This window comes from Phyllostomus hastatus, unplaced genomic scaffold (genome assembly GCF_019186645.2).
Source record: "Phyllostomus hastatus isolate PE091 unplaced genomic scaffold, TTU_PhHast_1.1 phas_scaffold_114, whole genome shotgun sequence".
NCBI lineage: Eukaryota > Metazoa > Chordata > Mammalia > Chiroptera > Phyllostomidae > Phyllostomus > Phyllostomus hastatus.
The window spans coordinates 10,468,106-10,611,540 of record NW_025334006.1 but is presented as its reverse complement, the minus strand read 5'-3'; the positions used below and the strand labels follow the sequence as shown (position 1 = coordinate 10,611,540).

The window sequence follows — 143,435 nt, the reverse complement described above, 5'->3', positions numbered from 1 at the left end:
ACAACAAAACAGATAGGATTATTACAGGCTGAGGAGTGAATAGGGGGTCAGATTGGAATTCCTCAAGAAGGAAGTAGAAAAGGACAAAAAAATAGAAAAAAAAGAAAATCAAATAGATCTGGAAGTGATTAGGTCAAACCCACGTGCCGGGGGAGCGGAATTGGCTCTACCTTTTGCAGGGAGAAGTGTCAAAGAATTCATGGCTATTTTAGCTACCACACTAGGTTGGATTTTTCTTTTTAGTGTATTCTTCTTGGGATAAATAAAGACTGATATATTCCACCAATTTTATAATGTTCTCAGCCATTATCCCTTTAATTGTCTTCTATTATATTTTCTTCTCTTGGACTCTTATCAACACATATCTGAGATTATTTCATATCTTCTTTCACATAACTTCTGTATTCTAATTTGTATTAAATTATTGGTAGTATCTTCATATTTATCTTCCAGTTTACTAATTCTCTCTTCAACCAAGTCTTCAGTTGGGTCTAATCTGCTATTCTCATTATCCTGACACTTTTGTTGTTTAATTATATTTTTCACATCTGTAAGTACTGCATGATTATCAGTTTTTGTTAGCTCTTTCCAGTTTTGATAGTCTTTCATTGCTAGCCCACATTTGTGATTCAGTCTCTCACTCTCAACATAGTTCTTTTACACCCTCTATCTAACGATTCCAATATCTGACATCCTTAAAGACCTAACCCTGTGGTTGGTTGCTTCTCCCGACTGTCACTCATGGGAGTTTGCTTCCTTGTGCCTTTGGAGATTCTTTTTCAATTTTGAGTTCACATCAATAGGTATTAATTTGGGCCTTAAGTGAGGATGACTCCTCCAGAGAAGATTTGCATTTGTTTCTTCTAGATGCCAAGGTATGTATCAACCTGGGGCTGTGGCCACTTTATTGCAAGGGTTTGGGGTTCAACTCCTCTGTGCTACTAGCCAAAAGTCTCATCCCCTGGAGATTTCCTTTACTTCTTGCAGTTTCAGCTGTGTAATGAAACCCACGTTTTGAGCAGGATAGACATGATTGTGGCAACAAGACTTTTGTAGTATCTAGGCTGCTACTTCCAGAAATGGACAAGTCAGCAATTCTTTACCATGAAGATATCTGGAAAAACAAATAGAACCAATAACAGAACTCAGCAAAATTGCTGAAAGAGGCCAACATTAAAAAAGTCCACACTATATCTATACACAAGTAATAACCAATTAGAAACTATGATATAAAATGTCCTTCACAATTGCAATAAACATTAAGACACTTTGGAATAAATCTTACAAAAGATATGCAGGACATTTATGGAGAAAAATCACAAAATATTATTGAAGGACATAAAAAAAGATCTGAATAAATGGAGATTTTTACGTGTTCATGGGTAATATTCACAGGTTAGAAGATACTATCATAAAGGTGTCAGCTCTTCTGAATTTAATCTATAAATCTAATGTAGTACAAATGAAAATTTCTATTAAATTTTTTGTGGTATTTGACAAGCTTATTCTAATATTAATGTTGAAGATGAAAAACCAAAAAACCACAAAAATTGTGAAGAGGTATAACAAGGGGCAGAGGGGACTTTCTATACTAGATATTCAAGGTTTACTATAAAATTACATGAATTAAAACAATGTCATATTAACACAGAGACAGAAAAGTAACCCCATAGATTAAAACAGACTACAACCCAGGAAATAAACCCACTCATATTTGGAAACTTGATATATGAGAGAGGTTGTATTACATTAGTGAGGAAAAGAAGAGCTATTTAATAAATGATGCTGGAGCAAAATATTATCTTTATGGGATAATCAATCTTCATAGATAGCACAGAAAGTCTATGTAGATTAAAGACTAATGTGAAAAGCAAAGCTTTACAATACTGAGAAGAAAACAGAGTATCTTTGTAGCCTAAAGTTGGGAGGGAAAGGATCTGTTAAACGAGACCCAATAGCTTCCAATTACAGAAAAGAACTGATAAATTCGACCTCATTGAGATTTAGAACTTTTGTACAATGATAGATACAATGAACACAGCTAAAGACAAGACACAGATTGAAGAAATTGTTTGCAATGCAAATAGCCGACAATGACTTACCATCTGGAATCTATTAAAAAGTCCTACAAATCAATTTTTTAGAAAGACAGAATTTTTAAAAATGGCAGACGTTGCAAACTGGCATTTACAGAAGTGGAGGGACAAATGGTCAGTAAGCCAATCTAAAAAACTGCTTGCTGTCAAAAGAAATCAAGAGGTTGCACAATAAATACATATAAAGACATTCTTAGATATTAAACATTTAGTATTAACACATCTCTACACTTTCAGGAGTGTAAATCCTGGTATAACCATTTCAAGAGCACTTTGGCAAAATCTAGCAGAGCTAAGGGGTATTTCCTTATTCCCACCAATTCTACTGACTGCACATTCTTTGGGGACATTATTATGTATAGTGCCTAAGGAGACTGTAAACAGAAATGCTCATCCAGCACTGTTCATAATAATGAAAACCCAGAATCACAAGAGAATGGATAACTCGTGATGTATTGCCATAAGAGAATGCAGTGCGGTGGTTGGTGTAAGTGAACGGGAGCTACATTTATCAACGGGATGCCTCTAAAACCACAGGGTCTAAATCAAGAAAGTTGCAGAAGGACGCATGCTGTCTAATATCATTTGTAAAAAGTTCCCAAATATGCAAAACAATTCTGTAGATTGTTTATGGTTATGGTTTCACAGATAAATTTGTAGGAAAAGTAGAAAAACATGGATGGGAAGTAAATACAACAAAATGTTAAAAATTGATAAAGGCTATGTATCAAATACCCTTCGGGTATTTGGATATTTAATAAAGTGAGCACTTGGGTGTTTTGTTATCCTTATTCTCTTGTCTCAATGTTTGAAATATTTCACTTTTAAAAGAGCACTCCACGGCCGTGTGGGGAAAGGTCACGAACTGCGCTGGTGGCTCTTGCTGTGGTGGGAGTGAGAGGTGGCGGTGAATGGGTGAAGGGGGAGGGCTTTTGGATTTGTCCTGGCAGATGTGCGTTTGTTGTTACTTTGCTTTGTTTTATCTTGAACAATGGGAGAGACTAAGGAAAAATTTTAAAGTCTGACAATTTGAAGGGTTGTCACTGAAGTGGGGGAAATAGCAGCTGTGCACAGTGCTGGCCTGGAAGTAAATCAATTCAATGGCCTCGTTGACAATCCTGTGGTAGCTCCACTAGGGGTCAAACCCATGTGCAGAGGTATCCGTGCAAGGACATTCAGTGTGGCATCAATCCCAGTGTCCCTCCAAGATAGGATAGATAAGTAGACTAGGGAAATACGTTGGCTGGATTTCTATGATACCTGCCTCAGAGCTTTGCTAGACTGGTGCCTTAAAATATTGAGAAGCTTTTTAAAAATGCACGACAAAAGAAACCACCAACAAAATGAAAAGCAGTCTACAGAATGGGAGAAAATATTTGCAAATCATATATTTGATAAGGGGTTAATATCCAAAACATATAACAAGCAGAACTCATACAATTCAACAGCCAATCATCATCATCATCATCCAATTAAAAATGGTCAGAGGAACTGAATAAACATTTTTCCAAAGAAAATAGACAAATGGCCAACAGGTACATGAAAATGTGCTCAACACCATCAGTCCTCAGGGGAATGCAAATCAATGAGATATGGCCTCATACGCATTAGAACAGCAATCAACAAAAAGACAAGAGATTAGTGTTGACAAGGATGTGGAGAAAAGAGAACTTTTGTGCTAGGTAGGAATGTTAATTGGTAAAAACAACTATGGGAAACAGTATGAAACTTCCTCACAGAATTAAAAAATAGAACTCATATGATTCAGCAATCCCACTTCTGGATATATATCCAAAAGAAATGTTACCTGGGTATCGGAGAGACACATGCACTCCCGTGTTTATTGCAGCATTATTCACAATAGCTGAGATATGGAAAAAACCTAAGCATCTGTCAACAGATGAATAAATAAAGAAGATGTGGTGCATATACACAATGGGTTATTATCCAGGCAATTGCAACAACAGGGATGGGCCTTGAGGGCATTATTGGCTAAGCAAAGTAAGTCAGACAGAGAAAGACTAATACAGAATGGTATCCCCTTTATGTGGAACCTAAAAAACATCAAACTCACCAGGGGCTGGGAGGTGGGGAAATAAGGAGATGTTGGTTAAAGGGTACAAAATTTCAATTTTAAGATAAATAAGTTCTGAGGGTCTAATGTAAAACATGGTGACTATAGTTGATAGCACTGCATTGCATAACTGCAATTTGCTGTGAGAGAACTTAAATGTTCTCTCATGCAAACAAAAGATAAATATGTGAGGTGATAATTAACGAGGGGGGAATCCTTTCACAATTTGTATGTATATCAAGTCACCACAATGTACATTTTAAATATCTTAGAATTTAGTCAAATATACCTCAATAAAGCTAAAATGGGAAAATTTCCATTTTCCTATGATATGAAATGCAAATACATGTATGTAGTCATTTGTCATCTGGTTCTGCTTAAGGTGGCTCTTGTTTTGCAGGCATTTTTTATTTCTACATAGCTGAATTTATCAATTTTTAACAGCATCTAGATTTTGTTTTTTTTCTTTTTATTTATTTATTTATTTATTTATTTTTTTATAGAGGGAAGGGAGGGAGAAAGAGAGAGAGAGAGACATCAATGTGTGGTTGCTGGGGGTCATGGCCTGCAACCCAGGCACGTACCCTGACTGAGAATCAAACCTGCGACACCTTGGTTTGCAGCCCGCGCTCAATCCACTGAGCTACGCAAGCCAGGGCTTTGTTTTGTATTTTCAAAGGTCTTCTTCACTTTGAAAAACTAAAACTTCTCCCATGGCTAACAAATTTTTTAAAGGAAATGAAATAAGTTAGATTAATATGTATCAACATGGGTAGATCTCAAATAATAATGCTGAATAAAAAAAAAAGCAAGGTTCCAAATGATATGTGTAGCATAACACTGGTTTCTGTAAATAAAAACTGCAAAACAAAATGACTTTCTAACTTTTTTTTCAATTATAGTTGACATGTAATATTATATTAGTGTCGGGCGTACACTCCAGTGATCAGACATTATGTAACTTAGTGATCATTCCAGTGAATCTCATTCCCATCTCACACCACACAGTTACTAGAATATTACTGACTACATTCCTTGTGTTGTACTTCACACCCCCACGAATATTCTGTACCAACCAATTTGTCCTTCTTAATCCCTTCACCTTTTTCACTCATCCCAATGCCCCTTTCATCTTTCAACTGTCAAAATGTTTCTGTATCTATGGGTCTGTTTCTGTTCAGCTTGTTCATTTTCTTTTTTAGATTCAATTGTTAATGGATATGTATTTATTGCCAGTTTGTTTTTCATATTTTTGATCTTCTTCTTAGAGAAGACCCTTTAATATTTCATATAATACTGGTTTGGTGGTGATGAATTCCTTTAGCTTTTTTTTTGTCTGGGAAGCTCTTTATTAGTCCTTTGAATCTAAATGATAGCTTTGCTGGGTAGAGTAAATCTTGGTTGTAGGTCCTTGCTTTTCATCATTTTGAGTATTTCTTACCAATCCCCTCTGGCCTGCAAACTTTCTGTTGAGAAATCAGCTGACAGACTTATAGGAGCTCCCTCGTAGGTGATTAACTACTTTTCTCTTACTGCTTTTAAGAGTCTCTCTTTGTCTTGAACATTTTACATTTTAACTTTGATGTATCTTGGTGTGGGCCTCTTTGAGTTTACCTTGTTTGGGACTCTCTACACTTCCTGGACTTGTATATCTGTTTCCTTCACCAGGTTAGGGAAGTTTTCTGTCATTATTTTTAAAATAGGTTTTTGATTTCTTTTTTTTTATATATATTTTTTAAGAAACAACAGTATTTTTTAATAGATTTTTTAAAAAATATTTTATTTATTTATTTTTAGAGAGGGAAGGGAGGGCGATAGAGAGAGAGAGAGAGAGAAACATCAATGTGCGGTTGCTGGGGTTTATGGCCTGCAACCCAGGAATGTACCCTGGCTGGGAATCGAACCTGGGACACTTTGGTTCCCAGCCCACGCTCAATCCACTGAGCTACGCCAGCCAGGGCAGGTTTTTGATTTCTTGCTTTCTTTCTTCTTCCAGCACCCCCATGATGCAAATGTTGGTACACTTGAAATTGTTCCAGAGGTTCCTTATTATATACTCATTTTTTAAATTGTTTTTTTTTCTTTTAGCTGTTTCGATTGGGTGCTTTCTGCTTTCTTATTTTCCCAGTCTCTGATTTGACCTCTGGTTAATCTACTCCACAATTGATTCCTTGTAATGCATTCCTCATTTTATTTAAAGAATTCTTCATTTATGACTGGTTCCTTTTTGTGTTTTCTAGTTCCACTTTTATGTTTCCTATCTCTGTTGAAGTTCTCACTAAGTTCATCTACTCTTCCCCTGAGTTCTTATGAGAATGAGCATTCTCATTAACCAGTGTTTTGAATCCTGCATCTTGTAGATTGCTTGTCTTCATCTTGTTTAGTTCTTTTTCTGGAGTTTTGTTCTGTTCTTAAATTTCGGTCATATTTCTTTGTCTCCTCATTTTGGCAGCCTCATTGTGTTTGTTTCTATGTATTAGGTAGACCTTCTACATCTTGTGAGCTTGGTAGAGTGGTCTAATGTATCAGGTGTCCTGTAGGGTCCCGTGGCATAGCCTCCCCTATCACCCAAGCTAGGCACTTGAGGTGCGCCCCCTTGTGGTCTGTGTGTACCCTCGTCTTGTAATTGAGCCATGACTGCTATTGCCACATCAGTGGGAGGCATTTACCCCCAGGCTAATCAGCTGCAAGGACTGGCTGTGACCACCAACCACTGACCTCTGACGACTGTCAAGGATCACCTGTGCAGGGGCCCATTTCACAGAGCAAGACTTACCTCAGCTTGGCTCTGGTGCTCACTGAGTCCACCCCTTGAGTGTGTTGCTTGTGGAGGTGGTTGAATAGTGGTGCTTCAACATGTTCTGAAGCTGTCCACTAAATGCACTGGCTCTGGAACCTCTGGGGAGGTGTAGATCAAGGTCAAACGCCACCTGTGTTCTGCCCGGAGCATAAGCTACAAAGCATCTGAAGATGGCTGCTACTTGTGCTGGACTTGGAGGTTCCCAAGCGAGGCTAAGTTATGAACCAAGGCCGGCTGCTGCTAGTGCCAGGTCTGAGGCCACTTAGTAAGAGGGTTGGAACATGCTGAAGCCAAATGTTGCTTGTTTGAGAGATTTTAGAGAAGTCTGAAGAATAAGCCCAAACAGGCTATTCATATGGAAAACCCACTGGAAATGATCTAGGTGGGCTTGAAATTTGGGTGGGGTAGGGCCTCAGGGAATCACCAGAGCTGTGTGAACAGTGTGAGCCAGATTGATGGAGTGTCATATGTGGCACCCGCCTGCCAGCTCTCTTGAGGGAGGGCTCGTCAATCAAACAATGGTTTCTGCCAGCACTTCTGTCCAGGAGAAAGTTGTCACCTTAGTTCTCACCCTGATACTGGACTCCCCATATGCCCCTGGTACCTTTTTTTAAAAAGTATATTTTGATTATACTAGTACAGTTGTCCTATTTTTTCCTCCCCTTTATCCCACTTCACCCTGTACTCCTGCTCCCACCAGCATCCCCCCACCCCTTAGTCCATGTCCATGGGTTATACATATAAGTTCTTTGGTTTCTGTGTTTCCTATACTATTCTTAACCTCCTCCTGTCTATGTTGTACCTACCAATTATGCTTCTTATTCCCTGTACCTTTTCCCCCATTCTCCCCTCTCCCCCTCCTCACTGATAACCCTCCTTGTGATCTCCATTTCTGTGATTCTGTCCCTGTTGTAGTTCTTTGCTTAGTTTGTTTTGCTTCTGTTTTTTTTTTGTTTTTGTTTTGTTTTTAGATTAAGTTGTTGGTAGTTGTGAGTTTGTTGTAATTTTATTATTCATAGTTTTCATCCTCTTCTTTTTCTTAGATAAGTCCCTTTAACATTTCATATAATAAGGGCGTGGTGATGATGAACTCCTTTAATTTGACCTTATCTGGGAAGCACTTTATGTGCCCTTCCATTCTAAATGATAGCTTTGCTGGATACAGTGATCTGGGATGTAGGTTCTTGTCCTTCATGCCTTTGAATACTTCTTTCCAGCCCCTTATTGCCTGCAACCTTTCTTTTGAGAAATCTTTTGATAGTCTTATGGGAACTTCCTTATAGATAACCCTCTCTTTATCTCTTGCTGCTATTAGGATTCTCTCCTGATCTTTAATCTGAGATAATTTAATTATAATGTGTCTTGGTGTGTTCCTCCTTGGGTCCAACTTCTTTGGGACTCTCTGAGCTTTCTGGACTTTCTGGAAGTCTATTTCCTTTGCCAGATTGGGGAAGTTCTCCTTCATCATGTTTTTGAATAAGTTTTCCTTTTCTTGCTCTTTCTCTTCTCCTTCTGGTGCCCCTATGATTCAAATTTTGGAAAGTTTAAAGTTGTCCCACAGGTTTGTAAGCCTCTTCTCATTAAAAAAAAAAAGATTTTATTTATTTAATTTTAGACAGAGGGAAAGGGAGGGAGAAAGAAAGGGAGAGAAACATCAATGTGTGGTTGCCTCTCATGTGGACCCCACTGGGGACCTGGCCCGCAAGCCAGGCATGTGCCCTGACTGGGAATTGAACTAGTGACCCTTTGGTTCACAGCCCGCATTCAATCCATTAAGCTACACCAGCCAGGCTCTCCTCATTTTTTTGAATTCTTGTTTCTTCATTCTGGTCTGGTCTTCAATGTTTATTTCTTCCCTCTGCTCCAAACCATTGATTTGAGTCCTGGTTTCCTTCCCTTCACTGTTAGTTCTTTGCATATTTTCCTTTATTTAACTTTGCATAGCCTGCACTTCTTCCTCGATTTTGTGACAGTACTCAGTCATTTCTGTGAGCATCCTGATTACCAGTGTTTTGAACTCTGCATCTTATAGATTGGCTATCTCCTTGTTGTTTACTTGTTTTTCTGGAGTTTTCAGCTGTTCTTTCATTTGGACAACATTTCTTTGTCTTGGCACAGCTGTTATGTTGTAAGAGGTGGAGCCTTAGGTGTTCACCAGGGCAGGACAACCCACTTCATTTTGATGTGATGCTCTCTGTGGGGGAGGGGTCTGAGAGGGAACAATGCATCTTGCTTTGCTCTCAACCTGATTTCAGTCACTGACCCCACTACCCACAGCAAGATGGGCTCTTCTGGTGCTGATTCCCAGGTGGGTGGGCTTGTATACATTCTAGGACCCTATGAGTCTCTCCAAATCTGGTGCCTTTCTAGATGCTGCCCCAGCACCAGAACTCTGAGAGAGACAGCTTTCCACATACATTAGTTACTTAAGCCTATCAACTAAGACTAAAACCTTTAACTCTTGAGCTGTAGCTTTAATCACTTAAGCCTATCAACTAAGGCTAAAATCTTTAACTCTTGAGTTCCCCTATAAGCAGGAGATGAGGAGGGAGTGGTGATCAAAGTCAGGGATGATATTAGTGTTATTCATTATGCCTAAATTTTTTTGTAAGGGATGCTGTACTCATATATTATTTATATACTTTTTAAAAGCATAAACATACAAAACTAGGCAGAAAAGCAAAAAATGCCCAAACGTTATACAGAGTATACAGAGGTTATCTCTTGGGGGCTAGAGTATAGAATGGCATCTTTATTCTTGTATTTTTAAATATTATTTAAAAACTAACTGTCATTCTAGGAGATTATGTAGAGCAAGGGAAGTATTGCATTTAAACTGTCCTATGGACTGAAAAATGCATTATAATAACAGAGTCCCGGTACATATTTGTTGATTTGGAAGTAGAGAAGCGGTGGTAATTTTGGAGAGGTCTTGCTGCCAAGTGGAGCAGACACTGTCCTCTGCTGTTCTGCGGAGATGGGCCTGAGCGTAAGGGTGAGGGTGGGTGCTGGCATCTCAGCAGGGTGTGGGTGGGGTCAATTGTTGTCAAATACTCAAGTTACTGAGTAAGACCCACTTGGGTTCAATTGCTCACTGTACCTCCAAGTAGCTATGCAGGGTCCAGCAGAAGTGACACCGTTGAGTGTGGCTGGTAGGGTATGTGAATGTCTCACATGAGATGGACAGCAATTTGAACATGCCACCTAAAATGTCATATAGCACTCTTGGGTGTGATGTTGTTATGTTACAGGATTACATACTTATGATTTTATAATAAAAGATTTTTATATAATAAAAAGGGGCATTACTTGTGCTTGACCCTGTATATATGTCAGTTATCTCCTTAAGCTTTTTGAGCCTCAGTTTCCTCATCTGTGAAGCGGGGTAATAATGCTTACCTTGCAGAGGTGCCTGTAATCACTGGTCCAGCTCTGCAGACCTTGAACTGGTTTAGTTCAGTCCTCCAAAGGTCCTCCAAATACCTATCCTTTTCAATCTCCACTTCATTAAGAGATCAGGATTCCACCCGTGTTTTCTGGGGCTTGAGGGATAGGGAAAGGTTGGAGGGTGGAGAAGCTGTGTTTCCACACACATGGAAAGCCAAAAGGTGAATTGTATAAAGCATCACCTCTACTGGCGGTCATCAGGCCGGGCTGAACGATGGCAGAAAGGGCAGTGACGAGATGACTGGGTGTAGGTGGTGGCGATAACTGTTGGAATGGAGGGGAGACACTCCTAGGCCATGACTTGGCTTCCATGGGGTGCCAGGGTTTCAAATAATCCTCCTTGTGGTGGTCTTTGGCCAAGGCTACTGCCTGAGCTCTTTACAGGCAAAGCCCCTCCCCTTTTTAGGAAATTTCCTATCAGAAACCCCTACTTCTTCCTCACTTATTTCATAACAACACTGGATGGCTCCTTAACCTAGAGCAAGAGTGAAGCTAAAACTAGTTCTCTCCCTGGGAAGGCTGAGGCCTCCTACCCTTCCAGAGCAGCAAAGAAAGGGACGGTAAAGGGGAGATGGCCTGCACTCTCACACCTGCAGCAAAAGGAATCACGCAGGGCCTGGCATCCAGCAAGCAGGTGTCCACTAGGTTACAGCAGAAGTGCTTTCCTCAAACTCTGGGTAAGCAAGTGATAGTAACAGGTGTCTGCCAAGTTGGGGAATTGCTGATTTCAACAAAACTGACCAAGTTTTTTGTTAGATTAGTCTGAGCTTTTAAATTCTACTGTACCTTGTGAATTTCCAAAGAGAAATGTACACAGGTGGAATGTACATAGTTCCCTAAAGTTCCTGCACTGTGGGACATGTTCCAGGAACATGTGTAAGTGTCTTTTGGAACTAGAGTACGTAATGGGATGACAGCAATTTGGATGATCATTCTTTGCACTGTGAAGCCTTGGGCTTTAAGATTGTGGCTGAGCGTGGGAGGGTCCCCAAGCCCAAAGCAGCCAGTTTCATCCTTGTGGGATAGATGAGTAATCTCTAATTGTGGGTGGAGGGGACAGGGCAGTGGTCCCATATTTTAATCACCTGGAGAACTTCTTTAGCCCACACCACCTCTCCCCCACCCGTGTGAGTGCCTCCTATCCCCGAGTCTGGGTTCTGCTTGCATTCTTCCCTGAATCTCTAGCTTTTACATACAGGGCCTTGTGCAAAGTAGGTGCTCAGTACATGTCATTTTAAACATAATTTAGTTCTCTATTTTCAATAGCATATTAATTTTTTTTGTATTTCTAGGGTGAGACAGATTGAAGTTCCTCAGGTTTGAAACATGAGTGCTTATGTATGGCTAGTGATGAAATATATTTGTTAATTTTTATTTAATGAATAATTTCAGACATAAATAAAAAGTAGGGAAAATTGTTTCATGAACCCGATGGGGGGATTTTGCTCAAAAGGCTGAGTTAACCCCTCACTTGTTGAGCAGGGCTTGCAACCCAGTTTTTTTCCTTAATGGATCTGCTTGTTTTGAGATAATTACAGATTCACATGCACTTGTGAGATGCAGAGAGATCTGTGTATTCCTCACGCTACAGAACAAAATCACAACCACAAGACTGATGTTGACACAATCTACCAATCTTATTCTGGTTGTAGGTTGTAGGTGGTCTTATTCCCCAGTTTTACGTGTGTGTGTGTGTTGGGGTCTACACAACTTTATCACATGTGCAGGTTTGGGTGCCCACCCTCACAGTCGGCTACACAGCAGTTCTACCTCTAGGAGAATCTTCTCCAATAACTCCAATCTGGGGTTTTTGAGTGTGTAGGGCGAGAGACCAAGGAGGGCAAGTTCAGAGGGGAAAAAAGAGAAAAAAAGGTAAGACCTTGTGGGACAAAATAAGAAACACATACTTGATCTCTTCCCCATTTCCTGACACAGATCTCCTAAACTCCTAGGAATTTTCTGGGTGATAGGAACATTTTTTGTTCTAAGGAAGCAGCTCCTGATGTGATCTTGGATGAGGGCTGGTTATGTGAAAACCAAGCCATGATTAGGAGCTTAGAACTTTCAGCCCCACCTTCCACCCTCTGGGGAGGGGAGCGGAGCTGCAGACTGAGTGAATGACCATGCCTCTTTGCAGAAGCCTCCATAAAAATCCCTAAAGGGTGGGGATCGAAGAGTTTCCAGGAGTACACACCCACGTGCTGGGAGGGTCATGCATCCCATTACCATGGAAACAGAGCCTCCTTTACTTGGGATGCTCCTGCACCTTGCCCTATGTACCCTTCATCTTATCCTTTATATAAGAATTTCCTTTGTAATATAAACCAGTAAACATAAATAAGTGTTTCCCTGAGTTCTATGAGCCATTATAATGAAGTATTGAACTGGAAGAGAGGGTTGTGGGAACCCCCAATTTGTAGTCAAGTTGGACAGAGGTGAGTAAGCTGGGGACCTACTACTTGCAATTGGCTTCTGAAGCGGGAGCAGTCTTGTGGGGCTGAGCCTTAGCTTGTGTTACCTTCATCAACCCCAGGTAGTCAAGGTCAGCAGTGAGTTGTAGAACACCCAGTCAGTGCCCAGAAAGTTGGAGAATTGGTTGATCCTTGTGGAAAAAACAGTCACACGTTTAGTGTCAGACATGTTCAGAAATAATGAAGAAACAGTGAGTGTCTCCTCTTCATCCTGGAAGCTGCAGTGGGGGGTAGAGGGACTTCGTGGAAAGAACAGAGAAGTTTAGAGAGACTTTCAGAAAGGACTGATGACAGGGACTGATCTGATTGCTCTGCTCCATTTCCCCACAAAAATCTACAGGGTCACCCATCAATCATGTAGAGTTGGATGGGGCTGGGTTCAGTTGAAGTGTTGAATTCGGGGGGGAATTCCTCATCGGGGTCAAGTGAAATCTTAGCTCATCCTCACCACTATCTAGACAGGGGTCTGGCGGGAGGTATTGTCTCCATATTTGAGAAAAGAAAAACGACTGAACAGAAGTGGCATGCCCAAGGCCACACACTTGTAAGAAAAAGCTCTGGAAAATTCCTGCTGTGGAGACACTCCATTCTCTGGGATCCAACTCAAGTCCGGTAAAGTTCATCAAGATACAAACTGAAACAAACTTGGAACTCTGGCTTCCAGGTCTGTTCTTTCCTGGCGGACTCCGAGCCTTGAAGGGCACCACCACCAGATTATCCTTGACCGATCCGTCTCTCACCCTCACATCTCATGCGTCAGCACGTCCTGCGCCCACCTGCCCAGTAACCTCTGGAATCCTTGTCATCGCCTCCGCTGTAACCCTCCAAGTCAAGCCTTCATCACCTCCTGATGGACTAGTTTGCAAAAGCCTCTAAGACCGTTTCTTCACTTCAACTGTCATCCAGCCTGAGCGATGTGGACCAGGGATTGGCCAACGACCAGCCCGCAGGCCAAACCCGAACGGCTGCCAGTTTTGTACGGCCCATAAGCTAAAGACAATTCTTGCATTATTAAGTAGTCATAAAAATCTAAAGAATAATATTTTGTGACACATGAAACCATGACATTTAGATTTTATTGTCCATAAGTAGTTTTATGAGAACACAGCCACGCTCATTTGTTTACGTATTGTTGGTTGCTGCTTCCACGGAGCTGAGTAGTTGCCACAGAGATCTGACGGCCTGAAGAGTCTGAAATACTTACTTTCAGGACTTCACAGGAAAAGTTTGCAAATATCGCCTCCTGCCCACTCTCCTCACGGCTTCCTCGTTCTCTCAGAGTGAAACCCAAAGTCCTTGCTCTGGCCCGGAGGCGTCTGCCTGCCTTTCTGACTCATCTCCCCTCACTGTCATCAGACCCAGTGACACTGCCTTTGGGTCCCCCCTTCCCTACAGTTTCTTGTAGGTGCCAACCCTGTTCCTCCTCGGGCTCCTGAACCGCCCTGCTCTGTCTGTAATTCCCTTCTGCTCTTTGCAGGACCTCTTTCTCCAGGCCTCGGCTCAGGCGTCCCCTCTTCAGAGAGGCCTCTCTCTCCCTGTTACTTTATCTCATTCCTGTTTATTTCCTTCACTGCACTTGTCTATTTCTTTATTTCCTCTCTCCCCCACCAGGAGATAAACTTCCTCTGGGCAGAGCACAAATGAGATTCTCAATGATTATTCACGAATGAGTGAATGAATGGGAGGCCTTTCTTGTTCCAGGAGCTGTGTGTTCATTTTCCTTGTAAGATGCCTTTTGTCTCCTGAGTTGAGATAATTCCCATCAACTCCCCTCAGTGTTTTATTCTCTTCCTAGACCCATTGCTGTTATCGACCACTGTGAATTTCTTTTCTAAAGAAGCCATTAGCCTTCAGGTGATTCCCGAGGAACAAAGGAGACAGCTGCCAGTTAACCAGTTTAAGGAAGAAATGTCTTTCTTTTCCAGCAGTTGAGGGAGGAGGTCCATTTTTCCACTATAAAAAGGAATAGCCAGCCCTGGCTGGTGCAGCTCAGTGGATTGAGCATGGGCCCGTGAACCAAAGGGTTACTGGTTCCATTCCCAGTCAGAGCACATGCCTGGGTTACAGGCCAGGTCCCTTGCAGGGGATGCATGAGAAGCAACTACACATTGATGTTTCTCTCCCTCTCTTTCTCCCTCCCTTCCCTTCTCTCTAAATAAATAAAGTCTTAAAAATAAAAGGCTACTGCTTATAAAAAAAGAGGAATAGTCACATAAACATCTGAGTTTGGTGATTGGTAAAAATATAAATTTTTTAAATATTTTATTTATTTATTTTTTGAAAGAGTGAAGGGAGAAAAGAAAGAGAGGTGGTTAAACCTCAGTGTGTGAGAGAAACCAATGGGTTGTTTCTTGGCCCGCAACCCAGGCATGTGCCCTGACTGGGAATCAAACCAGTGACTTTTTGGTTCACAGGCCAGCACTCAATCCCCTGAGCCACCCTAGCCATAGCCAAATATAAAAATTTTTAACCCATTTCTTTTTCTAAGAAACAGAAAACAACCTCGGCCAATGACTATAACAAATTGCAATGTCATACACAGGCTGGAGGTATAAATATGTGGAAGGTGCAGTGACCAAGACGGATTGACTAGGTTAACAAACAAAAAAAATCCCCCAATCTAAGTGTCTGAAAACAGCACAGGTTTATGTCCTGCTCACACTACAGCCCCCTTGTGGGTTGACGGTAACCGTGAAGCATGTTGGTCACGCAGGGATCCGGGATCGGGGAGCAGCTGCCAGCATGAAGGTCGCTGCTCACAGGCCTGAAAGAGAGCTCAAATGCTCTGACAGAAGAGAGCGCGGAGAGGTTCCCCTCGCCAGCCAGAACTGGTCACCCGGGCTCAGCCCCCAGGCACAAGGGACCAGAGGCGCAATCCTATCCTGCTTCTGGAAGACCGAGGGTTGGGAATATTTGATGAACAGCAGTAATAGCAGTCACATGGGGTGAAGAAAATGTGTTCTCTTTAGAGGCGAAGTAAGACCAGGGTAGGAGAGAAAAACCGGAGCTGAAAAAGAAAGATCTCAGAGCCTCCTAAAGGCTTGTCAGTGAGCCTAACAACCCTGGTCACACTTGCTTGCGCACCTGAGCTGCAAATTTCTGTGTCATCTATTGTCACGGTGTTTGAAAAGCCGATTATGCACCATTCAGAGCATTTCAACCATTCTTCACTCTTAAACATTTATAGCGCCTTTCCAAATGGGTGAGTTACAGCAATCCTCCTCAGGTGAAATTCTTCTCCAAGCCCTTGCTTGGGCAAGCAGAGGCATATGACCCCTGGGGGACAGACCAACCACAGCAGGAGCTCCGCACAGCTGCATGCAGTATTTCACACACACCTGGCAGTCAGGACTGTGAATCAATAAAAAACTCAGATTTCTTTTTTGGGCTGACCCTAAAATGTGTTTTCTGGTGATATCCAACCCTTCCAGTTTAGTCAGAGTCTTCCTTTGGAGCAGGGTGGTTCAACAGAACTTTCTGCAATAATGGAAATGCTCTGGATTTGTGTTCCCCGATACGGCAGTCATCGGCCACACGTGGCTCCTCAGCATTTGAAATGTGGCTGATACAACTGAGGCACTGAATTATTTTATTTCATTTTATTTGAATAGCTACATGTGGCTAGTGGCTATCATTTTGGACAGCACAGCTGTGGAGTAAAAAGAAAAACCACAGCTTTGTATTCATCCCTTATCTTTGCTGCACCGAGAAAAAGACAGCAGTGGACCAGGAAAAAAAGAAACAACAAACAACAATGTATAAATGCTGGTCACGGTGTGTTCAGTTCCAATATCTCCTTCTGACTCATACTGCCCCGCTCACAGTCTTCTGTTCAGGGAGGAAGTCTAGACTGTTCCTTGTGTAAGAGTGACCTCCAACTGAATGGGGGGGGTGGTGCTGCAGACCAGAGGGTATTCTCCATTCACAGGCTGTCCACAGCTCAGGGAGTTGGCCTGGGTGGAGTTTCTGGAGGAGCAGTGGTGCTTGGCTAAGCTTATCACGCTGCGTTTCTTGGAATGTTAAACTTTTTTATTTGTAATTTTAAAACATTTTTTAATTATTTGTTAATTCAAGAGAGAGAGAGAGAGACATCGATTTGTTGTTGCAATTACTGATGCATTCATTGGTTGTTTCTTGTATGTTCCTCTGACCAGGGATCCAACCCACAACCTCGGAGCATCTGGACAATGCTCTAACCAACTGAGCTACCAGGCAGAGCTCTTGGAACTTCAAAGTGTTGGCCAATCAGCTGCGAGTGGAGGCGGGAACAGGCAGAGAGAAGCAGACAGTGAGAACATCATTGTGGTGGTACCTGACAGCTGTCTTTTTCTAACCCCAGTTCCAACCATATATATCCTTAAATGAACAAGCACATAAAGTACACTTTTCCTGAATGTAGACTGAGTGACTATTTGTTCTGTGCTTTAAAAGAAATTAAGTAGCTAAATTCCTCCAATTCAAATTTCTCAACCTGGGCACCATTGGCATTTGGGGCCAGGCTGCTCCCTGTGGGGTTGGGGGGCTGTCCCTTGTACTGTAGGCTGTTTGAGCACCATCCCTGGTTTCGACCCACTAGCTGGGTCGAATCACGGTTCCCCACCCCTGACAGTTATGATAACCAGAAATGTCTCTAGACATCGTCAAATGTCCCTTGGTGGTGGGGGGCAGGGAGCAGGCAAAAATCCCCAGTCCCTAGCCCCTTGAGAATCAATTCTCTAATGGTATCCCAAGTCCACCTCCTCTGTCCTCCTTGAAGACAAAAAGATAAAAGCAGCAGTTTATTCCTAGCAACATCACGGCTCTCCCTCCCTCTCTTCTCCAAGCTAAATAAAGATTGCTTTTTCAGTCTTTTTCCTAGAGTCTGTTTCACAGATATTAATGGAGACATCTAAAGATGAGCCTGGAACCATTTGGTCAGAGGGAACCTGTTCTCTTAACTCTGCCTATTTATAGAGATGGGGAGGGCAGACAGATGCATGCAACCCGTGGCAGTGACAGCTCCCAGTCGAGGAAGGGGCACTGCGAGCGCCGCACTGGGCAGAGCCGTTCTTCCCATGAACTGATCCAGACCTGCTGAGCTAACAAACTGCTAACTTACAGAAAGAAAAAAAAAAGAGGGAAATGATCCTTTAAGACCATCAGCAATTGTCTCTTCCCAACTCTCTGAATGTTCCAACTACTTCTGGGATCTCTCCCCTTGGTGTTCTCATGGACACCTCAAACTCAGTCAAAGTAGCCTTCCCGTCTCCTTCCTCAAACCAGTGCTTTCACCCGTGTTTTCCACCGCGTCCACCTAGTTTCTCCGCTAAGAAGGCTGAGAGTGAGCTTCTGAAATGTGAAGGGAAGAGGCTGGGAGAGAACCTGGAGAGGGAGACAGCGGCTGGCTCGTGGAGGACCTTGTGGGCTGGGTGCTGCGCTGGCTCAGGCTGTTGCGGGTTGACAGCTGCCTCCCCTCTCTCCTCAGCCATTTCCTCCTTGACTCCCCACCGTTCCACTTGCACCCTCTTCGTGCCACTTGAGATTTTCCCTTGAAAGTGTCCATCGTATTCACAAGTCCCTTCCGTGGGGAGGGGTTTATGTAGGGTGTATACAGCAGAGGGTCAGAAATTTGGGGGCATCGTAGCATTCTGCCTACCACAGCCTGTAAGTCTGTATCCTACTGCCCTGTTTCAAACTACACATATCCAAAAACAAATATTTTCCCAAACTGACCCCATGTTGCAACTTCACCATTTAAGGAAATGAAGCGATGGCAGAGAATGTTAGCTTCGTCTCAGGTATGTGAGTTCCTCTTTTACAGAAACAGAATCTACTTCTACTGTAGTGGTTATTGTGGAGTTTTTAACTGAGTATAAGACCTTTCAGAAAATAAAGACCACACTTCTTAGCTTCCTTGCAGTTAGGTGTAGCAATGAGACCAATTTCTGGACAAGGGACTATAAGTGAAAGTGGTGAGTGGCGGCTACAAGGGACCTCCTTCGAGAGATGGTGGTTCTTGTCTTTTTCTATTTCTTCATTCCTTCCTCTATACGGATGCTGGAACCCAAGTGCCACCATCTGGTGCCATGAGAATAAAGACCATGTCCTAGGATGGCAGATAAGTGAGCCATCCGGAGCCTGGCTCTCCAAGGACTCTGTGGAACGCAGCTGCCACCCAGCTTTGAACTTCATACTCTGGACTTTTGACTGGTAAAGGAATAAACTTCTGTTTCGTTTAAGCCATTATTGATTTGCATTGCCTGATACTCAGAGTTAAATACAATTCTAACCAAAAACAGGGGTTATTCCCTTAGTCCCACTGGACTTGAAAGCTTAAATTTGTTTTTCTTCCCTTAATTCCTCTACGCTCTTATGTCCACCAAGGTCCTAAATCCTGTAGATTCTTCCTTTGCACATCATCTCACGTCCATCCCCTCTTTTCACTTTGCACTACCTGTCCTGATCCCAGACTATTCTCTTGACTCCCTCTCCCTTCTTCCAATTAAGAATGCCCAAGCCCCAGATTCCTGAGGTATCACACTCACCGTGTCTCTACTTGTCCTTATACCTCAAATCTGGGACCCTGCTGTGCTTATTGGGAGGAGGCCCCAACATTTTGCCATCATTAAACCTTTCCCTAAGGAAGCCCCAACGTTCCAGCTTCTCCTTCTGATGTGAATTTCCTCCAACCTCCAGGAGAGCTCCCCTAACAGCCCATTTTGTCTTCTTTATGCCAGAGATCCTCAGCCATGCCTGCCTGCACAATAGAATCATCAGGAGCCATTGAACATGACCAGTGCCCAGCGTGTTAGTGCTCAGTACATGAAGGCATGATTTCATCTAAGCCACAGAGCAGCTCTGTGGGATGTAAGCACTATCATTGTCACCGTTCTACAGACGAGGAAGCCAGGCAACTTGGGATTTCAGCACATCATTCCTGGTCAGGTGGCCAGTGGGTGGGGAGACAGGATTCCGACAAAGGGCTTCCTTCTGAACTACTACTGTGGAGTCCCTTGAACAGTATTACAGATTATTATACATTAAGAATAACTTCTGATGGCCTGGCACATAATTGTCAACAGATCACAAAGCACAAATGAAAATTTAAAAAATAGAACTGTCTAGTCCTCACTGAGACCAGTAGAATCTGAGTTTCCTGGGAGTTGGGCCTGAGTATCCTTATATCATCTTTAGATTGAACCCAGGCGTATCCCAAGGTGATTCTAAGGCACAGCCGAGACTGAGACCTACTGCTTTGTACAGTTGCTCCCATCTGTGTCTCTTCCTCTCATTCCTCTCCCCACTCCAGTCCCTACTTTCCTTCTGGGGTTCAGTTCAGGTGTCACTTCCTTTTGTGGAGCTGGCCAGCTTTTTTCCAGCCCCATTGCTCCCTGTTCTAAATGTTTTTGTAAAGCTTCTGCACACCAGCTGAGCTGGCACCTATTGTACCTCTCAGTTTGAATCCAGCTCTTGGCTTTATGCCACTCCATCCTTGGCAGGTTTTTCAAATTTAATCATTTGCAGCTCAGCTACCTCCACCTCTGTCCAAAAGAGCAGAAAGCACAATTGCCCCTTGATCACAAGAAAGACATGAACTTAGGGTTCTGCAAAGATATAGCTGTGGCTTAGTGCTCCACCCCCAGGGACTGGAAGCCAGGGGAGTGTGGGGCACCATCACGGTGGAGGAGAAGAATGTGGACAAGGGCTTGCCAGGACTCTCAGAGGCAGATCTGGAGGTTGGCAGGATGACGACGGGGGGATGGTGTCTCTGGGAGATAGGTTGGATGTGTAGACTGGGAAATGTGAGAGCAAAGCTTGGGCAAAGCATGGGATAAAATTTTGGGGTCAAGGAACAGGAATTGAGAGGGGAACAATGTGAGCAAAAGTGTTACTGGACCAACTGAGGCTGTCGAATGACTGAATGAATGGATTTTTACTTGTGTTGTTGGGAAGGACTTAAGGGGCTGTGGCATCCTTGCTTGGTACAAGAGAGACTAAGAAGGTGTAGCATGAAGGGCCTACAGTCAACACAGGACCTATGGCCACCAGAGGCCCCGCCAGCCAGAGGTCAAATCCCAAGAGAGTAGCCACTCTGCCACCTGCCCACCTATAGTTCCCAGGTTCAAGGGTCCTGGGACTCCTGTTGGGTGGGCCAATTTCCACTGAAGTCAAGTGTGGGCTTGGTCTCCATGTCTGTGCTGACAAATCTGTTTGATTGTACAATTCCACCATTATATGAAACACATGGTAGAAATAGGAGGTGTCACTTGTTTCAGTGGTGACTTAGTGGCAGTACTGGGATTAGAGGCTGGTTGTCCTTACTCCCATGGCTCGCTCTTCTTGACTCTGTTGCCACGTTGCTCACTTTGCCTCCACAGGACTCAGTGGTGGTGTTGGAAGGCTCTTCTCTGACTGAGCCTGTTCTTGCAAACTACATGGGACTGAGTGGGACACAGAGAAGCCACTGGGGAGACAGTCTGGCAGGTTCCTGCTTCATTCACTGCCCTTCTGGTCCCATTACCATCAGCACCACACGGTGATGTCAGCCACTACTTCCTGGCCCTATGGCAGGCCTGGCATGAAGATCAGTTTAGTAATGAAACACACTGCCCACATGATCCACAACATTCTGATCTTCCCAGGCTGGGGTGGAGGGAGAGGTCAAGTTCTGTTTCAGAGTGTGATAGTATTGGACAGGCCAGCCAAGGTGCTCAACATATCAAAGGAATCTTTCCAAAGAACTTGCCATTCTTACAGCTCTGCGGAGGGGAGCCATGACCATTTCAGTTCAGGCAATCCCCCACCCCAACTCCATCCCAGCTCCCTGAAGCAGTAGGGGATATCTGACCCAAGGGTTGGAGATCTCTGGATATCCCAGGACCCTACAGGTGGCCTGGGTCAGAGGCCCTGACTAACCAAGGACCCTGGTACTTGGCTGGATCATTGGATTCTCCCCTTCTTAGTAATTTGAACTGGAGCTTTGGGGAGAAAGCCAGAAAGAAGCAGGGACAAGTGAGTTACTGAGCAGCCTTCAAGGCAGCATGCCAACCTGAGACCTTGCAACTCTCGCTATGTCATGGTTGCAAGACAGCTCAGACAGTCAACAGATCCCATGGGTCCCAATCAGCCTTCCAGTCCCACCCTTTGCATCCCTATGCCCACCCTATATGAACATGCCCAGAATATCCTCACTGCCTTATTTCCATGCATCTCTTCACAACAGAGCCAGTCACCTGAGGCAGTCTGAGTGAGTCCCTGTCACCAAAAGGCTCCTGTGTGGCAGTAGAGACACAGTGATGTAGAGGTTCACCTTGGTGGGGGGCAAAGTGACGTGCCACTGCCCCTCCCTGCACAGTGAACTCCTCTACTCTCCACTTTGAGGATAGGTGATCTGGCAGGCCCCCAGAGACTCACAGGCTGACAAAGACATGTGGACCGGCCTGGGAGGCATAGCTGAGATAGTCGGGGGAAGCAATGCAGCCAGGATGGGGCTAGGCCAAGAAGGAGTTAGTCACAGGTCTGCATGTGTGTGGAGGGGCCTGGTGGCTGACACATTTTCACTGGCTGGGGTAGAGCCCCTACCTTGTTCTGAGTCTCCTGTTTATCATTGTTCACTGAGCAACAGATGTTGCCGTGGGTTGGGATAAGACTAGGGTCTGTCCCATGATAGCAAGATGCTGGCTTTCCTGCCAAATAGCTGGTTGGGCAGTTTGTGGCTTTGACTTTGGTAGGTATCTTCTTCCTTCCTTTACATCCATCCCTCTCATCCTCCCAGGCTTCCAGGCATATTCTGCACCTTCCTTCAGAGTAGAAGAGAAGTAGGAAGGATGTTCTCCCAGGGGTTACCCCCTCAGGGCTTCTGCAGACTGACACCGCTGAGGTCTCTCTCTCAGCCCAGGTTTGCAGAGGTAAGCACCATCAGCAACACTGTTCATCTCAAGCCAGGCCCTCAGCTGAGAAATGGTGAGCAGACCTGCAGAGTTCAGTTCAGGAAACATCTCCTGAGCATCTGCTGTGCGCCAGGGCTGGGCACAGCTGAGCTATGTGGGGCACATGGAGGTGGGCAAGACCCAGTTCCGGCTCTGAGAAGTTATAGCCCAGCAGGGAGGTGTATAACTCACACAGAGAACAGTAATTCAGGGCAGAGCATGAGCAACACCGTGAAAGCTCTGCCGAGTGATTCAGGGACTAAGATGGGAGAGCTCACACCCCTGGAGATCAGGGAGGCCTTTGTGGAGGTGTTGGCATTGGACCCAGGACCCAGGGCCTACAACAACACTGACATGGAGAGATAGGTAGAAATAGTGGGGCTGAGGCAGGATGTTACCAAAAGGGGGGCTATCAGTCTCTGGCTTACCAATAATTAACGTCAGCTGTTCTGCCAGGCACCGTGCCAGGAGTTGCTGGTGGAACAGAGCACCACATGGTTCCCGCCATGGTCCATAGAGGAGCCAGACAGGTAGATGATGGCTGCAGCTCGGCGGGACAGGTGTTGTGGGTGAGAGGAGCCCAGATCATGCAGCTCTGGTGCACGTCTTGCTGGGAAATAAGCCTACAGAGAAGGAGGCAGAGCCAGACCATGTGCCCCCACCACTTGACTGAACTTGAATCTGAAGTCATTGGGTCAGAGGCTGATGATGTGGAGAAAAAGGCTTGGGTGACACCCTTTTGGGGGCTAGGGCACTCTGGGTCACTGTTTCCCAGTGTCCCTTGCCCAGCTTTCTCCACAGATGTCGCTAGGGAGTGTGTATGTGGTGAGAAGCGTGGGCGGCCCACTGCTGAGGGAGCCACACACAGGGGTCAGGAGCGGGACCCAGGCGCGTCCTCTCTCCAGCACATTCCAGGTGCCATTTCCTGCCGTCTTCACGACAGCAGGGGAAGTGGGCTTCGTGACCCGGTTCTACAGAGGAGCCCACTGCGGGTCAGGGACAGACAGGCACAGGCCGGGGGCGGACACCCAGCTCACAGCTCACAAATGCTAAGACCAGGTCTGTCCTCTCCGAAGCCTGTTCTTTGGTCTGGTTCCTACCCTGCGGGGACAGTGGGGTTGCTTGTTCACCACCTTTGCGGTCAACAGGAACAGAGGCCAAGAGGAGGACTTGCGGCCAGAGCGCCGTGTGAGAGGCATCCTTCCCTCTTGCTGCAGGTGTGGGTGCTGAGTGAGCCAAGTCACTGCCAAGAGCTCTGCGCACCGGCACGCAGCTGCTCCCAGACCCCAGGCAAGCCCTCCTCTCCCTTGCGAGAGGGAGCAAAGGGGAGACAAGCCGAGGGTGGAATGAAGCAGGAGACGCCTCTCTTCGCCCTTCGCTGGGCTCCTGAGCGGACTCCGCGAGGAAGGGGGAGGCTGAGCCTCGTCAAGTCACCCTCCCTGACCCCTGCACCTACACTCACGTGCGCGCAGGAGCGTGGGAGCTCACTCCGCCCGGCCAGCCCAGCATCCTTCTCCGCCCGCCGAGTTCCGCTTGCCACCTCCCCGCCTCCGCCGACAGCGCTTGCTATTTCGATCTGGAGGCGCGTTCTCCTCACATTCTGAGAGGCTGAATCAGGGGCCGGGTCTGGGGAGGACGAGTTAGTAAAGAGCCTCAGAAGCCGGTGCTCATGTTTCAGCAACATCTCCTTTCTGCACGCTGGGCCCCGCTGAGAGCAGGAGCGAGATGATGCCCAGAAAAGTCGGCCACTCCGCAGCCCCAGCAATTCTGGAGCCTGTGGCAGCAACCCCAACCCCCAGTCTTTCTGTCCGAAATCAATCCTCCACCACTGCCAGAGACCACACGGGCACGGAAATGTGGCCTGGACCACCTCCATCCCCTCCCCGCCCCCCCAGTCCCCGGTCAGGGGCAGCCGCTGTCTGGCTGGGTCCCTGCAGGGCTTTCCCCACACGCAGGGTCGGTCACGCCGCAGGCAAAGCACAGGGGTGCACTTGCCGCCTGGGGGAAGAGCCCTTCTCGCTAGGGACCCAATCAGTGGGTGGGGATAGGCGGGTGGAGGGAGGGAGCCCAGCCGTGTGGGATGGGGGAGAGGAAGAGTTCGTCCTCCAACTCCCGCAGGGCGGGAGGGCCTGACCTGGATGGTCCTCGCGCCTCAGGGATCTAGGCCCACACGCCGCAGCAGGTCCCTGAAAGAGCCCGAATGCAGGGAGCGTCTGCCCGAGGCTACACAGACCCAGGTGGGGTGTGCATAATCGTGTGTGTCTGCCTGTGCGCGGGCGCGCAAGGCGAGAGGGTCTCGGCGTCCCTCGCACCCTCTCTCCCGGTTCTATATTTTGCCTTCCTTTGTTCTCAAAATAGTAAGCGAGCGCGATCCGCGCTGCCCTCGGAAGGGGTGGGGGCCGTTGCGTGCTGGCTCGCTCGCTCGCGCGGAGTTAGCTGCAGGGTTACAAACAGTCTCTCCCTGCTCCCCCCGCGTGAATTAATGTGTTACTATTTTGGGCACGCCAGTGTTTCCAGGGGAAACCTAATGACGCAATGACGTCAATGCAGGTCAGCAGCAGACTCTCCGGGAGGGCGGGCAGGCTCTGGGCTTGCAGGCTCGGCGCAGTCTACTGGTGGGAGGGCGCGGGCGAGGTGCTGGGGGCGGCCGTCAAGGGACGCGGGAACCCCGGCAAGGCCCGGGGACCAGGAGGCGCCCCTTCCCAGCGCCCGGACCCAGGTAACTTCCCGCCGCCCGGGACGGAGTTTCTCCGTTGCCCACGGACATGAGGCGGAGTGGAGGGCAAGCGGGGTAACCCCCACTCCCACCCCACCTTTATCCAGGGGGAGCCAGAGGAGCCAACAGGTACGGACTCGCTGAGGGGGCTCCACGCGGGGCCTCCCACGCACAGGTACGCTCAGGTCCTCAGGGTGTCCCCAGCATGGGGGAAGGAGACACTCACACGCACTCCTGTCCACCCTCCTCTCTGCTCTGGCACCATAACTGGGAGTTTGGGGGAAGAAGGAATGGTGTTTGAGACCTGTCCTCTCTGCCCATCCCTCCCCCCTTTTCTGCGAGTAGGAGCTGCCTCTGTGCTCCTCTCCAGAACCTTCGCTGGTCTCCGCTGAGGACTAGAGCTGGGCTCCCCACTGGCCGTACCTCTCCCTTGGAGGCGCCATCTGAGGCAGGGAGGATAAACTGGAGGCACGTCCAGGCCTGACGGGCCGTGGGGACGCGAGACTGGAGTGGGAGTCTCAGCAACCTGAAGCGGGAAGCGGTGCCTATGTGCAGGGTGCGTGTGTGGGGCTGTTTGCATGTGCTTGACGTGTGCCTGCTCTGGGAGCTCAGCGCGTGTGTCCATGGGTTGTGTGTGTGTGTGTGTGCACTCACGGAAGTCTGCTGCACGGGTGAGAACACCTCACCCGTGCACCCCTCCCTGACCTGCAGCCGAGGTACCATCCGAGGTGGAGGGTCTCTTCCCTGTTCATCTGCCACAGGGGCCCAGACTGCAACCTACCCCCGGCTGGGAGGTGGCCAGCTGTCCCCACACTGGCCACAGCTTTGGGAGGCTGCACACTTCCCAAAACCTCAACCTGCCTTCCCTCCCCAACTCACTTCTGCCTTCCCTCCTTGGAACTTGAGTAGGAGGGAATCCGTTTCCATTGGCCCCCCTCTCAACCTAGTGCAAAGGCTCAGGCTCCGCTGATGGCTCTCTGTCTGCTCCGAGGCCCCTACGCATTTTCAGCACTAGGGTCCGGACAGCTCCCTGCCCGCCCTGGGCCGCCTCTACTGAGCCTGGGAGTGAGCACCGCCTTCCTCGGGCTTTCTGGTTTCTAAACTCCTGAGCCTGACCCTAGACCCTCCCACCTCCACTCGCAACACACACACACACACACACACACACACACACACGGTCCTTGCCTTCCCATCTCAGGTTTCTGTCCTGCGGCCTGGAGCCTGGAGGGGCAAAACACCAGCCTACGAAATCCCTGAAGCTGACTAGCAGGCGTCACCTGGTTGGGGCCTGGCTTCCCTCAAGGGTTGACTCTGAAGAGAGGCTGCTGAGTCCCTGCTACAAGCTCCCCCTTTCCACTCCAGTCTATTAAGATAAGTAAATACAGCTAGAGCCCTTCCCTCGAAGGCAAGCTAGCCCTCAGAAGGCACTGGTGGGGTTCAGCATTTTCTGCATTCTAGAAACACAACGAGGTGCCCCTGATATCTCACTCCAGGCATCCTCACAGCCCCACCCTTTCCTCTTTTCCTGAATCCAGGCCTCACCTGGTGGGGGGGCTGGGGTGAGGATAAATCCTGCCTACCTCTGTACCTCCCCCCACCATCAGAGAGGGCCAGCCAATGTCATGACTTTGGGGGCTCTAGATGGGTCATGTCTGCATGAGTTCTCACCAGCGCTGTGCCCGGATTGCCCAGGAGGCCCCAGAATTAATGTTCATGGTAGCTCACTGGACTGTGGCCACTCTGAGAGAGCCCTCACCCTCCACCCCACCCCAAGTGGAATACAAGATGCATCGAATCAATCTGTGGCTTTCTCCACTCTTGGGTTCCTTTGGCTGTCGAGAACACTGGAGATGGTGCTGGAATATTGTCCCAGACTCCTCTCTCCACCTTGCTCAGGTACCTCCTTACCATCTCCTTACTGTCACCCCAGGTCCTCCAGGAAAAGCAGAAAGGGTCTGCGTGATGTCCCAGCTGATTCAGGGGTGGGCAAAGGAAGCCAGGAGAAGTCACCTCTCTCCCTCCTGCCCTACCCTGTTCCAGAGACCTTTGGCAAGCTGGAGACCATGGACCCCATTCCCTCTCTGGGAGTCAGAATACTCCCTCCCTAGATATTCTCCTCTCTCGGGCAGCCAAGATTAGGCCAATTTGTCTTACCTGACCCAGCTGTTGTCTTTGTCCTACTGAGCTCATAGCACTAGAGCAGGTCTGGGCTTGGGGAGGAGGGTGCCTCTCTACAGAGGCTCTGGGACTGGGAGTAAGGCATGCATACCATCGGACAGCAGAAAATGGCTTATTCTCTGCAAAAGCCATTGTTCTGCTTGCTGCTGAGCTATCAGAGAAAGAAGAGGCAAAGCTCCCAGGCTGGAGACAAAGGGAAGACAGCCACCACAGTCCAGCAACACTTCCTTCTCATCCTGTGGCATCCTCAGAGTTCCCGTGAGTCTCAAGGGGAGTTAGGAAATGGCTGTTCTCCCAAAGGAATTAATTTCATACAGAGCTCTGTGTGACTCTGTTAAGGAGGTGGCAGTGGGGACAAAATATGCAAATAGCAAGGAAATGTGCCTTCCAAGAAAGGACAGTGGCCCCCAGGGTCTTTGCAGCCAAGGTTTGGTTGTCTGGGAGCAGCAGAACTGCCACCATCTGCCTAGCCCCACTCCTGGCTACTTCCCAAGCTTCCCTGGCTCCCTGGCCTCCTTCTATGATCAGCATGGGTAACATCTGTGTGCAGGAAAAGGCTGGCCAAGGTCAGGCTGATAGAGGCATGTTTGCCCAGCAGAGCCTGACTTCTCCTCTGATTGCCCAGAGCAGGGACCTGGGGGGAAAAGCCAGGGGAGGTGAGGGGTCCCATCATGCAGGAAGCCTGCACATGACATTACACGGTCGTGGGGGAGAGCCCAGATCTTTGCGTTTGCCCTTGCCTACCACAGGCTTCACAGGCCAGAGGAGCATCTGCTTCCACTTCCCCAGGGCAGGTGCTCAACAGGATGCTGGACTGACTCGCCACCCATTGTCAGTACAAAGGGGCAAATTCTGCCTCTGGCCCCATGTTAATTACTTAAGCAAGTCCTTACATGGGCCTCATTTTCTCCATCTGCTTAATGGGGATTAGCTGAAGAAGAGGTGGTCCCCACAACTTGAGAGTCAACTTGTTCTGAGGGTGCCTGACCCTTGCCTTAGCATCTGAAACCAGAGATGGCCAGGGGATCTGGCTCCCAAAATATCTCTGGGTTCCTGAGAGACTCAGAATAATTTGGGTCATGGGAAAGGATGACCCCAGGTCCAGTGGTGACTTTACTGCCACCTGGCACAGAGTCTTAACCTCTTCCTGTAGATGGAATCCCAGGCCCCATCATTCAAAAATAAAGACTCGCTGCTATTAGAGAGGTGCCCATGGGAGCATGTGTGAGGAATAGCTCTGGGCTGGCTAAAGTCACGTAGCTATTAACCCCCAGCTCAGGGCTCTGGCTGCCAATTCCCATTCCCTGAAAGGAGAGGGAAGCTAAATGGAAATGGTTATCAAGTTTACTCTTAGGACCAGGAAGCTTGGGTTATTCCCACCTGCAAGGAGTTGTATAGGGGCCCCAGACCACCTCAGTGTCCATCAGTGAGACCCCTGGGCCCAGGGGGGACCAAGACAAGGTCCAAGTGATCTGGGACAAGGCCACTGTGATTGCATCCCCATGCAAAGCTTCCCAGGGGATGTGCATCTCATCCCAAGGCCAATATGTCAATCTGTAGCCCCCATAGAGGTGAGCCTGGGAGAGTGTCACTTTAGCATAGGCAGTGCTTCTGCTTCTCCATGGGGTCACAGGGTTGGTGCTGACAGTGGGCTGGGGCAGGGACCGACCCAGCTCCCTGTCTCCTGTGTGTATGACCTTGGACTAGTTGTTTCTCTGCACAGCAGGAAAACAGATATTAAGCATCTGCCGTGACCCTTCATGGGCAGTAGTTAGTCTGACAAGATATAGTGAGGACAAGTGTATCAGGAGGTGGTGGGCTATTGACCCAAAGAGCCTGTGAAGACCCCAGACCGCTGTCTCCCCAGATGCCATGTGGCTAAGTTCTGTTGTCAGGGTCTCAGCCTCTCCCTGTGCGTGGAAGCCCACCACCACTGTTTAAGAATACAAGAAGGACCCTCTACCTACAAGGAGAGGAATTTGAAGTGTTCATCTGAACACTAGAGGAGAGGAATTTGAAGTGTTCATCTGAACACTAGAGTCCACAGTCTTACTAAGGTCCTACTCTGGTCACTTCCTTTTCACCCTGTCAGTGAAAGAGAGGTCCTGCACCCTGAATAACGTGGGGTGGTCGAACACACGGCACCTGAGAATGGACAGATGAGGTTGGCAGCAGTTATTAGCCACAAAGATTTGCAGACTGGACGAGGAGGACCCTGTAGGGCCCAGCGAGGCTTACACTCAGCTGCTGCCCTTGGGAGCAGGGTGAGCCAGCCAGGGCTGTGAGCACAGCAAGAAGGTGAGGTGCCCCCTGATTCTTGTGGGAGGTTGTGATTGGTTCCTTTGAAACATTTCTTGGGCAGGCTGGGTGGTGAACCCCATTAGGTTGAAAACCAGGTCGGGAGCAGTTAGGGGAACTAGCCATGTGGGGAGCCCCCCCAGCTGGGCAGGGGGAACATATCTATAGAGAGCAGGTAAACTCAGTGGTTAGGCCTTCAGGATTCAAAGGTGCCCGGGCAGCTATTGCCGTTTTGTCCTTATAATACAGTGCCTCAGTTCCTGTGCCCAAGCTCACGTCACCTTCACGACACCCTGTGAGACAGTTACATTTCACACGTGAGGGACTGAGCTGGGTAATTAGCCAAAACCAGTGAGATCAGGCTTTGTGCTCGGGTCTCCTGACTCTGTGGTTCATGCCTTCTCTTTGCTGTCCATTGGTGAGGACACTTAAAAGCCGCCGCTGTGTCTCCAAGCAGGCACAGTGAGTAGGGCCATCCCCAGACAACCTGGCCATCTCCAGATGCCACAGGAAAGCCGTTCACCTTTTCAGGGCAGGTTCTCTGCAGCTTTGCTTCCAGTTGGGTTGTAACTAGAGAACCTCAGGCCTCTTCGGCTCCTCTTGATCCTAGATTGTGGACTGGGGAGTGGACTTGCACATGAAGTCCCGGCTATTCCTAGTCTGATGGCCAGGGTGAGGACAAGGCAGGGGGCTGAGTTGACCAGACTGGCGGGGAGACCTGGACCCCAGCCCAGCTCCTCACTCACTGTGTGACTTTGGACAAACGTGTCCTTGTCGGGGCTCAGACTGCTCAGCAGTACCCGGAGAGGCTGGCTGACCTGGAAGCTCGCTCTGCTCTGTTGTGCTGTGAACCTTCAGGACTCTAACTGTGGAATACAAAGCTTTAGCCACACAGGTAGAGACATGAAAGCAGGTGGTGGAGGGACATTTTTGTTCCTGTAGAGCTGGGGAGAGTCATGTCTACTTACTTGCCTCAGGGAATTGGCTGGGCTTTGCTGGCTAAGTTTCCAGAAGATGCTCTGGGGACACAAAAGTGTGTAAAATTTTGTCCTCTGGGGGCCCTGAAGCCCACAGCTCAGACCCAGCGGAGCCAGCGAGCCCCCCGCTCCAGGCCTGTCTCCTCCACAGGGGCACTTGCTACCCCTTTGAACTCCCTTCTTCTCCTCCTTAAGGGTAACTGACTTAACAAGTACATATGCAAATGCCCAGTTAAATTTTTAATTTCTGATAAGTACAAAAAGATTTTAACTATAAATGTCCCAAGATTTTCCTGGTACTGAGGACCTGGAACCTGCCCACTGCCTTGGGGTCCTGGGCTTCTGTTCCCTCCACAGGGACAGGAGTGAGCCAGTTTGGTCCCAGGCCTTTCTGTATGTACATACGATACTAATAAAATAGCAAAGAATAATAACAGCAGCCCTGGAAGCTAAGTCCAAGCTCATGCAGCTGGGGTTGGCAGCCAGACTTGAGTCTCTGCTTTTGTGTTCAGTGTGTGCCTTTCCCACAGCACCAGCGTAGATTTGCAGAGACAGCGGGTAAGAGAGGAGTCTGGTGCAAACCTGCAGGCTTCTTGCTGTGGGTCAGGTGGCAGCTCTGCGGTGTGTGCGGAGAACAGCGGGTGTGCCCTGTCGCTGCTCCGGGGCTGATCAGCCCACCACGCAGCGTCCAGGCTGTAGGCCAGACTGCTTGGCAGGGGCTGTGTTTGATTCCACCTCTCGGTCGGCCTACAAATGCAAGTCCTCGTGACTTGCCCTCTGGTGGCCTGGGCTGCTACTGAACCATCTGCTGCTCCCTAGCTGGGCCTGCGGCTGGGGGTGCACACATGAGAGACACTTCTGCCCCCCCCAATGGGAAGCTGAAGCCAACCTGATAGGCAGGGACACAGTGGTGACCACATATTAGAGAGGTGAGAATGGGCTCCTGCGTGAGCACTTTTCCCAATGTCATTTCAGAAGACTCCACTAAAAGCGGGATAAGGACGGCATGTACATTTAACCTCATTTTTAGAGATGAGGCTAAATTCACCTCTTCAAGATTACACAGGGCATAACTGGAGAGCCAGGCCCGTGGTCGGTCTTCACCCCTGCTCTGTAGCCTAGACTCATGATTTCTCAACTCTGCAGCCATTTCTTAGAGGCAGAGCCTGAAAAATAATGGTTCTCAACTTTGGCTGCATATTAGGACCACCCAGGAGGTTTAAATCAAGTAGGTCCAAACCCCAGAGATTCTGACCTAATTGATCTGGGGTGGGGGGCCAGGCATCAGTAGGTGGTACAAGCTCCTCAGGTGATTCTAATGAGCACCCAGGGCTGAGCAGCATCCCTGGTGAAGAAAGAGATGGCATAGGGTGGGGGTTCCCTGACTTTACTGTACGTTGGAATCATCTGGGAATCTTTTTAAAATACTGCCGCCTGGCTCCTTCCTTCAGGCATTCTGATTTAGTGTAGAGTGCACCTGAGACTCAGGGCTTGCTAGAGCTCTCCGGGTGATTCCAATACATAGCAAAGTTCAGAAACCTTTGACTTCTCTAACGTGGTCTGCAGACCGGTGGCATGAAGACTATTTGGGAGCCCATTGGAAATGCAGAATCTCAGGCCCCACCCTGGACCTATTGCATCAGAATCTGCCTTTTAACAGGATTTCCAGGTAATCTGGTTGAATGTTCAAATGTGGCCTAGGGAATAATGTGATGAAGAGGCAGATGAGGGCATAATTTTTAAAACAATCTATCTGTGCATTCATGTATCCGGTCACTGCACTGATGATCACAGAGCACAGCTCTGTGCTAGCGTGATGCCAGGCACTGCTTAGTCAAAGATGACGAGGCTAAAGGTGACGCGAGAACATAGCTGTCAGATTCCAAGCCCAAGACCAGCACCAGCACCTATAGACGTCTGAAGGTGCTGCATACTAGACTAGAGAGTAGAGGGAATGTTGCCCTTCACTGCCTGGAGCAAAGGACTCCTCTTGCAAGGCAGGTGTGTTCAGGGGCTGCAGAGGCTCAGGATGGCTGCTGTAGAGGTGGGAAGGTAGGGTGGGGAAGGGTGTTCTGTTCCCTCCTGAAGAGCCTCAGCTTTAGCTGTGGACAATGAGGTGAGGTAGAGGGTTTAGGTAAGACAGGGAATGATGTCATGACTCCGATTGGTCTTCCAAAAAGAACCGTAGAAGATTAAGTGCAAGAACTGGAACAGAGAGAACCTGGTGGCTACAGAGACCAACTGGAACTCTCAGGATGAGGGGCGTGGCAGAGGGGACGCACAGGAGGGCTGGCTACGGGAGATGGCTCAGGGAGACAGGATCCACGGGATTTGGGGCAGAATGCATGTGGAGTGGAAGGGAGAGAAGTTAGGAATGACTTGCAGGTGCACAGTTTAGGCAGAGAGGTGGAGGTGGCACCGTTCAATGGGACAGAGAACCCAGGAGGTGGAGCAAGTTTGTACACATAGGCTGCAACGCGCTATGTGTTTGGTTGGAGAGCTAAGGAGGGAATTTGAGGCCAACTCTTTGGGAGTGAATCTCCAAGCTTGCTGAAGCCATAGGAGTGGGTGACATAATCGAGAGACAGATAAGGGAGAGGAGGGGGATAGACAGAACACTGGAGCCTGCCTATTTAAAGGAGGAATGGAGGAGGAGAAAGGAAGTGGGAGAGGGAGGGAGGAGAAGTGGGAAGGACCCAGCAAAGACAGACTGGAAAAAATGTCTCAGAAAAGCAAAAAGGACATTCAGGAAAAAGAGTACAGTTCATAGAATAAAACGCTGCCAAGAATTTAGGAGATGGAGATTAAAGTTGGGATTTGATCATTAGGCCGTTGGTGGCCCAGTAGTTGCAGGGGCATGCTGGGAAGAGGCGCCAGATTGCGATGCGTCAAGGGTGTGGAGAGAGAGGGCACGGAAAGTGCAGACTACTCCCCAGCATTGGTGGGAGGGGAGGGGGAGACAGAGCAGTAGTTGGAAAGAGAGGTAGGACAAGGGGGTTTCTGTTTCCTTTTTAGGCTGGAGAAGATAAGTGCATTTCTGAGCCGAGAGAAAAAGAGATAAAATTGGTTGCAGACGCAGAGGGAGAGAAAATAACTACAGAGCGCATCTCAGAGGCCCTGGGAGGAGACACAATTCAGAACAGAGCACGGAATTCACCTTTGAGAGGGAGGGATGTTAAAGTGGTCCCCATCAATGTTCTCAATGGCTCTCTGACCAGGAGCAAGACATCTGCTGACAGCCCAGGGGAAGTAGTGAGCTGGGCGGCCTCAGGAGACACCAGAGGTCCTGGGAGCAGGAGGGAAGAGATCCACCCAGCCAGGTGGGAGCCCCCCGTCTGCCGTGGCCCCAGCAGCCCGCATCTCCCCCCAGCCACAGTGGCCCAGGAAGTGAAGAGAATCAATGTGGCTGGTTTCCTTCAGACTTGGGGATTGGTTAGCCTGAAGGACAAGTAAGGAAGGTGGAGAACACCACTGATGTCATTATTTTAAGGGTCAGATTTCCCTGCCCTATTCCAGCAGCTCAAATGCAGGGAAAAACACACCCATTCAGTGAACTTCCTTCATGGGGGCAAGACAAATGGGGCTACTAGTACTTTAGCTGATCTAGATTTATTTGAAAAGAGGAAGCCACCACAGATGCCAGAATCTTCAGCCGCCCTGTGTCCAACCAGCCCAGGTGGCTGTAGAGACTGAGGAATGCCAGACTCCCCTCTCCTTGCTGACTCGCCAGCTCCTGAGGAAACCAGAGGCTCCTAGGGTTGCAAGGAACCTTAGTGATCATTTAGCCCAGTGGTTCAGCAGCAGTGACTCCTGGGGGCATTTCTGATTGTCACAATGATCAGAAGAACACTGCTGACACTTTGTAGGTAAAGGCCAGCTATGCCTGTCCTCCTGTGATGCACGAGACAGTCCTGCACAGACAAAGCTTGTCCTGCATCTCCCATGGCTTTCAAATACCTTGCCAAGAAGCAGAAACCTGTTTGTAATAATCTTTGAACTCTGGTTTACGTATAAACATGGTGGGCTTTGCTAGGAACACTTCTGTATACAAGACAAGGAGAATGTGTACTTCGGAACTTCACTACGAGTTGTGTGTTAGTTTGGAAAATCATGTCTTTGAAGGCAGAGCTCAGGTCATTGGGACAATGCTGAACTTCCCACAGAGTTCGGGTCATTGGGACAACATCCTTGTATCAGTCTGCATCTGGACCATTGCGTTCACGCTGATTCTACGTACAGAGGCAAGCATCTCACTATTTCATTCTATGATGCATGATCATGCTTGAACATTTACATGTTGAAACACATATTCCTATGTTATTATCATGTCATCTTTATTTTTATATATCAATTAAGGAATTGCATTGTTTTGTGAAGTATGCTATTTTTTGAAGTGGGGTTTACTCTCTTACGTAAAATATTTCAATATTTCATTTCAAATAAAAATACTCTCAAATAAAATAGCTCAGAGTAACAAAGGGGACATTATCAAACATTTGCTATACAATAGGGCGTTTTAACTCTAGTCAAGTTAAAAAAGAATCTGCTCTAATGTCTCCCCCAGTGAGCTGAATTCTCTCTACAGTAACTCTAATAGCTGGTGTCCAGATCTGCGTGAACGTTTCCGGGGCAGGGTACTCATTACCTCTCCAGGTAGTCCGTTTGATCATCCAGGAGCTGGCTGAGCTGAGAGGTGAAAGAGATTGCATGCAAGGAGCTGAACTGTCAGAATCTTTCACCCTCCCTTAGTCCTATTCATATCCTCTGAGGCCACATCAAAAGTGTGAGTCCTTCTACCTGAGAGCTCTCTGATATCTGCAGGTGACCAGAAACCCCATGTAGATCCTTCACCCCCCCGCAAACACACTGTCTTCTCTTCTCCAGACACAATGTCTGCAGGCTCCTCACCATTCTGTACGTGGCCTGGTTTTTGTGCCCCTTCATTGTCCTGCACAATCAGGCCCTGTATTTAAGCATGATGGATTCAGAGAGGCCAGTAGGTTCCATTCCGTTTACTGGATACTTTGTAGACTATCAACCTATGCCATTCACTCTGCTCAGCTCTGGGGACGCAGAGATGATTGAGATAGAGTTATTGTCCCCGAGAGATCATCCAGTGGTGAAACAGTCACCTGAAATGCAGGATGACATATTCCTATCTCCCTTCTCTCCCAAGACCCCTCTAGGCTTCTACAAAGGGGATTATATCTTTTTAAGAATATTAACACACAATGATGAGGAGATGCCATTAGCATATGAGAGGTTTCCACAAAATTCTAGACAACTAAGAGCAGGTGGAGATATGAAACAGGTAGAAGAGTGGAGAAAGCATCAGCTTAGTGCTCAGAGAAGGGCAGGGGGAGAGAAGGAGCCGGTTTGCCCTGGGAAACCCCTGATAACTGGTCCATGTGGCAGAAGACAGGAATGAGATCTGGTACCATATTGGATTATCTGAAAGTCCACTTACATTATCAGTCAACCCCTAGCTCCAAACAAAATATTTACAGCCAGGCTCTACCTCTCAACCAGGAGATTGAAGGTTTATTCTCAGGAAACCCGAGTGGTCCCAGAAAATGGGCATGCGGTGGTCCCCACATAACAACCAGTTCCCACTGCCAAACTCGGAACCCAAAGCCACACTCGGGCACTGAGAAAAACCCCTATCCGCAGACACACCGCTCCCAAATGACGATTCCTTGTCTTACTCTTAATTATAGGAATGGGTGTAGCCAAAGGCAATCCACCCCCTAGGAGAGTCTCCAACATAATGAGACTGAGGGAAACACAGAGAGAAAGAAGACCCTGAGGATGTAGAAATAAGGAAAGGAACAAAAAGAATTTGAACAAAACAAACACAACCTCTAATTAGTGTCCACAGAGACGGTGCCAAAACAGAACACTCGAAGGAGAAGAAAGTGCTGTTTGGAAATGAAAACATTTTTAAAAGGGCTGCCCAGATATTCTGTAGAATTAAAGCTCAGATAAGGAAATCTCCTATAAAGTAGAAGATAAACAGCCCATAGAATTGGAAGATGAAGTGAAGGAAATGCCCCAGAAAACAGAATAACAAGACCAATGGAAAAGATGATAGAAATTTTAAAAGAATCAATTTGGCAGGTTCAAATTGGACTACCAGGAGTTCCAGAAAGAGAGAACAGAAAACACTGGAGAGAATTCTCCACCCTGAAGTGCAGGGGCCCTCACCACGGTCTCTGAGTCCACCCAGGACAAAGAGTAAAAATAGGCCCCGCAGCAGGGTATGTCAGCCTAAAATTTCAGTATTCTGGGGACAAAGAGAATAACCAAAAAACATTCAAAGAGAAAATTGAAACTCCCAGTGAACATTCCAGTAGCGTGAAAATTCTGAATGGCAACTGCAAACCCCAGAATACAGGGGAGACAGAACTTCAGAATTCAGAGGAAAAGCAATTTCAACCCAGAATTCAACAGCCAGACATATGATTGCCAAGCACTAGGGTACGATAATGGCACTTTTCAGATAGGTAAGGATGCAGCACCCCATTTAAGAAAGTTATTAACAATGTGCTCCAGCAAAATACAGGAGTAGGCCAAGAAAGGCAGACAGAAGTTGTGTTTGGAAATCCACCTGGACAGCAATAATTTTGGAAGCTGGGTCTAAAAGAGTTTAAAATTGAGAAGAAAAATCCATGTAGGGGGCCATTTCAATAACTCAAGTGGGGAATGTATGAGGGCCTGAACCAGGACAATGGGTGGGGTGGGAAAAGCAAATGTGCCTGAAGGGCGGGTGAGGAAGAGGAAGGAGGCTTTGCGAAGGGTGGGGGGAGGGGGCAGAGGAAGGCTCCTGTCACTGAGATGGGCCTGAGGTTCAGTGGTCAAGATGACTGGTTCAGTTTTGACTGAGTTGAAAAGCTTACAGGAATCCCAAGTGTGGTGTGAAGAAGCTGATGAATATACTACATTGGATGCTCTGGGACGAGGCCAGACCTCGAGCCATAGACTTGGGAGACATCAGCCTGTGGGGGCAGCAGGGGTGATGGGCCAGAGAAAGCATCCAGTGAGAAAAGCAGTGGACGAAGGACAGAAGGACAAAAATCTGGATTTCAGCATTTAAAGGACAGGCCGATAATGCTCTAGATAAGGTTGAGCATCTTTTTATGTATTCATGAGCTGTTTTTATTTCCTCTTCTGTGAAACACCTATTTTGCATTTTTTTCTGTTTCTGTTTATTTAAGACCACATTCATCATCTAGCGTAATGATAAAACCATAGAATGATTCCCAGTAGAGTAAGGAAGAGTTAAAGGAAGTATTGACTAAAGTAGTTCAATATGAGAAAGAAATGAAGTACCACATCAGAGACTAGGAAGTGCAATTGTTGTAAATGTAAAAAAGATGTGATTGTATTACTTGAAAACCTAAGAGGATCAATGGAAAAATTTGCAAATAGTAAGAATTCCGTAGGATTGCTGATGCAAAGTGAACATGGCAATTAATAGCGTACTTAGATAAAGAACTGGAAGATTAAAATGCAGTGGAAGGGAAAACCCGCTTGTCATGGCCATAAAGGGCCAAGTCTCAGTGAAGAATTTAAAAGCATTGTTCTGAGGAACACCACAGAACTCACCAGAGATGAAAAACCTTCATGTGATCCTAAGTACTGGAAAGATGTCAATTCTTCCTAAATTATGCTTTACACTTAAATATCTAGATAAGAACTAGATAATTTATTTCTTGACACTAAACCAGCTTATTCTCAAGCTCATACAAAAAAAAGAACCATGCAGGAATAGCCAGAACATTCTCCCGAAGAGGAGCCAGAGGAGAGACCAGCTCTGCCCTGGGTGGACACATGATTAGAATAGAGAGGCTCTGGAGGGTGTGCAGTCAGACCAGTAGAACAGAATAAAGAGCTTAGACACAGGCCCAAGTGTAGTATATCATAAGTGGGAATTTAATATATCAAAAAATGTCACTTCTTTTCATATCAGAGAGGAAAAGGCCAATTGTTCAATAAATAGGACATATCTGGGGGCAAAGTTATTTCTATTTTACTCTTTACATAAAACTAATGGAGCAATTGTGCAAAAGTTAAATCGAAGCCATAAAAGCGCTGGAAGAAAGCATGGAACATTAAAAAAATATACATCTGTATTAATTATATATAAATTCTTCTCTATATAAATTCTACTTACACATATAAAATCTTGGAGCAGGAGAGCACTCCGTGTTCATGAACCCATACAAAAAAATACATTTTCATATTTTTTTCTGCCGTAGCATATGAAAATAGCATACATCTGCACTGGGAAAAAACATAAAATCAACAAATGATAAATTGTGAAAAAGACATTTACAAATATATATGGCACACAAACACCTACATTTTTCTGTATATAGAGCCACTACAAATCAATATAAGAAATGAGAAATTCAATGGAAAATAGGTAAAGGATGTGATCAAAGTTCACGGAAAAATTCATTTCTCTCGCATGTATGAAAAGATGTTTACCCTCACTTGTAATGAGAGAAATGCAAATTAAAATTACAATCAGATGTCGTTTTCATCCAACAAAACCCAGCAAAGATCAAAAATAGCATAATGTATGGGCAAGGATGAGGGGCGCTCATGCATTGTTGGTGGGAGACTAAGTTAGTATAACTGAGATGGATTGTCGGGTGGGAAGGCAAGGACAGAACAAGGCGTAGCACATGTTACCTACCATTTGTGCTTTTTCTTTTTGAAAAGCATATATTTTATATAGATATAGAGCATCTTTGGAACAACACACAAAATACAGCCTTTCTTTTTTTAAAACAAATATCTGCTTGTTTTTAGAGAGAGGGGAAGGAAGGGAGAAAGGGAGGGAGAGAAACATCAATGTGTGGTTGCCTCTCACATGCCCCCAGCTGGGGACCTGGCCTGTAACCCAGGCCCGTGCCCTGACTGGGAAATGAACCCGTGACCCTTTGGTTTGTAGGCTGGCGCTCAATCCACTGAGCCACACCAACCAGGGCAAAATGTAGCCTTTCTTTTTCCTTCCTTCCTTCCTTCCTTCCTTCCTTCCTTCCTTCCTTCCTTCCTTCCTTCCTTCCTTCCTTCCTTCCTTCCTTCCTCCCCCCTCCCTCCCTCCCTTCCTCCCATCTTTCCTTTCTTTTTCAAAAAGTGAAAATAATTTTATTTTTCTAATTATAAAATTAATATATGCTTCTTACAAAAAATAACCTTTCTGTACAGAATGAATTTAAAAGGAAGCAAAACCACCTTCAGTCTTATCACTTAGAAACTAACTCACTGTTAACATTTTGGTATACATTCTTCCAGATATTTTTCCTGACACATTTTTTTGAAATGGTATCCTACCTTGCACCCTGTATTTAACCTGATTTTCCTCACTCAGCAGCACCTTTTTCCATGCCATTAAATAGACATCTGCACCATCATTTTTAACATGTGGATGCTTCGCAAGCTATCAATTGACTAATATTTGGGGCATTTCCAGTGTTTTACTGTCATAAACAATAATGTGCTAAACACACATGTATAAACATCTTTGTGAACCTGTTTGACTCTATCTATAAGAAAAATTCTTTAAAAATTGACTTGCTGCCCTGGCTGGTGTGGGTCAGTGGATTGAGCTCTGGCCTGCAAACCAAAGGGTCGCTGGTTCAAGTCCCAGTCAGGGCACATGTCTGGGTTGTGGGCCAGGTCCCCAGCTGGGGGCACGTGAGAGGCAACCAGACATTGATATTTCTCTTGCTCTTTTTCTCCCTCCCTTTGTCTAAAAATAAAAATAAAAATAAATTGAATTGCTGAGCCAAAGTGTAAGTATATTTGAAAGGTCCCTGATACCCATGGCCAGGTTGCCCGGAGAATAGCTGGAACAGTTCACCCTACACCCCGCGTGTGAGAGGGCCCATCTCCCTATACCTCCACTTAGCCTAGGCATTGCCATTTTAAAAACATTTTGCTATTCTTATGGGTTAAAAAAGAAATCTTGTTTCTAAAAAGAGAATTTCATTTCTTTGATTACTAGTGACACTGAACTTCTTTTCATACAATTGTTGTCTATTATAAGCCTTGTTTACTTTCCTGTTGGGATGGTCACAGTTTGTATCGTCTTCTGGGAACAATTTATAGATCAAGCATGTTCACCTTTGTGTGTCATCTTGTAAATATTCTCCTAGTTCGCGTTTTTAATTGATACGATGTCTAAAACTTCTTATTATGGAAGAGCTCAAACAGATATTTTTTGAAAAGCAGAACAGTGTAACAAACCTCTGGACATCCGTCGCTCAGCTTCACCCGCTATCCACAGGGAGCCGCTCTGTGTCTTCCACGCCCCTCCCACTTTCCCCTCTCGTTTGGGAGCAACTCCCAGACATCTTATCTTTTTATCTGAAAATACTTGTTATAAAGTGTCTCGGGCATATGGATATTTTTAATATTTCAGAAATCCAATCCAATCAGAAGAGAGTCTTCATGGACTCCCAGCACCTTTTTTAAAAAGGTTCTTAGGACATCCGCCGTTTCTTGAATAGCACATTCTCTCTCCCGCTGACTTGAGATGCCTATCGGGCTTTCTCTGCTCTGTTCCTTTGATCCGTCTCTTCCTGCTACGCCAGGACCCCACTGCTGCAGGTACTATCGGTCTGAAGTCTATTTGTTCATAGTTAACATGACGAGCATCGGGGGTGCTCTCGGTCTTTTTTCCTTCAAATTCTCTTACATATTTCTTCACATTTATTCATCCAGATTAATGCTAGCTTTATTTTACCAAGTTCTACTCAAAAACTCAGTTGGGATTTTGGTTTAAATTATGGGACGTGTGTAGATGAGTTGGGGGGAAATCAACATTTTCACATTATCAAGGTTTCTTATCCTGAAAGCAAGTAGGCCTTCTGATTATTTGAATTGTTCAGTAGAGTGTGAGAGCTTTTCTTCATGAGGTCCAGCATTCTTCTTGTTAAGATTCTTCCCAGACAGTTTCCATTTGGGCTGCTATTGTGAATACAATCCTTTTTCCCATTATATTTTCTAACTGGTTGTTCCCACTATATGGAGAAGCTAATTATTTTTAATATATTTTTAACTACCTGCCTTATTAACCTTTTTATTCATTACAATAGTTTTCACTTGATCCTCAAGTTTTTTATGGAGTATATCAGATTTTTGACTCTTTCTTTCCAATAATTATATCGCTTTTTAAAAATGTTTTGATTATTGACTAGGATTTACTTCCACACAATATTTTATGGTAGCTCTAATCACGAACAGGGTGGTGTTCCATCTTTAAGCGTACTATGAGCTCCTGGTTTAGATTTGTTCTTTGTTCTACTTTAAAATTATCCCTTTAGCCCTGGCTGGGTAGCTCCGTTGGTTAGAGTGGAGTTCATACACCAAAAGGTTGTGGGTTCGATCCTCAGTCAGGGAACATACCTAGGCTGTTGGTTCAATCCCTGGTTGGGGAGGCAACCAATCAATGTTTCTCTCTCATAGTGGTGTTTCTCCCTCTTTCTCTCTTTCTTTCCCTTTTTATCTTTCTAAAATCAATAAAATCTCAGCTGAAGATACAAATAAGTGAATAAAAATTACCCCTCTATTCCTAGTTTAGTAGAGAGGTTTTTTAAATGTAAGATTTTAGCAAATGCCTTTTGGGCATCTATTAAGTAATAATATGATTTCTTACCTTTAAGCTATTCATGGGATAAATTGCATTGATGGATTTCTTAATGTTGGCATTCTCCAAATGTCTAGCATAAACTTCCCTTTGTCATTTACACTATTATTTTTATTATTTTTCTGCTGGATTCTATTGGAAATATTTTCTTTTTTTCCCACTGAAGTTGGAATATATGAGACTACAGATTCCTCTTTCAAAAACCTTAGCCGGGAAGGGGAAGAAAGGGAGACCCAAAGACCTACAGAGACTCAGGATTGGGGACATGCACATTTTGAGTATGTTAATAGGCTCTGGGGACACAGCCAGGAGACAGGAAGCACTTGAAGATATAAGTGCAAGAGGGTGAAGCTGATGGGATAAGGTGCCAGTGACAGAGTAGGTGGCGGCATCTGCACAGCAGTGGCTGGGTGGCCATGAGTGGGGAGAGGGGCAGCCCCCACTGCAACAGGACGGAGAGAGTACAGGCAGGGGAGATGGGGCCATCATGTGGGGCAGGTTGAGGCTGGAGGCCTCGGTGGCCATGGGGCCAAGGACTGGAGATTGTCTTCCATGCTGGGTGGGTGAGGACTTGAAGCAAGTCCTAAGAGTTGAGAACAGTTGCTGAGAGAAACGGGGACAAATCAAAGAACCGTAATGGGATGCTGAGGCCCTGCAGAGGTAAAGTGCCTTGCTTTTCCTGTGTGTGGCATCAGTTTGCAAGATTATGTAACTGTCTCTGCCAGGAGCCCTGTGGAAGAGGGCAGGACGGCGCAGCGGTGCAGGGTTGGTGGAGCCAGGAGCCGAGCAGGTCCTACCTGTAGGCCGAGGCGATGGTGAGGAGGGAGGACGCGCATGGCCCAGCAGGCCTCTCCTGGAGATGACGGTCACTGTTTGTCTTCATTGTAATCTCCACCTCAAGGCAAAATTTTCCATTTCGCCGTGTCACTAAACAGAATGCACCATGGCTTAAGCAGATAGCTTACGTAACTGGTTCCGTGCTCTGCCAGGCTGTTAACAGTCACAAAGAGTCTGTGCTGAGCGGACATTATGTTGGGACCGTAGAAGTGTGTTCTGACATGAGAGAATCGCTGTGACTGGGGGGAGGGGCCCGAGTCCCTGCTCTCCACACTGGCCATTAGACTGAGTGGATCAGGCGGTCAGGCATGCAGGCCGGGCTGGGCAGGGGCCTGAAGTCACTGGCCTGATAGACGGAGAGAAAGGGGGCTGGTGGGGACAGAGCCGCTGGGAGTGGGCCAAGGCTATGAGAACCTGAGGGCAGCTGGAGGTGGAGGGCCTGGCGATGAGCGGGACCCAGAAGCAGGAGGCCGGCCTGTTGAATGGGCCCTCTACATGGATCTTGAGGTCGCCCCAAATGATGCCAGGGCTCGGAGTGGCTGGGGAGACAGTGAGCTGGGACGTAAGTCTCAGCGAGTATGGAGGGATGACCAGGAAGGTGACAGCACCGAGGAGGGAGAGGGCAGGATGGCTGCAAGCAGGTCCTGCAGAGGAGGAACAGGGGTGGTTTTGAAGTTGCAGCAGGATCCCTGGTTGGTGTGGCTCAGAGGACTGAGTGCACCCTGTGGACCGAAAGGTCGCTAGTTCGATTCCTACTTAGGGTACATGTCTGGGTTGCCTGCCAGGTCCCCATTTGGAGGCCTAGGAGAGGCAATTAATTAATGAATCTCTCACACATCCATGTTTCTCTGCCTTTCTTTCTCCCTCTCTTCCCCTCTCCCTTCCCCTCTCTATAAATAAATAAAATCTTAAAAAAATATAAAGTTGCCACAGGAGAGAGAAGAATGCTGCCTCACCTGGGCCCTTTGATTGATCCTGAGGTGCCCTCCTGGACAGAATGAGGCCCAGAGAGGGCAGTGACCTTCTGGGGACCCCCCACCCCCCAGCAATGAGCAGTGGGGTTGGGATAGAAACCCAGGTCTGTTGCTCCCTTAGGGCCAGCCAGCGGCCTCTCAGGTGAGGGCATGAACTGTAGGCACTGCCCTCCCCATCCTGTGTGACCTGGTCAGGGCCCAGGGGCCCCTCTCTGCCCTCCCTGCTGATCCAGGTGGCTTGGTAAGTTGTCCAGCCCCGAATGTGCCCGTGGAACCAGGGAGCGTGGAGATGGAATACCCTTCTAGGACCCAAGGGCTCTGCCTCCATTTCTCAGAGTGGCCCTGTCTTCCCCTCTTGGTCTGCTCTTTCGGGGCTGCCCTCCCACAGATTAGGGAGGGGTATGATGAGCATGGAGTTCAGCTTCCCATGGCCTGGGTTCAGATCTGTGAGATGACTGTAATATTGCTTCCTCTGTGACCTTGGGCAAGTAGGAGGTCATCTCTCTGAATTTTAGATCTCTCACCTACAAAAAGGGGATAACAATACACAATCTAGCCCTGGCCCGTGTGGCTCAGTGGATTGAGTGCCAGCCTTTGAACCAAAGGGTCGCCACTTCGTTTCCCAGTCAGGGCACATGCCTGGGTTGCTGGCCAGGTCCCCAGTAGGGGGCGTGTGAGAGGCAACCACACATTGATGTTTCTTTCCTTCTCTTCTCCTTTCCTTCCCCTCTCTAAAAATAAATAAAATCTTTAAAAATATATACACAATCTATAATCTCTATAGGCCTGCTTGGTTGCTGTCATACTTAAAGGAGAAAGCCCCTGTCTCACTGGTCGAGTTCTCAGGGAAGCCCACTCTGAGGAGAGTAGCAGGAGGGGCCTCTTAGAGGGCATTGTGAAGGTCAACACCTGGGGAGGGAGGGCCCCTCAGAGCTGTCCTGTCACTCTCTGATGAGGTTTGCCTTGGGAAGGAGGCATGACTGGGCAAGGTGACCCTCTGCAGTCAAGGACAGTTCCGGAAGAGGGATGGGGACTGTCAACACTCCCAGCAGCTGGGAGAGTAAGTCCTTCAGTTGTAAAGGGAGGTCTGGTCTGCGCTCCACAACGAGCGCTAACGCATTTATCAAACTGTCCATTGTCATGGCGGCTCCCAGCCGATGGGCAGGACTCAGGGTGGACTGGCCACAGCGTCCGCCAGCAGAGCCAGTCCTGGGCTCAGACCCTGCGTGGATCGGTTGATTGGGGCGAACCCCTCATATCGTGAACAAATTTGGACATCTTTTCTGAGCTGAGAGGCTAGCTTTTAGCAGCTTCCCAGAGGGGCCTGAGACCCCAGATTTTTAGAAGCATCACTGTAGGGTCACATTCCAAGCGCAAAGGGGGTTTATCTGCCCACTCCCCAGCCTGCTTCTCCCTAGCTGGTCACGTCTGGGAAGCCCGTCTAGAATCTCTTCCCCAGGAGCCCCTCCCCCAATCCTGTGGTCGCCGCACCAGCCCCAGCCTAGAGCTGAGTCGGAGCCCAAAAGGGTGTGGACGTTGGTGTTAAACATCTGGATTAAAACCCGCCGTGGCCATTCACCGTCTGTGTGGCCTTGAGCAACTCTCCTGACCTGTTATGGCTCCTGAAATGGGAACAATTACACCTGTGCAATAGCTGCATTTTGAAGGGGGGTTAAATGAGATGGTTTGGGGGAGTGCCCTGCACAGTGCATGGAACGGAGTAGGTAATTCATAACAAAACCACCTCCTTTCTGAGATTCTGTCAGACTCTCCCCTTTCTTGTGTGCCTTTCCTAGCATTTCTGAGCCTAAGTGGGTGATGCCTCACACCCAGGCCCATCCAAAGCTTCCCCTCCCTCTGTTCCTCCCGTCTGTGGTCCCCACACAGAGGCGGGAGCCCTCAGCATGTCCCCTGCCTCCTGAGGGAATGCCTAGTCACTAAGAACCCCAAGTTACATCTGAAGAAGACTTAAGCATTCACAAAGCGGGGGCCCATCTGGCTCTCACCGCACTGAGTGGTGGGCAGAACGGGCGACTGCGTTCCTGCAGACAGCTCAGACCTGGGGAGTGCTCAAGCTAGGTTCCTTCCTGGATGCCACAGTGTTATGGCTAGGAGGGAGATGTTGAAGCCAGATGAACTGCCTGGGTTCAAATCCTGGCTCTGCCCCTTGCTAGCCGGGGGGAACTTGGGTGATTTGTTTTACTTCCGTGTGTCTCAGTCTCATCACCCATACAACGGGGAGCACGTACCTGTCTGGAACAGTGCCTGTTGTCATACAGGTGTGAGCTACTGTGTGAATGAGTCATGGTTTGCACCACACCTCCTGGGATTTACGCTCCACCAACCTCCTTTCTCACCACGTTGAAACTTCACTTGCCAGATTCACTGTTCCTCCTCCAAAGGTGCCGGTATTTTTAAAGGGCATCACCTGAATCCTGGGTCCCCATACCCCCTTGATTCCTTTAAAAATCTTACTTGCTTTTTCTTCTGTCCCTAGCCATCTCCTCCTATGCTGCCTGCTTCCCCCACCTATAAACAACAGCAGGGCCCCCACCCACTAGCTCCTCAGCTGCTCCAGTCTTTCTTCATCCCTTCTTTTGACCAGGAAACTTTTTAAAAATAAAATAAGCCCTGGCTGGCGTAGCTCAGTGGACTGAGCGTGGGATGCGAACCAAAGTGTCACAGGTTCGATTCCCAGTCAGGGCACATGCCTGGGTTGCAGGCCATGACCCCCAGCAACCGCACGTTGATGTTTCTCTCTCTCTCTTTTTCTCCCTCCCTTCCCTCTCTAAAAATAAATAAATAAAATCTTTAAAATAAATAAATAAATCATAAAATAAAATACCTCCATTGCCTTCCTGCTTCCCGCTTCCCCACCCATTCCTCAGTGCCAACCACGGGCTCTGCCGGTTCATTTCCCTGGAGCTGCTCTCTGTGGGCCCAGCGGCTGCCTGTGTCCTTCCTTGGGGAACACGCTTCTGGAGTCTCCAAGCCCAGGTGGCACCGCTAATCTTCTCCTGGCCCCTCTCTCTCCCCCCTCCCTCCTGCTCCTTCCTCCCCTCACACTCCCTCTGCCTGGCATGCAGTACACTCGCCCACTCTGACCCCAGCCCCCAGTTGGGGCACTGCTCTTAGATCTGCAGGTTGATGTATTTCACCAAATTTGGGGAGTTTTCAGCTTTTATTCCTGAAAGTATTTTTATCTGCTCAATTCTCTCCATCCTTTCCTTCCGATTCTTCTTATGTTAAATTACTTGATATTGTCCCATGAGTCAGTGAGTCTCTGTTTATGTTTTTAAAATCGTTTTTCTTTTTGGTCTTCGGGTTGGATAATTTCTATTGATTGATCCCCAAGTTCAGTGACCCTTCTTTTGCAGACTCCAGTCTGATGTTAAGTTTATCCAGTGAGTGTTTTGCTTTAGATCTTCGGCTTTCAGTTTTAAGTTTCCCATTTGGATCTTTTTTTATAGTTTCCATTCTTCTGCTGAAGTTTCTATGTCTGTTCACGTATTATGAGTATCTTTTCCTTTCAAATCCCTGACCATATTTATGAGAGACGTTTAAAAGTTTCTGTCTACTAATTCTAACATTTCTGCTATTTTGGGACCTGTTTGTATTGGCTTATGAGAAATAATTATAGGCTTGTTTTTCTGGATTATGGGTTAAACTTTCCTGCTTCTTCCCACATCTGAATAATGTTTTTGTTGTGTGTTGGACATTTTGGAAGAGACATTATCCGAAGTCTAGTTTGTGTCTTCTCACTTTAAAGCGTGTGGAGGTTGATTCTGGTAGACAATGAATTACAAGAGGGTCATCTTGATCCTGGCAAGCTGATTTTTTTTTCTTTGTTATGTTTTTTCCCTTGGTCTGAGTGTACGGCACTCCCTGAAAGGCGTGGTTATTACTTGTGAGGTGCTACCTTTCCGGGATCCCTCCTGAACGCTAGGACCACTTCCTGATGTCCCACTACAGTTGGCTAGACTGGAATGATGTCTGTAAGCCCCGCTGATCCTGTGGAAGCTCCACACAGCAGCCAGTCTCTGCTGGGCTTTGTGGAGCTTTGGCCTGTGTCTTGCAAGCCAGCCCTCGGCCAAGCACCCAGGGAGCCTTGCAGATGCTCCTTCCAGCCCAGCTCCCTTCTCTTTGCTATCGTATTAGTTTGCTAGGGTTGCTGTAACGACCCCACAGTACCACAGACCGGCTTCAACAACAGAAAGTTATTTCTCATCGTTGTAGAGTTCAGATGTAGAACAGTAAGGTGAGTGTGTGTGTCCAAATTTCTTTTTTTTTAACATAAACACATTTCTTTACTATCCAAACAGATGATCCTGATTAAACCAACACTCAGAAATAGTTGCATGTAAAATGTTTGTGGTAAAGATAATTAAACACTGTAATAAATTTTAAAAATCATGAGGGATTTGCTTATTGAACGGAGCTTGTTTATCCTCGCAGCTAATTCCTGTCCAGAAGGATGATGAAATTTTTACTCTACTTTTGCATAGACCAAGTACAGGTGACATCGTTCAGGATGCATTTCACCATCTTCCAATCTTCTTGTTATTGTGCTTTTCTTCTCGCTCCATTCCTGACTTTGAACCAATGCATTGTTTGTTGCTTTTTAATTTTTATTTATTGATTTTAGAGAGAGACAGGGAGAGAGAGAGAGAAAAAAAAATCAATTTGTTGTTCCACCTATTCATGCATTCATTGACTGATTCTCGTATGTGCCCTGACCGGGGATTGAACTCACAACCTTGGCATATTGGGATGATGACAATGTACTATTTGTAAAATTACTGACAGCCTGATTTTCTGCCTTTAACTCTAGTTTATTCAAACTTCTCTCTCAGGTCACACAAAAACTGTGTTGTTTTTAACATGCTCTCAGTTTTATGGTGAGGTTTTGGAGTCAGCAGTGAGGACCCCGTCTGGTGGGGCCACGGTGCCCATTTCCACAGAGAGCCATTCCTCCTGCTCCTTCCCGCGTGCGCTCATCGTCACAGCCTTCGCTCTCCACTGGGCGCCATCTGTCTTCCTACCGGCTGCTGACTGGTGGCCCTGGGGGGTGTGGGTGGCACGTGGGGTCACCAGAGCAGGTGTGGCACGGGGAAACAGGGCCCAAATTTCTCTTCTTATAACTATGCCAGTCACATTGGATTAGGGCCCATCCTATGGGCTTTATTTTAATTTAGTCACCTCTTTAAAGACCTATCTCCAAATACAGTCACAGTCTGAGGTGCTGGGGGTTAGAGCTTCAACATGTGAATTTGGGGGGGGCGCAATTTAGGCCATAACAGCTATGCTGCCCCTCAATTTCTAGTCACTTCAGCGGCCCTGAGCTCTGATCTCAGCCAACCATAAAGCGCCACCCGGAAAGCTCAGGCCAGCCAATGTGGCCTCACCGCATGTATCTTCCTCCTCTCGGTAATGACAGTCCCCTGCTGTCTGTCACCCAGTGACTGAAAACAGTCTCTCCCAGCATTTTGTTGTTCGAGTCAAGAGGGCAAGTCCAGTCCTAGCAACTTTGTCCTGGCAGACAGGGAAGGCCCAGCACTGGCTCTTTGCCTTCTGTGCCCCAGCTCAGTGCTCAGAATCACTCACGCTGCCAAGCAGACTGTTCTCAGCCACATCGGTGAAAAGTGTGGCCTGACTTTCCCTCCCTCGAGCCACAGTCATGAGTAGCTCTGCGGCTGGGGCTCTCGCGCCTCGCTTAACCGAGCTCCCAGGGGCTCTGAAGCCTGGAGGCTTTGGTAGCAAACACCTTCCCCTTCACTTTTCTCACTGTCTTTTTCTCCCTCGGCTTTATTTCTTGCCCTAGGAAGAAGAAAATCAAATTTGCACAGGAGGCGGGGTTGACGGGGAAGCAGGCCCAGAGACAGAGAGAGGTGCGGACGGAGGGGAAGAGACAGAAGCCCAGTGAGAAGATCTTCCAGGGTTGGGGGGAGGAGAGGGGAGCAGAGAAGGGGAGAAGACAGGGGCTGGCTTTCTTTCAGCATTTCACGAAGGCCTGTGCTTTGGGCCTCGGGTCTGGTGGTGACCTTTGCATAGTCAGGGTCACGACCTCCCATCCATCCTCCCGGGGCCTAGGAGCCAAGACTAGGGGCCAGGCCTAGGAGCCGGACTCGCCGCTACCAGATGAGAGATCTGAAGGCAGGTGTATTCCTTGGCTGTGGGTACAAGAGGGTCAGGAGTAACTTTCTGAGGTCTGACACACTTTTGTCCAGCCACTGCCCACTGCCGAGTCAGGAACTACAGCCCAGGAAGCCGTGTTGGTCACTGGAGGGCTTCTCAGCAGCCTGGGATGAGGTCGCAGAGTGGAGGGCAGGGGCTGAAGGTGACGGCAGGCATGGGCCGTTCTTCCTCTGGACCCAGGCTGCCTCCTGGACGGCCCCAAAGACCAGCCCAAGGCCTCTGCTTCCTCGCCCCCAGACTCCCTCCAGGTCAGCTCCTCTGCTGGAACTTGCTCCCAGCCCCCAGCCACTTGGCTGTGCCCTTGCCCGTGGCTCTGAGCCCCAGGCCGTCTCTCCAGGCAGATGTGGTAGCACACTCCCTCATCTGCTCCTGGGATGCAATACGCTCCCCGCCGTGCCAGTCATGGTGCTTCTTGCTCCTCCCGAGTGCAGAGGGTGCGCTTCCAGGCCTGGTGTCCCCTTCAACGGGAGGAGAGCTCTCCCGCACGTGGATACAGTGGGCCTTGGGGAAGGGATCTTTGTCCTTGAGGTCAGAGCCCGCAGAGCCCAGGGAACCATGGCAGCTTTCAGATGCTGAGTCCCGCTCCTCAGAGTCCAGGTTGCCAGGCACAGCGAGTTCAGATGGGCGGCGTGGGCGTGGGAGGCGGGGTTTCCATTAGCATCGGAAAGACACAAATCAAGAAACTCGAAGGTTATTAACAGAATGAAATTCTATAAATTGCAGTATCTCAATTTATACACCATTCAGGGTATACAATGGTTATTTTTATCTAAATTATTTCCTGAACAAGAACAAGACTCAGATGTTAAATTAAACAACTGTCACTCTATTTAGTTTCATTTTGTGGTTAAAGGAACTATGAGGACAATAAGAACTTACAATAGATGCCGAGAATCTTACTAGTGGGCTGATAGAAGGATTTATAAATTAATGACTACAACTTGAATAAGAAATATTTCTATTTCAATACAAAAAAGAAAAATGTAAATACTAGGTGGGGAAAAACCATGAGGGGCGATGACAAATCAGGGCATACAAAGCCAGCCCTGGCCAGAATGGCTCAGTTGGTTGGGCACCATCCCGCAAACCAAAAGGTCTCTGGTTCGATTCCAGTCAGGGCACGTGCCCAGGTCCCTGGTTGGGGAGCGTGCAGCAGGCAACCGAGATCAATGTTTCTCTCTCACGTTGATGTTTCTCTCCCTCTCTCTCTCCCTCCCTTCCCCCCTCTCTGTAATCAATAATAAGAAAACATATTTTCAAGAAATACAAAGCTAAAATGAAGAAAGAGATGGAAAAGGCGATTCAGCAAGAGATTAAGTCACACTGTAAAAAATGGCCAATGTTTGCAGGAGTTCTGTTGCATGGGAATAGATTGCAGGCACAGGCACATTTGAAGAGACCAACTGCCGGACCTCCCTGGGGAGGGAGGGTCACTTGGGTAGTCACAGTTATACTGTTCCTTCCTTCCTTCCTTCCTTCCTTCCTTCCTTCCTTCCTTCCTTCCTTCCATCCTTCCATCAACACTAACCATGGCCACTGGCTATACAGCAGCTACCAAGACACACAAGATTTCTGTCCTTATGGATTTACAGAGTCTGGAGAGGCGGGCAGATATTATACAAGCCAACAAAAACCCCCATTCTAATAACCATATATTTGCAAAAGGAGATTAAGTGCTGGGAAGACATGCAGGGTGCTATGCAACAGATCAACAGAGTGGATCTCATCTGGGTGCTCAGGAAGGGTCTCTGAGAGGCAGTGATAATGATGCCTGGCGGCGCAGGCTGAGTGTGCCTTATCCGGGTGGGGTGGGAGAGATGCTGTCTCTGCAGCGCGGACAGCAAAGGCAAAGGCCCCCAGGCGAGCTCGGCGTGTTCAAGAGCTGGAAGGATGCCAGTGGGGCTGGAGCATCAGGAGGTCAGGAAGGACTGATGCAGGGGGAGCCCAGGGAGCTAGGTAGGCAGAGGCAGGTGATCGTGCATGGGTTTAATTTCAAGAGCGCTAAGAAACCATTTAAGGATTTTTTTTTAAGCAGGAGAGGGATATAAACAGATTTGCATTTAAAAAAGTTACTGTAGCTGCTGAGGGGCATGTGGATGGGGAGTGGCCAGGTAGGAAGCTGCTGTGGCCCAAGGTGGCCCTGCGGGGATCAGGGATCGGGGTGTGAGGCACCTCCTAGAGGGCAGGGGCAGTGGGGTGGGAGGAACAAGTGGGTGGGTTCAAACTACATTTAGAACTTTGAACTTGAGATTTATTAGAGGGGTGAGGAATTGGAGTGCCTGAGGTGGCCTCTAGGTTTTGGGCAGAGCAGCCAGAGGATGGAAGTTCCCCTCACTGGGGTGGGGCACCCTCTTCTTGGTGCGTCTGCAACTCTCCTGTTTCGAAATCAAGGGGGGTTAGTGCTGGCCTTTGAGGGAGGGACAGTGAGGCTCCCGAGGTCACTCAGCCACTTGGTGGAGCTGAACTGCAACCCAGGGGCCCTACCTGTGCCACGCGGCCACCACTGGGTGGCGCTTTTCAGGGATCTCTGCTGAGTTCCCTACTTCAGAGCTGGGGTCATGAGCAGTGCTGTGGGGGAGCCCAGGAAGGGGAGACTCATCCCTGGCTGGCTGGGGCCCCCACCTGGTCTGGCATGCCCATGCCCTGCACAATGTGCTCCCTCCCAGACAGGGTGTCCCGCAGGCCCCGCCCAGCCTGCCGGGGCCCATCCAACCCTTCTCCCGGCCTCCCTGATGGCCTGCACGCTGGCCCCTCGCATCTGTTATATCCCCACGGATTTGCTGCATCAGTCCTCTCCCTCCATCTCCCAGGGTCGTGGCCTCCATTATCTCTCATCAGAATTATTGCAAAACCTCTAACTTCCCCCCCACCCACAGCCACAGCCTCTTCCTCCTCCAGTCAATTTCACAATTTTTTCCACCAGAAAAATCTTCCAAGGCTGCCCACTGTTTACCAGAGGAAATGTGAACTCCTCCGCCTGGCACCAGAGGCCAAGCTTTGGCTATAGACTCTCACCTTTTCCTACTTCTCCCCTTCCTGCTCCTACAAACCAGCACCCCACTCCATCCCCACGTGTTTCCACCTGGAGCCCTGATCTGCTCTTCCCTCTGTCTCTCTGTCTCTGGCTCCCTGTTTCTCTGTCTGTCTGTCTCTCTGTCTCTCTCTGCCTCCTAGTCCCAGACGTTCAGATCTCTCCCACAAGGCCTCCTCATCCTCACCCCCACCCAGCCTGGAAGAGTCTCCCTTCCTGGGCTCCCCCACAGCACTGCTCACGCATCCACTGTGGCTCACCTTGCCCGTGACTGTGCTGGTGCTGTGTGCAGAGGCGGGCCCCGGAGGGAGGTCAGGCTCCCTGGGAAGGCTGATGACTTCAGTGCAAGGTGGGTCTTGTCTGAGGAACTCCGGGTGTCCGGGGCCATGTCTGCCCTTCCCCTCGGAGCCCGGAGCTCCTGGAGGACAGCATCTGTGGTGGGCTCATCGCTGCATCCCCAGCACCCCGCACAGGGCTTGACATGTGGGAGGCACTCAGCTGGTGTCTGCCGAACGGACAACCGAGGGTGCAAATGAACGGCCCAGAGGGACATGCTGCAGAAATTCAGGACAGGGATTAAGGAATCAAGGGAAGTTTCTCCACATAGGTAGAACGGATGGAGATTGAGCAGAGCGAGATTCGGATAGAGAGGGGGAGGAAGAGGATGACGAGAGGTGGGAGTCCTGGGGGAGAGAGGGATGGTCTCCTTGGGACAAGCAGAGGGTCTGGGGTTGGGCTTGGACGAGGGACGGTAGTGGGGTCCAGTGGGGCCAGTCCTGCCGGGGCAGACAGTATGCCAAGCAGAAGAGTGGTGGGGGTGGGGACTGGCGCAGAGAGACCTCCAGGCTCCCCACCCCAAACCCCACTAGATCACAGGGGCTAGATGGGCCCCTCGTCCCTCCCACCAGCAGGGGAATGACCCGAGAAAAGCATCTCTCAGACACTGGTCCCCTGGGCTGGAGCAGGAAAAGGCGGCTGAGGGCTTCTTCCCGGGCGCCATCACTTTTTTTATGCTTGAAGGTGAGCTTCTCAGCAAAGTACACAGCTGAGTCCCAGAGGGTGAGGAGCCAGGATCGGGACAGCTGGGTCAGTTCTGATGGTGCAGGGAGTTGGAATCAGGCCTTAGACGAAGGACCTGGGGGTGTGGAGCGGGACTCACGGTTGACTTGGACGGGATCGGGAAGGGCCGACTTGGTGCAGGGCGAGAGGAGAGGAAGCCCAAGGACTGCACCTGGGGGCTCAGGAGATGATGGGGGGCCAGCACGCAGGATGCAGCCCTCAGAGGAGTGAAGGAGCAGCGTTTCTGGAGCTGAGGGAAGCAGGCATTTCCAGGAGCGCAAGGTGGCCAACTGTGTCCAAGGCTGTCAACAGATCCAGTGAAATAAGCCTTAAAAATCAACCATTGGACATATCAGCATGAATATCGTGGTGACCTGAGGGGAGGACTGACCGCTCGGGGGAGAGTGGGTGCTTGCTGGCTCATGTCCAGGAGGCGGCCAGAGGGGACGAGATCCAGGCACAGAGGACAGTGGGCTTCGGGTCAGCGCAGGACAGCTCTCCGTGGACTGGAGGGAGAGGAGATCCGGAGCACAGGTGGGTGTTGGTGGGCAGACTGGACAGCAGGAGCACATGACGTTTCCTTATTCTTTTAATCCTCACCTGAGGATATGTTTATTGATTTTAGAGAGAGGAAGTTCGGGAAGAGGGAAACATTGATACGAGAGGGAAATATTGACTGTTGCCTCCCGTACACTCCCTGACTGGGGATCAAACCTGCAACCCATGTGTGTGCTCCGACTGGGAATCAAACCTAACAACCTTTTGGTGCGCAGGACAACACTCCAACTGACGGAGCAACCAGGCCAAGGCTGATATTTCCATTTGACCCAGACACAGGGTAGATGCCCACTTTAGAGATGAAGAAACTGAGGTACAGAGAGGTTTTGTCCTCACTGTCAGGCAGTAGAACTAGAACTTGGCTCAAGATGGGAAGGCAACAGAAACTCCCTTAGACAGACAGCAGAAGGCAAAAGCCAAGGGAGGGGCAGAGAGGGGCTTCCTCCCCTGGAAGGAAGGTGCTACTCACTACTTACTCCACGGAGCCTGTGATGAACCCATAAGCAGCCATGTGCCGGCTTGCAGTAAGCACGTGACCGAATGCGGAGGTCAGAGGGAGGGGCCTTGGCGGAAGAGGCCGGGGCGATGCCAAAGAGAGGGCAGGGGTTTGGGAGTGGGGCGTGAGGGGCCCCGTGCAAGTGGGGAAGGGCCCTGGTGGCACCCCCAGCCCTGCCTCAGGGTCCAGGCACCGAGGCCCTGGGTAGCTCAGCTGAAGCCCATTGAGTGAGCCTCCCCAGCCCCGGCAGGGTCGTCCCCAGGCTGGTTCTGGCCCAGGCCACAGCCAGGGAAAAGGGGCAGGAGGGGCATGCAGGACTAGAATCCCCAAATATCCTGAGGGAACCATGCCTCTGGGGGTGGCACCGGGAGGATGCTGGCAGCAGCCAGAGCTCAGAGATAGCTGCAGGCAGCTCCCCACACCTGTGGAGGCTCTGGAGCAGAGAGCAGGTCTTGTCCTCAGGATGCACCCGCCTGCCCCCTGGAGCCACGACCAGGTGTGGGTTCTCGGGGCCAGGGCTGAGCATCTAGAAAGGGAGGCCTGCCCCCTGGGCAGAAATGGGTTTCCTCCTCTTCCTCCTGAGAGAGCAAGCTCAGTCCCCAGGCTGTTGTGAGCCACAGGCCCACCCGGGAAGAGGCAGCATGGGCTCCTGTCCCGCACGGGCATCCTCAGAGCCTCGGGCACGCGGTGAACTCTAAAGAAAGCTGCCCCACGGCCACACTCTCATCTGTGGCCACAGATCCCACATTCTGGGCTCTTGCCTGGCGCAGTGTGCGGAGCAGGCCAGTGTCGCAAGCAGCATCTGTGAGCCAGCCCTTGTCGGAGTGGGGAAGGGGAAGAGGAAGGGCCCGCTCTCTCCAGCGGGACCCGGATGCCTCCTGGCTCATTCCAGAAAAGCACTGGACAAACCACCCACCCTGAGCTCCACGCCGGAGGGAGGGCAGGCAGAGCCATCCGTGCCGCACGTGGCCGCCGACGTGGACCCCTGTATGACTTCACTGCTCGGGGCTGTGGCCTCCGGAGGGGCCCCCAGGCAAGGCAGGTAAGACTGGGCCAGGCCACTCAGGGACTCCCGGGAAGCTCCGCTGACTTGCCTCATTATGGGGACAGGAGGCCTCTGACACACGAAGCTTAGCTGCCGCCTTGAGAAGCGGCTCATTTGACACAGGCAGGGGAGGTTTTATTAGCTAAGCCCAGCCTTGCCTTTGACCACCGCCTTCACCGTAACACTTGAATCTGCTGGAAACAGAGGTCATTGCCAGAACAGACAAGAGGCCCTCACCTGCAAGTTCAAAGGCATTTGTCCCCAGAGGTCCCATCCAATGATGACATCTTCTTGGGGTTCTGGGCAGTTAGTGCCTCTGGAAGAGTCTCCAGTGGGATGTGGGTGCCCTGACACCACTGTGGAAGCAAGGATGGTGTGCAGGTCCATGTGGGCCCCACCCCCGCCCCAGAAAGCACAAAGGCCTCGTGCAGTACCCCCCCAACCAAAGCCAGACTATCTGACTGGGCCCGAATCATAGCCAGAGACTAAGACAGTCCCAGGTCGAAGAGGATGCAGGGAGCCACGGACCGGGAAGGGGAGATGTGCGGATTCAAATAGCCCCTCGCCTGGGAGTCCCCCAGCTCTGCCAGCCTCCCCTCCCAAGGGGACCAGGTACGCATAACTTCGTGACTCTGGGTGGGCGGAGGGAGGGGTTACGCTGGGTTCCTGCTGCCCACCTGCTTCCTGGGGCCCCCTCCTCCGCTCTCCCCTCTCCAGGTCCTGCCTCCCGCCAGCCAGCCCCGGAGCGGCACACCTCCCCTCCTGCCCCACAAAGCTGCTGTCTCCTTTGGATCTTTTTGCGGTCTGGGCTTGCTGTTCCTCTCAATAGTAGTCAGGAAGCCCTTACCCCAAAAAGTATCTTCGGGAGACCTGGTCTGCAGGGGAGACACCTCAAGGGCCCCAGGTGAGTCCCACACCACACCAAGGGACACGGAGTGGAGCCTTCAACTTAACTTTCCCTTAGAACTGCGGGATGGCCTTAGGCGAGCGCTGCACTTCTCTGCACCTTTTCATCATTGACCGCTGTGCAATGTCTTGTGGGAGCCTCTGCAAGGTAAGATAAAAACAGGAGTGGCTCCATTAAAGGTGTGCTGGGCCTCGTGTTGGCGGCATGGCTTCCAGCCTCCTGTCCTCGGTCTGAGATCGTCTCCCTCTGGGTCCCTGCTGGGGGGCCACCTCTCCCACCCCCGCGGCCACTGCTGGCGGGATTGTCACTAAAGGCATCTTGCATACGAGACCCAGGCCTGGAAGCAGAATCCCATACGGAGAGATAAAGACTGGGGTAAGAGACGGATGCCGATGGAACCTAGCAGCCGTGCCCACGGGAAGACTGAGCTGTGCCACTTGCCTCCCTGGAACTGTCTCACGTCTGTCCTCCCCTCACCTGGACCTTCAACTGCCTTCTTCATCCTGTGAGCCACCCCAAGCCCTTTAAATAATATCCCTGATTGCTGTAGCAAAGCAGAGTGCATGCTGTTCCGGCCCCAGGTACAGCGCCCTCCGGAAAGAGAAGGCGGACTTGCTCACTCTGAGAAGAGTGGGTGGGGATGGCCTGGGGCAAGAGCCGAGGTGCCATCGGTGCAGATGCTGTCAGCCCCAGGGCTCCGGGGACAGAGCAGAGATCAGAGGTCACATTCATGGCTTGTGTCAGGGCCCAAGGAAATGTCCCCAGAGGTGAGAACCATGGGGGACGAAGGACAGAGAAGGACCTCCATAATATGTAGAAGTCGGAAGTAGTGGGGTCCTCCTTCTCCAAAGGGGGGAGAGGATGGAGTATAGCAGCTGCAGGTGGCTGTGCCTTGGCTGTCCCTTCCTCCAGACTCTGCAGTCCGGACGTGGCCGCTGGAGCGGCAGCGAGGCTGGGGCAGGCCAGGGATGCCCACACTCACAGGTCTGCCTCCCGTTTTCCACCACGGAGAGAGGCCCCAGCGCCTCGGCACCCTCAGTCGGGGAAAGGCGGGGCTCCAGTGCCCCTGCTTGTCTGGAATCCTCTCACCCAGCCCTGGGTGGCTTCGGGACTTGGCTAGGGGCACGGTGTTACCTGTGACAGGCCACCCCAGTCACAGCCTGCAACAAACAAGGCACCCGGAAGGTCCCAGCCCCGTGCAGAAGACACTAGAGGCAAGTCTACATGGACATGTGAGCTGGTGTGTGGCCCACACTGCATTCAAAGGTGCTGAAGTTTCCCCAGTGGGGTGGGGTGCACTGTGGGGGTTCAGGAAGGAGGGCTGGAAGCAATTACTGTAGGGTTGTGAGGTAAACTGATCCCCGCCTGAACACAGCCAGGCATCAGTGGGAGAGACAGAATGGTGACAGACAAAGGCAGAGGGGCTGACTGATGCCTGTGACCATGGAAAGTCTTGGCCCTGTGCTTACCCTGACTTCCCAACCCCACCCAGCTGGCAACTGAGCCTGGCTCAGCACCTGGGCACCGGCAAGCAGGTGGGAAGGTATATTCGACTCAAGAGTGGCATCGTGTGGTCATTATCCGGTAGTGCACCCCACAGCCTCCAAAGAACTCCATCCTTAGGTCTCGCCAGGAGTGCTGAGTCCGACTCTGGGCAGGACTGTTTTAGGAGAGCGAGGTCGGCAAATCTCCCCCAAAAGACCAGAGTTCCTGGGAGAGGCAGTTCTAAGGGGTGCAGAGCCCAAGACAGGTGGTGGTGAGGACAGAGAGCGCTCAAGGACAAGACAGAGGGGAGGGAAAAGTTGCTGAAGGGAAATTGCCCCTCTGGGAGGGTGTCTACACCCCAGGCCACTCTCCTGGGTCTGGACCTTTCAAAGTGAGGCTCTAGGGCCAAGTCCCAGGCATCGGACTGTCCCTAGCCCTTCCCTTGAGCCCCTGAAGCCCTGCCACCCCAGGGACTTACTCCCGGGAAAAGGAGGGGGGTGGGGGAGAGGGCATCACTCAGAAAAGGCTCCTGTTTCCACTGTTAATAGAAAAAGCCTGACCTTCAGCATCAATGAGATGCAGAGTCAAATCTCATGTCCTCCCTGGGTTAGCTGGGTGACCTTGGGAAAGTCCTTCAGTGTCCTCATCTGTAACGTGAGGTGTGACGCCCAGCTCGCAGGAGCATGGAGAGTAGTCGCTGTCAGTGCAAGAAGTGGTCACTACCAGAGAAAGGAAGTCCCCTGCCTTCTAGTCTAGGAGTGTCAGCTCTGGGGACCACAGGCTTGGCTGCCTGTGTGTGGCTGTGTCTCTCTGCCCTCATGTGTCCATTTGGTAATGAGTTATGTGAGCCCAGCCATGCCCTGTACATGACCCTTCAAACAGACAGGAGGTGCTCCTAGCGCCTGAGGTGTGGCCAGCACCCAGAGGGTTGAAGCAGAGGAGGGGGCGGGGCATGGCCAGAATGGCAGGGGAGGAAGGAAAGGGGGACCGAACAAATGCAAAGGGAAGTCCAGAAAGAAGGGGAAGTGGGGAGAGTGCACCGCCAAGTGGGGAGTCTCTCCAGGTGGCTGCTGTTCCCTCTCTCTGACTGATGGAGGTGCCCCAGCAGCACCCAGGAAAGGCGGCCCTTCTGATCCATGGGGGGCCAAGCTGACAGGGTGTTCTTGCACCAGTCTCCTTCCTTCCCTGGGCCTTGGCTTCTGCATCTGTAAAATAAGAGGAATGTGCTGAATTCTTCTCTCGGCCACCATTTGCTCCCCTGCCCCCCAGGCCCACCTCCCAGGCGGGAAAGCACTGGAGTCCCAAACAGCCTTCCTTGAGAGCGTGAGCTGAGAGGGCAGGCCAGGCGGAGGCCGTCTCTCCCGAGCTCTGGGAAGAGGAATCAGAGAAACCACCAGCAATGAAAACCTATCGGTTTCCCCAAAGTACAATTGGAACAGAAATGTCAGACACACCTGGAGTTTTTACACCCTGTAACCCTGACGACATATAATCCCAGGTACTGAGTTGGTGATATCATGAGTGTATATGACCACACCACGGGGTGTGAACCCTGACTTTCCCCCGGGGACCGTCATTCCCATTCCAGCAGAGCCAGCAGAACCTCCTCTGTCCTTCCCAGAGGTGGCCGCATCCAGGCTGGGCCTGGGGAAATGCTTTGGGGGAGACCCAAAGCACCCCGAGAAGAGAGCTGTCATATCACTAGTAGGGGGGGTGGATGGTTGTCATTTGGTACTTTCACTTTTGCCTAATCTGGGGTGCAACCTAAGTCCCCTGAAGCTGCTGGGCCTCTGTTCTGGACCCTCTCTTCCTTCTCCTCCTTCCTCTCTACCCTGTCCCGCCCTCCTTCCCCTTTCCTTCCCTGCCTTCTTTCCCAGCATCTATGCCTCGTTCTGTCAGGGGCATTGTGACATGGTCCTTTCCTTCGAGATGCCCTGGTGTTAGTGTGTACCCACCTTGCTGACTCATGCTCCTTAGCTGCAGGGGCTGCGGAGGGGGGCAGGAAGGGCAGGGGGCGGGGGGAGCAGCATGGAGGGTGCTCTGTGGCCAGGGTGCTTTCAGGAGAGGGGACAGAACATCCTGGACAGAGCACCACCCCAGGGTGGACCCTGGGCTTGTGGTCTCCAAAGCATACCCCATGCCAGCCCCCAGTACATAAAGCTGACTTTGCTCTTAGAGCAGGAATTCTCTTTCTGGGGGTCCTTTTAAGGAGTTGGGGTTTTTTTTGTTAAATTCTCATTCTCAGCTATGTTTATTGATTTTAGAGCAAGAAGAAGGGAGAGAGATAAAAACACTGATTCGAGAGACACCAATTGGCTGCCTTCCCGCACATGCCCCAACCAGGGATCAAACCCAAAACTTCGGTAAGTGCCCTAATGAGGGATCTAACACGAGACTTTTTGGTGTACTGAACAATGCTCCAACCAACTGAGCCACTGGGCCAAGACAAGGGGGTGGAATTCCAAGGTCAAGGGTGCAGGGTCATCTACACAATCCAGGAATGCCTTCCCAAACTCCACACTCCTGTGACCAGCTTCCCAGGACAATGGATCTGGAGGTGTGGTCACTGGAGCAGCAGCTGCACCACCACCTGGGGTCTTTCTACTCGTGCACATTCTCAGGTCCCAGTGCCAAGAGGGTGCTGAGATGGCTTGCACCCTCTCCCAAACTCCACATTTACTGACAGTCAGGTTGGGACCTTGAAATCAGCCCTGGGAATATTTACACCACAGAAAATGGCAAACACGACAAATCAGTATTTATTTGTCTTCTGGAGAACACTTTCCAACACACCACTGGGACCGTTGCAGGCCCACGGAATCTGAGACACTGGAAGTAGACCGGCAGTCTGAGATTCGAAGTCACACTCCAGTTTGAGAACCATTGTCCAGTGCGTCAGCGCAGGTAGAGTCAAGAGAAAGGCATCTTAGGTTTTGCGATAGAAAGGGAGATGGATGTTAGGGTGGCCAAGGAGTAGAGTTTTGCAAGAAATCCTTGGGAGAGGTAAAGACAGGAGAGAGAAAGTAAACCAGACCCTGGGCCTTCCCTCTGGGCAGAGGGGGAGCCGGGTGCTGACAGGAAGCCCTCCCCAGACAGAGGTGGGACTGGGAACGGGTGCTGGGAGGTGTGGTGCAGGCGGCTCCTAGCGTCCTGGCTTCTCCAGGTATCCAGATGAGAGAGACAAAGGCAGCTACTCTGAGGCATGAGATCAGGAGGGCACGGAATAACTGGCTAGAAAAATGCCTCTTTCAATGACGTGTCTGCAACAACAATAAAGCACATTCACAAGTGTCCCGTTACAGATGCAAGGAAAGGAAATCCTGGGATGTTCCAGGAATGAAGTGAAAATGGAAAATCACAGTTCCATATCTACTACTGTGCAAGGAAGTGTGTGCAACATGCCATGGGAATTTTCTTTCCTGTGTCCTGTTTTGAAATATTTCAAACACACAGAAAAATACTGGGAGGGATAAAACAAAAAACTTCGCATCCACCACCAGAAATAGCAAGTGTTAACATTTTGCCACATTGTTGTCAGACTATTATTTTAATTTTTATTGAATTTATTGGGATGACAGTGGTTGGTAAAATTATATAGGTTTCAAGTGTACAATTCTATAACACATCATCTGCACTTTGTATCGTGTGTTCAGCACCCCAAGTCAAGTCTCCTTCCATCACCATTTGCCCCGCTTTACTCTCTTCTACCTCCCCCACCCCTTTCCCTCTGGGAACCGACACACTGTTGTCTGTGAGGTGTTCTTCTCCTTTGCTTAATCCCTTGGCCTTTTTCACGCAGCCCCCAACCACCTCCCCTCTGACAGCTGTCAGTCTGTTCTCTGTATCCATGGGTCTGGTTCTGTTTTGCTTGCTAGTTTGTTTTGTTCATTAGATTCCACATATGAGTGAGATCATCCAGCATTTGTCTTTCTTTGACTGGCTTATTTCACTTAGCATAATAATCCCCCAGTCTATCCATGCTGTTGCAAAGGGTAGGAATTCCTTCCCTTTTTCTGCTGCATAGTATTCCATTGTGTAAATGTACCGCAGATTTTTTTATCCACTGATCTACTAATGGGCACTTAGGCTGTTTCCAAATTTTGGCTATTGTAAATAATGCTGCAATGAAAATAGAGATGCATATATTCTTTTGAGTTAATGTTTCAGGCTTCTTTGGATGTAATCCTAAGAGTGGAATTGCTGGGTCATCTGGTAGTTCCATTTTTAATTTTTTGAGGAAACTCCATACTGTTTTCCACAGTAGCTGCACCAGTCTGCATTCCCACCAACAGTGCGCAAGGGTTCCCTTTTCTCCACAGCCTTGCCAGCATTTGTTATTTGTTGATTTATTGATGGCCATTCTGACAGGTGTGAGGTGCTATCTCATTGTGATTTCAATTTGCATTTCTCTGATGATTGGCTGCACATCTTCTCATATGTCTGTTGGCCATCTGTATATTCCCTTTAGAAAAGTGTCTATTCAGGTCTTTTGCTCATTTTTTAATTGGATTTTTGGGGGTGTTGAGTTGCATAAGTTCTTTATAAATTTTGGATATTAACACCTTTTCAGATGTATCATTGGTGAGTATGTTCTCGCATTCAGTGGGTTATCTTTTCATTTTGTTGATTTTTTAAAAAAAAATTCTTACCCAAGTTTATGTTTATTGATTTTAGAGAGGGAAGAAGGAAGAGAGAGAGAAACATTGACTTCTTGCCTCCTGTACACGCCCTGACCAGGGATTGAACTTGCAACCTAGGTATGGCACTCACCGGGAATCAAACCCGCAACCTTTTGGTGTATGGGACAACGCTCCGGCCAGCTGAGCCACCCAGATAGGGATGTTGTTGGTTTCATTTCTGTGTGACAACTTTTGAGTTTGATGAAGTCCCGTTTGTTTTTTTTTTTTTCTTTTGTTTGCTTTGCCCAAGGAAACACATCAAAAAAAAAAAAATATTGCTATAATGTCCGAGATTTTACTGCCTGTTTTCTTTTAGCATTTTTATGGTTTCAAGTCTAACATTTAAGTCTTTAATCCATTTTGAGTTTATTCTTGTGTATGGTGTAAGGTGGTCTGATTTCATTTTTTCTGCACATATCTCTCCAATTTTTCCAACACCATTTATTAAATAGACTATCTTTACCCCATTGTATGTCTTTGCCTCCTTTTTCACATATCAATTGACCATATAGGCGTGGGTTTATTTCTTGACTATTCTATTCCACTAATTGATATGTCTATTTTTATGCTAGTACCATGCTGTTTTGATTACTATGGCCTTGTAGTATGGTTTGATAGCTAGTAGTGTGATTCTTCCAACTTTGTTCTTCTTTTTCAAGATCACTGTGGCTTTGGGGGGCTTTTTGGTTCCCTATAAATTTTTGGAATACTTGTTCTAGTTCTGTGAAATACACCATTGGAATCTTGATAGGAATTGCACTGAATCTATAGATTGCTTTGGGTAGAATGGACATTTTAATGATGTTAATTCCTCCTATCCATGAACATGGTGTGTGCTTCCACTTATTTGTATTTCTTCAATTTCTTTTTTTAGTGTCTCATAATTTTACAAGTACATGTTTTTTTCATCCTTGATTAAATTTATTCCTAGGTATTTTTTATGCAATTGTAAATGGGATTGTTTTCTTAGTTTCAGTTTCTAATAGTTCATTATTGGGGTGTAAAAATGCAACTGATTTCTGGGTATTCATTTTGTATCGTCCTACTTTACTGAATCCATTTATCAGTTCCAGCAGTTTTTGGGTGGAATCTTAAGGTTCTCTGTATACAGTATCATATTATCTATGAATAATGACAATTTCACTTTTTCTTTTCCAATCTAGATGCCTTTTATTTCTCCTTGTCTGATTGCTCTGGCTAGGACTTCCAATACTATGTTGAATAAGAGACGTGAAAGCAGGCATCCCTGTCTTGTTCCTGATCTTAGGGGGAGCACTTATAGTTTTTGCCCATTGATGTTGGCTGTGGGTATTTCATATATAGCCTTTATTGCATTGAGGGCCTACATTGCATATGTTCCCTCTGTTCCCACTTTTCTGAGAGTTTTTATCATAAATGGGTGCTGGATTTTATCAAATATTTTTTCTGCATCAATTAATATGCTCATGTGATTTTTACCCTTCATTTTGTTTATGTGGTGTATCATGTTTATTGATTTGCAGATATTGTACCAAACTTGCATTTCTGGAATAAACCCCACTCGATCATGGTGTATGATCTTTTTAATGTATTGCTGGGTCCAGTTTACTAATATTCTGTTGAGGATTTTAGCATCTATATTCATCAGGGATATGGGCCTATAATTTTCTTTTTTTTGTAGTGTATTTATCTGGTTTTGGAATTAGGATAACACTGGCCTCATAAGATAAGCTGGAGAGACTTCTCTCCTCTTAAATTTTTTTGAATTGTTAGAGAAGCATAGGTGTTAATTGTTCTTTGAATGTTTGGTAAAATTCACCTGTGAAGCCATCCAGTTCAGACTTTTGTTTGTTGAGAGTTTTTGATTACTGCTTCAGTTTCATTCGTTGTAATAGCCACAATTTCTGATTCTTCCTGATTCAGTTTGGAAGATTCTATGTTTCTAGGAATTTACCCATTTCATCCAGATTGTCCAACTTGTTGGCATATAGTAGTTCATAATATTTTCTTACAATTTTTTTTGTATTTCTGTGATTTCAGTTGTTACTTCTCTTTCATTTCTATTTTATTTATTTGGGCTTTCTTTCTCTCTCACTCTCTCTCTCAATGTGGCTGGTTAAAGTTTTGTCTATCTTTTCTTTTCAAATAATCAATTCTTGGTTTCATTGATCTATTATATTGTTTTTTAACTATTTTGTTTATTCTGCTCTGTTCCTTGTTATTTCTTTTCTTCTACTCACTTTGGGCTTTGTTTGTTCTTCTTTTCCTTCTTTAAGTGTAAAGTTAGATTGTTTGAGATTTTTATTGTGTCTTGAGATAGGTCTCTGACGCAATGGATTTCCTTCTTGAGCCTGCTTTTACTGTGACCCATATGTTTTGGGCTGTTGCATTTTCATTTTCATTTGTTTCAAGGTATCTTCTGGTTCCTTCCTTGACCTTATTGTTAACCTACTCATTGTTCAGTAACATATTATTTAGCCTCTATGTCTTCATATGCTTTTCAATTTTATTTTTTGTGAACGATTACATACAATTGTAGTCAGACAAGATGCTTGATATAATTTCAAATTTCTTAAATTTACTGAGAATTGCTCTGACTGATAAGGCTCAGTGGGTTGGGCACCATCCCACAAAGCAAGGTCCCCGGTTTGATTCCTGGTCAGGCACACACTTGGGTTGCAGGCCAACTCCTCAGTTATGGGTGTTTGAGAGGCATTCAGTTGATGTTTCTCTTGCACGTTGATGTTTCTCTCCCTCTCTTTCTCCCTCCCTTTCCCTCTCTTTAAAAGTATATAAATAAAATATTTTTAAAAATTTATCGTGACTTGTTTTATGTCCTAACACGTGATCTATTCTAGAAAATGTCCCATGTGCACTTTAGAGTAACATATTCTGCTGCTTTGGGGGGCTCTGAAGACATCAGTTAAATCCACCTGATCTAGTGTGTCATTTAAGGCCGCCGTTTCCTTGTTGATTTTCTCTCTGGAAGATCTATCTATTGATGTCAATGTCGTGTTAAAATCCCCTGTTATGACTGTATTATTGTCAATCTCTCCCTTTATGTCCATCACAATTTGCTTTCCATATTTAGGTGCTCCTATGTTGGGTGCATACATGATTTAAAAGGTTATATACTCTTATTGAATTTCTCCCTTTATCATTATGTAGTGTCCTTGTCACTTACTATAGACTGTTTTAAAGTCTCTTTTGTCAGATATTAAGTATTGCTACCCCACTTATTTTTTTCTTTCCATTTGCATGAAATATCTTTTTCCATTCCTTTACTTTTAGTCTGTGTGTATCTGCCATTCTGAGGAGGGTCTCCTGTAGACAGCATATAAAGATCTGTTTGGCAAAAGTCCAACTATTGTTAATACAACAAGAACAGTTTGTGTGACATCAGTGTAACCTGGCAGCCAAGGAAAGTGGACTAGAATGCTTATGCATGAACTGAACAATGATGAGTTCACTGTACTAGTCAGTGGGCATGTTAGACGCTGTTGAGCGAACATGTGTATTGTGTGGCCATTGCATTCAAAATGACTGAGCAAGTAGAGCAATGAATCTGAATCAAATTTTGCATTAAGCTTAAATGTTCCTCTGCAGAAACTATTCGTATGATTGAGAAGGCTGCAGCTATAGGCAACTGGTGACTGGCAGCTTTGTCATGACAACATGCCCACTCATGCATCATATCTCCTGCAGAGTTTTTTGGTGAAACATCAAATCACCCAGGTAACTCAGCCCCCTTAGAGTCCAGATTAGGAGCCCTACAACTTCTAGCTTTTCCCAAAGCTAAAATCACCTTTGAAAAGGAAGAGATTTCATACCATTGATGAGACTCAGGAAAATACACTGGGGCAGCAGATGGTGATTGGGAGAACTGTGTGAGGTCACAGAGTGCCTACTTTGAAGGGGACTGAGTCATCACTGTCCTATGTACAATGTTTCTTGTATCTTGTATCTTCTTCAAGAAATGTCTCTATTTTTCATATTATATGGCTGGGATAACTTTTGGACAGACCATGTATAAATGGGTCTTGTTTTCTTATACATTCATGTACCCTATGTCTTTTGATTAGAGAACATTTACATTTAAAGCCCTTTACATTTAAAGTGATTATTGATAGGTACATATTTATTTCCATTTTATTCTTTTAACTATGTTCCTCTGTTTTCTTCTTCCTCCTCTTCCTCCTCTTCTTCCTCCTCTTCTTCAAAAAGGCCCTTTACCTGGCTGGCGTAGCTCAGTGGATTGAGTGCGGGCTGTGAACCAAAGTGTCGCAGGTTCGATTCCCAGTCAGGGTACATGCCTGGGTTGCAGGCCATGACCCCCAGCAACCGCACATTGATGTTCCTCTCTCTCTCTCTATCTCCCTCCCTTACCTCTCTAAGAATAAATAAATAATTGGGTGTTTTCTGCTACCTTGTCTTCCAAGGTAGCAGAAAATTCGGTAGCACTGATTCGATCCTTTGCTTCATCCAATCTACTATTTATTCCTTTTAGTGCATTCTTTATTTCTGGCTGGGTTTTTTTATGGTTTCTATGTCCTTTTTTATGTTTGCCCCATGTTGAAGTTCTCACTAAGCTCCCTGAGCATCCTTATAACACTTTATTTGAACTCTATATCTGGTAAATTGCTTGGCTTCATTTTATTTAGATCTTTTTCTGAATATGTCTCCTGTTCTTTCATTTGGAGCATGTTTCTTTGTCTCCCCATTTTGGCTGCCTCTTTCAGTTTGTTTCTATGTATTAGGTAGATCTGCTGACTTCCAGAATTCATACGGTGGCTTTATGTAGTAAGTGGGACCCAGTCGCACAGTCTCCCTGATTTGGCCCTGTGAAGGGAGAACTCTGCACTGCTTGGGCTCATGCAAGGAAAAAATGTCCCATCCCAGTACCACAGAACTCAAGTCTGTCAGATTCTGCCAGGAGCCCAACCTCAGCAGGGCAGGGCCACCAGGAGTCAAGAGGATGGAGCTAATGTATACCTTGTGAGAAGGAGGTGCCAGTCAGGTTCATGGGAAAGTGGGGGAATGGCCCTCACCCCCAAAGCCACACAACTCAGTCACTGATACCCTTTGAGTCTGTCCAGATCTCTACATACCAGCCCAGACAGCTGAGTTCTCAGCAGTGTGCAAGCTCTGCAAGGTGTGGCTATAAGGAGTTCAGAGGGTGGAGCTATTGCTTTCCCCCAAGGCTGATGCCAAATGGAGGGGAGTGCTCCACCCAAGAAAGATGGTGTCTGCTGTGTGGGAAAATAACTCATCACAGGTATGCTGGCAGCTATCCCTTCAGCTCTCTCCTCAGAACCACAAACCCCAGACTTCCCTCACAGGACTTTAGGCAGCTCTGCCCCCCAAGAGCCCAGGGTGAGTGGCTGCACATGAAATTTTGTGCATTGGCCCTTTAAGAGGGCACCTGTGTCTCTAGCAGACTTTCATCTCTCCCTTCCATCTCTCTGCTGTTTTTCATAGCCAGATGTTATATAGGTACCTCTTCCCAGCTCTCAAGTTCTGGGCTGAGGAGCCTGGCTTGGGGCTGAGACCCTGTGCCCCTCGGGAGCAACCCCTACAGCTGAGGTATCCCTCCAGAAGCTCAGCCACCACCTGTGGGAGCAAGGCCAGCCCTTTTCACATGTCTGCCTTTCCTACCAGTCTTCGTGTGGCTTCTTCTGTAAATCTTCAGTTATATGACTTCTCTTCAGCTAGTCTTCAGTTGGTTATTCAGGGTGATTGCTCTATGTTGTAGTTGTAATTCCAGTCTGGTCCTGGGAGGAGGTAGATGTAACATCCACCTACTCTGCCACCATCTTGGATCTCCTCAGATTATTGTTAGTTTTCAATATAACCTTACAAGCAAGGTCAAGTCCTGTCATACCCCTTCCCTTCCTCCAAAATACAGCAGCTGTCCTGAAATGGGTGGGTATTCTTCTCATGCATGAGTTCATACTTCTCCACATAATTGAATTACTCATAAATTATACTAGCAATGCTTCAAGTGCTTCTCAATTTACATAAATGGTGTTATTCTGGAACTTGCTTTTTCCTCCTAACATCATGTTTCCAGGGTCTACCCAGGTTAACTGGTGGAGACCTAGTCCATTCATTTTGGCTGATGAATGACATTAAACTGCACAAATAGATCACAATGTACTCATCACCTGCTGATGACATTTAAGTTGTTTTCAATTTTTCACTGTCACAAATGACCATGCAGTGGACATCCTTGAACTTGTTTCTCTAAAGCATACCCCAGAAATGGGATGCTCATCCTTAGGAGTTCACATTCCCAGTCACACACATGTTGCCAAAATTCTCACTAGCGTGGTGGAACCAGGTTGCATGTCCACCAGTGTGCATGTGATATATCCTAACGTGTTCTTTATTCAGTGTGCTTTTGTATTGTTTCCTGAATGTAAACCTGTAATAAGGATTTTCTCTAGTTCCTTCCTGACCTTTCTTCTTCTAACTCTATTTTTCCTTAAAGTCTTAAATTCTTCAGCCATGAATTCTACCAGTTAGGTTTGCCAGAATCTGAACCTAGTGGCCACCAAAGGACAACCAGTATGTGTGTTATAAGGTAGAATGGGGTGTGTGTTTTCATGTGTGAGATTCTGTGTCTGTGGCTTTGTACCTAAGCCAACAAAAAGAACTGGGAAGGGCAAGACTTTCCACAGTGTCCTCTTAACAATGCAGCTAACCCAGGAGAGAGGGAGGCAGACAGTGTAACCCAGTGTAACTCTCATGTTGTATCCCTTCCTCCCTGTCTCTTTGATGTGGATTAGGGGTAGAATTGTCCCAGAGTGTCACCCTACAGTTCCATCTTCCAGGCTCCCCTACCAACTCCAAAACACTTCTTTAAGCCATGCAAACCCAGGAGGGAAGGAAAGAAGTATCCTGGGGGTGTGGGGCAGTCTCATGTGTTTCATCTGGGGGAAAGGGCTGACTTTTTGACCTTGAGCCTAAGAGCCCTCTGTCCATGCCAAAGGCTGCCTCCTGCATCTGGGCCTGTGGGGTTGAGAGATCTGCCAAAATCCTAGGCTGGGCAGTCACATTGGACAGCCTAGATCTTGGCTGCTGACCCTGTCCCTGGGGCATACAGAAATGGTCTGGAGCTCCTTCCCTCCCAGGCCCTGAAGCAGGGAGCCTTCAAGCCCTCTGAAGTAGACTTGATAAAGGAAGAGGTGACATTTAAGGGACCAACACAAAATCAGTCCCCAACTTAAGACATTTCAAGAGGCAGGAACCCACAGTGAGTGAAACAGGACAGTTCACAGTTAAATGGGAACACATAGGGCCCTGATCCAAGGACTGTTTTTGGGTGGGAATTTTTTTCTCCAATACCTTAAGTGTGGCTAGTAGGACTTGTTTATTCATAGGAGGTATTTGTCCTTTTTAAAAAAAGATGATACCTAAAATACTTGGCTTCCTTATTCCACAGCCTCCTTTTGACAAAGAACAGTCTGTCCTCATGGGCCACAGGGAGATTACCTGAGGCTGGAGGACAGGAGGTCTACACACATGCCAGGGTTGTCCCACCAGGGACCTCACCTCTGAGCCCCACCCACCAGTCAAGGAGGATTCATGGAGGTGACGTCAGTGCATTCCCAGCTCAGCTTGGATTGGGGACCAGATGGGGCAAAGAGCCAATGTGAGTGACGGGATACCATGACCATGTTGGTAAAGAAGTGGTGGAAAGCAAATGAGTCAGCAACAAGTTTAAGCAATGAACAATTGCACCATGGGTGTTTCTCAAATTCCTGTCTACTTTTAGAAAGTATGCAATGCCATTCAGCTGAGTGTCTTGATCCTAAAATAGTTACAGAATATGTCAAAAATGCTGTGGGTGAAGATGTGCCCGTATTTGCCTCTTTTCTAAAACAATAGTTAGCAATTATGTTGAGTGTCCCTGGAGTAAATATTTTAACCCAGCTGTGCCTTAGTTTCCTCCTTTGTAATGTGACAAGAATGTATGAAAAATATCTCTGTGGATTCCTTCCAGTGTAACATTATGTGATTTGATTTTATGCTCATATTCTGAATACCCAGGCTGTGCCTACACAATGCCAAGACCACTAGCCAATTCAGTTGGTATGGACAAAATGTTCTCGCCAATCAATTCTTTGACACAGAGTAGATAAAACAGCCAGTTAATTGGCACAATTTTTCATTTCACAACCGGCTGCTCTGGCATCATCTTGAGCAGCAGTTCCTCCATGGGGGTGTCCTGACATGCGGCAAGTCTAGAGCAGTTATAAGGTGTGTCATAGGCAATTTGCTATTAAAAATAAACTATGGAGGTTTTCAAATGATTGATTCATTTTTTATCAATTAGAACAGATAATAGATTCAATGTATTCCTGTTGTAATGCCCCATCACTCCATGCATTCCACTATGCTTCCCTGTAGCAAAGAAAAAGTGTGGAGTTTCAGCCATCAGCCAGGATTGCCTGTAGCCCTGAGCCAACTGGGAATGCCCATGGGAGTGTGTCATGAGTTGTGCACGTGAATGTCACCCATCACTTGCAACATGGCATTTGAGGATGACTGACAGAGACCCTTGACGTGGGATCACCATCAGTTCACTGGAGACTCAGGCCCTGGAACAGTCTGATCCAGACGTAAGCTGTTGCCAGCATCCTATGATCCAGCCACAAGCCAATGAAGAAAGTGTTGAACAGGGTACAAAATAAAAGGCCTGTTTATTATTGCACCATAATTTGTTCATAGTTGAGGAAGAGGAGAGTGTGTGAAATGGTGTTTTTTGAACATGTAGGTGTCAAGTCCTTTACCAGACACTCATGGCAGGTTTGAATGGTGCTCACCATGTTCTTTCTGTTCTCAGCCATCCAGTGAGATCTCACTTCCTTCCCATTGTGGTCTGGAGTATTCATGTAATATTTTGGCCAGTGAACTGTGGGTAGAAGTGACATGGGTCACTTCAATGCCAGGGCATTTAATCACTAGTTTTAGACCCTCCAGAGTTCCCTGTCTACCATGGGGGCTGGCAACAATCCAGTGGCTGCTCCATCATCAGCCTGAGTTTGGGGAGACTATGAAAGAGAGCCCCCAGCCAACTGTGATACATGTGAATAATATATCACATAAGAGGATGAAGGAAAACTTGGTAGTTATAAGCCACTAAGATTTTGGGGGTTACTTGTTACTGCAGCACAACCTGATTTTGTGCTGACTGATGCTAAGTTTTATGTGGAATAGTAAGACAGTGGGGAAATGGGAACTTTAGAGTCAAAAAGACTTCAGCTGGAATTTTAACACTTACTAACCTTGAACAAATTCATAACTTCTCTGAGTCTTATCTTCATCTATAAAATCACAGTTATGATTTCTGTCTCATGATATTGTTATTAGGTTTGGAAACAGTATCTACAAGATAACTAGCACAGGATTTGGCACATAGATGTTCAATTGTAATTATTTTCATTCCATTGATTCCTTAAAATAGGCCTATTAATCAAGAGAGATCATGACAGTAGAAGAGAAAGGATAATTCATTGTCAATGTTTCCAGTGCCATCATACATTAGGGAGAACACTGGTGAGGGACCCAAGGGTGAGTGAACATGTGAGGCCATGTGCGCCCATCCTCCCTGAGCTTGGAGAAGCTCCAGGAAAAGAGGAGGTCCTGAGGATAGCATTTACAACTTAGTTTTTCTACTGCCAGAGAAAAGGCAGATTCCACTTATGGGAGTGATTATCAATACCTTCAGTTTATAAAATAGGAATATGGCAGTGAATTGAGTTAGTTTCACTGAAGCTTGTTATCCTACCAAGGAAAGCGCTGGCCCAGGTTTTCCCCAAAGGTCCAATAAGCTAAACTCTCCACTTAAATCAGCTTATTAGTATGCTCAAACCCACTTCAGCTGGCTCACCGGCGGCACCCAGGAATAATCTGGAGAGCAACTACAGAGAAAGGGCGAGGAGGATGTGCATGAAGCAGGGGGAGTGAGGGGACCTTGACCTCCTCCTGCTCCCCACTGTGTCTTCTTCCCTCCCCACCAAGCCTGGACAGACAGAGCAGCAGGCGTGAGGCCAGAGAAGGCAGTGGGGGAACCATCCCTCTCCCCCTACACCAGCAATTCTGAAAACTATCATATTCCAAAGCTAGAGCATGCTGCAGTTCCTACTTATATTTAATTTGCTGAAGTATGTTACCTCCAAGCCCAGTTTTCTCCAAGGTCTACTCCAAGATCTCTGTTTCCCTCTGCAGTGCCACATCTTGGCCATGAACTTGGAATTATGAACGTTTAATAGGCTGCCTCATGGAGCTCCTCAATTTTGCCTCTGGGATGGAAGCTCTCTAGTCATATTCACACGCATGGAGTGCAAACAATCACTCAGGCCCCAAACAGAACTCAGCTAGCTACCTGATATCAGCACTAGTAGATCAGGAAGGAAACACTGGTGGAGGCCTCCACAGCCTTTGTTGAATGAAAAATAAAGAAATATCCCATTACAGGCAAAGCACCAAATGCTTGGGGCAACTTTTACACCTGCCATCAATCTGATCCTGACTTGCTCTTGATTAACTTCTGGCTTTTCCTGTAGCCCAAGGCCCCAGGAGAATTCCCATGGCCAGTGGGGCAGCTGATGTCAAAAGAGTGACTCTTCTGAGTTAGGACAGTTTAACAACAGTATGTATTAGATGTACATGGATTCGTGCTCAGGAATGTAAACAAGACTGTGCAATCGAGTCCAGGAGGGGGCCCGTCAACGGTCAAGATCTCAGACTGCACTACTGATCTGGATTAAAAATCTACAAAACGGCTTCTGTGACCATGACTGGGATGAGCAGTGCTGGAGCAGATTCATTGAAGTCAAGTGTAAAATATTTAGGAACCGGTTTTTAAACCATGGGTAGCTTGAACTTCATTATGGTGAGATATTTTTACCACGGAAATTGGCAAACTCTACACATCAGGGCTGTGTGTGTGTGTGTGTGTGTGTGTGTGTGTGTGTACATTTAGAACTACTTCACTAAGGTATGCATGGCTTCTTGAAAAGCTATTCCTCTCATTGGAAAAACTATTCCAGTGAAAGGACCCAAGGAATCAGTTTTGTATATGGAGAGAACATAGCCCTCTGGAACCTTAGACAGCCATAACAATGGTTTAAAAAATATAATATTGATGGAAACTTTCACTAGACAGGGGGTTCCCTTAGTCCTTGTGCTGAGATAGTAAAAGCTTTGGCTGAAGTGAAAGTTACATGTAAACGCTGGGAGTTTTAGCACTGCAGGAGTCTGTAGTCATGTTCTGTAAAAAGCTTTTATCAAATTCTCAGTGGACACGGCATCCGGGGAGCAGCCTCTGCCCCCGAGGTCTTGCAGATGGGGCTCACCTGGGGCTCAGCAGACTGCACCCCATGCTGTGGGGGCTGCTGTAGGAGGGACACAAAGCTTTAAATAATCTGTGCTGAGACTGAATTATGTTCCCTCAAAATTCCTATGTTGAAGTCTCAACCCCCAATATGACTGTATTTGGAGACAGGGCCTTCAAGGAGGTAATTGAGGTTAAACAAGGTCATAAAGGTGCCGTCCTAATAGGACTGGTGTCCTTCTGGTCAGAGGAAGAGACACCAAGGGCGTGTGCTCACGGGAGAAGGCCATGTGAAGACCCAGTGCGAAGGGGTGCCGTTCTCGCCGGGCGTCTGCCCTGCTGGCACCTGATCTCAGACTTCCAGCCTCCAGCAATGTGAGAATATAAATTTCTGCTATTTAAGCCTCCTAGCCTATGGTATTCTGTTACCAATTGTTGTTTAAAAACACCCATCATCTTCTAATATGAATTAGCCAAGCTAATACAATCTACTGTGCAGATGGCTTGTCTTCTGTTTTTGTCTGTTCGTTGACCAACTTTGCAGGATAAGACTCCTTTCCAGTGTCTTCAGACCCTCTTAACCCTGCCTGAGACTCTCAGCGGTCTCAGTCCCCCAACAGGGAAGCCAACAGATAGAACAATGTGGACTGAATCAGATCCTCAGCAGGCCACCACAGTGGAGAAACTAAGATTGAACACAGAGAGAACTCGGCTCTGTCAGCCCCTCATTGTGGGACTGTGGCCCGATCCTTATCCCCTCTGCACCTCAGTGTCCTCATCTGTGGTAAGCGAGCAAAAACACCATCCTTCCTCACACGATGCTGGTGAGGATAAAACGAGATGATGAGCACACAGCACAGGGCACAGCGAGCTCCCGGCTACAGCAAAGGCAGTCAGGGCACAGCTGGGCAGGGGACAGACCTGCCTGCCCAGGCACTGGGTGGGTGGAGGACACCAAGCAGGTGGGGTGGGTGCCTGAGAGGCAGGTTCTTTCCTCGCCAGGTGGCGTGCACTGTGGAGGAGTAGGTCTTCTTCCTAAGACAGCTCCTCCTGGCACCAAGACTGGCAGCCAGTTGAATTCTTTCCCCCTGATGGTTCCCGAACAGGATGAGCCCTTCTTCCTCCAGAGAACATTGTGCATCTTAATAAAATAACAAAGTAAAGGTTTCACGGTGAGCCTGGTGCTCAGCAAACATTCAGTAAATGTTAAAGACTTCTATTCACACACCTCCCACAGCAGTTTTCACATCACCCTTCGGTGCAGCTGTGGCTGTGGGACTGAGGCATCATTTGGACACTTTTGATAGGAACGGTATTGGGTAAGTGTATTCCAGCTTGGTTCGGCCTCACTAAGGGGAATAGCTCCATTCATGCCAAGGGCTTCTCCAATTCCTCCGCAAACACCAAAGCTTGAACAGGCTGAACTCCCCCAAGAATGACCCCCGTCTGGACACAACAGAGCCCAGCGGTGGGACTTCCTGATGTCTTGGTCCCCCTCACTATGTCGGCTGATGGACATTGATGCAACAATGCAGCTCTAGTGAACTCCAGCCCTCACCTCTTAGCTCTTACGTGCTTCACCATGAGCGAGAGCACCTGTGACCCGGGAAGGAACAGAAGCCAACGCCTGCCCCAGCCCCCGAGAGGAGACACAGACTTGCAGCTGGGACTTGGGCAGCAGGAATCGGCCCTACATACAGGCGATCTGACCCCATGGGCGTTTGCCCCACCGAGTCCAACTCAGTGAGCTCTGTGACTGCCAGGCCACAGCACCTTGTACCTGACCCTCCAGGGGCTCTCCCTGAAATGGCTACAAGCTCCTTCAATGCTTTTCTCTGTTTGCTTCCCCTAGGATAGTGCTGAGCACACAGGGGCACTCGGGCAGAAGTCACTTTGTGCATCTGCATCACCTCTGGTTCAAAGTGCTTGCAAAGTCGGGTTCTGGGATGGCCTGCTTTGTACCTACAAGAGCACAGGTTTTGCACTCGGGCAACATTAGTGGTCAGTTTACGATCACAACTTATCAAGGACCTGCTTCCAAGGGACCTTTCGATGGAGATTAGTGATAACAAACTCAGCAAAAACTGAACAGGGAAAGGGATTCCGGTGAGGCAAATTCTCTTGCTGGTTCAAAAAAAAAGTCAGTCACAAGTTTTGAACATTCTGGAAGCATCACACGTTCCTATAATATTTACTCTTTCTCTCTACAGACTACAAGGAAGCAGGGTTAAGAAGAAGAAACCAAAGCCTTCTTCTGAGAAGTGATCAAGAACCATGAGGGGTCCTTAAGGAAACAGCAGAGGGCAGGGCTAGAAAAAAGTCCCAGAGCAGGACTCTGGGCTGATTCAACCAGGCTTGGAGCACACCCGAGAGCGTTAAAAGATTCTGTCAATTAATTCTTCCTAAACCTAAGAAGGGCCGGAGAGATTAGGCTAAATAAGGACAACAGCACTGGTCAGGAAGACACAGGTTTATGCCGGGTACTTTTGCATTTCTTTGGGTCTAACTCCAACTACATATCCTGTTTTAAGTGAGTAATTTTAATTCTGTGTTCTTGATTATTTTAATAAAAAGCTCTATTTTGATTGCTTGATTGATTGAGAGATTGATTTAAAGAACACCAATGCCACTAGAAAATCCCGCTTCAGTGATTTATACCAACGGGGAACTAAGCTACTCGAGCCCAGCTCACTAGCTGGTGGCAGTTTGTTCTGCGCACAGGCCAGCAGCCTCAAAGAAAATCAGCAGTCTGTGGGGTACAGGTGGTGTGAGCCTACACAGTTCTAGTAACTATCACATTGCTTGAGCAATACTTATCAACAACCTACCCTGGGCCCTGACCAGGTAGCTCAGTTGATTAGAGCATCGTCCCAATGTGCCAAGGTTGTGGGTCTGACCTCTGGTCAGGCACATACAAGAAGCAGCCAATGGATGCATGAGGAAGCGAAACAACGAGTCAGTCTCTCTCGCTCTCTGTCTCTCTCTGTCTCTGTCTCTCTCTCCCTCCCTCTCTCCCTCCCTCTCTCCCTCTCTCTCTCCCTCTCATATAAATCAATAATTTTTAAAAAATTCTACCCTGGGAGGGACAAGATTTAAAAGCTGGAAAATACCAAAAGCCAATGCCCTACCTACCAGCGAGTCCCTGAGAGCAGGGATGAGACTTGACATTTTCCTGGGGCGAGGCTGCTGAGCTTTAGGAAAAAGTGTCGTCAGTAAACGGTGTGGGCAGGGCCAGAGGGAAGCCCGGGATTGCTGCCTGGGCCTGCTCCCTGTTCCCTGGCTTCGTTTGCTTAGATGGAAGCGATGAAAGGACTGTTTCCTAAATCCTCACCCACACACACAAAGCACTTCGAGTTCTGAAACAGCGAAGGCAGAGGCATTCTGGGCTGTGTGAGGTCAGAGAGCCCTTGGAGGTGCCAGGAGCCCAAGGGAGATAGATCCTTGGGGTTCCGCGATGCCCCGGGCAACTCCTCACTCAGAGATGTAGAAAGGGAAACACGTGGGTCCCAACAGAGAGATGGCAAAGTACCCTGTGGCAGAAACACTGATTTCTTACCAAATATCCATGTGCTCACCCACATTTCCGGCCTTCTCAGGGGTTCCGTGGCTGCCCGCGGAAGGGACAGGTGTGGCTTCTGGGCTGAAGCCTGGAAGAGCTGGCCCCCGACATGCCCAGAGTAGGAGGCCGTAGAACCTGTGCCAGCGAACCCTGTGGGGCCTTGGGGGTGTCACTTTTCTTCCCGGGGTGTCATTTTCCTCATGTAGAAACTCAAGAGTTGGATAAGGGGACCCTTCTCTTCTATCATTCTCTAGTTTTGTATTTTTCAGTTAAATACTGACTCAGAAGGTACTACTTACCCATACTAGTGTCTGTCTGTCCCTGTCTGTCTACCTATCTGCTTCTCCATCTGCCTATCTACCCATTGATCCATCCATCCTCCCACTTTATTCCTTTTCATTATAAAGGGAGCTGAAAACACTGGGATAATGTTTGGGACTCAGCAATTTGCCTCCCCTTCCCTGCATCCTGAAAAGGCCCCTGGAGATTCCAGCTATCCTTTGATGTGATGGTTAATTTCATGTATCAACTGGGCTGGGCCACGATGACCAGATGATAGTTGGTTAAATCTTATTCTGGGTGTTTCTGTGAGGGAGTTTTTGGATTGTATTAACATTGAAATCAGTGGACTTAGTAAAACAGATTGCTCTCCATAATGTGGGTGGGCCTCATCTAATCAGTTGAGGGCATAAATGGAACAAAAAGAATGACACTTCCTTGAGTAAGAGAGAATTCTCCAGTAGAGGGGATCCCTGGGCCCAAGTGTGGAGAGGGGATGGGAACCAAACCTGGACCATCTCAAGGGGACCAGGAACACAGGTCTCTGTGCTGTCCCCTTCATCTGCTTTCTACAACATTAACTCCTCCCCCTCCCCCTATATCTCTAGCAACCAGAGTGTTAGGGACTTGGGGCTTGAGGGCAAACTTCCTCCAAGCCTGCTTGTCCTAGATCACAGCCACCTTAACTCTGTGGCCCTGACCCCAAGGTGAAGACTGCTCCTGGGCCGGAAAGCAGGGACACAGGTGATCAGGAGACGGGGTGAGTTGTTAAGCAGTCCTATCTCAGGACCCTCCCAGCAGAAATGGGAGTAAGGACGTCTGCCCCTCCTGCTGCACTGGGTTGCCGGGAGAATGGACAGAACAAGGTAAGCACAAGTGCCTGGTGAAGGGAAAGTGCTGTGCAAATACAACATGCCGTTACCCGACATTCATTCATTTCACAAGCACACTTTCTGCTAAGAACTCTGCTGGGGGTGCAAAGCCAGGGATAAAAGGTGCAATCTGTTCTCGAGTTCTCAGTACAGTGGCGAGACAGATAAAGAAACCAGGGATTCTAACAGGGTGCGGTGAGTCCTGTAATGGAGGCATGTCCTGAGTGAGAGGGAGAGGGACTCCTCCCTCATCCCAGAGGGGTGGGGGAGAGCTTCCTGCAGGAGGTGGCATCTCTGAAGGATGAGCAGAATTTAGCCAGATGAAGAAAGGGAGGGAGGGTGTTCCAGGCAAAGGGACCTGCAGAGGCAAAGGCACAGGGGCATGAGAGAGTTTACGTGGTTTGAGCTACGGCTCAAAGCCACAAGCAGCCAAGTTCTGGGCCAGGAGAACGATGAACAGTGGACAAGGGCACAGCCCAGAGGGTGTGGGGAGGCAGGTGGAGCTGCTCCCTGGTTCTGTGAGGACCAGACCCTGCCAATGCATCATCCCAGCGTCAGTGCCCTCCCTGGCTGCTGACACCGTCGAGGGACAAGAAATTGCACACTTGTCCCAGCCACAGCCGTGAAAACTCCCCTCCGCACCACCTGCAAGAACGGCACACACATGCTGCACAGACACACACGGCCAAACACGCTCAGATACACGCACACAAGTGCAGAAACTTAGGATCCTGCCCTGAAAATGCAAGGCCCTGCTCAACATTTGCTAAACACTGAACTAGTGTGGTCATAGCACCTGCATCTCAGAACTGCCCCTCCCTCCCCATCTGTACCCCTCAACCTCCACAGAGTGCCCCCTCGGCCAGTCAGCTCGCCCTGCACCCACCAGGCAGCCCCACCCTGATTATTCGCAATGTGAACACAAGGACTTTGGGAAGCATAAGCAGCACTTGTGATATGCTTTGCAACCCCCCCACCCCCGACTCCCCAATTCCTCTTTTTCTGGAAAACACTTAGCAGTAAAGGCTAATTTATGAAGTCCCTGAAGGTCTGAACTTTCCGCAGAATTGGCTGCGTCTAGTGGGTTAGAGTCTAGTTGGAGTGGAGCAGAAGCCAGGAGCTGTGCTGGGATGGGGGAGGTAGGGCAGAAGCCACGCTGGGTCAGGGTCCCCAAACCCCTTCCTCCCAGCAGAGGGCAAAGAGACACTCCCAGTGCATGTGGGGTAGGGTGGGGGTGTGCATAACCCTGGGTACCGGATGAGACCAGGAAGGCAGAGAGGTCAGGGATCTGTGGTTCCAGTGACCTCCCATCATTGCTAACATCCCAGCAAATTCATGAACTGCCCAAACCCTGGAGGCTCTTAAAGGAATGCCATCCATCCTGCTCCCTCCAAGGTCACAAGATCAAATACAGGTTAAGTGTACTCTATCCGTCAGATTTCCTCCGGTCCAGGCCAATGCCCGCCCTGGGGCCAAACATTCCCAACTTCTTTCCCAGCAGGCACTACGTGAGGACCAAAGTGGAGTTCTGTAAAGGCAGACAGAAGTTAAAAATAAGAGGTTTCATCCTCGCCCTGGCTGGGCTGCTCAGTTACAGTGGTGTCCCCAGACACCAGGATTGCGGGTTTGATCCCTGGACAGGGCACATACAAATCAATGCCTATCCGTCTCTCTCTCTCCCTCTCTCTCTCTCCCTCTCTCTCTCTCAAATCAATAAGTACATTTTAAAAATAGGCTTAATTCTCCTGTTGAAAATAACAGGAGACTCCCCCACCACATTCCCCATTCCTTTCCTTAGAGCACTTACTTTAGAAAACTTGTGGTTGGAAGTGCTTTCTCTATCTTTTTGAAGTGTATGTAAATCTTTCCAAAAGCTACATAAGCCTCTTGTCGGCTTTATATGCCCCAGGCAGGACCCCGAGAACGAATTTTTTTTTTTTGCAATGCAATTGTTGACGGGACAGACCTGGTTCTTCTTGCTGACACATGTAAAGAATTACATATCAGCAAATCTAGTAGTATGTAATCAGTTTATTAGTGGTCCACTTCTATGGAAGAGAACAGGACTGGGTAGAGTAGGGGGTGAAAGGGAAAGTTTCAGAGCAAAGCAGGGTGAGAAAAGCAAGAGAGGCTGAAGACCAGGGTGGCAAGCCCCTGGGCAGCCTGAGGCTGGGTGGCCAGAGGCCCTGTGTCCCTAGAGCCAAGAGCCCCCTGAGCCCCAGAGAGAGAGAGGGTGGGCGGGGGAGTCCTTTGTTCTCACGACTTATATAGTTGGTGGGATAGGAGGGAAAAAGTTACATATTGATTAACTGGTAAATGTGGCGCCAGCTTTCCTGGGGGAATGTGACTACCCAAATTTAGGGATGAATGGGGGTCTGTTAGCCCGAATTCTTATCTTGTTCCAGACTCCATTTGGTCATCCTGTTGTAAAACAAATACGTGACAGGAGGCAGTTAATTAAATTTTGGGGCACTTTTCAAAGTTATTTATGGGCTCTTTCTGTAAGCATCAGGGACTCCCTTGTAAGACAGATAGTGACCAGAGGTAGGCAATTAACCAAACTCGATTTATGGGCTCTTTCTTGCTAATATAGTGTTTCTTGTGATATCAAAACACCTGGCAATATTATCAGACCAGGCTCAGGACTGCTGAGTTAGCATGTGAGACTTGTCTCCTTCCTCCTCCCTGCCTCGGTTTACTATTTATTCCACCTAATTGGTAAAAGGCGTTTCCTGGCAACCAGGGTGATAAATGCTGGCCAGTGACAGTACTGCAGTCTCAGAGTTCTTCCTATGCTGTCTCCTGCTTCACAATCATCCAAGAAGACAGAGTCAGTGGTACCCCGGCTTCTGCGAGAGGGGAAGACCCTAACTCTGGCTCAAGTTGCAGAACTTCTTGTTATAGAGACGAGATGTTTATCTTTGCCTTTGATAAAGGCAATTAGCAAACACAGGTGGCCACCCCATCAACCAGAAGAATCTAGACTGAATTACGTGTGGCCAGCGGCGCTGTCAGGTTCTCTTACTGACAGGTGATAGCTCCAGGTCTGTAGAAAAGGGGGGATTCCTTCCAGGCCTGGCAACCCCTTAGCCGATCGCCTGCGGTGCGCCTCGCATTCTGGTGTGCCGCTTCTTCAATAGGAAAGCTCTTTTCCTTCTCTTCTCCCTCAGTGGGGAAGTTTGCTAGCTTGGGAGGAGATTTTGTTTTAAATTTTATTTCCCCAGCAAATTTTATTCCCTACACTCTCTTAAAAAGAGTTCAGGGTCACGCCCTGCTCAGGCCCTTTGAGGGAGAGGGGCGGGGAGAGCATTCCGCAGGCCAAGGTCAGATCCCGCAGGGATAAGGGATCCTGATCCTGGTGTCACCTGGGCGAAACAGGCCTGCTCTACAGCACCCCGGCCTCCCACCATGCGGGCTCCTTGCCCTGGGTTCACCTTGCTCTCTTTCAGGCACTGATGGTTAAACTTCTTTTGTTCTCCTCTCAGAATAGTAATCCTACTCAGCAGTTCTTTTCTGCTCTGCACACAAAGCCCTCGTAAAACAGACGCGCAGCGGAACTGCGCAGATTCCGCTGCTGTCTGTTCCCCCAGGGAACCTCATTCATCTGGACCCCATTCATGACCGTTTTTTCACCACTTTTCTAGGCAAAAACGAAAGCAGGTTGCTTTCTCCGTGAAGAAAACTCATGTGCCCGGACCTGGCCGGTGTGGCTCAGTTGGTTGGGTGACCTCTGGAAGAGCAAAGGGTCGATTCCCGGTCGGGGAACACGCCTGGATTGTGGGTTCAGTCCGGACCGCATGCCTAAGAGAGGCAACCGATTGATCTCTGTTTCTCTCTCACATCGTGTTTCTCTCCCTCTCTTTCTCCCTCTCTTCCCCTCTCTCTGAAAATAAATAACATCTTTAAAAGAGGGGGGAAAAAGAAAGACGATGTCAAGCAAAATTGTTAACAAATTTGCTGGGAAGCATTGAATGGACTTGAGAGCCGGCGTTCTTTTTGAGCATTTAAGGGCATCTTGGCGCACGGGGTTGTGGGCTGGAAACTCTCGCCTGCGTCCTCCCTCCTCACAGCCAGCTGCGAGTCCAGCGCCCACAGGCGCCAGTCATGGGTCTCTGCCCTGGTCAGTCTGGGGCCCATCTGCTGCCTAAGGGCACTGGAGAGGCCATTTGGTTCAAATCTCTGGAGTCTGATTTCAACGCCGGCTGCACTTTTATCACCTGGGAGCTTTAAAAGTGTTTGTGCTAATGTGCATATTTCACCCCAGAGTTTCTGTCTTGCTTGATCTGGGGCAGTGCCCAGCATAACAGCTCCTGGGTGATTCTAAGGTGAGTGGGGTAGGAGCCTCTGTCCCCTCGTCCAGTCCCCCCGTTGAGGGTGAGGGCTGAGAGGCAGCACAGCACAGGTGAGGCCTCTTCCACCTGGATAATTCATCAAACACTTGGGGAGCTTTTTACAAAGACTGATGCCTGGCTCAAGCCTAGTGATTCTCATTTCATTAGGCTGTTTGAGATGTGGGCACCTCTGGCATCTAGCCAGAGTGATAACCAACCAGACAGGAGACAGCCCCGACTTCTCCGGCAGAGTGACCGACACCAGACCTGGGGATCTGCTGGGCAACTCTGAGCAGGTTAGCTAACCTCTCTGAGCCTCAGCTTTGTCACTCCTACCACTGGAATGGTGTTCCTCACCTTGCAGGGTTGACTGCAGCCGACACACGGCGGGGATTCCCTCCACCCTCCCTGCACAGCCTGGGTGGGTCAGACGTCTCAATAACTCTCCTCTGTGCAAATTCACTATCAAGAATGAACTGTGCTGCCAATAAAAACTCAGTTTTTACCAATAAAAAGGTGCTGCTTGGGGAGCCGAGGAGAAGAGGATGCCAGGGCCTGCTCCTCCTCCCAGAGTTATGCTCTGGGAGGGGTCTACGAGTAGCTTCTTATCTCATAAACCCCAGTTCAGGGTGCTGGCGCTTCAGATTCCAATTTCAGTTCGTTAAACCCTCCCTGAAGTAATTTATAGCCCAGGGAAATTCTCTGCATATATATTTAAAGTCCTGCAGACTAGATCTCATTTAAAGAAATGAATTCTTTTCCGTTAGAAATAATCACATTTGTATCACAATATAAATCTCTAACAGACTCTGCTCAGGAAACGAGCCCCAAACTGAAGTCCGAGCGCACGCATCCTAGACTGTTTGCACCAGGAACCCGCACCTCTCTGAGCCTCCCTTTGCCCAACTAAACTGTAGACCCAGGTTCTGAGAAACGGTGTCGAAAATGACGCTGCCACTGTGACGGACGTGAGCTTCCACGGCTCACGCCTGATGCAGTAACCAAGGCAGGAGGACGCGGTTTCCCCGAGCCGCAGGATGTGACTGGGAGGCATCAAAAGATCCTCCTTTTCCCCAGAGGACAGCCCTGCTGTCAAAATTTCTCATCCTGTTGGTACTGCACTCTGCCGGGGGGAGAGAAGGACTGAAAATAACATAGATGTGGCTTCTGCCTGCCTGGCCTGAAATAGACTGTGGTCCAGACGTGCAGGTAAGTTATGCAGGTAACAGACTTAACACACAGTAGAAACAAGGCCCAGCTATGGTCATGGCGGGTTTCCTAGAGGACACAACGTTTTGCCTGTGTCGTAAGGAGGAGCGGAGTTTAGCTAATGGGGCAGGAAGTGCCTTTGTCCCAGTGGCAAGGCTGCTGAGGAAGCCGGGGTGCAAATAGAAAAGTGGGCTGAGTGGAGGGGGCGCAAAGAGACTCCGCAGGAAACAGAGGGAAAGGCAGGCAGGCAGTTTCTGGGGGTGCTGGATTCCCGGAGGTGAAACCATCAATCAAAAGGGGTACCTACTTTGAGGCTTTTGGTGCCCTTTGCTCAAGTGGCCTCCAGAAAGGATGCTCCAACGTACCCTTCACAGACAACAAGGTGCCAGCAGCCTTGACCTGAAAATGTGGGGTGCAGAAGTACAGGGGCTGTGGGTTGGTGTCGAGGTCATTGTTATGCCAGGTCAGTAAATACTGCCCTGTCACCAGGCTGGGAGTGGGGGTGCAGAGACGAACAGACCCATTCCTGCCCTCGGGCGGGCACTCAGCCTGCTGGGATAGACAGTCCACAGTCCAGCGGCGTGGGCACAGCTGAGCCCCCTGAAAGCTATGAGCAGGTTTCTGAACGGGAACAAATCTGTCTTTTCTGGGTTCTTCCTCTTCGAGGCACCTCACTCACCTCTGCGGAAGTATTTACACGACATCCCCAGTTCTCTCCAGGTTACCTGGCTCTCCAAGAGACAGGTAAATATCCTGGCTGCACATTGGCTCACTCCGCTCTCTGCCAAAGTCCCCGTCCCAGCCACAGTCCTTCAGCTTTGGGGGAATTTCCAAGGTGCTTGGTGGGGTCTGCCCCGCCCCCTGAATGTGGTGTAGTTGAGCTTTCTCAGGTCCGCAGGCAGGAAAGCTGGCACCGGGGGTCTAATCCAGGAAGCCCTTGAAGCAGGCACCCCAGGCCTTAAAATATGCATGCCTGCTGACCTAGCTTTTAAAAATGGTCCTAATAGCCAAGATTTGGAAGCAGCCCAAGCACCCATCAGTAAATCAGTGGAGACAAAAGCTGTGGTGCCTTTACACGATGGAATACTACTCAGCTGTAAAAAAAAAAAAAAAAAGTAGGAAATCTTACCTTGTGCAACAGCATGGATGCCTGGACAGCATTGTGCTGAGTGAAATAAGCCAGTCAGAGAAAGACAAATACCACAGGATTTCACTCCTATGTAGAATCTAATGAACATGATAAATTAACAAAATAGAAACAGACTCATACTACAGAAACAGACTGACAGCTGTCAGAGGGAGGGAAGTGGGGGGCTGTGTGAAACAGGTGAAGGGATCAAGCAAAAAGAACCCTTGTAGATGGACAACAGCACGGTGGTCACCAGAGGGAAAGGCGGTGGGCGAGGCGGCAGAGGGTACGGGGGGATAAATGGTGACGGAAGGAGACGTGAGTCGCGGTGGTGAACACACAATGCAATGTACAGATGAGGTATTGTAGGACTGTACCCCTTAAGGACTGAAATTAATGATAATTTCATTAATAATTTTATTAACCACTGTCACCTCAATAAATTCAATAAAAGTTTTTAAATACCAAAAAACAAGAAAGCAGAAAAAAGAGAAGTGATCCTGAGGAAATATGCATGGAATTTGCAGATTCATCTGCAAGATTATGTAGGAGACCATTGTTTAGGAGAAGAAGAAAAATCACTAAAAATGATCTGAATTTTCAACCATAGGGATTGGGTAAAAAATGTTATGGCATAAACATACAATGCCAGCATTACAAAGTACATCATGGAAGAATATTTAATGACATGAAAAGAAAAATGACAATTGAAAATATCACATTGCAAAACAGTACTGTGTGATCTTATTGATGATGGAAAAAAGTCTACATACACATACGTAGAGACACGGAAGAGAGAAAAGTTATGTACAAAAATAAAACTGGTGATTTCAGGGTAGTGGAATTATAAGAAGTCTAAATGACCTTCTCTGGATGTTTTCTACAAGAAATGCTTACTATTTGTTTAAATAGAATAAAACAAATATGGGGGCCACACTGAGGAAGCAGGGCCGACCAGGCTGGTCCTGGGGGGCCCGGGGGGGCTGCTAGGGGCTGGGGCATGCTGCTCAGCCACACTGGCTGCCACACAACCCAGCTTGTGCAATGTCCTGCTGGAAAAGAGCCCTTGGCAGCCTTGTCTCAGTCCTGGGCATACAGATCTTCCCACTCCTTGGCCCTGTTACAGGCCATGATGGGACAAGTCACCATGCCCTGCAGTTTCATAAAAACAGGATGAGCGAATTTTTCTGATCACTGCGTTCCACTCAGCTGAGCAGGCATTTGAATTCCTTCCTTCCCCGACTGCTCACCCACATGAACTAGTAGCCTCCTTCAGGGAGACCTCCAGACGAACCCCACCGTGCTCTGAGCTCCAAAAGCCCTTGCTCTAATGAATAATTAACATTTGTCAAGTGGCTACTGAGTGCTTTGCTTGAGATAACCCAAATTATTCTCACAACAACCCCATGCGGTGGTTCCGGTAATGCTCTCATCACGAACGAGGAAACCGAGGTAGAGAGAGTGTGAGTAACTTACCCAAAATCACTTGCCTGGGATTCAGACCCAGGTGGCGCGGCCCCAGGGCCAGCCCTCAGTGACACCGTGCCAGACGGCCTCCTGGCAGACGGTTGACGTCACTGCCACGTTTCCGCGGCGATTTTGTCCTTCTCAGAGTGTCCCCAGGAGACTGTGGATTCCTCGAGGGTGTGAGCTGCGTCTTTCACTTGCTTGGAGCCACACAGCACCCAGTACGGTGCTGGGCACACAGCTCCTTCTCCCGGCACCTTCTCAGTGATGTGAGGTCCAGGCTCCCACGGCCCCCCTTCTTTCCCACTCCACCTGCAGACACGTGGGTGTGTCCTGTTGAGCTCTACTCGAGCTGCTCCAGGCAGCAGGTGATTCTGGTAAAACACCTGTTACGGACAAAACACTGAGCTGGAAGACTCTGGAAGCCTCAGGATGTGTCAGATCTTCGCCTTCTGTAGGATTGAAAGGTTATTACTGCTTCTCCACAGCATCTTCCCAAAGACCTGTTCAGCCCCCAGGTACCTGGGGAGGGTCCAGCTCCACAAAGGATCGTGGCCCGAGTCCTTCCACTCCAACAGGGAAGAGAGATTAGCTGAGAGAAAGCATGTAGCCCAGAGAGTGAGCCTGTTGGAGTTTGACTCCAACCTCTTGGCTGTCATTTCTTCCTTCAAAGTTTCCAGGCTGGATTCCAACCCAGGTTGTGAAGGCTGTTACCAAGCCAGGGCAAACCAGCACAACCATATTACCGGGGCTGTTATCTCAGCGTGGCAGGAGCAGGGATGAGTTTCTCTGCAGCTTTGCTACTTTGCATTTTCTAATTTCCAACAATGAGCATCATTACTTGGGCACTTAAATGATGAAACAGAGGAGAAGTCGCTGTTCTTGCTCTCTTCTTCGCAAGGCTCATTCCCCAACCTCCTGCAGATTGCTAAGCTCCAAAATCCCCTCTATATCGTGTGGCCTTCTCACAGCTCAGCTGAACCCAGCCCAAATCATTAACCCACAGAACTATGAGCTACACACATGGTGTTTGCCTCAAGTCACTAAGTTAAGGGGTAACTCGTCATGCAGCTCGCTGGCTCTGCACAACCATGTTTGTTGACTGAAGGAAGGATGCTACGAAGACCGCCTTCTCGCACTTCCTATATACCACTGCAGACACTGATGGGGGTGGCGTAAAAACATCCTCTAAAAGATTTGGTTTATTTTTTAAATTATTTTGTTTTAGAAGGTTCCTAGTGGAGGAAGGAGCAGGGATAGGAGAAAAGAAGACAAGGAAAAGACAAGAGAGAAAAGGAGAGAAAGAAAAGACAGTGTTACACACCCACATGGATCCTTCCTGGGGAGTGTCTCCCCAGAACCCAGCCGAGAGGGTGGCCCGGCTGGAGGAGGCTGGAACCGTCTGTCCAAGCGGGTTTCCCCACCCAGTCCCTCCAATGCAGGTGCACACCTGCCTCTTGTAAGACAGGCCAGGACTGGCGTGGCCTGTAACTGTCTGTACTCTTAAGAAAAGGCCTCTGGCTTTTTCATTTTTATAATGCCCACCAACTCCAGCATTCCATTATTTTCTCTAGATGCACACCAAAGCTGAATGACCCACGTAGAGCTCAGATCAGACTCTCTCCCCTTTAACTAGCCTGATGCTCTATTCACCAAGTGAGCGGACCCCGCCTGGGGGCTGGGGAGCAAAATCTAACAGGCTTGATAACCTCATATTTTTACTAGCTGAGCCTTTAGAAGGTGGAGCTGCCTGGAGTCCTCCCCTCCAAGGAGCAGCCCCGTGCTGAGAAAGAGCAGGTGTGAACGAGTCAGTGTTTAGTTGTGGCTGCGTCTGTCCACCTTTCACCCCCTCCACTAAAAGAGCCTGTCGGAAGCTCACAGCCTGAGCCAGATTCACCAATGTGAAGCAACAGGAAATGAAAGTCAGTGTTTTGAGGTGTTGAATTAATACAATGGATCATTTATTAATGAAGGAAATCATCAGGCAGAACTAGAGGAAGTGAGAAGTAGGTCAGACCCAAGAGAATGAGGAATTGCAATGTGAGTGTGATCTCATGGAAGGCAGCAGACCTCGGGCAGGTTCTCTGTCCCCCCGGGGTCCTGCTGGGCGTCCTGACTCCCCAGCCCCACTGCACTCTGTCAAGCTGAGTGTCTTCACCCCAGCCTGCCAGAGGGGCATTCACGTGAACTCACGGTTGTATTCAGTCAGATGTTTACTCCAGGATACTTACTGAGGGCCCATCATGTGCCAGGCACTGCTAAAACCTAGGAATACCAACGTTTTCTCAAAGCTTCACTGAACACTTTATAGAGCTCTTCCCGTGTGGCAGGCCCTAAGCCGGGCCTGGGCAGACCCACTCTCGACCCTCATGGAACTTGTGTTCTCACCATGGGGACCAAAAAGGAGACAAATTCGAAATCAACTAGTTGATTGATTATAGTCTTTAATTGGTGCTGTGTAGAAATAAACAGGGTGCTCTGACAGATAGTAATAGGAAGAACATCAGTCATTAGCAGAAAGAATTCAGACCATCGGTGCATCCGACAGGCATTTATGGAGCACCTGTTATGGACCAGGCACTATGAATAGTGAGGCGATTAAGGGATGGCTTCTGTCCTTGGGGAGCTCATGCCTAAGAAGTCACATGCATACCAAAGAGACCAATCCAGTCCCCATGCACACACAATTTAATTTGGGGAAATAATAGACCCATTATTTGATGGAATTATCCAGCTGCTTTTCTAGTTCAGTCTATAGCTCAGTGTAGACACCTCCTCAATGTGGGTTGAAAGGTATATTTCTCACAAGAGTAGCTGCTGGTGGGGATGACCTAAAATCAGAACACAGACTTAAACTTGTCCTTTCTTCCCTCTCAACAGGACACCACCAGTTGCTCCTCAAAGTACAGAGACCTGAGAGGCACCCCCAGCCCCCAGCATGCCCACACGAGCCCACAGCCCATGGCTGATGTCAGACTCGCCGCTGACATCAGTGCAGAGCCGCAGGACCCACCTCATCTGAGAACTGTAGCATCTAGTGATGTCACTTGCTGGGCAAGTCCCCTGACTGCTCTATATCTCAGAGTCCCCATCAGTAACACGGAACAGAGACATGTTCTACCTCTTTCTGTGGGTTAGAACAAGTGAGATCATGAAAGGGCTTTGAAAAAAAAGAGCAATATTCAAGAGCAGAGTGATAGAATTACCTTTTATTTTTTAAGTGTGAAGGTTGTCAGGGTTCAAACAAAAAAGGATTTTTAAGACTGACCTTAATCATTAAGTGGGGTTGATCAGAAGTTTGATAATGCACCACAGGTAAGTACGATAGCGAGCACTGTTGGCTTTGTACCCAGGAGCCATTTCTTCTCTCCTTCCAAGCCCATGGAACCCCAGTTCTTTCAGGCAAGGACAGGGCTTCACTTCATCCACCTTGATCTACGCCAGCCCCCGAGAAAGGATTGTGATTGGTTCAAATCAATCACGGCAGTCACATTCTCTTTTGTCAGTGATTACTTTAGGGATGGACATATGTCCCAGTTCTGGTCAACAGCAAATGTGGGGAAATGTGACTTCCCTCCCCCAACTTGTAACAGAATTTCAAGAAGAGAGGGCTTGATGCCCGAAGAAGTAACATCTTGAGACCGTGAAGCAATAAGCCCAGGGCACAATGGAAAAATAGAAGAAGATCAGAAGGAGCAGGATTCTCGATGATGCCGTGAAGTACTGCCCTGCCCTCTTCCAGGCTTCTGGATAACTAAACGCTGTTAATGTTTCAGTTGCTGTTTCTTGCAGCCAATTGTAAACTGGTGCAGTCTCTGAGGAATATCATTTGGCCACATACTTCCATCCTGAATGTGACGACTCTCAGACTCAACAATTCTACTTATCAGAATTTCCCCCACACATACACTCACACATTGCTCAAAGAAGTATATTTAAATACATTAATTACAACATTATGTATGTGACAATATGGTTATATTGGTTATGGCACAACCGTAAAATGAAATATATGCTTACTTCTAAAAGATTAGCACAGCTTTATGTATGCTGGTCAGAGATTGTGGTGCAGCTATACTAAGTGAAAGAAGTGAGATCAATACTGGCTGAAGCTGGGTGATGAGTACATGGAGATTGTTATGCCATCTTTTTCTTATAAATGATTTATGGAAATTTGAAATTTTCCAAAATATGCCTTGGCTGGTGTGGCTCAGTGGGCTGAGCACCGGCCTGTGACCCAAAGGGTGGCTGGTTTGATTCCCAGTCGGGGCACATGCCTGAGTTGTTGGCCAGGTCCCTGGTGCGGGGTGTGTGAAAGGCAACCACATGTTGAAGTTTCTCTCCCTCTCTTTCTCCTTCCCTTTCCCTCTCTCTAAAAATAAATAAAATCTTTAAAATTTTAAAGCAAGGGACAGAAACAGTAGTGTGAATAGTATCACATCATTTGTGGGGTATATGTGTGTATGTGTTCAAAGAAAATAGAAATAGCCATTGGTGAGTGCCCGGGCCCAGGACCTGATGCTGCTGGGCCACCCCAGGGAACCAGCCTTGCCTAGAGAGGGACTGGGGGTTCCAGGAGGCACGGTCCCTGGCCCTGGCTTGGCGGACAGGACAGAGTGAAGTCCATACCCGGGGCTGCAAGGTGACAGCTCCCCGCACTCTTGGAAGCAGTTTTTGAAACATAAATCCTTCACTCTTCCCGACTGCCATTTACCTAGGAATAGCTTCAGCTGCTCCAAAACTTGAATGAAGAAGGGTGGAGAAGAGCAGTTGGGGAGAAGAACGTGCTAATGGTAGGCCTGCACAACCAGGAATACAACCTGGGGAAACAGCGCTTCACCATGGCAATGATGCCTTCATTGACATGACCAATGAAGAATTCAGGCAGGTGATGAATGGCCTTCTAAACCAGACACACGAGAAAAGGAAAGTGTTCTGGGAGCCTCTCTTTGCTGAAATCTGCTTAACTGTGGTTTGGAGAAGGGGAGGCTATGTAACTCCTGTGAAGAATCAGAATCACAGGGGTTCTTGTTGGGCTTTTAGTGCAACCTGTGCCCTTGAAGGACCGATGGTCTGGAAAACTGGCAAACTCATCTCACTGAGTGAACAGAACCTGTGGACTGCTCTCAGTCCTGAGGCAGTGAGGGCTGCAATGGCGGCCTAATGGATAACGTATTCCAGTAGGTTAAGTCCAACGGAAGCCTGGGCTCAGAGGAAACTTATTGATATCACGCAAAGGTTGGATCCTGCAAACACAAACCCAAGGGTTCTACAGCCAGTGACACTGGCTTCGTGCTCATCCATCAGCAGGAGAGGTCCCTTATGAAGGTGATGGCAACTGTGGGGCCCAACTCTGTTGCTATAGATGGAAGCCAGGCTAGCTTCAGGTTCTATGAAGAAGGCATTTATTACTACCCACACAGCAGCGGTGAAGACCTAGATCATGGCGTTCTGGTGACTGGCTATGGCTTTGAAGGGGCAGAGTCAAGTAACAATAAATATTGGATTGTCAAGAACAGCTAAGGTACACTAAAGGCATGAGTGACTATGTAAAGATGGCCAAAGACTGAAATAACCATTGTGGAATCACCACTGAGATGATGGTGATGGAGGAAGATTGCCCTGGCTGGTGTGGCTTAGTTGGTTGGAGCACTGTTCCATGGACCAAAGGGCTGTGGGTTCGATTCTTGGTCAAGGCACATGCCCAGGTTTCAGACTCGGTCCCCGCTGGGGTGCGTACAGGAGGCCAGCCCAGACTACTGTGTTTCCCTCTCACATGGATGTTTCTCTCTCTCCCTCCTTTTCTATCTCTCTAAAAGCAGTGAAAAAAAATGTCCTCAGTGAGGATAAAAAAAGAAGAAGAAGAAAGACTTCACTGAGAACAAGATATCCAGAGGAGGAATTTTATCTTAAAACTGACCACGTTTTACTACATGCAGTAAAACACTTGATTCTTGAAGATCCAAGCTGTGATATGAATTCTGTGATATTTTTACACTGGCAAAATGTTACTATTTCTTTACTGATAAAATGTGTCTTCACTTCTTTAATTACTGCTGTAAACAGCTTTGTGTGATTGATTGACTTGCCTAACAACTTTAAAATTTTATGTTTTAAAAGTATGTATAAAGTTTTACCTTTTAAAATAAAACTTAACTTTAGCCCTGACTGGTGTGGCTCAGTGGACTGAGCACTGGCCTGCAAACCGGGGGGTCGCTGGTTCAGCTCCTGATCAGGGCACAGGCCTGGGTTGTGGGTCAGGTCCCTGGTGGGGGGCATGTGAGAGGCAACCGCACACTGATGTTTCTCTCCCTATTTGTCTCCCTCCCTTTAAAAGGAAATAAATAATACCCTTAGAACAGTAAATTTAAAAATAAAATAAAATAAAACTTAATTGTATATGCAAAAATAGAAACTAGATATATGAAGGGTAGACACACCCATGAAAAGACACACCAGAAAATAGTAACAGGCATTATATCTAGGGAGAGAAGTTGAGGGAATGGGAAATGAGTTTTCCTATTTCTTTGTCCATTTTGAAAACTTTTTCAAATAAAATATTTTATTATAGAACATAACATTTTTAAAAAATAAAAGAATATAATAATGTATTGATGAACCAAATGCAAAACAATAGGCAGGTGATAGACAGGCAGACGGACCACACTGTCCATGTCCTCCCATGTGGTCTCAAGGGCTGCCTGACGTGCCCACAGTAGCTCTGCTCCCGTCCGCCCTGTGACCCTGAAGGAGGCATGGCTGCAACAGGTCACCTGAGGCTGCCGAGGTCCCTGCAAACAAGCTAAGTCCTTACAGCCAAGTTACAGAGATGCTGGGCACAAGGAAAACTTAACTGTAGTGAGTGTTACAGCCTGTGCATGAAAGACAACACAAAACAGAACTTCCACAGAAATGATGAAATTTCTCTTTAACATGTAATTTCACTGTGGACACTTGTTAAAAGCAGAAAGGTCCAAAGAAGACATTAAAAATCTTTTCTCATTTCAGTCCCTGCAGTGACATCTTCAGCGCAAATGTGTGTTGACACGTGTGTAATCAGAAAACATACACCATCTCGTAATCCAATTCCTTCTGGTTCACAAAATACCATTGTTTTCCTACGTCATTAAATATTGTCCTACAACATAACATCCGATGTGTGCATATTGCTGCCCTGTGGCTTTTCAATCATCTCACCACTTTCCCACGTCGGGCATTTAGTTGGTTTCCTACCATTAGTCAATGCCAACAGTTTCTGACTTTCCCAAGTAGACACCTCAATTTCCTTCCTTTCTTCAATAAATAGTCATTAAGCACAAAGCAACAGGCTCAAACAAAGCAGCTCTAAATGACATTTTTTGAGATATTTGGGGCAATGTGAAGGTATAAACTGGACTTTTCATGATGTTAAGGAATTACTGTGCTGTGACAATCGTCCTGCAGCTGTGTAGACATGCTTCCTTATTTTTCAGAGATGCACACTGAACACCTTTCAGGATACAATGACAGGATGTTTGTAATTTGCTTTCAAATATTTTAGTCAAAAAATAAACAAGGCAAATCTGGAAAAATCATTGCTAAATCTGTTGCCTCCTTTTCTGTAGGCTTGAAATCGTCCTTTAAAAATATGTCTCAAGAATGAAATGCTCTGTGCTAGGCACTAGGCTATGAACGGAGAATATAACCGTGAGCAAAGCAGACCCCTGCGGTCCTGGTGGAGCACACCGCCCCCAGGGAGTCTGCAGTCCCAGACTACCCTCCCAGTGGCCTTGAGACTAGAGGACTCCCCAAACTCTGGTGCACAAATGCCGCATGTCAAAAATCAGCTCTGTGGTGCATGGTGCACCTGGTTACTGGTACTGGTGCACAGTAACAGTACCCGGTTCAGCCAACTTTTCCTGGGCACCCATGTATGCCTGGCAGTATAGGGTACCAGGACTTAAAAGGTGGGTTGCCCAGCCCCTACTCTGCCCTGACAACCTAGGGGAGGAGGTGAAACAGGTCACCCAAACCGGCTGGAGGGAGGGAGAGTTGGCTGGAAAGGCACCTCAGCTGGCTCCAAGGAGCCCCCCACAGGCATCAGTCCCCTAGAGGCCGGCCCTCGAGCCACAGCCTCACCAGCCTCTGATGGGACCTGGAGGATTTCTCACTCCTGCCAGCGGTCCCCAAACTTTTGGGGGTACCCGAGGGTGCGTACGTGGCTCCTGGTGCCACCTAGTCCCTCCCTCGAGGCCCGGGGCCCGCAGCCGCCCTTCCTGGCGCTGATCACGGGGTGGGGCAGGAGCTGACACTCAGGAGTGATCAGGACGTGCCGAGCAGGAACTGGTGCTCAGGGTGATCAGGGCCTGAGGGGCAGTTGCGCAAGTTGTGCCCGGGCGGCTATAAGAGGGGCTGGCAGGCATGGAGCTTTGGAGGAATTGCGGAGCAGCTGCGAGGTAAGGCCCAGGCGGGCTCCTTTCTCCTCTATGGGTAGCTCTGGGCAGGCCGCATCTCCTCCACCCCACCTTGCCCCTCTGGGGAAGCTGAGACGGGTGGAGGGAAGGGCAGAGGGCTCCCTTCTGGACTGTGGTAGCTTTGCACAGAGTTCTAACCAGAGGAAAGGCTGCTGGGAGCCCAGGAGCTTTGGATTCAAGCTGTGCCTGTGCCCACGGGGCAGGAATCTATACTCAGGGAGCCAGCCAGGGTGCCGGGAAATCGTCAGAGTCGTCAGCCGCCCACTGAGATGCTTTGAAAATTGCCCTGAGCACATCCCCAAAGATCAAGGTACCTCACTCTTATCTTGGGGTGGGGAATAAAGATGAAGGTTAAGCGGGCATGAATAGGCTCATTCAGTTTCTGAGGACTGGATAGAGCCTTGTTCTGTGGATAAGAATTCAGGCATTATTTTCCAGGGGGGTGGGGGTGTCCCCTACCTTTGAGTGTGAGGGGCTGTATAAGGTGAACTTCGCCTAGGAACAGCCATGGAGGGGTCGGCTGGGGAGGAATGGAGAAAAGGGGTCAGGAAGAAACCAAATCTCCCAGAGAGATTGTGCTGGGTCTTACCACTTCTGGTCTCAAAGCTGTGTAAATTGCCTTCTTCACACAGGATAAGATAGGGTTTCTCCAGGGCGAAAGAACAGCGTCATGGGAGAAGCTGGCTACCCACATTTCTCACTGTTACCACTTCTCTAACCAAGACCACCAAATACACACTGTGGGCAGGTGGGCCCTGATGAGAGCCACCGGCCCGCCTGCCACCTGCCCTCCCTCCTGGCGTGGTTTAGATTTCGTTGTGGGTGTGGTTGTCTTTACACTCCAGCTTCTATAGCTTAAAGATGGTGGCAATTTAGAAAAGTGACTCCCGAGATACAGTTGGATCTGAGTGCGACAAGGGCCTGGTTGTCCTTGGAGAACGGCAGTTTTGGAGAGACAAGATGATTGTTTTCCACTGGAAGGAAGGTCTTCTGGGGGAGGTGGGGCAGAGGGCAGGCACTTGAAGTCGCCACCACAGGACCACAAGCTCAGTGGCGCCCCTTTGCAGGAACTGAGCTCCCCTGTTTGTTCTATAGAGTTCTGGGGTGGGCAGCGGTCCCTGGGACTGGTGGGAGAGACGGTACCCAGTCTCCTTAGTCTGCAGAACCATTGTCGCTCCCATCCTAATGTCCCCATGGACAGAAAGGCCGTGCTGACCATGTGTCTCCTTTTGGTAGGGGGAGAAGGCAAGAGAAAAATGATGTTTTTAGGCTCTTTCCTTTCCAAGCAGTTGAGGACATTGGGCTGAGGCATGTTTCCATGTTGGCAAAAGGAGTCCTTCTCATAGTTTGTACATCTTATGCCCAAAATAACTCTTCTTGGTATTTGGGGGAAATATCTTCCTCCCACTCCGTTCCAGGAAATGGCTCCAAGCACCAAGGACAGAGCCAGGGAAATTGCAATTAATTTGGCCCGTCGGCCCCAAGCAAATGCCGATCCTGTCTGAGTGGCCTGTGCAGGGTGCAGAGGTGGCCACTCCGGAGACCTCCCCTCGCAGAGCCAGGGGTCATTGTCCCTATTCCAGCCTAGATGCCACCCAAGGGAACGTGGTAGTCAGGGAGAGTGAAAGGGTCCAGGAAGTTAGAGTCCCCGAGGTGTGTGTATCCTTGAATAAGATGCGTGTAACTTAAACAAAAATTGAGCCAAATTCTCTTGCAATCAGTCAATAGTAAGCTCTGTCCCCACCAGTGGTAGGATTCCAGTGGCAGCAGCTCTGTTCTGGCCTGCCAGCCGACAGCCTTGAAATTCTTTTTTGTCCACACAGCTGTCTCAGCGAAATAGAAGGAGAGGTTGTTTCTGCTTAAAAACAACATACCTGATGCCTGAGCCCACAGAATCCTTTGCACTTATTTCATGTGTGACAAGAGCAACGCCTTGCTTTTCAGCAAAGTGTGTCTTACAGTCTTTTCTACTCAGTTTATCAGCCTTTGGGAAGTGAATCTGTGATCGGTGCCAATGGCAACATCTCATCCCATAGACTACTTCATCCCCATCTGTGTGCACGTTGCATTTGTACTCAGGGGTGTCCCAGGCTAGGGGTGCCAAGGGAAAGGGGAGAAGTCGCAAGGAAGACAGGAGGGGCAGAGCAGAGGTCTGAGAAGGGCAGGAGGCCCAGAGCACAGGACCAGGGGCCAGGCTGATGCATGGGACCAAGGCGGGGGCACCTGCGACAACAGTCAAGGTGAAGTACAACCCAGGAAGCTGAAGGGAATCAGGGCCAGTGTGGTTCTAGAGGACACATATGAGGGGCAGGAAGCCAGCCCAGGTCCCAGTGAAAGAGAGACTTGCATGCTGAAGCATTTCCTGTTCTCAGTAAGAAAGCTTTCAGGGCCCTGACTGGCATGGCTCAGTGCGGGAGCAGGAGTCCTCCAGTGAGGAGAAAGCTCCCCGTCTGACTCCAGGTTGGGGCATATGACTGGGTTGATGGCCAATCCCAGGTTGGGGGCCTGCAAGAGGCAACTGATCAATGTTTCTCTCCCTCTCTTTCTCCCTCCCTCCCCCTCTCTCTAAAAATTAAAAAATAGATATTTAAAAAAGAAAGGAAAGCTTTTAGGAATTTCTTCTGGGCAAAAGTGATGTGGCATTAAGATGGGACAGGCAAACCATTATAGAAGTAGGTTAACCTGGATAGACAACAAAGATCAGGGATGGGAAATATTTCATTTATTTATTCAATGAATATTTAATGAGCATGTGCTCTGTGCCAGGCCCTTGGGAGATGCTGGAACAAGTGGTGTACCCACCACTCCTGTGCCTGGCAGACATCACCTATTGATCACAGCACCCTCTCCCTCCGAATCTGGGTGGAGCTTCAGACCCCCCTCCACACAGTGCTGCAGGGAGCCCACTAACAATTGATCGGAGCTGACACAGAAACTGAAACTTCTTTGTTTTCCCTGATAACACATGGGATCAGATCTAAGGGTCGTTTCTGATGAACAGGAATTATATAACCCCTCACACCAACACCCTGGCTGCTGGTTAAGTATGTGAATGTGGTTTCTCAAATGAAACTCTTGGTTGCAAATAAGAGAAAACCACTCATGCTACTTCTTTCTTTTCAAACAACGTAGAATATTTATTGTGACCAGCATGTAAAAAACAGAATGGAGATTCTCAAGAGGGGATCTCTTGAGATTACTATTCACTCATAGTAAGGGCGAATTTTATTTTTCGACATTTGTTTCTCTTACATGTTGGCGTCTTTATGTCTTCTGTTTGAAAAGTATATTCAGAAAGTTGAAAGACACTCAGATGAGCGTATGTGGAAGAGAATATTTCATACTGGAGGGCAGAGATAGGGAGGGCCGCCAAGCCTCACGAGGGCCCAGAACCTACAAGATCCGGCACCAGAAAGATCAGGAAGAAGTGAAGGCGGTGACTGTCACTGGCCTGTCATTGGCTGGATGGACACTGGTCTCTCTCAGCCACTCCATGCATGCAAGGCCAACTGTGACCACCCCAGCGCTTCTGAGACCACAACAGAGACAAATGGGGCTTTGTTTAAATTCCTGGGAGAGGCTCTAATGGACCCAGACAGAGGCTGGAGGAGGAAAGACAAGGAAAGGGAGCAAAAAAGAGCATCCTGGTCCCTTGCCTACCACTGGTCACGCAAACATGGCCTCCAGGGCTCCTGTGTGTGTGTCCCAAGTACGGCAGATCCCCCACAAGGTCCCTACATACATGGAATCGGACCCAGGACATTCTAACCCCCTTGCCTCATACACTTCCACCATATCGATGCATTCTCCCAAACCCACCGTAGTTTCCCTCATCACCAACCACACTGTCCCTTTGGCCTGGCCCCCCTGCCCACCCTCTTTCCCCTGGGAGCTCCGTCCTTCCGATCTCAGTGCAAATGTCTCTTCCTATGCACAGCTGTCCTCACCTCCCCAGTGGGCACCCCAGCCCCTCCTTTACTCCCCAACTCCTGCACTCCTTCCCTCACAACCCTCAGCGGGTTGTGTTAAAGTGAGTTGTTTAAGGTTCCGTCTCTCCCTCTGGATTCTGTGCAACTTGAAGGGCCAGGATCCAATCTCCTCTGTCTCTATTCCTCCTTTGTCTTTTCCCTGTCCCTGGGTCCCTTCCAAAGTGGAGTTATGGAAGAAGGAAGGGAGGGAGGAAGGAAAGCAGGCTGAGACGGAAGAATGGAGGGGTCCCCGGGAAGAATATCCAATGCTTTTTTCCTCATAATTAACAACAAACATCACGTTACTGGAACTGAATTCACGCTAGCGTGTCACAGACTACCAGAGAGACGGGTATAAAAACCCTGATGGTACAGAAGGGAGAGAGGAGTGTGCCGGGTACCTTGCTAACCTCCAGAACTTTCAAACCGGGAGACAGCAGAGGAGTTTGGATGGCGTGAGGCTAGCAGCCTCCACCAGTAAACCCTCTGTGGCCCAGGGCTCTCCCCACCCTCCCCCTCTGCTGTCATCAGAAGGCTGTGGGCAGGCTCGGCAGACCCTCTAGAGAAGCCACCCCCTACCTTGACACAGAGGCCCCCGCTTGGTCCGCCTCACCCCCTAGGACAGAGGGGAGGGGAGGGGGCTCACATCTGGAGGCTTCTCGGGGAAGCAGGAGGCTCCCTGTCTGTGGAGAATGAGAAGGTAGAGGTGGGGAAGGGCCTGGGTGGACCTGCCACACGGGGACAGGGAGCAGAGGCAGGGGGAGCTCAACTAAGGACCACGGGGGTGGGGCCAGTGCCCAGCACCCAGGTGAAGTCCAAGAGCAGGAAATTGTGGCGGGGGTGGGTGGCTGGTCACGTGGGCCTCTCCCACTAGCCTGGCGCCTGTTTTCTGTGATCACATTTCATTACCTAGCGCTGCCCTGGGGCTCCATTTTCTAGTTTCTCTCTTTTCTTCTCCAGTGCACCTCTGGCAGGGGGTGATGGTGGAGGGGCTGGGGAGTGGCAGGCCCCTAATTAAAGGACAGAAGAGGAGAGAATGTGGTGGGGGAGGCGGCCTTGGAGTGGAAGGCACAGCCCAGAGGCAACGGTCCCTCAGCCCCCGTCTGGGCTCCCCTCTCTGTCTCCAGGCTCTGCTTAAAAAACAGTCAGAGGGAAAAGGAAAGAGACAGGTTGTTGTGTCAACATTTCAGCAGTTCATCTTAGAAAAATGACAGCTCCTAAATGTTCAAAACCGCTTTGGAAGCTTCCAGAGAGAAAAGGCTTTGCAGCCCAGGCTTTCTTTCTCCCCTCCTCCCCTCAGCTCTCTGCTCACTCCTGCGGCCGTGCCAACCTGCCCTCCTGGGTCTACCTCCAAGGTCCTCTTTATCCAAACTGAGAGTCCCTTTCCCAGCCGTCAGCAGGATGGGGCCACCTGAGGTCCCACTAGCCCAAGCGAGTCGGCACGCCTCATACCCCCATTTCCGGACCCATCTTCATGCCTTTTCCAATTTCCATCTCCATCTTCCTGTCACCCAGCTAAAAACACTAGACTGAGAGTTATCAGAGCTCCCCACTTACACAGAAAGAAGACTCTCTACCTGCCACTCACGCCCACCCCCTCCCTGCCTCCTCATCCATCACACCTCCCATGCCAGCTGCCAGCCGCCAGCCGCCAGCCGCCATCCCCAGAGCCCGCTGCTGGGCTGTGCCTCTCCTCCACCTTCATTAACCCAATTTCTTCTCTCTCGGGGCCCTTATCAAATGCTGCCTCCCCCGAGAGGCCTCTTTGATTTCTTAGTTGGAAATAATGCTGATACCAGCTAACCAGTATTAGGGTTGCTTGGCCATGTGTATTACCTTATTGCATCCATCAGAGTCACAGGTAGGGATTATGACTCATATCATCCCCACGTTACAGCTAAGGAAACAGTCTCAGAGAGGTTAGCACATTTCCCTAAGGTCTTGTGTGCCAGCTCATACATAGATCTGCCCAGCGTGAGAGCTCATCATTTTAAAAAGGATGACTCCCTTCCAAGTTACAGATCTATCCATCTAAACGTTCTTCCTTGCATTGTACTTAATTATGTAACTTTTCAAACCAGTTGTTTAAGATCAGAGCTTTGCTCTTTGCTTTTATTTTTAACAAATGATTTATGCAAATAGTTGACGACATCCAATACTGTGGAATACTCCACAGGCTTCCTGGGGGGACCCCCAGTCTCAGCGCCCCCTCTCCCCACACCTCATTCCTACTTCCCTGTGGTTCCACGTTTCTGTCACCTCTGTCACCTCTGTCCCTGGCCCACAGTGGGTGATCAATACGTGTTAGCTGTTAGCCATCAAATATACAATGAGTATCTATTATGTGTCAGGCACCAAGCTCAGTGAAGCTGTAGCTGCTATCTTGAATTACCCCGCCCCACTCCCTAAGCCTGCTCCTCCCAGCAAGTCCTCCATTATCGGGTCACAGCCAAGCCCCCCATTCAGTTACTGACACTCCATGAACCAAGGAAAACTTTGATTCACTCTTTTCTGATGCCCATGTCCGGGTGCATAAATTAGTCAGCATTAGGGCTGGCAGCGTTTACCAGAGACCCCAATGGCTTCGCCAAGACAGAAGTTATGTCCCTCGCACAGTCCACGGCCAGTATGGCATCTCGGCTCCACAGAGTCCTCGGGGACCTGGGCTCCTCCAGGTCCCTACCCTCTCTGTTCTCAAGGTGAGGCTGTAGTGCTCCCCATTCAAGACAGCACCTGAATGCAGGCTACTGCATGCACAACTGGGGCTTCCGGGCGGGGGAAGGGATGAAAAGGAAGGCGCACAACAGGGGAGCTGCCGCAGGGCACTTTCGTGTGCATGTAATTGGCCATGATTTAGTCACATGGTCACATCTAGTTGGGAGACGCTGGGAAGTGTGCTATTTATTCTGCATGGCCACATCCCTGTCTAAATTTGGGTGTCCTACCACTTGGGAAGAAGGGAAGACTAGATATTAGAGACAGCTAGCAGCCTCCACTAAGAGGGTTAGGTGTGTGGGTGTGTTTGTGTGGGTCTGTGATAGGTGTGTGATGTGTGTGGACATGCATGTTACATGGTGTGTGTTGGGAGGCCAGGTTCTCTCCATCGCTTTGCTCTCAGATAGACCTGTTACCAATTCTCTCTGCAGCCCCCCTGATGCTCCCCTCAACCCAGCTCTCCTCTTAGGCAGCCTTAGCAACAGCTTCTCAACATTTCAAGGAACTGCAATTTATTCTCGGCATCCACTGAAGCATATTACCTGTGGTGATACAGAGGGCTTGTAAACTGTTTTTCCATTAAGGTATTAAAGGGTGGTCATTATGTGAGAGCAACTCTGACCAGCGTTAATCTGGTAATAAATTCTCTTGGTAAGGAGGGTGTCATTAACACATAAATCCTAGAAAAGGATAGGACTCAATCTCGTGCACAGGGGGAATGTGCAGAAACACCAGGTACCCTGTCGAGGTAGCCCAGGTGGGTAGCTGGCCGCAGGCTTGATTCGGGGTTGGCTGCAGGTAGTGCTGCCTGGCTGTTTCAAGCCCTGCCCAGTAGTTACACGATTCGAAGACAGCTGGCATTTACTCCCTCCACCTCCACCTTCTCCACAAACACACACACACATTGGCAAAGGGCTTTACAGGTTCCTGTTATTCACTCTTTGAGCCAGGTGGTGTTATCAGTTCCATTTTACAGATGGGAATGGATGTTTTAGGGAAGTAAAGCATTTTTCACAGAGCTGCACAGCTAATAAGGGCTGCCGCTGGAGCCTTGGAGCCCGACCACTACGTTGTCCATCGTCACTAGGGTTTCATGGCGTCTTACTGGGGGTAGCATTGTTGAACTCTGTTCCACAAAGATTTGGTGGAAATGTGTATTTAGGTAAGAAGTAGTTAACAGAGGGAGTTTTAACTTCTTAAGAGAGCAAACAAGCACAAAAACATCTGAGGGGCCCCCTCCCAAATCCCCAGGTATTTTTTGTATTTGAAGTTGATATGAGGGTACACTCTAGCTTCTTCCAAGAGCAGGGTATTTGTTCCCGAGTGCCATGGTCCCAGGAGCTGCCCTAAGCTGGGCATTGGGGTGGTTTGTAATTTGGACTTTTCCTTGGAAGTTGGAGACACTGGTTGGGCAGGGGGCGGGGGGTGGCAGGGGAGCTGAAAGGGCCCCAGTCTTTCTGGCTGAGGCAGCCCTAAGTGGAATTCTGGCTCTGCCATTCACCTGTTTGACTTCGGGTGAGTGGATGCATCTCCTTGAGCCTCACTTCATCCCTTGCTATGAAATTCATATTTAAAAAAATACCTTTGATCAAGCATTATAAATAGTATACAAACAGACTGCTGATTTCTACTACATTACCAGCATAAGAATTATACTAATAGTGCCACCCATGGACAGAAAATGTATCATCTCTTTTTATCAGGATCCAGATAAGGCAGAACAAAAAAAGCAGAGGTTAACATGTTTGCCGTCCGCAGACCCTTCCTGCTAACATTTATTTACACTAATTAGTATTATAGGCTCTTCCACATATACTTAGCAGGGATCATTGGCCACAGGCTCACAAACATTTAACTTTATTACTTTTTGCCCCATTGCCTCCTGTGCTGCATTAAAACATTGCAGTTTAATCAAGGATCAGCATTCTGTTAATCTTAGAATTCACAGTTCCATGATGCTGGAAGTTTCCAACATTCCAGGAGAACATGTTAAATGTTTTCTCCTGCCTCTGTGCCTTTGCATCTCCTGCTTTCTTGGCGATTATTGGCAACCACTTTCTATTCTTTCTAACCCCTGCTCAGTCTTTAATACCCAGCTCAGGTGACACCTCTTCCAGGAAGCCCCCTTTGACTCCTGTGATATCCTGTATTTTTGTTCTTCTTGCAAAGCTCTTTCTTCCTGAATCAGAATGGCCTGTTTACCTGTTTATTTCTCTTAGCAAACCGTAAGCAACTTGAGGGCAGAGAACACCTGTAGTTCACTCTTGTATCCTTGGTGCCCAGAACAGCCTGTGACTTATTGTCTGACCTTCCATAGGCAGGGGTTGGATTCAGGCTCCCAGTGGGAGAAGGGGAAGCAATAAAGCCAGTGGTAGCTGCCATCACAGAGATATCAGCAGGCTGCTGTGAGAGGCATGGGAAGACAAGTCACCTAATCTCTAATAACGGGGCAGTGATAGAGTACAGTTCACATACCTTTACATCTCTTTCACATGCATTATCTAATTTGATTCTTATAAAAGCCTGGAGATACGTATATCACTGGGGATAAAAGGCAGAGTTTTAGCAGTTATATGATTTGCCTAAAGTCTTATGGTGGGTAAATGGCTGGATGTAAACCAGACCTTAAAAGCCCACTCTCCTCCTTGAAGCACATGATGCAGTCACGTCGGCACCATCACACCCATGTGCTCACACCCTGGCTCAGAGCTCTGTGGTCCACAGCGCACCTCCTCCTGGTTTCATTGACCACACCTCACCTCTCCCCAAGGAAGTGCTTTCTATTCATGTATTTTTAGATAATGAACTGTCTTGGACTCCAAGGAGATGATAATCAGGGCAGAAAGCAAATCTCATTCCTATCTGTATCTGATAACGTGGTTGGTAACGGCATGTGGGTGTTTTCTGAAGTAGCAGCAACTTGTAATGTGTGGTTCCTTTGGTTTGCAGGCCCAAGAAGCACACCTGGGAAGGAAAATGCATTGCAGACTCCTGTGCCGATTCCTGTGGCTTTGGCCCTACCTGTTCTGCCTTGAAGCTTTGCCCATCCACAAAGTCCAGTATGACACCAAAACCCTCATCAAAACGATTGTTACCAGGATCAACGACATCTCACACACGGTAGGAAGGGTCTGGGGAAACAAAACAGAACTGTGGCCATGGGGACACTGGGGCCTCAGGGGTTAGCTGAGGCCTGTGCAGTGACACATAGGGGCCATGGTGGCCTTGACTCCTCCTACTATGCAAACAGTTGCCTCTCCTCTTCTTCCATGAGTCTCCACCTTCTTACTCTAGGGAGAGTACTCCACCTTCTTACCCTGACTGGAATCCTAGTGCCTAGGATTAGAGGGAGCCGTAAAGGCTCTTGTGTCCCATTGGCTGGTGACCAGACCCCCAGCACTTCCCCTCTGGGGCCTCCATTGTATCTCTAGAATGTGCTTATTGAGTAGGTGATCTTTCTAGTTGTGGCTGAGCTCTGGCCCTAGAAAGACTCCGCATTACTGCGAAGGCCACACAAAAGAACAAGTCTATCCCCCCTTCACAAACAACCCTCTGGTACTTGGGAACAGCTGTCAATGTCCCTTGGGTCTTTGCTCCGGGTCCACAAGCTTAGACCTTCAGCCATTTCCCACTTCTCTTCATACCTCTGTTGTCTATCTGGAAAACCTTAAGCTAGTCCCTCAACACCTTTAAGACCTGGTTCCATTATCTAGATAATGGGACTCTCATGTGGTCTTCATAAGGTCATTCTGAGATTAAGGTAGAGGAGGCAAGTGACCCCCCATCCTCCCTTCAGAACCAGAACCAAGTGCGCCCTCAGTGAAGGTTTATAGTTGTGGTTTTTTGTTTTTGTTTTTTTTTTTTTTTGCTAGTCCCCAGCCTTAAAAGCCTACTTTTTCCCCGTGTGGACTTCCATGTCCCCTGATCACTGTGGATGTGATAGTGGCTTTGGGAAGGAAGGTAGGTGGCCAGAAGAAGGGACAGCTCAGAGCTAGATCGAATCTTGGGCATTTTACAAAGAGAAACCCTTAATTCTCCTTGCTTTCAAAATAGTCCTTTGACAAGGTCGCATGTGATAAGGAACAGAGTGCCCCTCTTGTGTGGTGCAGGGAGTGAGTGCTGTGGGCAGTTGGGAAGGGGAATCCCTCTTGGTCATCAGAGTTATTGGAGCAGAAGAGAGAGGTGACACACTCGCTGGGGACGGCCTAATGGGCGAGGTCTGTGGAGAGTCTGGCTGAAGGGAGGAATGTACTAGGGGAGGAAGGAAATGAAGATGGCTAGGGAGGGTGCACTTATGGAGGACCTCAGTTCCTGGGGAAGAGACTTAACTCAGTACAAAATAGGGAATCATGGCTGGGTCCATAGCAAAGGCCATTTGGAAAAGGGAGCACCCTGCAGAGGTTGGTCTGGAAGCTGGAGTGCAAGGTGGTTTGGGAAGGGCAGGAGGACAGAAGTCCAGGAGACCCTCTTAGTGGCTTGGCAGCCACCTGACACAAGAAATAAGGGCCTAGGCTGGGATGGTGCAGAAGGTGGAAAGGAAGCAACTAAGGGAACGAATCTCCATACTCAATGGAGAGGCCTAGGACTTTAGAGTGTTGACTTGTCTCTTACCTCGCTGAGCTCTTTCTTGCTCTCCTTCTTCTTGCACAGCAGTCGATCTCCTCCAAACAGAGGATCACTGGTTTGGACTTCATTCCTGAGCTCTACCCTGTCCTGACTTTGTCCAGGATGGACCAGATGTTGGCAATCTACCAACAGATCCTCACCAGCCTGCCTTCTGGAAATGTGACCCAAATATCTAATGACTTGGATAACCTCCGGGACCTTCTCCACACGCTAGCCTCCTCCAAGAGCTGCCCCTTCCCCCGAGCCAGGGGTCTGAAGACTTTGGAGGACCTGGACGGTGTCCTGGAAGCCTCACTCCACTCTACGGAAGTGGTGGTCCTGAGCAGGCTGCAGGGGTCTCTGCAGGACATGCTACAGGAGCTGGACTTCAGCCCCGAGTGCTGAAACCTTGAAGGCTGAGAGACAGCCTATGTGGACATTTCTCATCCGGGCCTCCAGTCCCTTTCTCCCTCACTCCTCCAAGCCTCCCTCCCGAAGGTCAGCTCTGCCTGGGCTTGGCCACAGCCAACCACCAGTTTATTCAGGCGAAAGGATCCCCGAAGACCAGGGCAGACAACACGAGCGCGTGCTGCCCGAGTGAGGGTGGGTCTGCAAATCAGCCTTAAGAAGCACCAAGTTTATAAATAAATGAATAAATAAATAAAATCCAAACAAACCAACCAAGACATGTGACTAAATAACAATCTCAACCAGATACACAGACTTGAAAAGACGGAACTTTTCTTCTTGTGGGCATAGTGCGTTAATGCAGTACACTAAGGCCTCAGAGTTTCAACCCAAGTCCTGGGGTGGACTCGGGGGCTGGCCCGTCCAAGGAAGTCACTTCCATGGGTGATTTCAAGAGACCCCCATCCCAAACATCTTGCTGATTACTCTGGAGATTTAATGAGACAATGACCCAGCAGAGTGTCTAGTTCACAGTAGATATAAGCGGACCTCCTTCCCTTCACCTCACAGTTAGCAACAGGCTTTAAATGTCACTGACCCGGCACCAGGAGCACATGGACACAAACTCACCTTTGGTGTAGAGGACAGAGGCCACGTCCTTCCTGTACACTAGCTCAGGTGGAGGAAGAAGGGGAGACCCGTGAGAAGGGACGGTCAGCTGTGGCAGAAGCAGCCTAAATGGGTCACTTGGCAGCTGGGGGAAGTGGCCGGCGTCTGTATCAGTCAAGACTGCTTGAGCTGCCCGTGACAGAAACTCAAGGCAAACAAATACAAAAAAAGAGAGAGAGTTTTTTGGCCCATGCTGCTGAGAAGTCTGGGCCATGGTCCATCTCTTACAACACTTCCCTTCGCACTTATCCCCAGGGACCCAGAAGGGGCTAGTGCCATGATCCAACCCACGCCCGCCTGCCTGAGGCGGGTAACAGAGGGTTGGGGATGAGTATTTGTCCCTTCGGTGGCCACCTGGACTGAGAAGCCCCTTCCCTCCTCCCAGCCCCAGTGGCTCAGGAGGCCAGCCCACGGCAACATGCCTGTGAACAGAGGCCTGGAGACACCGCTCCCTCCTCTGAAAGGTGACGCCCGGGGTCAGCGTGGAAGGGCATGCTCCTCAGATTGTCCTTCCACCTCCTTTTCCACCCTCAGGCATGCTCTTGCACTCCCCTGAGGCAGCAGTTCCCATCTGCCAAACAGCTGGCAGAGTCTGGGGGTAGCACCTGGCCGTGTTCAACCTCTAGTGTCAGGACTTTTGCGGAGTCTGGTGAGAAAAACATCGGGTGAACCCAGCAGGACCTTTCAGAAGACCCTGTCCCAGATGCTTGCCGCACAACTGCTTACAACAAAAAATAATTACACCTCATTTTTCAAAAGGACAGAGCAATTTATTCCAGACTTTCAGCATCAGGATCTAAGTCTAGTGATGCCAGACTACACAAATCCACCTGGTTAAGTTCACTGGTTCACTGTCATCCTCAGCCCCAGGGGGTCCTTGCCCTGGGAACCTATCATCTCTGGCCTAAGGATGGGAGCATCAAGGCTATAGAGAAGGTAACAGAGGCCCATGCCCAGCTCAGCTCAACCCCAGCTCCCACCTCAACCCCAGCTCCCAGCCCAGAGGGTGTTCAACCCTTAGGCAAGTTACATAACCTCTCTTACCTTCAATTTGTCATCTGAAGAGGAATAATATCATTTCCTAGTAGACCTTCAGAAGACTGAATGATAAAGTGTTTGGGAAGCTAATAGCCCGATGACTGATATACAGAAAGTTCTTAATAAATCATGCTGTTATTAGTATTAATGAGTCAGGGGAGCAAAAGGAATGGGAGTTGCATAGCAGACTTGGTGCGCTGGCTGCCTCTGACATCAGCTGCAGCTGCGCTGTGCAGTTCCTGTGCACAGCACTCCTCGACCCTCTCCACTTGGACACTTCAGGGAGCCCTCGCAGCCCTTGCAGCACAGCTTGCAAATGACGGCAGAGTGATAGCCCCAGAGGAGCCGATCTCAGCCAGTGGGGATGAAACTCTGTGGATAGATGCCCCAGCCTCCCGCCGTCCACAGGGGCAATTCCGAGGTGCACTGTTCTCAGACCGAGCCCCAGGTGCCCACACCAGTCACCATCGGTGAGGCACTCTCACCTGTCTCTTCCTCCTTCCCTGTCTCATCCCCCCCGCCCCTCACTCCTGCTTCCTAGGGTCACCTCTCAAATAGACCTTCTGTGTCAGAACCCTCATCTCAGGCGCTGCCCTTGGAGGAACCCAGAGTAAGACAACTGCAGAGCAAAAGGAAATGGATGTAGATGCTGGGAGAGCGGTGAAGCAAGGTTCCAGAGAGCTGCGGGAACCACACACCAAAACCCAGGCAAACCCTGGGCTGCCCCAAGGTGTGAGGCCTGTGAGGGAAAGAGGATGGGGTCCCCGGGAGGAAGGGAATCCATGTCAGGAAAGCTTGACATGTTAGAGAGCAAGAACAGGAAGAGAACCTACTAGAACAGAAGAATTACAAGATAGGAAGGAAGGAAAGAAGGAAGGAGGGAGGGACAGAAAGAGAGAAAAATGAAAGTGAAGAAATATATATAAAGTCAAACCATTCGTGAAGGCTCTCCAGCCATGACCTAATCGCCTCCCAAAGGCCCCACCTCCAAATATCATCACATTCGGTGTTAAGATTTAATGCATGAATTTGGCGGGGGACACAGACACTCAATCTATGGCACAACCTTATGATAACTGATTGGAGAAAAGATCAGAGTAAATCAGAGGAGTCTCACCCTGGCTGGCATGGCTCAGTTGGTTGAAGCGTCGTCCTGTAAACAAAATATCATGGGTTCAGTCCTGAGTCAGGGAGCAGATCGATGTTCCCCCTCTCTCCCTCCTGCCCCTGTCTCTCCCTCCTGCCCCTGTCTCTCCCTCCTGCCCCTCTCTCTCCCTCCTGCCCCTCTCTCTAAAATCAGTGGGCATGTCCTTGGGTGAGGATAAAAACATTTTTAAATCAAAGGAGTCTCACTAAGGGGACCTGATATTGGCAGTTCTTCCTTCCCCTGAGTGCCCGCAGTCCCAGCACACTCCTAAGCAGGAGCCCACAGGAAATCTCTCCTGCAGGGGCTTCCCCACCACGCCCCTCCCGCCCCAGGCTGTGAGCCTCTGGGGCAGCTCTCCTCCCCCAGTGCCCGGCTGTAGTGCCTGGCACACCACAGGCCCTCGGGTCTTACCTGAGCAGAGGAATTGTGATGCTTCATAACAAGCCCATTATTTACACGCAAGCAAATTCTGCAAAAAGCCTGAAAACAATTCTAACCATTAAAGGTTAAACTTCTCATTAGAATTCGGCTCACTCTTACTTTTCTCAGCAAACTTCTTTATGAGATCAAAGATACAGGTCCGAACCCACTGCAAGAAAGACAGCTTTGAGATAATGACAGAATTTGAGTACAGCTTCTGCTTGAGATTATGATAAGGAATTAGTTAATTTTATTAGCTGTAGTGAGGACAGAGGGATTAATTATTCTTAAATGCTTCTTCATTAGAGATTCAGGCTGAAATGGTTTAGGGTAAAATGAGATGATATCTGAAATTTGTCTTAAAATACTTCAGGAAAATACATATGTATTTTATTAAATGTATATGTGAGGTTAGATAAACATGATCAGCAAACATGTTGATAATTGTTAAAGCTAGGTGATAGGCACACGAGAGTTCATTCCACCAGACCCTCTACCTTTGGGTAAAATTTCCAGGATAAACTTTCTCGGGAAAGGCGCACTCAGCCCAGGTGCCAGCCGGCACTCTGGGAGGGCGGGGGGAGGGACGGAGGGAGACGACCAGTATCATGTGGAGCCGAATCAAATTTAACTTCACACTTGATTTCACTGCCTGGCAGATGTCGCAGGGCCTTGGGGGACGGCAGACTGTCAGTGTGGGTGTGAAACAGCGAACTAAAACAGAGATTTAGCAACTCAAACAAGGACAGAGTGGCAAGAGCCAGCTGCAAGATGCTGGAAAGGCAAGTCCTGATGCTCATAAGAAGCCAGAGGAGCGAAATCAGGGCCTCGAGCCCGGCCCCATCCCTGCTGGGCTTTGAGGTGCCGCGTGGAAACCGTGAACTGCCCTTCTCCCTCCCCAGGGGAAGCCCGGTGCCCCCACCGCAGTTATCCCTCCGCGCTGAAAATACTGTGTGGGAAGAGAAGCCTCAGACCTCGTATAAAGGAAAATGGGAGTCTTTCTTTTTTTCCCACTTAAATTATTGTAAGAAAAAATTATTATAAAGTACTTTGTCCCTACCTTCAAAACCTTGTCCCTGGGCCAGCCAGGGACAGACTCGTCCCACGTCTCACTGGTCTACCTCATGTGACACCCAGAGCAGGAGCACATGGCTCTCCACTGCAACCCCTGCCCGCATACCCTCTACTTAAACTCTGGGGATTTCCGGGAGTACAGAACAGGGCAGGTCAGAGGACCTGTTCAGAGTGCGTGTTAGGCTCCCCCCTTGGACCTAAGCCAGGCCCCTCGGCACTGAAAGCTGCTGAACCTCAGACAGGACCTTCCTGTCGAAGGCCAGTGTTTCATCTCAGACAGATGTCCCCGAGAAATGTCACAAATCAGAAAACCAGCCCTGAAGTTGCCCTGACTGTCCACCCTTCTGAGCCATCATTCCTCAGGAAACGCCAGCCCTCACAACGTTACCTTTTCTGTTTATACAATGTGTGTGTTTATCTGAGGGAGAACCAGCAGGTGCAGCCTGAATCAGAGGTGGAGCCTCCCCCTCCCCTGACCCCCAGCCCTGGGGCAGTCACAAAAGGGGAAGCCCCTGATCCTTTCCTTCCTCGGGCTTGGACCTTCCGTCTGACTCAAATCTAAAAGTGGTCTTCATAGCCCAGTAATTATTTAGAGATCGTAACAAGTGTCCAGGAAAATCCCCCTTCCTCCACACTTCAGGATGGAGGTACTTTGTTACCTTCCTACATTGGGGGTGCCATGGACAGTGTTCATTATTTATCCCATGTACTGGGTGATAGAAGCAAGGCTCAGAGGTCTCACTGACCAAAGAATCACATCTGAGGGTTAGAACCTGAGCCTTTGAACTTACAATACCCAGGCTGGAGAGACAGAGACAGAGATAGATTAGATATATAGATACAGATACAGAAACACATATAGATATTTTTACCCACCCCAAATATGCACATACAGATTTCCATCTATCTTCTCTTTCCCCTCCCACCTCCACCCCTGCCCATCAGAGGGAATCCCGCTCCATTCCTCAGCTCTACTGCCTTCAATGCTGGCTTTATTTTCAGATGGTAGCAAAGATGACCACCAAAAATTCCAAGCTTCTACCTTTTTCTTGGCAACTCCCCAGGAAAGGCAACTTCTCACCAAGTGTTCCAGCAAAAGTCCCAGGGCTGACTCTGATTGGCCTGGTTTGTATCACATGCTTCTTGCTGAACCAGTCACTGTTGCCAGGAGGATGCAGTACTCTGATTGGTCAGATATGAGTCTGAACTGCAGAAGGATCGATCCCACTTGGAATGAGAATAGGTTATGGGCAGTTTCCCAAGGAAAAGAGGATTCTGTCACAAAAAGGGCGGGGAATAGATTCTGAGAAGGTAGCAACAATAGATGATCCTGCCAGGAATGTTTTGAGCTTCTCTGTCCTGGCCCCTCTGCTTCCTGACAGCCTTCTCAAGTCTTGTTCCAGTCTGGATTTCCTTCTAGGAGAGGAAAGAGAGGAGGTTCACTTTGACCATTTACTTATTTGTACAAAGAATCCAAGCCAGTTCCTACTAGCTCTTAACTTCAATCACACAGCATCTGATAAAAAGTGACATTTGACCTCAGGCTTAGAAGAGAGTAGAGTAATTGTCCTGGGCTCTGGGAACTTCTGATAAGAATGGGGACCGTTTTTGTTATTGATTATACTGGACTGAGCCTTGATACGAACTCATCCACATGGTCTCTGCTCTTGTTAACTGGTTTCTTTTTTTCCTCCCTTATCACTGAGCTTACGCTGCTGACAGAGCTATGTTATTGGTCTCTCTGCTTTGTCTCTTTTCCATTGGGAAAACTGTGGGGGGGGGGGAGTTCCCTCCCTTATAATGGAGGTCATGCTGCTGACACTTTCTGTTGGAAGGCATGGCTGTTCTGGGCGCTTCACAAAGAGCATGACAATCATCAGGATCCCTTGCAGCAGAACAGCAGCACTGTGCCCTCTCGGAAGGACTTTCACACACATTGTTGTGTTTGATCCCCACAATAACCAGGGTGGAAGAATGTACTACTCCACTCACTTCTTTCAGCTGTGGAAGTTAGACCAGAGAGCTTAAGTGGCTGGCTGAAAGTCACAGAGCTCTGTCGCCTTGGGTAGCAGGACAGTATTGGCAAGTAATAAGCAGACATCTATTCAAGGCTTTATTTAACAGCATTAGACTTTATTGCTGCAGAACTCACCAGGGCCAAGGCCCCCGCAGAGTTAGTGTGTGGTATACTAACTACAGCAGTTCAGAAGGACTGAAACACAAACACAGGGTCACAGAGCCGCCGATGGCCATGACCAGAGCCAGCCCAGCATGCTGTCACTTGGACTCACCCACAAGCAGGTCCAAGAGATGGACCCCTCGGACCAACAGGTCCAAGACCCCTTGCAGAGAGGTCTGTGGCTCAGGACAAGCATCCATACAGGTGGTTCAGCCCTACTGGGGAACTCCTCCACTCCTACCCTGCTCCTTCTCCCCTCAAAGGGGCTGGTAGCTGGGCTGTGCATGGTACTGGGGCTTTGCTCTCAGAGAGAAAGGGGACAAGCTTAGAGAATTTTCAAGCCTGAGTGGAAACTCCAACCTGATATGCTGGGAGTTCTCTTCCAAGGACTCTCTTCTTCTCCACCACCCCCTTGCCTTTCCCTCTGTGCCTGTCCTCCATACTAAAAAGCTTGGTCAGAGAGACAGCTGGCAGTGCTCTTTGATTTCTGTGCCACTCATGGATTCTGCCTGCCACCAAAGAAAAGAAGGGTGGCTAGAGGAGGCGGTGGCTAGAAGAGGCAGTGCCTCCTGTCCCAGGAGGAAGAGCCTCGGGAACAGCGGGAAACCCCCCAGCTCCTGTTCCTGTCCCTAGAAACCTCCAGATGACCCTCTGTCATGCAGATTCTTTGCTTGTGTCCTCAGAAAAACACAAGATGAAGAGGTAAATGGCACCCTCTACAAAAATGGGCCCTGACCCTACCCTTCCAGCCCTGTCCCAGGACTCACTGTGGAAGGCCCGGGAGCTCAGCAGCACAGACTGACCAGAGGGGAAGCGACCCAGCCCCAGAGCACTCTGGGAAACCTGCTCTGTGCTAGCGCCAGAACCCTCGGTGGGGTTTTAGGAGACTGGAGCTCCTTCCCAGCGATGTCTGAGGTGAACGGAGCAGGGCTTATCAAAGCCTGCATGGGCCGGAAGAAAAGGGACCCAGTCATTTCGCTCTGGCCTCCGCAGCCTGGGCAAAGTCTTCCCTGGGTGACCCGGCTGTGTGCCGCTGGGAGGCTTCTATTCTAGGAGGTCCCGCCAGGCAGCAGAGAAAAATAGCAGATGCCAGAAACTCATCCATCTGAAAGGACTTGCTTTCCTCCTGCAGGAGAAAAACCCAATCACTCCTTCTCCCAGGCGGGCTATCTGCACTCACGCACTTCTCATAAATGGGAAAAGAATGCCAGGAGTAATCACATGATGTCACGCCGAGAACCCAGCGCAGCCCTGCTCCAATCTCTTTGAAAAGCCCCATATGGGATGATACAAATCCAATTTGTCTTGTCTAGGGGGAAATGAGTTTTAAATATGTTGAATCAAACATATCTTATGAGCCAGACATTAGTGATCCAGAAAAATGCCTTTGAAAACAAATTACCCTGAAAATATTAAGAGTTCGGGTCACCACAGAACTGGGAATTTATGCGGTCACCCCAGCATGGAAAGTCCACCCTGGATACCCACAAGTCCCTGACTGGGTCCCACAGGAGCCCGTGACTCAGAGAGAGCCCAGCTCCCCTCAGTGGTGCCTCCTGCCTAACTCTCAGGATCTGGGATTCAGCATTGTCCCACTGGGCTGCACTGCCGATTCCCGAAGAACTCCGGTCTGCCCAAAGGAGCCAGCCTGGCCGGGCAAGATGGCAGAGGAGGACTGGGAGAGGGAAAATGGGGTCCAGATCCCACTGGCTTCCCAAGCCTGGTAGACACTGATGCTATAGAGAAGAAAGTTTGCAAACCCTGGAGGCACTGGTTGTTGTCTTCCAAGAACTGGGGGAACAGAAAGCCCCAGGGACTGGAAGTCAGGAGATCTGAGTTCTAATCCTCACTCTGCCAGGAGCTGGCTAGCACCAAGGGCCTTGGGTAAGTCTCTCCCCTGTCTCTGGTCCTTAGTTGATACAGCAAAGAGTTGGATTTAAATGACATCCAGTCTCTTTCAAGTCCATGACTAAGATTTTCTTTTTCTTTGCCTTCTCTCTTTCTTTCAAGAGTCTGTAGAGCATCGTAGGTAAGAGCCCAGGCTTTCAAATCAGTCGGCTTGGGCTTGAATCTCAGTGCAGCTGCTCTTGCGTTGTGATTCTGAGCAAGTAACTTAACCTCTCTGTGCTTCCATCTCCACTTCTGTGAAATGAAGATAATGGTATCTACCTGATTGCCTTGAGGAAGGGTTATTGAGGGCTTTGAGGAGCTCTTAGCACATAGCTTTATTCATCAATTACTATATGCCAGGCTCTGTACTAGGCATAATAGATATAGAAATAAGCCGGAATTCCATGGTGGTTGCTCTCTGGAATAATGTTGTCACTTAGAAAAATGTGGCTCAGGAAGCCCCTCTCTCACATCTCTGTGGGTGGGGTGACTCCTGGTCCTGTGCCTTTGGCGTGGGGTTGAGCACGAAGAAGTCCCCCCGCAGGTCACTGAAGCACACGCTAGCCACCTGACATCCCAGTGTTCTTCCTTCGCTGTTTCTTTATTGCTTTTCTGCCCCTGCTTCCACCTGAAATCTAATTTCAAGGCTAACAGAAACAAAATCTCCTGCAAGAGAGCCTTTCCTCCTCCTCCCTCGCTCCTTCCACTCCCTAGTTGTTCATCAGTCTCCGCGTGTTCCTATTGCATCACTTGGCCCCACGGCCTTGCTCCACGTGCCCTGTCTGGGGATCTAGGAGATCCCTGGGTGCCTCTCTGCCCTCCTAAGAACACACTCTGGCCCCGCTCTTCCTAGAACCGGACCCCACCAGAATCTCCTTGGCTAGTGAGGACATTGACTGCAGGAACATTCAGCTTTGTTTTCCCAGGGGGCGGGGGGTGGAGAGTGGGAGGGCAGACAGAGAAATTGCTTAGCTCCTGCACAGTCAGCAGGGAAGGTAATAGGGATTAATCTGGGCACTGCCAAATTCAGATGTGTCCCCGGCCCAGGAGGGAGGACAAGCAGCTGCTGTGTCAGGGGCCAGCTGCAGCCTGCAAGGGGGCCCCAGGGGAAAAAGAAGGCCCTGACCCCGAACAGGGAGCTCCAAGGGGTCCAGTGCAGCATCTCAGAGGCCTGCAGCCGCCCTGCCCAGCGCTGCCAGCCAGGAGGCCTGGCTGATGGATGCTTTCAATAGACACGTTGGGGAGCTGGCATCCAAGTATTTACACTCAAATGCACATTGGCTGTTTAAGGAATTCCCAAATCCCCTCCTGGAGCATACATTATGAAAAACGTTTCTAGAGAAATCCTGCAGGCTCCTTTATCAATACCCTCAACCTTCAGCTGCCAGAGGCTGGGACAATTGGGGAAGGGCAGCCTTTTGGCTGATCCCAGCAGGCTCTGGGGCAGGCCAGGTAACTTAATTCTGGGATGTGAGGCGCTACATTAAAGACAGGTGTTTGGCAACCATTTCTTGAGCGCCTGCTCTGTGCCAGGCACTGTGCTAGGCCCAGGAGATGCAGAAGCCTTAGGAGAAAACAGAGGAGCTCATAGACCGGGGGGCAAACCACTGCACTCCCGGAGCTATGGGAAACACACAGAGGTGGTCTCTGGGGTCCTGGGGTCCCTGCCATGTCCTCCCCCACCCCGTCACATCTGCAGGTGCCAGAATACTTTCACAGTCATAGTGATTACCAAAGGGTTCCTTCTAGCAAAAGTTCTTTAAAGAGGAAATTCTTGACACTCCTCAAACCCTTCCATTGTAAAGGGGGCTGAGCAAAATTTTAGGAATCCTAACAGATCTGGGAAGGGGGAGGAGGAGGGAGTGGAGGGGTCCTCGATAAATCACAGCTGGCCAAACTCAGGACACCTGGGACCTGGTCCGTGCCCTGTCACTCCAGTTGAGTGAGCTGGGCAAGTCACCAAAGCTCTCCAGGACCTCTCGCAGTTTCTGCAAAAAACTACAGGACAGAGGAAAGTGCAGAACTTGGGCACCACCGGCAGGGCCCCCTTGTGGAGGCCTTTCTCTCCCCACCTCAGAATGAGATGCGCCCCCTTCTCACATACCTAGGTATAAGCTTGCTGCTGACATGTGGGTCACTGTTCTGATTTCTTTACGTGTAAATCACTGTTGAAATGATGCAATATTTAATGAGGGTAAACAGCAGAGAAAGAGCCCTTATCCTGGTTGTGTGTGTGTGTGTGTGTGCGTGTGTGTGTAAGTGGGTCTTTTATGACTGCCACATTTCATGACCCTGAGCCAGAGAGCCAAGCGGCTGAAAAGGAAGCTTCTGACACCTGGCTGTTAATCCTTTAAGCTAATTTAACCGGGGATTTCTTCCCAGCGCCTGGTGGCTGCCCAACAAACGCTGGCCCATCCTCCCCTCCAACCATGATGATGCTGTGCCCGGAGACCACCCCGCACGCCCTCCCACAACTGTCACCACCAGGCGGCGCTTGGGCAGAAAAAGCCCAGCCTCGACCGCCACGCCTGGGATGGGGACCTCCAACTTCACCTGTGTCGTCCACCCATTTCACCTGTGATGCCCGCCGCTGTCCCGCCCAGAAACCGCGGCGTTGCGGGGCCGGGGCCGGGGGTTCCCGCTCTGCCTCTGTGCGTCCACACCCAGACGAAAGGGGTCGGTCTGGGGCTCGGGGAGAGCCGCCGCGTGGGAGGAGTAATGAGGGCCTCCACGCTGGGGTATCAACCCCGGGTGCTAATCCCGATGCTGGGTGGCCCTGGACAAAAGCGTTCGCTTTTCTGGGCCTCTGCTTCCTCAGCTGAGAAAACCCGCGTGCGAGACCGCACATCCACTCTAGATTCACCGTTCTGTGATGCCGTGTGTACACGTTTCAGGCGCGAGGGCGCCCCCGCACCAGTCAAGCCCTCCAGCAGCCCCAATAACGGGCCCCCGAGTCAACACGCAGATACGACACGTTCTAAAAACAAGTTTTATTTCGTGCGCCCACTTAGGTCTGTGGGCAGTGGCTCTCGGGGTGCTGCGCTGATGGGACTCTGAAGCCTTACCTGGGTGCATCAGGTGAGGGGATTAGGCATCTCACGGGGGTAGAATCGAATGGGTGGAGACAGCTCATCTCCAAATCCTCGTGAAACCTCAGTTTCTTTTCCTTTAGTCCCGGGGAAGATTTATTTTCCCGTCTATTTCTTTGCGACCCCATCCCCAGCTCCTCATGGAGCCCACCTCGGGCCCTTTTATCGGCCACAAAGCAACAGCGGGCCCCGGGGCAGGTCTTCCAGCCGGATTCCCGCCCCGCCCGCGGAGGCGCGGGCGCGTCCCGGTTTCCCGCGCGCTCCAGACCCCGCAGGCGCCCAGCCAGGTGCTAACTCGCTGGTCTGGGGAGAGAATTCCACCCGCTCAGCAAATGGCCCCGTGGTGTTGCCGGTTGTGTCTGTGGTCCTCCACCACCACCATTCCACCACCCCTCTCTCTTCTTCTTCCCTCGAGTCCGCAACGCCAAACCCAGCGAAGCTGTGGGGAGGAAGGGGAGAGACGTGCCCGGGGCGCCCCTAGGTCCCTTTGCCTGGCCCACTACCCCCACCCCCACCCCGGAGAGCCCCGCTTTACCGGGACCCACGCTTCTGGCCAGGCAACTCAACATCCGCCCTCGAGGGCGCTGGCTGGAGAGAGCTGGGCGCTGCGCAGCGGGGGCGCCAGTCAACTGTGGTCCGGTGGGTGCCCTGCCTGCCCGCCCGCCCGCCTGCGGCTCCCTTCCCCCGCGAAGGCTCCCTGCTCTCCAGCTCCCTGACCCTCGCCCCGTGACCTGGGATTCTTTAATAAGTGCTGCAGATTTAACTCGGGTCTTCACTACGACTCTGTGAGTAGGTTCTGTCGTTACCCCACTTGGTTACTGTCGACGGCCAAGTCAAACAATAGTCATAAAATAATAAGAGTCTAGCAAAGCAGTAATCTTTCGTCTGAACATTAAGATTTGAGGGGATATGTGGAAGGTCTCTGCTCACAAAACTACTATTCTCTACTCAGGTCTGAAAACCCAGGTTTAGCCCTGGCCCCCTACCTCTGCTGGCTAGGGGGCGGTGGGAGGCACCAAGCTTGGAGTTCCAGGGTCAGAGCACAAACAAGAATCAGCCAATGACTGCATAAATAAGCAGGACAACAAATCTCTCTCACTAATAAAATAATTAATCTAACGGTTTAAGTACAATATTTAGGCTGAATACTGCTCCCTGGTGCGCAGACAACCCCAAACACCCAGGGCCTCCGTTTCATCTCCAGAACAGAGAGATCAAGGTCAGCTCACCCCACCGCCCTCCCTGAGAGTTAGCGGAGAGAAGGCGAAGGCCTCACGAGGGAGGAATGGACAACATGCAGATCGTCAACATTCCTGCCTGCCCCGCCCCTCCAGTCTGGGGGCTGCTTGGGCAGCATGGACACCTGTGTCACAAATATCCCCAGTGAACACTGGATAGAGCCTTAAGGGCCAATGACCAGGTGCAAATGGGCCACAGAACTAACCCCTCTGGAAACGAGGCCCCTGCTGTACTTTCTGACCCATTGCTGACTGGAGGGCAGATGCCTCGGCCTGTAGGGGACCTCTTTGGGGTGACAACGCCTCTCCATCGTCCCCAAGGGGATGACTGCCTTTTGGGCAGAGAACTCCAGGAGCCCTGGGCCCAGTCTCTGGTATTCTGCCCCCTTCTCCACGGGCCCCAGCACAGCTCTGTCTTGGGGCAGAGCCCCCTCCCAGGTCCCCGCCATGAGGCCCCACGGCACCAGTATGGACAGGAAGGACAGACACTGTACAATATGCCAGGCCCTGGGTAGGACCTCACCCTGGCACTGCAACCCCCCAGGAGGGTCAAGGTGCTGTTAGCTGAAAATCCCAAAGCTGAGGCCTGTCCCCCTTCATTCATTCACCAGATACGCAATGGACACTCTTCCCCAGCACTTTGGATGGGGATGCAGGGACAAACTCAGCCAGGCCGGCCTTCAGGAGCTCAGAGCCGGTCCTTCACACTTCGCCTCTCCGGGATGCCTTGCCACAAAACCCTACCGGGGTTCTGGGCTGGCGGTTTCCCCTCCCACTGTCCTGGCTCTCTGAGGTAGAGGGCCTTGCCCAGCCAAAGCCCGAACCTGCACACCCCTGATCCCAAGCTGATGCCAGAGAGGAGAAAGGGAAAGAACGAGAGGCTTCACTGCGAGCTTCGGGGTGCCCGTGGTGGATCCCCAGCAGACTCTGCCACAGCTCCCACAGGCCTGGCGTGACTGTTTTCATGCAGCACGTGTTCGTCGAGGGCTTTTATGTGCCAGGCCCCAGGGACACAGGAGCCAGCCGGACGACGGGTCCTTGACCTGACAGAGCTACAGTCCAGCAGAAGAACAAAACAGGTAAGCAATAACACTCCAGTATCAAATGAGATAGTAATAGCTACACAAACAACAAACAGATTAATAAAACAATGTGAAGGAAGTTATTCCGGCAGAAGGACGTGTATAAGTCGCTGTGGCATGGAGCAGGGTGCCGGCCAAACCTCGGAGTCAGAAATTTGGGTCAGAAAAGGCTCCCCAAAGCCCTGGCCAGGTGGTTCAGTTGGTTGGAGCACTGAATCCAGAAGGTTGTGGGGTCGATTCCTGGTCAGGGCCCATGCCTAGGTTGCGGGTTCAATCCCCAGTTGGGGTGCAGGTGTGTATGGGAGGCAACCGATCCGTGTTTTTCTCTCACTTCAGTGTTTCTCTGTCTCTCAAATCAGTGAAAACATATCCTTAGGTAAGGATTTAAAAAAAAAAAAAAAAGCTCCCCCAAAGAGCCCTCGCTGGTGTGGCTCAATGGATTGGGTCCTGGCCTGCGAACCAAAAGGTCTCTGGTTCGATTCCCAGTCAGGGCACATGCCTGGGTTGTGGGCCAGGTCCCCAGTTGGGAGTATGCAAGAGCCAACTGACAGATGTTTCTCTCTCACATTGATGTTTCTCTCCCTCCCTTCCCCTTTCTCTAAAAATAAGGAAATAAATAAGATCTTTTTTTGAAAAAAAGCCTCCCCGAAGAAGAGGTGAGCTGAGATCTGAGGGCAGAGCCGGGCTTCTCCGGGTGAAGGGTCATGTGGGAACAGAATAGCTGGGGAAGAGACTCACTGTTTGTGGTGTTCCCAGAGCAAGTGAAAGTTGCTTCAAAACATTATGCTAAGTGAAAAAAACTGTCAGACACAAAAGGTCACACATTATGCGATCCCATTTATATAAAATGTTCGGAATCGGTAACTCCGCAGAGGAAGAGAGCAGATCAGCAGTTGGCAGGGGTGGGAGGGGGAATGAGGAGGGGCTGCCGATGAGCTCAGGTTTCTTTTGGGGGCGACAAAACTATTGCAGAATTACATAGTGGTGGTGGTGGCATAACCTTGTGAGTGTAATAAAAACCACTGAATTTTACACTTAAAAATGGTGAATTGTGTGGTATGTGAATCGTATCTCAATTTTAAAAGGGGGCAGGTGGGGAGATTGAGCCCCCTGAGGAAGTGACTAAAGCTCACACCGAACAAAAGGGGGAGTAGGGCCCAGTCAGAGCCTGCAGGACCACTTTCAGTTGGATCTGGTCTGAGGCCCGTGGACACCAGCGGGAGGTCTGAACCAGGGAGATACACGGTCGGGTTGGGTCTTCAGGGAGATCTCTCTGACTGCAGTGAGGAGGGCATTGCCAAGGAGGGACAGAACAACCAGTGAGGAGGCTGCAGCCATCATCCAGATGAGGGATTGTGGGGACCTGAACCAGGGGCAGCGGAGAAGGAGAAGAGACGGGAGGAGGAGCGGGCAGAGCTCCGGATCTGCTGGATGTGAAGGCAGGGTGATCAGAGGGAAGAGCCGAGGTGACTGAGGCAAATGCACTGAGGGAGAGCGTTTTGGGACCATCATTTCATGATATTGAATTTCTCTAGTTTAATCAAAAAGGCTAAAGGGCTTAGTTGAGAATCTAAATTACCCCAGGGACCAAGCTAAATTCTTGCCTTTGCAACTCTTAAATTGTCATAAAAGTCTGAAATGTTCAGGCCCTTCATAGTGCATCCCAAATTATAGGGCAAAGGGAAACCAAGAAAACGAAGAGTGGCCAGCCATCCTCTCGGTTCACTGGGACCAGCCCCGCCAGCAGCAACCACAGCTCCAGGGTGTGAGCGGTGGCTTACCAGGCTGGTCTGTTACCAGGCTGGTCTGAGGGAGGAAGCATCGACAGAAAGAAAGTGCCAACCAGAAGGCGGAAGACAGAGACAGGACGGGTCCCAACTAGACAGTCTGACTCCTTTGAGGACCCAAATGGGGACCTGGGGGAAACCCTTGCTCAAGCCCTGGGAGTGAATGGATGGTGAGAAGTTCTTTCAAGTTGCAAAAACGATTTCTCCTTCAAATACGAGTCTGAGGTACGAAGCCCATCGTCTACCATATAGTAGGTTAGTAGGTGCTCAGTAAATATTGTAGAATTAAATGGAATTTGCTGAGAGAGATTTAACCAATGGGTTGGGGACCTGATATGTTATTCCCCTTCCAGCCAGATTTTAATTTTAAGATAAGAGAAAAAGGAGATATTAGCACAATTAGGACTCTAATAGTGGACTTCTTATTGGTGGAGAAAAGGTGGTAGGAGCCTTCCCTTTGCTTCTCACATTACCCCAGGGGCACCGCAGCTCCACCAGTCAGTTGAGCCAGCCATGCTTGTCCCTGGTCAGCTCGGCAGCTGATGTTGAGCCTGCGCACTGAGCTGACCCGGTGCAACCTCGCCACAGCCGGTGGAGGGAGGGACTGTTATCCACCAGGGCCTTCGGGTTCAGCGAGGCCCCTGGATGATGCTGTCAGCCAGGGGGTGGGCCTGGGCCACGAACCCTCTTTCCACCTGCCCTCGGAGCCTGAGCCCGTCACCCCACACCAGCCCCACAGACCCTGGGGCTGAAGTCACAGCAAGCAGCCCCTTCTTCTGACCTTGCTGAGCTCCCTCCCAGTGATCCCTTTGGACAAATATCTGCTTGGTCTGGTCCCAAAGCGTATGACAGATCACGTCCTCATTCTGTAGGTAGAGGCGAGGGATGGAAAAATCCACAGATTCCACTTTGAAAAGAACTTCAATGTGGGGGCAAGGGAGGGGGGAAGGAGGAGAAACGTATAAGAAATGATTCAGAAATAGCTGAACTTTGAAAAACGGCAGAAAAATCTTTCGGGCACTGCAGAGAAGTGCATTTTTAAATGAAGCTGTGCCAAGGGACTGAAAAATTGCTTATGAGCCGAGGACATGGGCCCAGGGAGCAGGCGAACTGACAAGGCAGACAGAAGAACTGCTGGGAGGGCAGTTTGCTCAGCGGCAGCAAAGGAAACTCAGAGACATCCTTAATCACTGGATTCCAGGAGATCACCAACATACAGCCGCCGAGTAAAATGAGCACTAAAAATGATAGATACGAAATGCGACAGCCAGTAAGTACTGTGGCCACTGCATACCCCCGGCCCTAAATACTACAAACACTAAATACTTATAAACACCAAATATTACAGAGAGTAAATACTACAGACACTAAATACTACCAATACTAAGTACAGGCACTAAATACCACAGACACTGAATACTTACAGGCACCCAACACTAGAGACACTAAATACTATAGGCACTAAATACTACAGTAACTAAATACTATAGACACTAAATACTGCAGACACTAAATACTACAGACACTAAATACTACAGCAACTAATACTGCGGTGACTGAACCCTACACCTCAAACAGAAAATCCTAGTGTTATGACTCCAATAACTGGGCTTAAGGAAGACCAATAATGTTTGTTAAAAGAATAATAGTCTCGGGACCCCTACATTTACTCATTGGCCCCGATGTCTGGGGAACCCTAGAATGCAATGCCTAGCCTGACGGCAGGTTGGGCCTGAAAGGAGGGGAAAGAGAGAAAGGTATCCATCCACTTCCAGGTGAGGCCAGGAGCCTCCCTCTCCCCTGGGCCAAGGACAGGCCTCAAAACGCTCTCTCTGCGCGTGAGCCCTCTGGCCAGGCCTGGAAGCCAGCCCACGGTGCCCCAGCCCCGGGGCTGCAACTGACCCAGAGAGGGCCTGCCCTCAGCACGGAGGCACAGCCTCCACCCCAATCGATCGTGGGGGAGGGGTGAACTTTCTTCCCAGTCTGGCTGTCACTTCAGCACACAAAACCATCTCTTCTCTTATTCATTGATATGAGAGTGGGGGCCAGGGAACTGTAATATTGCTCAGACTTATTTTTTTTTGTCAAGATGGTTATTTGTGACCCAGAAGAGTTTGTTTTATAACGGTGTTTGGAGGTTTGGAAAACAGGGTGTGGGTTCTATTTTATTTAAGTTTTATCTGTTGGCCTTTCTCCTGGGAAGTCAGGGTTTTTCCTGGCAACTCACCTGGGCTATCCAGAGCTAGTCCAGGAGGCAGAAGAAACTGGACCACAATGTGGAGGCCACAGGGATTCACTGGGAGCAAGGCCTGCTTGCGGAAGGGGCGTGTCCAGCCCCCCCACCCCCACTCCCCCACCCCACCCCCATGCTGATCAGCATCCCCCACCCCCCCAGCCTCCAACAGGAAGACAGGACTGGGTTGTGTCCCCTCCCTGTTTCCCCAGGTGCTTTCACAGAGGGGGACCTCACAGGGCCCGGCACACACCTGAGCTGTGTGCAGAGAAGAAGGGCAGAGGGAGGGGGTGCAGAGGCATCCAAGGTCCCGTTCCCAGGGCCTGTCCTTCCCAGCATGCCCCTCCTTTCTTCTCTTGCCCAGTACTGCCGGGATGGGCTGTAGCTGGGGGGCCCCACAAGATCCCTCAGTACCTCAGTCCCAGGCAGAACTCGGCCGTGCAGCAGCTCAGCTCTCCCATTCGAGGGGGCATACCATGCTGAGAAGGGGCATGTGGTCACTGTCCCAGCTGAGTGTCTCCAGGAGGAGGCCATCCACGTTACCACGACCAGAGGCGCCCTCTGCCCTGACTCCTCTGGGCAGCAAAGAGATTCCAGTGCTGTCCGAGCCCTCCGGGTTTGTTCTCTTAAGTCTTTTCCTTTTCACAATGATTATATATATATATACACATGCGCACACACACACACACACACACACACACATACACACACACACTCACTGTAGAAAATATGACAAGTGCAGAAAAATATTAAAACGTTGAGAAACAATTATTCATGGTCCATTACCCAGAGGCAACCACTAGTAAAGCTGGGCACACGGTCCGCAGTTTTCCTTTGTGCGCAGCTGAGATAATGCTGTGCTTGTAACTTTGTGTGGTACTTGTTCCCCTTAATAGTAGACGGTGAGCTTTCCCCATAAATGTGGTTTCAAAGACTGAACATGATGGTTAATTCAGTATGTCAACTTGACTGGCCATGCGTGCTCAGCTTGAACATTATTTCTGGGTGTGTCCAGATGAGCTTAGCATTTGAATCAGTGGACCCAGGGTGGGTGGGCCCCATTCAACTACTGAGGGCCTGGATTGAACAAAAGGCAGGAGGAGGAATTTGCCTCTTCTTCCTGCCTCACAGCAGGAGCTGGGACATCTGGTCTCATCCTCTGCCCCAGACTGGGCTCTACACCTTTGGCCTCGTGGCTCTCGGGCCTTTGCACCGGCTTCCCTGGATCTGCAGCTCACAGAAGGCAGACTACGGGACGTTCAGCCTCCAGAACCGCATAAGCCACTTCTTCATGAGATACCCCAACTGATCCATTGATTGGTAAACACATGAATAATCTTGGGAGAACCCTGACTAATACAGAAGCTGTATCATATATCTACCCATGTATTTATTCAAAATAACATATGGAGTGCCTGTGGCATAATACTAAGTGCCCAGACTCTGCAGCAGACTCTGGGCCCAGATCTGGACTCTGCTGCTTACCAGCTGAGAGGCCTTGGGAGCTGACTTAACCTCTCCATGCTTCCATTTTCTCATCTGTAAACCAAGCATAGGAGATAATGATATAACTTATCTCTTAGTGCCAGAACACAATGAATGAGGACATGTAAAAGGATTTAGAACTACTTGACCCAGAGTAAGTGCTCAGGAAGCGTTACCTGCATCCACAGTTTCTACTGAACATGTTTTGCTTTTTTACCGTGTTAAAGTTGATAAAACCATAGGGGACAATCTATACATCACAGTGCTACTTCTCCCATCCAATCTTCTCCCCTCTGTCAAAGTTCTCCCCAATAATCAGGCACAAATCTCTGTCCCCAAGATGCTGCTGTCAAAGTTCTCCCCAATAATCAGGCACAAATCTCTGTCCCCAAGTGTTTCCCATGAGCCTGACCTAGTCAGAGAAGGACCAGGCTGAGCTCCGACGGGGGCGTGTACAGGTTTAGATATGCTCTAGAACGTAGGCAGAGCCTTCTTCAGGCAGCGGGATGTGTGAGGGAGAGGTGGAGGCCTGTGATGGAGTGGGTTGTACGGGAAGGTCAGGAGACAGGTGAAAACGAAGTAAACGCTGACCTCACCAATCTGCTATCGTTAATAAATTAGGTTGTCTCCAATTTTCATTGTTATAAATGAAAAATATTGCAATAGATCTTGACACCTGAATTCTTTGGTCCACAATGCTAATCACTTTCTTCAGGACATATTTTGAGCAATGAAACTATGAATTAAAGAACATAAGCATTTTCAAGGCTGCCAGAACTTCTCAAGACCCCTATTTGCACTTAATTTATTTTTTATTTTATTTATATTTAATGTTCACTGGAGGATATGTTTTATTTATTGTTTTGGGTTTTTTTTTTTGAGAAAGAGAAACATCAGTATGAGAGAATAACCTTTATCGTTTGCCTTCTGTACGCACCCCGACCAGGGGTGGAACCCGCAGCCCAGCTGTGTGCCCTGACCGGTGCGTGGGACGCCTCTCCAACCAACTGAGCCACCAGGCCAGGGCCGCACTGCATTTAAACAGCAGCCTCCAGCAAAACTCCTCAACTTATGAGAGACATGACTTAGGGAAGGTCATTGATTCAGCTGGAGAGTTAATTATTCATTTGAATTGGGTCTTGCAGAAGGCTCCTGAGAGCCCAGAAGAATAAATTGAAAAGCTATTACAACTAACAGGCGAATTTAATAAAGTGGCTATATGCAAAATTCAATAGCTTCCTCATCAACTAGCAATAACCAATTAGGAAATATAACGAGGGTGGGTGGGGTAAGGGAGCAGAGAGCATAGCCACATGGTATTGACAGCAGCAAAAATACCGGGGATTGGCTTTACGGATTGGCAAATGGGAAAACTATCTTAAAAATGTGTTCACTTCTCCAAGACACATGAAATAACCAATTACCCTTATTTTGCCGTGTATAATGCGCACCCACATTTTTGGCCCAAACTTTCAGAGAAAAAAATCTCTTTTTAATTTTTTAATTGAATTTTTATTTATTTACATTTAGATACTTGTTTTTTTTCTATTATAAAGGAATTTTAGCATTTATTTTTGAACATATTATGGTACAAGAAATTTTATGTAACAGATAATTACAAAGCACAAGAACAGATATAAGATATTTCGTGTACTACCCATGTGTAACGTGCATCCTTATTTTCCCCCTAATATTTGGGCAAAAAGTGCACATTATACACAGCAAAATACAGTAGGTGGAAAGGCATGCCATGTTCTTAAAGGAAGACTGAGTATGCTAATCCGCAGACTTAACATGGTCCAGTTAAAAGTCCAAAGAGATTTGTTGCTTTGTTGCTGTTGAGCACGCCAGTTATTCTGAAGTTTAGCAGAAGAAATACACAGACAAGAACAGCTAAGGAAAGTATTTGATGATGAATAAGAAGGAATTTCGCCCTATCAGTTATTGCATATACAATAAAGCTAAAATAATGAAGAGTGAGCCCTGATATGAGTTGGCAGACACGCCAGGAGGGTGGGGGTCACACTTACAAGCAGACGTTAGTGTGCAAGAATCTAGTGTCCAAAGAAGGAGGCATCACAGTCGTGTCAGAATAAGCCGCATTATTTAATCAATGGTATACAGAAAATTAGCTAACCATTCAGAGGAAAAAAGATGCATTCTCTCTCACCACACATCCAAATAAATAGAGTCCAGGTGATAAAAGGGTAAAATGTTTTTTATGAGTTGAACTATATCCTTTGAGGGAAGAGATGTGCTGATGTCTTAACCACCAGTACCTCAGGATGTGACCTTATTTGGAAATAGGAATGTTGCAGATATAACTACTGTATTTTGCACTGTATAATGAGCACTTTTTTGCCCATAATTTTTGAGGGAAAAATAAGGATGTGCATTATGCATGCGTGTAATGATTACACACCATGGGTATAATAATCCCATGCATAATGCGCACAAAAATGATAGCTGTGCGTTATACATGGCAAAATACGGTCATTAAGATAAGGTCATGCTAGAGTAGGGTAGACACCTAACCCACTGTGACTGGTCACCTGGTAAGAAGACAGATGGGAGTTTTATGGTTCCACAAGCCAAGTACCTTCTGGGGCTACCAGAAGCTTGAAGAGGCAAGAAAGGGTCCTTCCTCCCCTGCAAATTTCAGGTGAAACACGGCCCAGCTATCACCAGACTTCTTGGCCTTTAAACTGTGAGACCATAAATTTCTCCGTTGCTCAAAACCAAACAGTTTGTGGTATTTTGTTACAGCAGCCCAAGGAAACTAATACAAATGTATAACTTAGAAATATTTTAAAAACTCAGGCCTGGCTGGTGTGGCTCAGTGGGTTGAAAACCAGTGAACGACCTCAAAGGTCACCTGTTCAATTCCTGGCCAGGGTACCTGCCTGGGTTGCAGGCTGATGTTTCTCTCCCTTTCTCTCTACCTTCCCCCTTATCTAATAAATAAATAAAATCTTTAAAAAATAAATAAATAGCCCTGGCTGGTATGTCTCAGTGGATTGAGCACCGGACTACAAACCAAAGGGTTGTCATTCCATTCCCAGTCTGGGTGCCTGCCTGGGTTGTACGCCAGGTCCCCAGTAGGGGGCGTGTGAGAGGCAACCACAGGTTGCTGTTTCTCTCCCTCTCTTTCTTCCTCCCTTCCCCTGTCTCTAAAAATAAATAGCATCTTTTAAATTAATTAATTAATTAATTAATTAATATTCAAAGAGAATATAGTTGTGTGTGTGTATATATATGCTTTAAAAACAGTGAGGACTTTATAAGCATAAAAGCAATGGAAAAAATCCAAGGGGAAAATCAATACTTTATACATAATTTTAAAAAGCTTAAACTTACATAAAAAGAATAGCTTTACCAAAACTCAAAAGAAAATAGCAAACATTTGGGAGATGTAGTTGCTATAAAATGACAAGTGACCATTATTTTTAATATATAAAGAGAACTCTAAAGCCCCAATAGAAAATAGGGTGAAGATCAGAAACAGACAATTCATAGAATGCGTGTGACTGTAAACATAAAAAAAGTTTAACTTCATTAATAATCAGATCCTTATAAATTAAACGATAATTTTTACCTTTCATCTTAATGATATTTCATGTGATAGTGCTATCAATAAGGGGTGCAGTAAAAATTGTTTCCCCTCCATGTCAAAGTATAAATGTCTAAATTCTTTAGAATGCAATCTGGTGCTAGGTATGAAGAGACTTTTAAACACCCATACATTTGACGGGGTAATTCTCCTTCTAAAAATCTAACTTAAGGGAACAATTAAAATACAGGCAAACATTTATCTACAAAGATGTTCATCACTGTGTCATTTATAATAATGACAGATTACAAACAACGTCAATGTCCAGCAATACAAAAATTGTTGCACAACCACATGTTAAATAGTGCAACCATTAAAGGTAGTGATTTCAGTCTATTTAAATACATGGAAAATATTCACCATAAAAATGTAAAACTAAAAATCTTACTATTATATGTGTACTATAAACCAAATTTTATAAAACACATACCTTCAGGGGAAAAAAGTATTAAATTCAGCCAAAATATTTAGCTTTTCTTCCAGACAGTGTGATTTATGGATGGTTTTACATTTTTATATTGCAGTAAAATATATGTAACATAAAATTCACTATTTTTAAGTGTATAATTCGTGGACATTAAATATTGGGTTAGCCAAATAGTTTGTTTGCTTTTTTCCATAAGATGGCTTGTAGTAGTGCTTGGTTGTCTTTAACTTCATTTGAAACAATTTTGTTTGATTGCATTGTGACAGCTGTCATATCAGTGTTCATTTAAAAAAAACATCAATTTGGCAAATTTCTTGTAGACATTTCACTATTGAAATGGAAGAAGATATGTGACATTTTGGGCATATTATGCTTTATCATTTCAAGAAAGGTAAAAACTCAACTGAAATGCAAAAAAGATGTGTGCAGTGTGTGGAGAAGGTGTGTGACTGAACATATGAAAAGTGGTTTACAAAGTTTTATGCTGGAGGTTTCTTGCTGGACGATGCTCCACAGTCAGGTAGACAGTTCAAGTTGATAGTGATCAAATCAAGATATTAATCGAGCCCTGGCTGGTGTGGCTCAGTGGACTGAGTACCAGTTTGCAAACCAAGGGGTCGCCAGTTAAATTCCCAGTCAGGACACATGCTTGGGTTGCAAGCCAGGTCCCCAGTTGGGGACACAGGAGAGGCAACCACACATTGCTGTTTCTCTCCCTCTCTTTCTCGCCCCCCCCTTTCTCTAAAAACAGATAAATAAAATCTTTTTAAAGAAAGACATTAATTGAGAACAATCAACATTATACCATGCAGAAGATAGCCAACATACTCAAATATCCAAATCAATAAAGTTATTGGTGAAAATGAAAGATGTGTCTTCCATTTTACAGAAAAAACTGAACAGACTTTTTGGCCAATGAATACACTCACAATGTTGTGTAACCATCCCATCATCTATTTCCAGAAATTTTCCATCATCCCAAACTGAAACTCTGGACCCATTAAACAATAACTCGCCACTCCCCCTCCCTCCAGCCTCCAGTGACCTCTATTCTGCTTTGTGTCTCTCTGCATTTGTCTGTTCTAGGTCCCTTACATAAGGGGAATCACACAATATTTTCCTTTGGTGGCTAATTTCACTTAGTGAAATAGACTGAATGTTTATGTCACCGCCCCCCACCTAGTTCATTTGTTGAAATCCTAGCCCCCAAAGTGATGGTATTAACAGGTGGGGCCTTTGGGAGGTGATTAGGTCATGAGGGTGGACCCCTCATGAATGGGATTAGTGCCCTCGTGAAAGAGAAGCCAGAGGATCCCTTGCCCCTTCAGCCAGGTGAGGTTACGGTGAAATGGTGCCCATCCATGAGGAAGCTGCTCCTCACCAGACACAGAATCTGCCGTAGCCAGGATCTTGGACTCCCCAGCCTCCAGAACTATTATAAATAAATTTCTATTTTTCGCAAGCCACCCAATCAATGTGATTCTGTTATAGCACTTTGAATGGAGTAAGATATTTAGCACAGCAATTTCAAGATCCATCATGTAGCCCTGGCCAGGGAACTCAGTTGGTTACAGCATCACCCTGATATGCCAAGGCTGTGGGTTCAATCCCAGCTCACTGCAAATACAAGAATAAATCAACAAATGCATGAATAATTAGGACAAAAAAATCTCTCCCCCCCAAAAAATCAATAAATAATTCTTTTTAATAAAAACACCCATCATGGTATAGCATGTATCTTGCCCTCCTTTAAATCTCTTTAGAGGAGACTTGGCCTTTCTCTCACCTCCCCCCTTTGGCCCCTCGCCAAGCTGGAACGGTTCAGATGGTTCACTGCCTCCTTGGGCAAGGTCACCAGTCCCTGGTTAAAACTAAATTGTCTAAATCTCACCCAGGTGCCTCAAACCCAGTGGCCATGAGTGGCCTGGGAGCCTCAGAGGCCCTGCTCTGGCCCAGGTGCGCGGCTGTCTAGCCCTAGGGATGTTTGTACTTCCTGGAATCAGATAGCCCCACCCTCAGCCCACCCCCAGCCCACAGAGGGGGCTGGGCCATGAAGGTCACTCTCATCATATTCATTTAAGTGCCTGCTCACCAGCAAACATGCCCTGGAGCCTGGGCAGACAGAAGTACAACCCACCCCACCCACCCTCCTGCAGCTTGGACCCCAGCAGGGAGGACAACACCAGAAAAAAGAATTTCAGTGGCCCATGAGGGATCCGAAGGCTCTCTGGGTGTGTAATGGGGGAGGGTGGGTGCTGGCTAGACTGCTGGAGAGACAGGGGGAACCCTGAGGTGGCACGAGAGCCTGCCTTCCCCAGAGAAAGAGGGGCTGGGAAGCACTGGAGGCAGCCAGGGACTGAAGCCACAGCGGGCACCAGCACATGAGCGAGTCCCCTCCCTGCACAAGCAGCGGCAGTGGCGCAGGTGACTGGCACTGAGCTCCACGGTCCTGCTCTGCTGGGCACACTGATGCACTGGCGAGCGGCAGCTGGAGGCAGGGGGCACAGGTGCTGGGCCAGCAGGCAGCGGACGGAAGGAAGGGCCGCAGGCGGCGAATAGGATGCTTATGTGCACAGACTCCAAAAGACGCCTGAAGCAGGACTGCGACGGTGAGACAGCTAAGCTCCCTGAGTTTCCTAGAGGATGATGGTATTTTTAAATGAAGGAAGGAACTCCGAGCCCAGCCCAGGACTGGTCTGGCCCGGCAAGAGGGGCAGTGGCAGGGTTATTTTTCTTTGGAGTTTTCAAAGGGCATGGGCTCTCAGACAGAAGCCCACCACTCTTCCAAAATTATTTAGCTTTTGAATAAAAGGCTCCTTTCCTTTTTCATCAAACCTCTGCCTCCAGAGTTTGCCTGTGTCCAGCAGCAGGCAGCTGAATTCCACTTTGCTGAGTAACAGGCATGCAGAGAGGACGTGCCCAGTTCATTAGCCCGAGTCCCCGATGGACTGTGTGTTCCGAGTTTGGTGGGGATGCGTGGGGGGCTCGGGCCGGCAGTGGGTTTCCTGTCCCAGAAGGTCTGCAAGCAGAGGGAAAGGGACCTCTTGCCTTTCTGCACAGCTTTCCCTTCTGTTGTCCTCATCCGGGCCTCTGGCTGTGGGGGCGGGGATGGCACACGCATTGTACTTCAGGAGAGGATCCTCAGCTTGCCCTTGACACGCTGTGCACTCAGCAGTTGCTAGCTGCTTGGAAACTATTGTCTGAGTCCAGAGCGCCCATCCTCCCGGGGAGAGCAGGAGAGCAGAGGCAAAGGGTTCTCCCCCTTGGCCAGGTGCACCCACGCGCAGCTGGCTGTGGGGCAGGCGCGCCCAGCTGGCAGCTGTCCCACAGGCAGGGAAGCAGGGGAATGTGGTTTCCGGAGCACTCACTTCAATCCTAATGTCCCTTTAATAGTCCTTGTCAGAGTGCCATGCCTCTCCTCAGAGGTTTTCATAACTGTGGAAAATAAATAGCCATGATCTGACCTCCAGGGGAATGAGGATGTCTGCAAATTCCAGGAAAGGCCGTTATAAAACCAGGAAGAGCCAGTGCACCCTCTGGGGATCGGCAACCGCAGCCCAAAGCCAAGGTATGGAGCTCTGGCGACTGCCAAGGAAACCACAAAATAAATGTATTCGCAGCTCAAACTCTCTTTGCACCTACAGTTCTTATGGATACGGGGTACAAGTGGCCTCTGATGGCACAGGAGAGGCACAGAGAGGGAGAAACACACTGTGAAACTGTGTGATGAACAGATGGTGATGGGAGATGACTGGACTTTAGTGGTGGGTATACGATGCAATACACAGACCATGTATCATAGGAGTCTGCACTTGAGACCGATGTCACCCAAATCAATTTAATTTTTAAAAATTAATTGATTGATTTTTTTTTTAAATGTGATGACTGGTTTCTTTCTTCTGGGACTTGGGGGGAAAGGAGCTAGTCAAGCAACGGAATTCATTTTTAAGTTAATAATTTGTTATAAAGCCCTGGCATTATTGATTACATGCAGGAAGTTTTAAAAGGTTTCACTGCCATCCAAAGAACACGTGAGAAGAAAAATGTCCTTGAGAGGAAAAATGTCCTTCCTTTTCTTACCATGTGATAGGAAAAAGAGAAGCCCTTTTTAACCCTAAAAACACTTGGCGAAGCTGGCAAAAAGTGTTTTCAAATACCAGATATGCAGTTCCTTAAACAGGCCCCTGAGACAGAGCTCTGGGCCAGCTCAGAGCTTTGCTCTGGTTCTTGCTCAGGCAGCCAAGAAATCTTAGGACGGTGACATCCTGCTTCCGTCAGCCATGAGGCTGGGATGGACACGGTGGCCAGAACTGTTGCCGAGATCACCTGGGAGAAGAGATACAGAAGCTTCAGACAAGCCCCGCTCGGCCAGTCTTCACCTGAACGGAGCGGTGCTCAAACCCAGCCCCCGTCACGGGGGCACGTGACCAGAACTCTGTGACTCTCAACTGAGCCCCCGTTACAGCCCGTCCACCTTTCCTCCGGCAAGCTGCGTCTGCTTCTCCGAGGGCCAGCCTGCCTGACCCTGCCCAGGAAGGCGCAGGAAGAAGGGAGGAAGACGGCTCCCTGTGTTCTCCCTCTCCCGTCTGGAGAAAAGTTTAAAGCCAGGAGCAGGGTGGAGGGGCCCGCCACGCCTGACCCACTCAGCCCCTGGGGCTCTCCCATGGCATAGAGAGGGCCCAGGTCCCAGGACTGCCCCAGGGTCCTAGGACAGCTTCAGAATGGCCCGGGAACAAAGCTGAGGTTGATTGGCGGCCCCCCAGCCCTGCATTTGCCCACACTGGACTTGAACTAGAGGCTGGAGCTATGTCCCTGCCCCATCTCAACAGCCATGGGCCACATCACAAATGAACTAACTGGTGACAAGCAGGGCAAGGGAAGCCCATGCTCTTTCAGGAAACTCTTGTACCAGAGGGGAAATGAGGCCCCTGGGAAGGGAGGGCAGCAGACATCAGATGAGAACAGAGCACAGGCCTGGGAGGTAGGACACCTGGGCACACGCTGTGCTCCCCCCCTGCCCAGGCCTCAGTTTTCCCGTCTCTGAAATGGAGATCAGAGTCATCAAGCTGCCTAAAGCGTGAGGAGGGTCTGGGGTCTGATTTGGAGAGGTTGCTTTTGGACTCCAAGTGGCCACTGCTGGCTGGGAGGGGCCCAAATGCTCTGCCTCTAGGTTGTACATTGTTTCATGTGAGGTGTCCCCCACCTCTGAAGCGACACCAGCCTGCTCTGCCCCCCAGAACCCTGCTGTGGAGCCGGTGGTGTTGAGGGCTGGCCAGCCTCACGCTCTGGTAACTGATGGCCACTGTGCTACTGGAGCAGGGATGTTTGTTGGGGCACTTTAAAAAGCCGATTAGCTGTAATTCTGACCCCAGCCTCAATTCTGCAACCAATTTCAATGTGCCAGTTTTTGTTCCCACTCTGAGGAAATCGCCAATACCAGCTGGATGCCCTACAATCAACTGTATTCTAACACTGTCTCCCTGCAGATGGGATCAGATCTCAAAGGTTAAGGGTTCAGTTCTACAAGACTGTCCCCACCTCGCCTCGGATGCTAATTAAAGATCCAGGTCTCCACCTGTGCTTCTGACTGATGGGGTCTATACTGGAGGTTCTACCAACCCCCTCCTTGTGTTCGATTAATTGCTACAGCAGCTCACAGAACTCAGAGAAACATTTACTTACTTCAGCATGTTTTGTTATAAAAGGATATAATTCAGAAACAGCCAGATGGAAGCGATGCATAGCGCAAGATGTGGGGGAAAGGTATGAGCTCCCATGACCTCTCCAGGTGCACCATTCTCCCCTAATCTCCACCTGTTCACCAACCCAGAAGCCCTTCGAATCCAGTCCTTTAGGGGTTTGATGGAGGTTTCATTACATAGGCCTGATTGGCTAACTCAGTGGCCACTAGTGATTGGTTCAACGTCCAGCCCTTCTCTCCTCCTATCCAAGGGCGGGACTGAAAGTTCCCGTTCTCTAATCACATGGTTGGTTCTCCTGGCAAAGACCAAATATGCTGTATGTTTCTCATGATAACTCATACCATATTATCCTATTAGAAGGGGGTTCCTGAAGCCCATCCTCTCATTGCAAATAGTACAGTGACCTCACCCCCTCCTGAGGTGCCACCTTCCCCAACGTGGGCCAGAATACAAAGATACCATCTTTCCTGCTGTAGCATCCAAAGGGAAAACCTCATCAAAAGCACAATGCTTGGGTATCTTTTGGTTGAAAAGTGCAGGCAGACAAGGCAGTGTCCAACTCAGGAAAGGGGAAAGGGAAAATGGAGAGAGACTGAAAGTGAAAAGGGGAATCACTTCCTTGCAAGGAGGCTTTTTGCACACACAGCCTTCCGTGTGCAGCCCGTGCGTGAGTGCTGAGTCTTTCCAGAGTCCCTCGGGCAGCTGGGCTGGACGGGAGCGGGATGGGCTCCAGCCACAAGAAGCTTTAAGCAGCACCTGAGGGAAGTTGCTGGTGGACTGAGGCCCAGGCAGTGCAGGGACGATGAAAAGGAGAGAGAGGAGCCAAACTTTATTGAGCACCTACTATGAAGAAGGAGGCTAAGTGAGAAGAGAGAGAGTGAACATGTCAAATGAGAGGCTGGGGAGAGACCCCTGCAGCAGACGACTGTCTAGTGCCTTCCACCTCCTCCTCTTCCTCAGGAACCGATTCCTAAGGACAGCCATGTGCCAGGCCTGGGGCTGGGATTGCAGGGTGTGAGTTCTATTTTTTAAAAGATTTTATTTATTTATTTATTTACTTATTTACTTATTTAATTATTTTTAGAGAGAGGGAAAGGGAGGAAGAGAGGGAGAGAAACATCAATATGTGGTTGCCTCTCGCGGGATCCCTACTGGGGACCTCGCCTGCAACCCAGGCATGTGCCCTGACTGGGAATCGAACCAGCAACCCTTTGGTTTGCAGGCTGGCACTCAGTCCACTGAGCCACACCAGCCAGGGCAGAGTGTGAGTTCTTGCCATCAGGGGACTCATAGTCTACTTGGGGGGAAAGACCTACTAAGAAATGGCAAGCCAGCCACAGTATCTGTCAAGTGAGTGGCTGCCAACCAGTGTGTCAGGGACTGAGAAGAGGGTCACATTACCCTGGGATGGTTGGGGTCCCCAGGGAGGAATGGGCCTTGAGCCTGAACTTGAATTCTGGATGGCACTTGAGACAGACCGATCAGTATGGACGGGCGGTGCGAAAAGAACACAGGTGGTGTGTTCAAGGGACCGTGACCAGCAGTTTATTTTTCTTTTTCCCTCACTGTGTATTTCAGGGCCCTTTCACATATGTCACCTCAGGAAATGACTCTGTTGTCCTTCACAAGCCCAGCTCAGCCCTGGGACAAATGGCCTTCAGTGAGTTCAGTGGAAGTAAATGGTGTTCTACTACGTGTAAATCGTTGTTAAGTGTTACAAGATGTGCCAAAAAGTTTAAAATATGGTCCCTGCCCTCAAGGACAGAGAGGATTCTGCTTCTGTCCGATGGCCAGTGAAGGAGATTCCAGGTGACTCTACTATAGCAGTGAAGTCCTACGCCTAATAAAAGGCAGCGAACTCTGGACAGCACCGACCAGTCCAAAGAAAACCAGGATTATGCTCTCAGGATGCTCCACTTGGGGGTGGTCCGAAAGGAATCAGCAACTCTGCAGTCTTCTCTCGGAATCAGTTACCAGGCTCGGCCAGTCTTGTGCCTTTCACAGCCTTCCCGGGATACTCCTCCACAAGCACAGGCTGGTCTGCACCTGAGCACCAGCTCAGAACCAGAGGCCAGAGTCCTTGCAGATGTACCGATAGCTCCCCTGTGGCTGGGCCACCGAGGAATTGCTTCCTTTGCAATTAATTCTGCAAAGGAAGAGGACAGGAATGCAATAAGCAAAATAAGGCAACGCATGTGGTGAACTTCTCAATTGGTCGATCTTGGGCAGAAGGCAGGCTTTACTTGGCCTGAGAGAGACAAAGTGACCTAATCCTGGCCCTTAAAGCACCAGTCAGGGCAGAGTGGGGCAAAGCAGGAGCTGGGCATCGCCTGAGACCAACTGAAACACGAACTTACCTCGGGCATCCTCAGAGTGTGATGATGCGACTACCACCGTGAGCGGGCTGCAGAGACGCCAAGAACCTTCCACGTTGCATGGGCAGAGTTGCTTCTTCTGTGACAGCTGGCCGATGCCTGTCAGTCACTTCACAAAAAGTGAGCTGCAGGGGCACCAAGCGCAGAACTGCCTAGTCGAGTCAGCCAGAGAGCGTCAGCTTCTGGGCGGTCAGCACTCACTGCAGCGTGTGTGAGCCCCTGCTTCCTCAGATGACTGAAGGCCACATACATGGTGAGAAGCAGGTGGCCCACGCCTTGAGGTTCTGGGCCCTGAACTTTTAGTCGGAAAACCTCTTTTCAAGGCAAAAACATACCAAAGGATGTTTGAAGTGTTTTGAACAATGAGTTCATATGCCTTAACTCTGTAACAGAGGAAGCAGAACTCTCATCTGAAGACAGTGGAAGAACACACCTTGCCGTGGGCTGGGTCTGGAGGAAGGGACTGCACGTCCTGGGCCAGGCCAGGGAGCAGTTCTTCAAAACCACCAGCAGCCAAACAACAAAAATAAAAACCCCTGAAACACAGAAGTCTGGCCACGTGGCTGGGCAGAGAAGAGGGACGCCCAAGAGGGGTCAGAAAGTGCCAAAGGCAGAGGCTTGAAATTGCAACCAACAGGCTTCCGTACCCCAGGGAAGGGTGTAAACAACTGAAGAGGCTCTAAGTTGTACCTCACATGCACGAGCTGCGAAGGTCACAACACACGTGCATCATCGAGGTGAACATGGTGACGCCCTACCAGGACAGGGACGCTGTGCCCCTGTGCACGGCTAGACACCCTCCTACCCGCTTCCGGATAGTGGCGGCAGGAGGGGGGGCAGAGACGCTGTGCAGGGTGACATGTGTGGGGGATGCTGGCCTAGATTGGCTGGAAATTTGGACACTTCCACCCCGTGTGGGATTTGGGGCTGGAAGATTTAAAAGAGAGGGCAAACGCATCCCCTTTTTTGCACTCCCCTTATGTGCATGGTCGGGAGCCAGCTCGTGGAGGCGGAATCCTGCACGAGATGCACGCCTTGCCAGCAGCAGGCGTGCAGCAGCCCCTGCCTCATGGCAGGGGTCCTGGGCTGCCCCCGGTCTCTCGCTCTGAGAGTGGGACACAGATGTGCGGGCCAGGGGCACTCACCGGCCCTGGGGGCATGAGCAGCCTCGGACACTGAGGGCTCACCGATGGAGCCTCTTGCACAACTGGCTGCAGTGCTCTGGCAGTGCGCCCTGGCTCCAGGAGGGGAGGAAGTTGTGGCGCGGCGATGAAGACCCTGGCCCCACAAGTTCGAACCCTGGAGAGGGAGAGAGCCTGGGGCTGGAGAGACAGAGACCCATTCACAGAACAGCCTTGGGCCCCAGGAGGACCCATAAGAATGGAGCAGGGTGTCTGGACACTGATTCTGGTGGGGGACGGGGTGGCGGGGGGCGGGGGGCTGGCTTCTTTCTGTGTATTGCAGAAAAGAATGGCTTGGAACTGCGGAGCCTCCAGCTCCCCCGAATTGGGCAACCTTTTAAGAGAGACCCCTTTCCTTTCCCACCAATATGGTGTCATGCTCATGTACCGCGGCTGGCGGCCAAATTCCACTTTGTTCAGTAACACTCACCCTCACCGCTCCCCCAAAGCCCCCACCCCTGCCACAAAGAAACAGCAAGCACACAATCTTAAGACTCTTTATTTAAAGAAAATATGTCGGGGCCACAGTGCTGCATAACCAAACAGAAAACTACTAGTGAAACTTGACAGTTTTCACTGACGGCCCTCGGCCTCAGAGGCCGACAACATGGTGGCTGTTTTTAACCACACGGTCTGCAGCTCCACTTTCATGCTTAACAACCCACCAAAGTCAGGCCCTGAAGTGAGGAAGTGAGCGCAACTCTCTGCTTTACTGCTCCCCAGGCCAGGGGCAGTGGGGCTGCCCAGACCACCCAAAGGACACCACACCAGGAACCGGGTTGTGCAGAAAGTGGGTATTTTGTCCTACTACTTTTTTAAAAGAACACTTCAAGCAGGTGAATGTTTCAAACACCCTGGGTTGCTAAAGCTGACAGAATAGCTAGACCTAAAAACATCTGTCAAAACTATTTGAATGAACACTGATTCTCATCTATCCTAAATATTAAGATATATTTTTGAATGTTAATTCATAAGTGTCTGTACACCAGGAAAAGGTGTCTGTTGAGCAGCCAGGGCTGGCTGTGGGGAGCTGACCGGCCGACAGGCAGGCTGTGCAGGCTCCGTGCGGGTCCATAGTTAAGCGTCGTGCCCCCACCACGGCGCCCAGACTCGGGAAAGGTGTCACGCTGCCAAGTTACTGCAAGAACATTGGAAACTCTTCAACTCATGCTGTCTCAAGGCACCTGGAAATAAAGCCCCGTCCTTTAGTTCTCCCCAGAAGGTTTAAATCTTTTCAATGGTCTCTGCTTTATCCATCTTTAAACCAATTAAGGGCATTTTTTGAGCATTCATTGGTTTCCCAAGGCACCGCAATGAAACAGCCATATCCCTGGGTCAGCAATAGTTCTGAAGGAAGCATCATTTATTACAGCACCAGGCTGGATGAGGGGACCAAGAACTTTGGGCTATATTTAACTCTTTCTCTGGCCTGCCGAGTACTGTTTCTTCCTTTGCCCCTTTATTTTTTTCATTCAAAAAATATTTACTCAATACCTACTAGGTGCCGGGTTCGATTCTAGGTGCTGTGTCTCCAGGACCGAGTAAGCTCCGCTCACAATTCCTATAGACCAGGGGAGAGAAACACTTCCAGGCAGAGACAGATGAGTGCTAGAAAAAGAAGTAAACGGCGTAACAGAATTCAGTGCTGGCAGGACAGAGGGGAGGAGAGTCCCCCTTTCGTCAGGGGAGAGCTCCCGGAGGCAGTGACAGCTCAGTGGGGACCTGAGTGATAAGCCGAGAAAATAGATTCCAAGGCTTGAGGTGGCAGAGAGTCCGAGGCACTGAGGAAGGCCTGTGCGGCCACAGACAGTGAAAGGGGCGGAGTGCATGAAGATCAGGTGGGACGGGTGACGGGGGCCCGACGCCCAGGGCATCGCATGCTCTGAGGAAAAGGGGAAACTTCAGTCACAGTGAAATGAGAACCAACAAACACATAAAGGAAATGTGGTGAATATATATAATATCCGCCCATAAAAAACAAGGAAATCTTGCTATGTGCTATCACGCAGATGCACTCTGAGGGCATTATACTAAGACAAATAAGTTCAAAGACAAATACAGTGTTATTTCACTTATATATGGAATCTTAAAAAACAAAAACAAACAAAAAAGCCCCAAGCTCACAGGCTCTATGCTCATAGAGAAGAGACCGGTAGCTGGGGGGGCAGGGGGAGCACAAGGTGCGTGAACAGGCACGAACTCCCTGTTACACGGTAAATAAGCCCCGGGGATGTCGTGTGCAGCACGGCGACCCCAGTGACAGTAACGTGTTGAAAAGCTGAGAGCTGCTAGGAGAACAGATCCTGCAAGTTCTCATCACAAGGGGAAAAAAATTCTGTAAGCTATGCATGGTGGCGAGTGTTAACTAGACTTACTGTGATGACCATTTTGTAGTATATATAAATGGTGAATAATTACATTGATGCCTAAAACCCATACAATGTTGTATGTCCATCAAAAAAAAACACAACTCACTTTCATACCTCAAAAAAAAAGTGAGGTGAGAAACCACTGGAGGCTGTAAGCAGGGGCTCCCCCACCCCAACCACGGTGCAGACTGAGGGAGGACCAAGCACACAAAGGACATCACACAGAGAATGGTCA

General features: G+C 48.7%; 1 protein-coding gene and 1 pseudogene across 3 annotated transcripts; both read left to right on the top strand.

Annotated features, from left to right (window-relative positions):
* The first annotated feature begins 57,792 nt into the window (after positions 1-57,792).
* On the top strand, positions 57,793-95,666 carry LOC123829722 (annotated as a pseudogene).
* Positions 95,667-96,411: 745 nt separating this feature from the next.
* LOC123829652 (leptin) lies at positions 96,412-111,536 on the top strand. Of its 3 annotated transcripts, XM_045855514.1 has the most exons (4): positions 96,475-96,491; positions 96,713-96,819; positions 106,142-106,312; positions 107,843-111,536. In XM_045855514.1, the coding sequence occupies exons 3-4, from the start codon at positions 106,169-106,171 to the stop codon at positions 108,200-108,202; spliced, it is 504 nt and encodes a 167-aa protein (XP_045711470.1). In that variant the 5' UTR covers positions 96,475-96,491; positions 96,713-96,819; positions 106,142-106,168; the 3' UTR covers positions 108,203-111,536. The 3 variants fall into 3 exon arrangements, with proteins under 3 accessions (XP_045711471.1, XP_045711470.1, XP_045711469.1); XM_045855515.1 differs by lacking the exon at positions 96,713-96,819 and having other exon boundaries at positions 96,412-96,491; XM_045855513.1 differs by lacking the exon at positions 96,475-96,491 and having other exon boundaries at positions 96,503-96,819.
* Positions 111,537-143,435: the final 31,899 nt, after the last annotated feature.

Coding starts and splice junctions, on each gene's coding strand:
- LOC123829652 (XM_045855515.1), top strand. CDS start 106,169: ATGCATTGCAGACTCCTGTGCCGATTCCTGTGGCTTTGGCCCTACCTG. Junction 106,313..107,842: donor TCAACGACATCTCACACACG/GTAGGAAGGGTC, acceptor CTTCTTGCACAG/CAGTCGATCTCCTCCAAACA.